This window comes from Serinus canaria, chromosome 26, assembly GCF_022539315.1.
Source record: "Serinus canaria isolate serCan28SL12 chromosome 26, serCan2020, whole genome shotgun sequence".
NCBI classification, from domain to species: Eukaryota; Metazoa; Chordata; class Aves; order Passeriformes; family Fringillidae; genus Serinus; species Serinus canaria.
Window position 1 is genome coordinate 6220751 of NC_066339.1, and position 138421 is coordinate 6359171.

Below are 138421 nucleotides of genomic sequence, written 5' to 3' on the forward strand. Positions count from 1 at the left end.
TGTGTGCAGCAAGGGCCAGCAGAGAGCACACGCCAGGGTGGTTTCCTTTGCTGCCGAGATAATTCCTCCCCACCCCTCCAAAGCAGCGTCCTCCTGGGCTGCTCAGCCCGGCCACACAGGCCTGGGCTCTGATTTACAGCCTGCCAGCTGACGGAGCTGCAGGCAGAGAAAGTGCTGAGGTGGGAGAAAATGAGCACCAGGCCCGGAGGAGCGGGCGGGGGGGCAGGGGAGATTTCGGGAGCCGGGCTCGTCCCACCTTGGCTGCGAGCGCCGGTCAGGGCGAGCGAGCAGGGAGCAGCTCCTCAGCTGCCGGGGGATGGAAATGGATGGGAAACCCCGATGTCTGAACAAACCCTTCTGATTTCCCTCATTTTCCAGGCTCATCCTGGCCATCCTGCCCTGCTTCCAGCTCGCTGGGGAAAGGGAAGCTGGGCGAGCCACAGGAAAACCTCTCCAGCTCCATAAACCCACACCATTGTTTATAATATTCCTAAGTGCCATTGCATGATGATAGCTGCGCTCTGACAGAGAAAATTTACTTTTTTCCTTATTTTTTAAATAAAGTTTGGAAGTTGAAAGTCCCGCAGAAGATGCTTTGGCCATAATCCTGGGTTTGTTTGTTTTTCTGCCTGCCCTAAGTGACACAGGGAGGGACTTGTCCTGCTGCTGATGTTCTGGCACTGCCACAGCACCCACAGAACCCACAGCACGGTGCTGTGCTCAGCCTGAACCAGACAATCTGAATCCCTGATGGTACCAGGCTGGCAGCCAAAATCCCAGGACAGAGGCTTCTACCAGCTTCCTTCCTTCCTTCCTTCCTTCCTTCCTTCCTTCCTTCCTTCCGTCCTTGCCTTCCTTCCTTCCTTCCTTCCTTCCTTCCTTCCTTCCTTCCTTCCTTCCTCCTTCCTTCCTTCCTTCCTTCCTTCCTTCCTTCCTTCCTTCCTTCCTTCCTTCCTTCCTTCCTTCCTTCCTTCCTTCCTTCCTTCCTTCCTTCCTTCCTTCCTTCCTTCCTTCCTTCCTTCCTTCCTTCCTTCCTACCTTTCAGGTCCTGGGTCCTGGGGGATGACCCCTTTACTTTGCCGTTACTTTGCCGTTACTTTGCCGTTACTTTGCCGTTCCTTTGCCGTTACTTTGCCGTTATTTGCCGTTACTTTGCCTTTACTTTGCCGTTACTTTGCCGTTACTTTGCCGTTACTTTGCCGTTATTTGCCATTACTTTGCCGTTACTTTGCCGTTATTTGCCATTACTTTGCCGTTACTTTGCCGTTACTTTGCCGTTACTTCGCCGTTACTGTTTGTGTGCAAACACCCCTCCATAGGAGTCAGGCACTTTGCTGGGGGCACTGCCACTTCCTCCAAGCTCCAGTTTGTTTCTATTGTGCTAAAACCAAGCAAACAATTCCTGAAAGGCAGCAAGGGCTGCAGGAATCTTCTAAAAAAATTGCAGCAGGGATTTATCAGGGCTTCAGTGTGGGACACTCAGGGATTCTGGGGAGACCCTGAACCCACGGATGGGCCCCTCCAGAGCACCCAAGGCTCGGGGTGTCAGCAGATGTGGCTGTTTCCCATGGTCAGGGATGGGGCTGACACCTCACTGGCCCGTCCTTCCATCAGCTGAGGGATGACAAATCACGGAATTATGGAACCACAGAACGTGCTGAGTTGGAAGGAGCCCACAAGGGCCATCAAGTCCAGATCCTGGCCCTGCACATCAAGGGATAGGATGTTTCCAAACACACTCGAGGTGGTTTTGGGAAAGACGTTATGACATGCAATTAAAGATTTTATGAAGCGTTCTGATCACATTTCTGGGTCACTGTGTGATTTTTGTCATAAATCAGAAAATGAGCTGGAGAACTGAAGGGAAGGGAATGGCCAGGAGGGCAGTGGATTGGTACAGAATCAGTGTGGACGTCAAAGTGAGTTTGTAACAGCAACCAAGCCATGACTGATGCACAGTCAAGCACCTCAAAAGTTGGAAAAACTAATTGCAAAATGCATAAACACTGAATGCAGTACAAGCACCATGAGTCTGACACTTAGCTTCCCACTGCTGAGCTGCTGGTCCAACAGCTCACAAGCCAGAGGTCAAGATTCCCTGTTCCTCCTTTTGATATGCATCATTCTCGTTTTTCCATGTTGTTGGACACAAGAAGGAAAAAACTCCCAGGGCGAGACCCTGGTTTCTTTCCCAGCTCCTCCCTGAGCCGGGTCTGGAGGCTGCCAGGCACCCGCACCCAGCCCAGCAGGAAAACAGGACAGAGAGGGAAAAGTGCTGCAGTTTGGGGTGGATAAGAGGCTGTGCAAAGGCCCTCAATGTGAGTCCTCAGCCCAGAGCTGCCCGAGCTCTGTCGCCATCCCCGTGCCCAGGGCCAGAGCTCCCAGCCCCTCGTGGCTCCATGGGCCCACTTGGCAGGCATCTCTCTCTCCATTACCAGGGAATGCACTGGAACTGGCTGACAATGGGCTCAGAGGCTGCCAAAATCCAACATGAGGGCTACAGATGTCCCTGGGACCGGCAAACCCTGCTGGAAGATCCCTGTGGAATGAAAGGTTACCCTCAATTTGCTTCAGATGCTGCTGCACCGTCCGACAGCCATCGCCGGAGGAGGGGCCTCCAAAGGAGAGAAAAGATAAATCCAGCTCTGTCTCCAGACTGTTCTTGTCTCCTCTGGTTCAAATTAAGGGACTCGGGTCATTTTTTATATGCTGCCATTTGTCTTTTACCTGAGGGCATTGCAGAAAGGAAAAAAGAAAAGGTGACTCTAGCATGCCTCTAGAAATAAGCAGCCTTGGATTAGTCTCAAGGTCCATTTCCAGAAGTCAGGAGAGGCCGGGAGAGGCTGGGAGCCTCTCTGTGCTGCCCAGCTGGGGCAGCAGCCCTGGCCCTGGCTAGGACTGAGGATGCTCCAGGCAGCCCTGCTGCTCCCAGGGTCACATCCCTGCTCTGGGGGATCAGCTGGGACTGAAACATCCCTGTGGCATGGCTGGTGTTTGCCAGAGCCAGCCCAGCCCAGGACAGGCTGAGGCATCCATTTCTCCTGACAGGCTCCACACATCCTGCTGTTTTCATCCATTGCTCTTGACTTCTCTTCTGCCACACTGGGCAAACCTTGGCGTGGGCCCAGAGCCAAGGCTGGGGGTAAGATGTGAGCTGTTTTCAGAGGGTTTACAAAATTAACATCCCCAAGGTATCCCAGTGTTTGCCAAGGTGGAATCTGTGTCCGTTCTGGGTGATGGCATCACTCAATGACCCCTTCCATAATTTTCCTTTTCTTTTAAAGCAGGGAGATTTCCACTTCCAGCCCAGCTGGGCATCCCTGCAGCACCAAGACCCCTGCCAGCATTGTGTGGGAAGGGAAACCTTTCTTTCAGCACCTGAAAGCTCATCCAAGCTCCCAAATCACCTGCACTGCCTTCCTGCGAGTGCATCAGGGCAGCTGAGCTCCCCACAGAGCCCCCGGTGCCACAGCCCTGGGAAGGCCCTGGCACAGGGAGGAAAAGCATTACTTGCCATGAATTGTCCATGCAAAAACCAAAATAACTGCTTCAGTGGAAACACAGAATGAAGTTTAGACCTGTGATCTCTGCTACTTCTGTCAGAACACAAGCAGCTCTATCCCAAAGCAGTCTCAATGTATTTGGTGATTCAATTTAAAAAAAAAGATTTTCTCTTTGTCAAAAGCAAATTCATCTCATGTTTCCACTCAAAGAAAATGCAAGCTTTTAGAAAAAAACAGTCTGATGAAAATCTGTTGCTCCTGCCCTGTTTGGAGCAGCCAGGGAGAGTCCCATCCCCACACCCAGCACTCGACCTGGCTAACCACAAACCACACGCCTGCCTTGGGTCAGGCTCCTTTTTTCCAGCGCTCTGATTATTTTTTCTCCTGGGAATAGGGCTGGGAAGGACTCAGCCTTCAGCTCAAGACAAGTCCTGCCCTTTCAGTAAAGTGTAATAAACTTCTTCCCCCGACACATAGGAAAATGTTTTAAGGCAAGACTTTATAGAGAGCATCAATCACTTTGGAGGTGATGGAATTGCTGCAGAATTATAAGCAAGTCTGAAGTGTCTACAGAGGACTCTAAACACTGTCTTCTATTTATTCTCTGTGTCCTTTGTAAATGTAAACTTCTGTGGAGTTCAGAGGCCCTTCCGTCTCCACGGCCTGTCAATCCAGCACCTTTCACCACTGCTAAAATCACAATTAAAAAAAAGGGGGATTACAAAAACAAACACAGAGCTCGTGCGCGAGTGATGGCAGCGGACTGTTGGGGAATCCTGCCCTGGGCCACCTCCTGCCAGCCCTGCAGGAGCCCTGGGCCACCTCCTGCCAGCCCTGCAGGAGCCCTGGGCCACCTCCTGCCAGCCCTGCAGGAGCCCTGGGTCACCTCCTGCCAGCCCTGCAGGAGCCCTGGGCCACCTCCTGCCAGCCCTGCAGGAGCCCTGGGTCACCTCCTGCCAGCCCTGCAGGAGCCCTGGGCCACCTCCTGCCAGCCCTGCAGGGACAGTGGCACCTGTGACAGCGGGCAGGAGGCAAGGGACGAGCAGGAGTGAGGATGGAGTCTGGGGGCTCCTCTGCGAGCCCATCTCACCTCTCAGAGGAACAGGAGAGGGAGAGAAAGCCCAGGGTGAAATCCTAGAGAAGACAGGGATGGAGACCCAGCTGCCTGCAGGGAGTTTTCCCCTTGCTGAACATGGGCAGGTTTTTATCTCCCCCAGACCCAGGCAGCCAGGAAGGGTCACGGTGCCCTCCTGCATAAACAGCCACCAGGGCTCTGGAAGGCTCTGAGGAGATCATGCAGAGGACAGTGCACTGACAGCAGGATGGAGCTGGGTGTGGGAGAGCCATCCCAGCTGGAATGCTGCTCAGGGGAGCAAGTGGGAAGAGACTTTTTCTTCCACAGAATGAAAAAAGAGATAAAATCTCTATAAAGTTAGAAGATAATCTATATTAAAAACTTTTCTTTGACAAAATAGCTGGGAAAATTGCTTTATACATTAAAATATTCAACATTTGCTTCAGGGGGAAAATAGTCTCTTTTCAAGAACACCTTTCATGAGAGACTTCCTCTGACCCTGGAACATCCTGATCCCAGCCCCCAGGACACAGAGACTGCAGGGGACAAGTTGGAGTGTTTTGCCCCTGCCCGTGAAGGGTGAGGAAATGAACAACTGGGAGTCTTTTGGTCATTTGCATTAGCAGAGGTTTTGGTAGGTGCAAAGAGCTCTGCCCAAAACTGCACATCCACACGCATGGAGTCAAAGAGGGAAATTCCTGCAAGGGTCGATCCATGACCCACCTTACCTGTGCCTGAGGGACAGTCCTCAGTCCCACTCCGGCCTCGCTGGGAGCTTGCTTTACCCCTCGGTGTAGCACTGGTCCTTGCCAGCATCTCTAGTTCTCTCAACAGCCCTTTGCCTCAAAACCCTCATCAAAAGCAATTGTTTCAGCAGAAAAGCAGCGTTTTGGAGGCTCCCCTGGAACACCCTCACCAAGCCAGGCTGACAGGCCAGAGCTCAGAAAGGGGCAAAGGGCGGAGAGGTCCCCAGGTACCTCCTGATGCTCCCCGTGATCCCCCATCCCCTGCAGGGCCGGGCTCTCAGAGCTGGGACCGGCGCATCTCCCGCAGGGGCGCGTCCCCCGGAGCGGCGGCCCCGCGGGCCGGTACCAGCCGGGTCGGTACCAGCCAGCCGGGTCGGTACCAGCGGGGTCGGTACCAGCCAGCCGGGTCGGTAACAGCCAGCCGGGCCGGTACCAGCCGGGTCGGTACCAGCCAGCCGGGTCGGTACCAGCCAGCCGGGTCAGTACCAGCCGGGTCGGTACCAGCCAGCCGGGCCGGTACCAGCCGGGCCGGTACCAGCCAGCCGGGTCGGTACCAGCCGGGCCAGCCAGCCGGGCCACCCAGCCCGGCCGGTAGCCAGCAGGTAGCGCTGCGGGTCCGTCCCTGGCCCCACCGGCTCCGCCGGGTCCCCGGACCGCCCTGCGGGGTCCGTCTGTCCGTCCCGACCCTGCGATGCCGAGCGCTCCACCCGCTGTCAGCCGTCCCTCGGGGCTCCTGCGAGGAGCGCTGCTGCTGCCAGACCTGTGCGGACAGGGAACGGAACAGGGCCGCCTTTGCAGCAGGTCTTTTTCCTGGCATGCTCCAGAATGCTGAAACATTCCAGCGGCCGCGGCGTTCCGCTGCCTCCTGGCTGCCCTGCGAACAGCTGATCCCTGTAGGATCGCACCCGCAGCCTTTCCCAGCGCTGACCTGCAGCATCCCTGCCTCCCCAGCCCACCCCGTGGCCTCCCGCCCTGCCTTCAGCTGGTTTGTTTGCACTGAAGAGTCGCTGTAGCAGAAGTGCAATTCCAGCAAAAGCTGGCAGAGAATCCAGGGGCCAAGTCCGGAGTAAATTCTGATAATGCTGTGTTTACATCAGGAATTTCTTTGGCAGATTAATCACATGAATGAAGGAGCAGATGGGAACTGGCTGCAGACACTGTGAGGGAATTCCAGCCAGGGCCAGGCTGGCAGCTCAGCCCTGGAAGCGCCACTGCCGGGACCAGCCCTGCAGGAAGCAGGTTAAGGTCAAACAGGGATCAGGGCTGGAGAAAAGCAGCACCCAGAGGGGAACTCTCCTCCAAGAGCCAGTCGAGAGCAGCCAGGGCAGCAGCTCGTCCCCTGGCACACGCCAGCCTGTCCTTCCCAGGCTCGTGACATCCAGGAAATGATGGGTATCAAGGGCATGGCTTCAGGAACGGGCTGCAGAGGGGAACAGATGGGACCCTTCAGCTGGGAGCACATAAAACTCAGCGCTGTGTTAGTCACCAGCTCCCTCGTGTTCTTCCTCTGCTGGGGGACACGGCAGCGCCGGCAGCTGCCTGCGTTTCTGTCAGCTCCAATAAACAGCCGTGCTCAGTGCCACGAGGGGAGAGGGCTTGGGAGCTCCATCCAAAAATAACAAGTTTTAGGCATGAGATCCTGGCCAGACCAATGGCTCCATCTCTCCTCCAGTTTGCCAAGCAGCGCCGTGGGGAAGCAGGCTCTGAGGGCCAGGATGCCCCACCGTGAATAAAGCTCTGTCCCCCTGCCCACTGTCCCAGCGCCCGCCTGCTGCGCGGCTGCATCATCCACTGCATGGCTGCCTCGCGCTGCATGGCTGCCTTGCCCACTGCATGGCTGCATCACCCGCTGCATGGCTGCATCGCCCACTGCATGGCTGCATCACCCACTGCATGGCTGCATCACCCGCTGCATGGCTGCATTGGCTGCTGCATGGCTGCATCACCCACTGCATGGCTGCCTCACCTGCTGCATGGCTGCATCGCCCGCTGCATGGCTGCATCGCCCACTGCATGGCTGCATCGCCCGCTGCATGGCTGCCTCACCCGCTGCATGGCTGCATCGCCCGCTGTGTGGCCACACGTGCTCCAGCTCCGGAGCGGGGAATCACACTCATTAACATTCCCACAGTGACATCTCCAAAATACTTTGGGGATAAATTGGTTGCTGGCTGATTTGCAAAGCATTTAGGCAAAGTTATTAGGAGGAAGGTTGGTGGGGAGCCAAGGGCTGGACCCCGCGGGAGGCTGCGTGCCTGTGGGACACTTGGATGCTCCTCCCTTGGCCCTGGGAGCCCAGCCTGGGCCCCACAGGCTGCCAGCCTCACACAGCAGTCAGTAAACGTGGTGTAACTCACCCTCACGAAGGGCTCAAGGGCCCTGGCGCTGCTGGATAAACAGGACCATGCTGAATGCACACAGTGACCTGGCAGGGCCCTGGAGGCATCTCAGCATCTTCACAAACCCCCTGTGACTGCGAGCGGCACCAGAGAGCCCGCAGAGCCCAGTGCCCACAGCCCGGGTCATGGACAGGTGTTGGTGGGCAGGATTCCGACAGCCCAGGGGGAATTGGTCATCTAAAAAAGCCAGGTAAGAAAGCAAAAAGCCCTCACCATGTTCTGCATAGCCACAATTCCACACACCTCGTGCAGACCAAAGCAGTGGCCAACGGCACCCATCAATCTCCTCTGGCCCACCCTGTCTGGAGGTGATGTGGAGTTCTGGGCTGTTACAGGGCTGGAAAGCTGTGGCTGGAAAACCTGAGATAGGAAGAGAAATGTCGCCCCAAATTTATTGTATTTACTTTCTCCAGTGTTTTCAGAATTTTTTAGTCTTCAATAGTTTATATTATACACATTTATCAGCTTTCTGTCAGGCTTTTAACCCCAGATTCACTGTCTCAGGTTAGAGTGGAAAGCGATGAAATGGGCATTCCTGGAGCATCTGCTCCACTGGAGGGCTGTGGCCAAATTTAACCAAATGGCCAAAGGAATGCAGGGCAAGGCTGCTGTGCAGTGAAACCTTCAGTATCCCTGGCACTGTGCACTTCCCGTGGATCTCCACACCCTCACAGCTGCCAGAAGAACCCCCCCCCCCCATTTTATTACCATAAAATATTCATATTCTGATGAATAAGAATTCATCAGCACTGGATTTTTAAATTTTTTCAGTGGAGAAGTAGGCAAACCCACATGTTATCAAAAAATATTTGTAACTAAAATGGCCTTTTCTGTAGCAATCTTATTTTTAAAGAGCATTTTCAGCCCTCCAAGAAGCCAGGGCAGCGGCACCAACCCCACCAGGCCATGTCCTGCCTGCAAGACCCAGCCACGGCAGGAGGGCATAGCCCTGGAAATAAGGGGAAATCAAACAAATGAAGGGAGGAGTGAGCAAAAATGGCATTTAAATCCTGGCAAATGTATAGATAATGAGTAAATTAACTCCCTGGCTGTGACCTATTGAACAGCAGAGCCCCAAAAGCGCACAATGGGATCAAAGGCGGAATTTCCCGAGCTCTGGCCGGGGTGCCGGGCTGCGTGCCCGCCGTGCCCGGGGGCCCAAGCTGCTCAGCAGAGTTCAAAGGAGCCCACACAGCCTTGCACAATTCCCAGGTTTTTGGGGGCTTGCTTGCCGGGGGGAGGAGAGCGGGGTGGCGGCGGTGCCCCGGCGCGGGGATAATGCCGCTCCCGCTGGCAGGATTAGCCATATCGCAGGACAGCTGAATCAGACGCTCAGCCCTTAACAGGATTACGCTCCCCGGAGCTCCAATGAAAATACAGACACCCTGCCCACGGGCAGCCCCCGGGTGGGAGCCTCCAGGGCTGTTTAAAGTCGTGACAAAGCGTGGGGCTGAGCCCCTCGTGGATCCGCAGGGAACGGGCTCAGCTTTCTGCCAGCCGCAGGGGACCTACACAGGGACAGCAGGGAGCAGTTTTAAACTGAAAGAGCAAGATTTAGATTGGATGCTAGGAGGAAATTATTTGTGCACAATGCCCTGGCACGTGTTTCCCAGAGAAACTGTGGGTGCCCCATCCCTGGAAGTGTCCAGGGCCCGGCTGGACGGGGCTCAGAACAAACTGGTCTAGTGGAAGGTGTCCCTGCCCACAGCAGGCTTGGAAGGAGGTGAGCTTTAAGTTCTCTTCTAACAGAAATCATTTGAAGATTTCTATGATTCAGGCTCCTCGGTGATCAAGCTGAGCCCAGCTTTGCAGCTGCCCCCAGAGCATCCCAGCAGGCAGGAGCAGGACGCTGCAGCCACTGGAATTAATTCAGCTGGAGCTAATTCAGCATCCTGGATCACCAGCAGAGCAGCACATGCTGCCCTCACCCTCACCACAGCAGCCAGACTGGCTGAAGCCCCCCTGAGCTGCAGCTGAGGTGTCCCTCTGGCAGCAGGGACAGCGTGTGGCAGTGCTGGTGGAGCTGGGATCCCACCCCAGCACCCCCAGGAGTGAGCTGGAGCCCACTGGGAGCACAGAGGCTGATCCTCTGGGATCTGCAGGACAGACCTCACCCACTCTGCAGGGCACTGGACAGGGAAGGGGGGTCCATCAGGACAGCAGAGGGGCAGGACAGGAGCTGGTGAGTCTTCTCCACTGCCAGGGTTGAGGGCCCTGCTACCAAGTGGGGGTCTTTCAATATTCTTCTTTTGGAAGGATCAAAACTTCCATTTCCATGGAAACACAAACCTTTAGGTGTCCAACCTCAGGGTCTTTGCATTCCTCTAGAGAGGCTGGATGCTTCTCAAGTCACACTCCTCACCACCAGGATTAACTGAATAACCAGGTCAAAAGCAGTGCCTGAATTCAGCTCAGCAAGGGGCCGCTCTCATTACATCTCTATTTCCTTGGAAAGTGGATTTCCACCAGACCAGACATTTTTAAGGTACGGGAAGCACCGAGCTAAAGAGAGATGTACATTTTCCAGGTTAACAATGATTTTCACCGGCTCCAGCCTGGAATCTCCACAATAGCTCTTGACAGCAGCACACAGGTTATCAGAGCAAAGGCTGAAAGCACAGCTTGCTGCCCTGACTCCTTGTTGGATTGCTGAGAGGCTGGCAGCTGAAAAGCTGATCCAATTTATCCACAGTTCATTATCCAACATAGCATGACATTGGGACACTCACAGACATAATCCAGCTTCCTCCTGCCTTGCAAGATGCATTGACCAAAGGCAAGAAAGCAGAGCATTAATAGCTCTCCACTGTGCAGCTGAATCTGGGCAGCAGCAATGAGATTCTTTGGGCTATTTCTATCCAATCTCACACAAGAGTAAATCAGAAGCTTCTACAGACCTTCATTAAATTTCTCCCCATTAATACCAATATAGCAGAGATCAGAATTTATTCTTTCTTTATGTTTTTCTGATATTTTAAAAAATGCTAAAACTCTTCAGCTTCTAGCTGAGCTTAAGATAAAAGTTAACCTCTGAACCACAGCAGTATCTTTCATGTAAGGCACAATTCAAAGAGGGCTTTTTACAGTGGGTTTTGCTCAGCAATGTGTGTTTCAGACTGTGCTTTCCCCCATCCTCACCTGGCTCTGGGAGGCAGGGTACAAGGAACTGCTAAACTTCACAAGAGAATTCTGAAGGTGGCGAGAGGCACCAAGAGTGCCCACGGAATGAGACCGGCCAGGAGTGAGTGTGAACCTTGCTCCATTCCTGGAATTCTTCTAAGCCAGTCTGGACATGCCATGGAGCACCCTGTTCTAGTGGAAAGTGTCCCAGCCCATGGCAGGGGGTCAGAACACGACCGTCTCTGAGGTCCTTCCCAACCCAACCATTCTGTGATTCTGTGATCAGCAAGAGGAGAAAGATGCCCTGTTCTCTACCCCCTGACCACCTGAACCACACCTGAGAGACCATATTTTCTGCCTCCCAGCCCTGGCTGCTGCCCTGACAGGTGCCCCACGGCAGTGTGAGGGCTTTGTAATAACCTGTTATCTGATCTGAGCTCTCTGGCCTTTCCTCTCTGGCAGACAGTCCTTCAAACCCATTCAGGGATGATGAGTCACTGAAGAAGCACTTAAAATCCATCCTGGATGATAAGGTTAGAGCTATGTGTGGTGCATTTCCTGCCCTAGTTTGGAGTTATGCTGGGGCTCTCCACACTTCCTCACTTATTCCACTTTCTTTCTCCTTCCAAATCCCCCACCATGCTAAGCTGCAAAACCTCAAGCAGTTCAGTGGAGAATCATCAGGACTCACACTGGGCTTCAGTAGGGAGCAGGCAGCAAGGATGGATCAGGCTTGGGGAGCCACAGCATCACCTGCTTCAAAGGGCAGAAAACACCTGTGGAACTTTGACCAGGAGAGCTGCTGCAGTGATGCCACCAGCCCAGGAGCTGCTCCTCACTTGGCTCAACAAAGCAAATCATCTCAGCCACTCAGTGTATGGCTCCTTTAGACCTTTCACCATCCTCGTGTCCCTCATTTGGACAGTCTCTAACAGCTTTACAACTTTCCTGTACTGTGGTGCTCAAAGGTGTCCCTGGGGCTTGAGGTGAGGCTGCATAAGCACAGGGGGTCACCTTCGCCCAGGTGGGTCACCTTCGCCCAGGTGAGTCACCTTTGCCCAGGTGGGTCACCTTCTCCCAGGTGGGTCACCTTTGCCCAGGTGGGTCCCCTTCTCCCAGGTGGGTCACCTTCTCCCAGGTGGGTCACCTTCGCCCAGGTGGGTCCCCTTCTCCCAGGTGGGTCACCTTCTCCTAGGTGGGTCACCTTTGCCCAGGTGGGTCACCTCCACCCAGGGAAGGTGACCCCTGTGCCCAGGAGCTGAGGGTGGGCTCATGACAGCAGCATTAAATCCTCATCTTTGTCAGGCACCCATCTGAGCCCTGTCCCTGGCTCACAGCGTCCCCCTCACTATCAGCAGCGTAGGATAAGAAATTTGCCTCACATTAGTGAAATGATTATTCTTGATACTCAGACACCGATCATATTCCTGAGGAAAAGGAAACATAAATCCCTCCCTGCACTGACAGCAGGAGCAGATAGGAGCAGCTAATTAAACCTGGTCATTCCAGCCAAAGCCCAGCCAGCGTGTTTGTGCAGGCTTTGCGGTCAAAGCACGTGAAAGATTTGGCCCAATTTCCACATTTTCATTAATCACAGGGAAAATTCTCCACTGAGAAACAATGCTGGAGATATACCTGATAGGGCTTTTTTTCTCCCTTGGCCACTTCCCACTTGGCAACAGGGATGAAGTTCTGCCTTTGCAAAACATTTTGAAACCTGTTTCTGTTCCAATTCAGAATCACCCACCCCAAAGCTTTCCAGGTTATCTGTAAAATAAAACCCAGAGAAATTGATGGCTTGTAATGCTTCAAACTGATAAACTCAAAATATATTATTTTAACTGTAATTTTGGTTTGTGTTATAAAGCAGAGTGAAAATGTTAAAAACCACAGTAAATGGTTATGAAGCAGAAAATGTTTAAAACCACAGAACAAATAGCCTTTCGAAATGGGAAATGTTATTTTGAAATTGAAGAAATAGAATGTTTTTGCCCTGGGGACCACCTTCACTTTCCTCCAAAGCTTGACAGAGTTTCACAAAACATTTCAAGTTTGATGTGCTGTGTTTTGGGGGGAACCGGGCTGTGTCTGCTGGGGAGGGTAAGGAGAAACTCCAGGAGCAAAGAAAACAGCTGGATTCCAGACAAGGTGCCCCGGTGCCACAGTGGGATCCATCCCTCCAGCTGGGCTCCAGTGCTGGTTTAGGGCTGGTTTAGGTTTGGTTTTGGCTCCCCAGAGCCCCAAGTTGCTGTGTCCAGAGGAGACAGAGCCGTGCAGGCGAAGGCAGCTGCTCCGGGATGACGAGCAGGCAGCCCGTGCTGCTCCACTGCTGTGAAAACCCACCCAAACCCTTCCCTGGTTATAAATAAAGCAGCCACTGCCCTCGGAGATTAACCAGCGGGCTGGTGTCTCTGCGTGATGTCACGGCAGAGTGTTTTTCCACAGGCCTGCTCCAGGAGTGCCAGCCCGGATTGAGGCCGCGCTCCCGCTCGCTCGGTGCGACCCAGCAAACCGCGGCTGCCCTCGGGGTATTTCTGGGGCTATTGCACCATTTCTGACTGCCGTGGATAGTACAGATGGGTTTGGGGTGGTCCATCTGGACCTGGGTGCTCGGGCACATGGAGCTGCTCCAGGCTGGTGGGCGAGGAAAGGAGGGATGGAGCCAGGTCCGAGCTGATCCGCAGTATGGGATGGATCTCGTGATGGGAAACCAGTTCCCTCCAGTGCACCACACCTGGCAAAGGCCTCGGGAAGGCACAAAAGCTCCTGTCTGGAAACCCAAGTCTGACATCAGGGCTTTAATTTCACTATTGGACCTTTACTCCTGCTTGCAGTTGAACCTACAGCCTGATCCCCTGCCCATGTCTACCAGGCAGGAGCTGCTCAGCTCCAGCCGGGCACCAGTGGGCCCATGTGGGAGGCACAGTGTCCCCACAATGTCTGTGCCCAGATGGCAACAGATGCCAAAGGGTCACGCACACGACATGGCTGCAAGGCCAGGCACTGCATGTCCACACAGCAATTCATCAATGAATCTGAGAAGGAACAGGGCAATTAACACTGGGAGCCGGGGATAGGCTGAGTGAGCACATGCTGTCACTCTGCTAACAGGGCTGCCCTGTGCCTGTTTGTTTGGCTCCTGTTTCTATGGAGGTGAGGGCCATATCAGAGGGTCAGCTCACTGCTCTGGTTATTTGTATCTACCCAAAATGCATTCTTACCATCTCAGAGCCCGAGGAGATAGCCAGGGGCTAAGTGGGGACTGCTCAGCCTTTGGGAGCTGTGTTCTTTTGGGGGATAAAAGAACTCAGCCTTCCTAGCACAGCCAAGTGCTGGAGTCACCAGGACTCAACACTCGCCTTTGCTGGACCAGGCACAGCTCTCAGAGGGCTGGGCTCCCATGGCCCTCATGTCCTAGTGCTGTCCCTCAGCAAGGAACCCCTTACCCACCCCAGAAAGAAGCCCCTACCCTGTCTCCAGACAGCTGGAACTGCTCCTGAGCATCCTCCTTGGCACAATTTGGGGAACGTGGGGGTCCAGGGACAGCTCTGCAGCAGCTGATACCCCAGCATGGAGCAGGACTGCCTGTCTCAAGCCACTGGTACCACTTCACTGGTGCCACTGTACTGGGCAGTGACGATGTCCAGCACGGTGTCCCCTGTGTGCTGTGGCTGGAGAGGAAATGAGCTCAACAGAGGCTGCGGTCCCAGCAGCCACAGCCCCTCACCAGCCCCTTCTCTACAAGTCCAGGAGCTTGGTCGAGCTGCATTATCGACCCTAAAATAAGTTCCCAGTAAATATGTCTGTAATAGGTCTTTGTTCCCTCAGAAAAAGGGCTTCCCACGAGGTGAGCCAGCCTGGCACTGAGGGTTATCCCAGGACAGTGATTTTTCCCCTGGCTGTGATTATGCAAGGCTCGGAGCTATTCCTGGGGCTGCCACGTGAGAGGTGAGCTCCCTGGCTGGAGGCACGGCAGCAATCCCAACGCCACCTCTGCTCCCACCCAGCACCTGTGCCTGCACAATGACAGCAGGAGCCAGCCCAGGAGAGACAGCTGGACAGGGCAGGGGCAGCTGACATCCCCCTGCCTCCATCTCCAGCCAAGATGGGGCGGCTTCTGCAGGGAACGTCCATGGCCTGCAAACCCTGTCTGATGGTGCCTTGAGCACACTGCAGGCTGGATGCCACCCATGGAGCAGCTCTTCAGAGCAGGGAATGCTACAGACCAGTCTTGCCCATGCATTTACTTACCCTGTTCTCCTCCTTAGGCGTAACACTGACCATGGACTGTTCCTGTGCCCCTCTCCACAGCTCTGTGTGTGACACTGGGCCCTGCAGCTGCTCCAGCCTTCTGGCATGAGCACAGCCACCTTCAGCACCCAGAGTAAGTCTGTGGAATGACCGACCTGCTAAGAAAATAGAGGCCGTTCCTTTGAAGTTAATGAATTGTGAAAGCCTTTGAAAGCAGAGCCTTGTTTATTTACTCACCACAGCTCATGGGGATGAAGCACCCAGTCACCCTGAGCACTGCTAATTTGAATGGAAGATCAAACATGAGGCTCTGCCCCACTGGAGGAGTGAGAGCTGCCCTGGCCTCTTCACTGCCCAGTGCAGGGAGAGCCTCCTACAAACCCAGGGCAGTCCACGGGCTGTCAGGTGGGTTTTATGGAGAGAAACATCAAATAAGCCACCAGGCTGACAGGGAAATTCAGTGTCCTGGGTGCAAAGCTCTGGCACCCAGCCTGAGCATTTCACTTTGACACCAGAATTCAGCTGCGATCCCTCCTGCCCTCCCAGGGCTGGCACTGCTGCCTGCACTGTTTCCTCTTGCTCTCATCCTGAGTTTCAGCCCGAGCCAGGGGTCTCTTGCCCAGCACCACATCACAGCCAAGACCTGCACATTCACATGAACATCGTGCTTGTCACCTCCTCTCTCTCCCTCCCCACAAGAGCAGGGCACTCAGGGTCCTGTCTTTGTGTAGAAACAACCCAGTAACAGAGAAAAGCCCACAAAACAGCCACAGCAGAGCATCCAGCATTCTGCCCAATGGAATGGGTCTTCTAAACAAATTCTCAGCCTTCCACAGTCTATATATATCATCCTTTTCAGTGCCACCACTCTGGGGATAAGCTGTAATGCAATATTCTGTGTGGGCACTCGGACAAAAGGACAGCACCCCACCAGCACCAGCTTTCTGTCACTGCAGTTTTCTGAAGTATAATTGGATTATAACCATGTGTGAGCTTCTAGCCCCTGTTTCTCTCAGGCTGGGGAAGTCTCTCTCTGATCTGAACAACAGTAATAGGAAGGAACAAACAGAATGAGCTGAGCTGGCTCCTGGGGAGGGGGCAGCTGAGGGCTCTGGTAATGGGGAAAGGACTTTGGTGGATAATGGGGTTTAAAATCCCAATAATTAATCAGGTATATCACAAAAGTGCTGACAATGAGAGGTGATCGAAATGCCTGCTCACCTCCATGGTGCGGAAGGACCAGCCAAGGAAGAGGCAACTGCAAGGCAAGGTTGGTCTTCACCAGCTGTCAGTCACCAGTTTTAGAATGATGAAGGAAGGAAAGCTAAGAGCCCAGGGCAGCTCATCCTCTAGCTCTCCCTGTCCCACAGCCACAGGCAACAGAGGCACGTAGAGAAGGGAGTGCAAAGGGCTGTGTCCTGTGTCTGCGCTTGGGCACTGACACCCCATGGCGGCTCTCGCTGCGGCCAGCGCCATCCCAGGGAGTGTATGCCCGCTGTGTCCCTGTCCCCAGACCGCTGCCTGCAGGTCCCCGGGCACCTGTGGGGTCTGCACCACCTCCGCCCCATGGCTGGGACCCTCCCGGCCGCCCCGCCAGCTCCCGGCAAGGCGATCTCCGTGCATGCCGGCTCCTGTCCGCCCCGGCCGCAGCCGCCGGCAGGGCGCGGAACCCTGCGGGGCCCCGCGGAGCGCGGCTCACCGCGGTTTCCCACCCAGCAGTGACACCTGGCGGGGGCGAGCGCGGGCGGCCCCGGCCCCGGCCCCCGCATCCCGCATCCCGCATCCCGCCGCGCCGCTGAGCCCCTTCCCGGGCGGGGCCCGACGGGGCGGCCGCGAGCGGCGGCTCCGCTCCGCATCCCCGCGGGTGCGGGCGCGGCGGTGGGAGCGGCCCCGGTGCGGGGCGGCGGCGGGGGCAGGAGCCCGGAGGGGGCTGTCCAACGTGCCCTCGGGGAGGCGGGGGTCGGTCCGGCCGGAGCGGCGGCTCCGCGTCTCTGACTCTGCCCAATGAGAGCCCGCAGCACGGCGGGCGCCGGCAATATTTGGCCGCGGCCCCCGCGCTCCCATCCCCAGAGCGCCCTCGCCCTCCGCGCAAGGACCTCCATGGCCCGGCCCGGCCCCGCCGCCCGCCCCGCGCCGCTCGGGGGGTGCGGGCCCCGCTGAGTGCCCCGCAGCCCCGCGGGCAGGGACCCCCCCGCCGCCCCCCGCGGCAGCATGAGCCCGGGCGCGGGGGCCCAGCCGGGGCTCGCTCAGCAGCGCGGAGCCGGCGGACGCGCCGCAGGGCCGTGACGGGCAGTGCCCCGAGGGGAGCGCGGGCAGGACCCCCTTCCCCGGTAATTTCTCCGTCTGGACCCCGCCCCGGAGAGATATGCTCAGCCCAAACCGCCTGGAAGCGTCTCCTGGGATTGCCGTGGCCCCCGGGCGTGCGGAGTGCGGAGCCTTCCCTCGGACGGCGGGCGCGGCCCCCCGGCTTTGCCTTCCCCTCGTCCTCCTCCTGCTCGCCCTGACGCCCCGCGCCGACTCCTCGTGGTGGTGAGTGAGTCCCCGCGACGGCGCCGCCGCACCGACGGTCCCCGGGCCACCGCGGGCGGGAGCTGCGCGGGGCGCGGCCGAGGGACGGGGATGGAGATGGAGACGGGGATGGAGATAGGGGAGAGAACGGGAACGGTGCGGGAACGGGGACAGGGCGGGGACGTGGATGGGGACGGGGAAGACCGACTAGGGGACGGGGCAGCGCCGGCGGGAGCGCAGCGAGCCCCGCAGCGCCCGACGTGCTGCCGTGGGAGCCGGCGGGACCGGCCGGGCTGTGCGGGCTCCCCTCGGCTCCACCTGCGCGGCTCCGGCCGGGTCCCGGAACAGAGCAGAGCAGAGCAGAGCGGCGGGCGGAGGGGAGCGGCGGAGACGGAACCGCCCCGGGGCCGGTACCGAGTCTTTCCTGGGGGCGCCGTCACCGCAGCCGTCACGGGCCCCCCGCGCCCCGAAAATGCCGCCGCTCCTTCCCTGGGGATGGGACTTGCCGCGGGGACCTCCGGTTCTGTCGGGGGGCCGAACCCCATGCGCTGCGACGCCTCTGACAGCCTCCCCTCCGCGGACACGGCGAGGAGGAGGAGGATGAGCCCCTCGGTACGGTTTTAACGGGGAAGCGACAGCGGCTCGGATCCCCTGATCCACCTTGACCCCGCCGGAGCTCCCATCCCTGCGGGCGGCCGGGCTGCCCGCGCAGTTATTTACTTTGTTCCTGAGAAGCAAAGAAAGTTGATGTCCCCCTTCCTTTAGATAAGATGAAGCTTTGTAAGAGACAGAAATGACGCCATAACAAAAACCTTCTGGAAATTAGTCCCCTCCTGCCCCGGTTCGTGTAACAATGAAAATTCATCTATGCAGAATGACAGTAATTAGGAAAACAAGGATCGAGAAGTTTTCCAAGTGACCCTGTGCTGTTTCAGTAGTTCAGCTACACTGGAGAAAAAAAATAGTTGGCTGCAGTAAAGTTCTCAGTGTCCTCCACCCTGTAAAAGTCCTCTCTAATCTTGTGGAAAACAGTGTTTTCCATGCCAATCGCATCATCATTAACAGATCACGGTGGATGGGGCAAAACTTAATCAAATTCAACCCATCTGCCACTGAAAGAAAACGGTAGTTTCTGGAAATTCTCAGCTACCGTGGAGCGCTCTGTAAGGGACCGGGAGCACTTAATAGTCATGCAGATAGCACAAGTATTCCCGGTGTCTGAGAGCACGTCTGGGCGTGTGGCGGCCCTGGCCGGGCTGGCATCCCAAGGAGAGGGATTCCAGGGTGAGAGGGGCTGGTGGGAAAGCTGTGGGGCTAGGAGGGAGCGGGAGCCCAGGGGACAGGCTGCTCGGGCACCTGGTGGCAACCAAGCACAAAAGCAACTTCTTCAAGAGACCAGAAAATGCTTTGGGGGACAATTGGAAAGTAGAAAGAGCAAGGCTGTTCACAGCCATGCCCAGAGGAACTTTCCCGAAGCCTGGTCAGCTGTGGGGAGCTGGAATCACTGGGAGAGAAAATGAGTCACTGTTGGGGAGTCTCAGGTTGATACAAGCACTGACCTGGCTTCCAGAGCCAGCTCTGCCCCAACCCAGCAGGGCAGGTGAAGGCAGGATTGCTTCTGTGGGCAAGGTGGGGTTGCTAAAATGCAAAAAGCTGAGGAAGGAAGGAAGGAAGGAAGGAAGGAAGGGACAGTGGAGAAGTTGGATTATTCCCGTTATCACAGAAGCTGGAGAAAGAGAGGTTGGTTGGAGCTGAGGAGTGGGCGCATGGGATAACATGGCTGGGAAAAAGGGAGGAATGGAGGAGTTGCAGCATCATCTGCCCAGAGATGGGCAGTTCTGCTAACACATGTGGATGCTGCCTGAAGGGTGAAAATTCTTTCTTTAGGAGGAGTGTTGAAACCAGCGATTTCCCGAGCCGTACCCCGCTGCTCCCCGGCACGGCTGGCCGCGGTCTGCCCTCCTTCCCAGCGCGGGTCGCTTCCCAGCAAGCGGGAGGAAAACCAGCCACGTTTAAAGCTCAGTAGCTGTGGCTTGTTTGGAGGAAGCTAGATTTAGCTCCCACAGCAGTTTGTGTTCTCAGCTTGCAGGCTGATCCCCGCTGGCAGCTCCAGGGGAGAGGAGAGCAGGGCAGCCCGGGGGAGCTGTGCTGGGAGCTGGGCAGCCCACGCAGCCCCACCACGCCTTTGGACATTGTTACCAAGCAGTGGTGGTCCCAAGGATCTCAAATACACGACTTTTAAAACAAAAACAATTAGAAATTGAATATATTAAACTCTTAAGGTTCCCACTTTCAACTGAGCTTTCTCTTTTTGGAAAGCAAAGCATTCCTAAAGAAAGCCTAAACTGAACCGAGTGCTGTTGTGCTGGACGTGTCAGTCCTGATAAAACAGCATGTTTAGATGAAATTGTGCTTTACTGAAAATGGCTTCAACCAGCTGTGGTTTGGGAAAAAACTTGTTCAATGATTTGCATAGGTTTCCAAGCACATCTTTAGCACCACTGATATTACAGTAAATACATTTGGTGGTGCATCATCCTTCCTTATTTTAATTATTATTGCCAAATTCTTCTAGGGATTCACACACAATAAACTTGGGGAACTAGAGGAAATGCTTCTCATTTTCAGAGTCAACTTTTTAAGTAGTTTAATAGGAAAAATTGGGTCTCCTCTGATCACAGTACATGGAAAGGAAATATCAACCAAATGTTTCTTCTAAACAACTGCAAATTATTAATTTTCAGTGACGTCAGGCATGGCCCAACCGCTCCACATGAACGCCAGGAATTGGTGAACATTGGCACCCAAAAGAGGGGCTGTGGGTGGTTCTGTGTGTGTGTGCACGTGCTCAGAGCACGGGCGGAGGGGACAGGTTGGGGACAGTGTGGTTTTGGCCTGTGTGGTTGTGGCCGGGCTCTGTGACTAACAGGGACAGCGGGGTGGCTGCGGCTGTGGGGAGCAGCACCCTTGCACAAATGCTTCCAAACTCCAAAGTGTTACTTAGCAACAAAATACCAGCTGAATCACAGACAGAAATTAGGAAGGAATGCAACGGGAAAATCCCTAAATCCCGTTTACACTTGCGTGCACTGGCAGGGAGAGCAGCAGGGTCTGGGGGGTGGCGCTGGCAGGGCTGTGCCCCAGAGCCCCCTGGGCCCCGAAAGCGGCCCCCGAAATTGCTTGGGAAAGATTTGGGAGATTAGACAAATGTTGCTTATAAACATAAACTGTGCAATAAACAAACTTGTTGTAAATAACTAAGTAGAGTTTACTCGCTGTTGAGAGCCGGGCGAGCCGTTCTGGTGTGGAAAGCCATTCTAGAATTAAAGGTTTGGTTAAAGAAAAATGTACACAAAGCCCTGCATACCCCATGCATCCCACCCTCACACACACACCCACTCTCCTGCAACCCCCACAGACCCCCTCCAGCTCCCCAGCACACCAAATCCTTGTTAGCTAACTTGTTTATTGCTAACCACAGCCCTTGGAAACTACAAATATTTAATTTCATTTGGCATTGGAACAGATGGGAGGCATCAGGCTCCCAAAGAGATAAAACAAATCTGTGGAAGGAAGAGGATTGCAAGTTTGGGTGTGGGTTGGGGAGCGTGTGGGAGCCTGGCAACCACATGGGGCTGCCCATGGTGCTGTCAGGATACAGGGGCTCCAAGAGAGCTGCTGCATCCTGGGGTGTGATGCACTCACGGGGATTTTGAGGGATGACCAGTCCAGAGTCAGGCAGCCATCGTGGTCCAGCTCCCTTCCTTGGCCAGGGAAGGAGGAGTGTGATTATGGGCATGGAACACATACCACGGGCAAATCAGGAAGCAGGAGTGCCCGTGGCTCCCTCAGTGCCAGAGAACCCCTGGGGATGGCTCTGGCCAAGGGTTTGGCAAGGAGACCCCCCCTGCAGATGGAGAAGGAGACATTCCTACCAGGATGGGCTGTTGGCTGTGCTCCCACTAGTGCTCCCCTCCAGGATTCCCTGTGTTCCCACTGAGACTCCAGTGCTGTCCGTGGTCCAGCTGCAGTGGATGGGCACAAGGAGTGATGGGAGAATGGAGCCACACGCGTGTGTGGATACAGGATACAGGAGAGGCTCATTGGAGCAGGCATCATGCTAAGGTGTGTGGGAGGGGAAATAGCATCAATAGGAATGTTTGCATTCAAGCCAAGGGAAAGACAGCTGCATGGAGGAGCTGCACAGCCCCGTGTAACCCTCTGGGGGGGCTGCTCCTCCCCTCCGTGCCAGCCTCAGCTGGCAGAACCATGGCAGCCCGGGGGGCTTTGCTCACAGAGGGTCTGGCAGGCAGTGTGGGGGCTCCGAGGGCTGTGTGTCTGTAGCTGTGACCCCGTCCTGTGCCCTGCAGGAGCCTCTTCCACCAGCAGCGCTTCGCCCTTTCAGTCTTGGCACTGCTGTAGGCACAGCACAGAATCACAGAATCACAGAATGGGTTGGAAGGGACCTTAAAGCATCCAATTCCAGCTCCTTTGCCATGGGCAGGGACAGGGACAGAGCTCCAGGAGCGGAACTTGCCACCTCCAAGGGGAGAGGACGTGCAGCGCTGGGGTCACGGAGCTCTGCGGGTGCTGTCAGTTTGTTGTTGCAGAGCACTCTGCATGGCAATAAAACAGGAGGTCAGTGACCAGGAAGTCTTTATCCTGAGGCGCTCCGCAGCTCCGGCTGTCCAGGCGGCCATGCTGTGAAAAATAAGTTTTAAAGTAATGTCAGACGGATGGAGAATGAACCCCGTGGCCTTTGCAGCAGCCCTGGTGTTCTTGGTTGGGGTGGATGGAACAGATGGGTTCTCTCAGTCAGTCTGAGCAGTTATAATAATCCTAACTGTGCTGCTCAGTCCATTTTTCATTAGGGTCACTTTCACCTATGGGAAATCTTTCTCAGAAAGAAATGTAGAAGGAAAAAAATCCTTCTGCTCTTCCAAACTCATTAGCTTTTGCAATTACCAAAAGTGATTTCAGCAGTGCCATGAGGAGATCTGTGCTGAGCCCATGGAAACACAGATTCTTCTTGGAGCAGCTCACACCCAACACGCAGGATATGCCATGGAAAAGAGAATTGTACATCCAGCTTTAGCACCAGAGGCTGTCTTACCTCCCCACCTTTTAGCAAAGGACTTTGAGATTTGGGGAGAAAAAAAAATTAGTTCTTAAGGGTAAAACATATTTTTAATGAGCAATTATTTTGTATTCATGCACCAGCAACAACGTCCCTGAGGAACAGCTTTCACCCAGTGCTGACCAAATTTTTCAGACCTCAACTTTCAGGTTACTGTTATGCAAGATGCCAACAGCACAATGTCCCACATCCGCCCAGGGGACAAGAGGCTGCAGCACCCATCTGCTCCATCTCCCCAGGAGCACAGAGTTTCAGTCCTCCTCACATCCCAAAGACTGCACGGGGTGCAGGAAAACCACACAGAGGGGACTCTGACCAGCATCTGAAGGCAGACAACTTTAAAAGAGGGATGCACAAGAAAGATGGTGCAGAAAATAAAAAAAGTCCCCTGAGTGGCACTGGTAGTGGCTCAGCATTATGATATTAAAAATTATTGAAGTGAGACTAAGGCTCTCAACATGCAGAGTAGTGGCTGTAAGTGAGGAAATTAGGACTATTAATCACTCAAAGGTGCTAACAATTCCAGCAGGCCAGGATGGCCCTGTTCCCAGTGGGGCTTAATAAAATACTCAGGGTTTATAATACAAAAATAATATCTCAGATGTTTATAGCACCTTGCAACCCAAAGTGCTTGGCAGTTGGCTGTAAATTGTCTGCCACAGCAGGGAGAGCAGAGGAAGGAAGGTGCAGCATCCTTGGGAGGTATGCAAAGAACTCGAGGAGGTGAAATGCTGCCAGGCTTGATGGAATTTTTAGCAGGAAAGAGGCAGGGAAGTTGGATTTGATCCTATCTGCACAAGCTGTCTCCAATAGCTGCCCAGGGCTTTCCAGCCTCCCTCCAAAACACAGATTTCATGAGGATCCAGTGGGATGGGGAGAGACCAGGAGCCAGGGTAGTTACAGAGCAATGGGGAGCTGAATCACTCTTCCCAGGGGATGGACTCCAACAGCCTCTGATGCCACTAAAAAGCCAGACCATGTTCTCTTCTCAGCCTCAGAGCTCCCAGCAGACCTCAGAGACAGAGGCTGTCCAGAACCCCTGGGAGCAGCTGGGGGTAAAGCTGCGACACTGGTTTTAGTTAAGCTTAGATTCTATTAATTTAATTTAAAACTGTGCCTTTAATGGTATTGGTGCAACCCACAATGGGAATTTATGATGTTTCAAGCAGCTGTTTTAATTCAGAGTACTAAAATATTGATTTGTCTGAGAATGGCAATTCCAAAGGTTTCCCTTTTAAAATCAAGTCCTGTTCAAATAGGTTTTCCACTGTTTTATGAAATGGTGAAAAATCAAGTCTTAGCTAAAGAAGTGTCTAGTACAAATTTCATTGGAAACTGAATTAGGGCACTCACTTACTTTGCAGGAACACCTTGGTATGGAAGAGCAACAGGACAGTTTCTGATTCCATGTAATTTTATGAATAACCATTAAATTGATTTCTTTCTTCAAAAACTCATTTTCCAAGAGACATTTTGCAGCTGATCTCTCGGGAGGAGCTGTTCAGACTGTCACCTGAGCAGAGGGCAGAGGCACCACAAGGGCCACAGGAGCTGAGGCTGGGTGGGAAGCGCAGGAGCCGGACCCAGGGCCCAGCCGTGGAGGGGGCTAGCACAGCCTGCACGTCACCAGCTAAATAGATGCGTCTGCCTCTGATTTGCATGTTTATCTTAGAAGCAATTTAGGTTTCTCCTTGTTTACAAGAGCCAAAGTCAGCAGACTCTCCACAAGAACAACAGCTTGGAGGCAGCGCGTGACGGGTGTCTCCTGTTCCACTCGCGGATCTGGGACGGGCTCTGCACGCAGCTGCACCTCTGCATGCAGCCCTGCAGCTCGCAGGGACGGGAGGGCTTCACCTGGCAGCCTCCAGAAGCTCCTGCCCAGGGAAGACAAGGCCTCCATCCTCTGCTGTTGTTGCTGCCTTGTGAGAAGCAGGGGAGGGAGGCGGGAGAGGCAGCGCAGCTCCCGCAGCACGGCCCCGCACACCCGGCCCCGAGGCAAAATGGGAATTGCAACTTGGAGAAGCTCAGAATTGCACACTGATGGGCAGGAGGTGACACTGCAGCACTCCCAGTTGCACACTGATGGGCAGGAGGCGACACTGCAGCACTCCCAGTTGCACACTGATGGGCAGGAGGCGACACTGCAGCACTCCCAGTTGCACACTGATGGGCAGGAGGTGACACTGCAGCACTCCCAGTTGCACACTGATGGGCAGGAGGTGACAGTGCAGCACTCCCAGTTGCACACTGATGGGCAGGAGGTGACAGTGCAGCACTCCCAGTTGCACACTGATGGGCAGGAGGTGACACTGCAGCACCGTGCAGCCCAGGATGGTCAGAGGGGTTGTGCCAGCCCCTCCATACCCAAGCTGGGCAAACAGCTCTGCACTTGGCCAAGGGCAATGCCAGGGCTTTACACACCCTCAGGAGGCAGCAGCAAATGGAATCCCGTTGGACAGGGTGGGGGATTGTTATCCCCACATGCACTTAATTATCCACTCCCTTCCCTGCCTCCCAGCTCCTCCTCACTGCAGGCTGCCCAGCTCCTGCTCCTGCCTCTCTCCTCCCAGCCCTGAGGTCCAGGCCTGAGTAGCCTCCAGCATCAGGAGAAGTTCTCTCTCACAGACTTTTCTGAACTCAGGGCTTGGGTTTTGTGGGGATTTTTAGCTAGAAAAATGCAGATTACCCCAGAGTACAGCACTCCAGAACTGTGCCACTTCCAGCACAGCTTCATTTGTTTGAAAACACAGTTCTGATAAGGCAGCTGGGGACTTCTCAGAACATCCATTGTCTTTCCCACTGCAGCATTTTTAGAATGTCACAGATTTTGAGAAATAAAATTGGAAGGGATGCTTTCATCTATCCAAAACAAATGTTTGGGTTTTTTCCCTCCAAAACTCTGCTTGGCAGAATTTTCTGATGTTCCTTGTCTTGCTCCATTTCAGAGTAACTGAACTCTACTGGAGCATTTCTCACCAAGTGGAAGCTTTTGTCTTTGCCGAGACAACCGCAGCCTTTCCAGGTCACGGGAGGAATTTTCCCTTTAGTTGTGTGTTAGATTTGAGTACATAAACTCTGATGGAGTCCTGTAGGTGCTGTGTAAATGTGCTGCCACAGGCAAAGGGAGATGCAGCCACTGGCCCTTGTGGGATGCACATGGTGAGCTGCTACTGCAGCAGTTGGTGCCCTTCGCTCTGCTCTCCCTCCACTTTCTCCTGCTGATAATGTTTGCTCTGATCTGGGTATTTGGCAGGACAATTAAGGAGAAGTAATTAGCTTCCAGTGTGAAAAAGGGAGTGCCTGGTGTTTATCTTGTCTGGAGGATTTCCCTTGATCTCGGTCTCCCAGGGGATGGTGTCAGTGCTTTATCCATCACTCTCCAGGCTGGAAGGCTGCTCTGCTGCCAGCTGCTGTGTCCCAGCCCACTGCTGGGACTGGAGACCAGTGCCCCAGCCCCACCAGTCCCTGGTGAGGTGGCCCATCACAGAACCTTTTACCTTTCCCAGCATCGCTTTTCTCCAGCAAAGAGGAGCTTTGGCTACTTCTGAACTTCCATCGTGCAACCTGCTGCCTCCCAGCTTCTCATCACTGCCTTGCCAGCACAGGCAGGGGTAAGCCAGCCATCCCCAGCCTTGCTGGGCAGAATGAAGTTAGGGCTGGGGACTGACCATGGCTCTGGGAAGGAATTCTGCAGTCCCACTGGATGTCGCCGTGCCACCATCCAGCTGATGGGATGCTCCTCTGCCCTGGGAAGGAAGGGGCTGCTCTCAGAGTCTGGCCTGAGCAAAGCAGTGAAACATCCCCAGTCAGCAGTGCTCAAGGAGCTCCTGTTGGCTTTTCTTCTGCCACTCCCCTGTTCCTCTGCTTCAGGATGAAAGGCTGGTGAGCATGCCTGTGACAATAAAGCTCACTGCCCCTTGGAGTCTGGGCTTGCAAAGCCGTGGGGAGCTGGGTTTATTATCCTCAGCTCCAGCCCGAGATGACCTTGTGCTTCTGCCAGCATTTAAACAAAATATTTTAAAAGAGGGAGCAGATCCCGTTGCTTTCTGTGCTTGCAGGGCTTTCCTGAGCCTGGGAGCTCTCTCTGGGGTGGATAGAACTGAGAGAACATGTCCAGAGACAGACAATAAAATATTGTCCAAGCTTATTGCTTTTTATTATTATTGAAGGAAGGTTTTTGCTTCCAGTCTGGGGGTTAGAAAAAATCTGAATATCACCCAAACCTCATCCCTTCCAGCCAGAATCCCAGCTCTGTGCTCTGCAGCAAAAATCATCCTCAAGCACAAGCAGCCAGAGGGGTGAGCGGGTGGTGCAGGCGGGAGCTGACTGGGATGGAAAATTCCACGTTGCTGCCATTGTCCGGGATGGGGAGAGTGCGGGGCAGAGCTCAGGTCCCTCCCCCGTGGCTGTGGAAAGCTGCCCGTGGGCTCAGCCAGGCTCTGGCAGGCAGCTCTTCATGCCTTGTCTGTCTGCTCTGAGTTCCTGCTCTCTCCCCACTGCTGCAGGGAGGGGAGCAGGACACAGGTGGGATACAGGCAAGATAGGAGCCACAGCAGAGTTCTGCCAGTTATGGAACTTCAGGGCACCAGAGTAAACGTCCAGGAGATGCACAAAGAGAAATCAACAGCTGGGGGATACCAGTGTGGGTGAGGAGTGCAGCACCCACTGGTGCAGCCTGCTCCTCTTCCTCCCTCATCTGCGCATGCCACAGGTGTCTGTGCCATGGACATTCCTGACAAATGCAGGCAGGAGGAAGGGCAGAGGCTGCAGGAGCCACCCTGGGCTCAGCTGGGCTCCATCCTGCTGTGCTCAGCAGGGCTGGGTGACAGCACGGGGCTGGCACGTTGGGAAGGGGCTGGGAGGGAGGTTTTGCACATCAGCAAGTTTCTCTGCTGCTGCCCCAGGAGCTGACACAGACCAGGCTTATGGGAGACATCCCATGACTCACAGCACCCAGAGCTGACTGTCTGCTGGGGGAGATGGGCTCCACAGACTCCCTGCTCCTTCCTGCAGTGATGCACACACTGAGAAAAGCTCTGCTTGCTCCTGGCTCATGCATCTTGGGATTACTTCATTAAACAAAAAGACTCATTGGGGTCTGCAACTTCCTCCTGAGGGGTAGTGGAGGGGTAGCTCTGATCTCTGCTCTTGGTGACCAGGGACAGGAACCAAGGCAATGCCTGGAGCTGTGTCAGGGGAGGCTTAGGCTGGATATCTGGAAAAGGTTCTTCCAGAAGATGGTCGGGCACTGAACAGGCTCCCCAGTGCAGTGGTCGTGGCCCCAAGGCTGCCAGAGCTCAAGAAGTGTTTAGCCAATACTCTCAGTGACAGGGTGGGATTTTGGGGGTGTCCTGTGCAGGGCCAGGAGTTGGACTGGATGATTCCTGTGGGTCCCATCCCAGTAAGGATATTCAGTGATGCTGTGACTCCTCTGCAGGCAGGGCAGTAACGTGGCACGTTCTCTCCCACAGGTACATCGGGGCACTGGGCGCCAGGGTGATCTGTGACAACATCCCCGGGCTGGTGAACAAGCAGCGACAGCTCTGCCAGAGGTACCCTGACATCATGCAGTCGGTCGGGGAGGGAGCCAAGGAGTGGATCCGGGAGTGCCAGCACCAATTCCGGCACCACCGCTGGAACTGCAGCACCCTGGACCGCGACCACACCGTCTTCGGCCGGGTCATGCTGCGAAGTAGGTCCTGCCCTGTCCCCTTCCTTCCACCGTGAGACTTCTCTTCCTGGGAGAGTCTCTCCTCCCACTGGGCTGCCATGCCCGGTGGCTTGGATTACTCCCTGAGGAGAGCTTTGCTTTTCCTTGTAAATTAATCAAGTAGTAATGGGAGCAGAGCAGTGCGTTTGGAATAGCTGCACCAGATGAGATGGAGCAGGGGGAGCACTGGGGGAGAAGGGGGAAGGAGGAGACACCTCCGGAGAACAGGCGCATATGTAAACAGTAATGGGATATATAAATATTTGGAGAGCGGGGTTGGCCAGGACTCAGCAATTCACGTGGGAACTGGCTGTTCCCTTGCATGGCAAGGGAGGCAAGGCACAGATGCAGTGCCTTGCTTCAGGCTCTGAGGTGGAGGAGGACCATGGCTACAGGGCAGGTGCCAGCCCTGCACAAAGGACTGGGCATGGCCCTGATGGCAGAGACCTTCCCCCTCCAGGTGAGGGACAGATACAACACAAGCAGGGATGCACCCAAGAAAGGTACCCAAGGAACAAAGAGGAAAGGCACAATGGGGACAGGGGTGGGGCAGTTCCAGAGCAGGAGCAGCACCCTGGGCTCCCCAGCCCTGGGAGCCGGCACAAGCCCCGGCACAGGCAGCAGCACTGCAGGACAGATGCTGCTGCATCCCATGACGTGCTGGGAGCATCCAGCCATGTGGCCCCAAATCAAAAGCTGCTGGAAGAGTCTTTCCACTCGCAGCTCGTATGGAGGACACGTGAGTGCCACAGAAGGAGCCAGTGAGTAGGGGGCTTGCTCCTAGCTGGCGGGGGGATGGGGCAGCTGCCAGGGGGGTGGACAAGCAGCAGAGCCACAAGCCAGATGCCTGACCCAACTGGAGGAAGGGGACTGGAATGCTGAATGCAGCATTCACCCGCCATGCTGCAGCCTGCCTGCTCAGCCTCTCTCTTCCCACCACAGCACCTTTTCTCCAGCTTGCATCCTCTCCTGGCAAAGGATGGGGAATGATGAAAGCTCCTCGCCACAGCCCCATCCTGCGAGGCCCAAAGAGAGCTCTGCTGCCTTTGAAGTTGCTTTCAAAGGCTCTCACAATGAAGACTAACATGGTTTTGATTTGCAGCTTCTTTTACAGCATTATAAAACCAGCTGCGAACTTGAACCAGAGACACAGAATAGCAGCAGCAAGCTGTGCTGCGCAGGAGGAGCCACGCCCGGCCCGAGGGAGGGAGGGCAGCAGCCTGGCCCGAGGGTGCTGGCTGCTCTCACCACCGTAGTCATGTACCCTGAGCACTGCAATCAGTCTGAACGGCTCCAGGGCAGCCAAGGCTGGACACTGTGGTCAGCAGAGATGGCTGGGCTTGGCTTATCCATACACAGGATGGTCTCGCTCCCCAAGGCCTGCTTCTTCATGGGCTGCAGGCACTTGGCACAGCCTGGCACGCTCACTCCCTGTTCCTGTCTCTCTCCCCGTGGCAGGCAGCAGGGAGGCCGCCTTTGTCTACGCCATCTCCTCGGCCGGGGTGGTCTATGCCATCACACGGGCGTGCAGCCAGGGGGACCTCAAGGTTTGCAGCTGTGACCCGCTCAAGAGGGGCCGCTCCAAGGACGAGCGCGGGGAGTTCGACTGGGGCGGCTGCAGCGACAACATCAACTACGGGATCCGCTTCGCCAAAGCCTTTGTGGATGCCAAGGAGAAAAAAGTGAAGGATGCCCGGGCGCTGATGAACCTGCACAACAACCGCTGCGGGAGGATGGTGAGTGCAGCCCCTGCAGCAGAGGCCAGAGCTCGCCCGTCCTCTGGGACCTTCCAGAGGGGACTGGGCAGCCAGAACAGCTTGGCCAGAGAAACGGGACCTTGGGCATCTTTGGAGGGCAGCTCCTGCTGTGGATAAATCTGCACGCTGCCCTGCCTTGCCCTAGGGAATGGCAGGACCTCGCTCACCTTTGCCTTCTGTCTCCTTGCTGATGTTGGCGTTGGTGACCTCCATACACAGCCCCCATCTCCCATCAGGAGCCCCATCCCACACAGCCAGGGGCTGGTAAGCTGCACCAGGAATGAGTAGGCACTGCTGCAGTATCTGATGCCCAGGGTGACCACTGATCCTTACCCATCTCTCTTCCCACAGGCTGTGAAGCGCTTCCTGAAGCTGGAGTGCAAATGCCACGGGGTCAGCGGCTCCTGCACACTAAGGACTTGTTGGCTGGCAATGTCAGATTTTCGAAAAACAGGGGATTACCTAAGGAAGAAATACAATGGAGCCATCCAGGTGACGATGAATCAGGATGGCACTGGCTTCACAGTGGCCAACAAGAACTTCAGGAAGCCCACAAAAACAGATCTGGTGTATTTTGAGAACTCACCAGATTACTGCGTGATGGACAAGTCAGCAGGTAAAACCTGGAGCTCCAGTCATTACCCAAAAGCATCTCTTCCTCCCTTCCCAACAGGCCAGCAGTATCAGCTAGCCCAGCCTGGAGGCTCAGCTGCTCTGCTCAACCCCAGTCTTTGAAGAGGGGGTTACCCAGACCCAAGAGTCCCCACAGCACCCCACACCTGCACAGGCAGGATGCTTTTGTCCAAAATCCCCAGGCTTTACACCAAGGCCCCAAACCCCTCAGGCTTCTGGTCATCACAGAAGTGGAGTGTATCCTCAGAGCCCACCTTCTGTAGAGCAAAGCTCCCTTGCACAGGCTGCTCCTCTGAACACAGCCCGAGGCTGGGATGAGAGTGGGGAAGAGGCATCAGGGCTGCTGGACTCCTGCAGAGATGATCAATGGTTTCTCAGCCTGGAGATTCCCAGTTTAGTTTGCAGCAGCCATGGGAGTTCAGTGGGGAGCACATGGTTCTGCCATCCTCAGCCTAAGCAGAGAGGGCATTCTGAGCTTTGCCAGCTGCAAAACCTGGCTCGGTGGACACACACTGCTCCAGGGGTTCCCCAAGGCACAGAGGGGCTGCAGAGAGCCATCCCTGTCCCCTACTGCTCTTATGTTCTGGCAGCAGCAAACACAGGCGCTAGCAGTGGGCATGGGAAGGGGGCCATGCAGATTGCCATAGAAACCCAGAAGGTTTTGGGTTGAAAGGGATGTGAAAGATCATCTCATTCCAACCCTCCATCATAAGGGACATGAGAGACACCAGAGACACATCCCTGGCCGGGCTCCCATGTCCATAAAGCACAGCAAGTGCAGGCTTCCAAGTGGTGCCTTTGGAGACCCCACTGCAGCACACGTGCTGTGACAGGAACAACGGGATTTCCCCACCAAAGCAGTCACCCCCCCTGCAGATGGAGCTGCCCAGTCTCCCCAGTAAGCCCTGGGGTGGGTGGGCGGGCAGGGAAGTGCTGGAACACCGGGAGAAGAGCAGGCTGACTCGCCCTCCTTCCCCCGCAGGCTCCCTGGGCACGGCGGGCCGCGTGTGCAGCAAGGCGTCGCGTGGCACGGACGGCTGCGAGGTGATGTGCTGCGGCCGGGGCTACGACACCACGCGCGTCACCCGCGTCACCAAGTGCGAGTGCAAGTTCCACTGGTGCTGCGCTGTGCGCTGCAAGGAGTGCGAGGACACTGTGGATGTGCACACGTGTAAAGCACCCAAACGGGCCGAATGGTTGGACCAGACCTGACCAGACGGGAGCACTGAGGGAAGAAGCCACTGCCACCCCCCCTTGCAATTTTTTTTAAAGCCCTGTGCCCTGAGGGCCGTGATGTTCTGGGAGCTGTAGTTCAACTGCATGGCTTTTATTTAATTAATTCTACAAAGCACTAAGGAAAGGACTACAGTTCCCAGGAGGTACTGTGGGCCCTTCGACGTGCTCAGCAAAACTAATCCCTGACCTAGCAGGAGGCTGCGATCCTTGCTTAAACTGTGAACCTGCAAAGGTTCTCTTGGCAAAGGGATGGTGCGACCAACAGAGACTCGGAGGACTGACTGTCAGGATGTGATGGCTGAGGAATCCTGCACCTCCCCAGAGAATCTGTTACAGTAAAGCTTCACCAGCAAAAAACACTAGTTCAGAATAATCCACTCTTGCAAAAGCATCCTTGCTTTTTCTTTTTTGCAAGGCCAGAGGAAGGGTGTTGTGAACCCGTAAGTTCCACGATACAAGTGTTTCCCTTGAGCAGACCTGACACATCACTAACCCCGCTGAGCAAGAGTCACCTCTGCACGAGGCTTGTCCCTGTGTCCCCAGCACAGGGAACAAGTGGAGCTGTAACTTGGAACTGAACCCCGAAGGACTGCACAGAGACAAAGGCCACCTCTAGATGCTGGTGGACGCACAGGGCTTGAGAGAGCAAAGGAAACCTGTGAACTTACTGGTAGGTTCTGAAGTCAACGATACAACAGCATCTCTGTACAACTCACGTGTATGTTGTGTATACTGCTTATTATTTTAAGTCAAAATTCATTATAAACCTGTACCAGAAAATTATGTCCTTTGCTTTTTGAATTCCTACACACTCAGCTGGACATGTCCCCAGAGCAGGAACCAGCCCACAGCATTTCTCTTCCCACTCTCTGCAGCTCCTGCTGTCCCAAAGCCTCCTGCAGAGTCGAGCATCCAAAGCCCCAGGGGAATCCTTTCTCAGCAGGATCACACTTCAGGATCTCTGGATGCCCCATCCCCAAAAGTGTTCAAGGCCAGGCTGGTCAAGTGGAAGGTGTCCCTGCCCATGGCAGGGGGTGGAACAAGAAAGGTTTTAAAGTCCTGTACCACTCAAACCATTCCATGGTCCTAAGCACAGGGTCAAGCAGAAAATTCTAGATAAACTTACAACTCTTTCCCATTAAAAAAACCCCAAACACTCAAAACATAATCAACTAAAATGGCAGCTGATGAGAGGAGGGGAAGGCAGCTACAGAGCCACTGCTAGGTAAGTTACAGGGATCCACCCCTCATCTCTATAAATTTCTTCTTTTGTCCACCAATTTGAGCAAGCAGACATTACAAAAATGCTTCACTTACTGTACAAATTATTTTACAGAGTTTGGTCAAAATGTCCCAATCCACACAAACAAATGCAATGTATAACAGATGAACCTGGAAACTAAACTGACTCAGTAAAAAAGAAAAATTATCTTAATAATTGCAATTCCTGAGGCTGAGAGTGCTCCTGCAGTTCCCCCACCAGAGCTGGGCTGCACATTGCCCCAGGCAGGCTGTGCCTCCTCCCTGAGTCAGAAAAATGGGGTTCATTTTCCTAATGCTGCTCAGCATTGTGCTGATGGCCAAGTAAGGACGTTCCACACAGAGGAAGTTTTCATGGAAGTTCCAAACTTATAACAGTAAGAGAGGCCAAGTCAACAGGGACATTCACCTGCAAATACTTTTTGCTGGGCTCTGCTTTACTGCTGCCAGAGAGCATGTCAGAGGTCTCCAAGGAGCTGGGGCTTCCTCTGGAAGCAGTGAGATGTGTAGGCAAGAGGGAGCTGAGCAGGCTACAAGAGCAAACTCTGAAGGAAGGTCAAAGGAACAGGATGGGATTAAGGCAAAGAAGATTATTCTGGTCCTAAGCCTCCTATTGGCTACTGCACCAAAAGCATCTCTGAACAGGGATTTTACTCAATGGCCCTAGGAAATAATAGTTTAAGTGGGGAGAGAAATCCACTTTAAAACCAGTTTTGATGGGGGAACTTCTCAAAGAATTAAAAGAGCCTGCCGTGGGCTGGATTAAGCACCTTCCTCCAAGCCAAACCCCTGAGAGTGCTCATGCAGAAAAAGGACCTTCAGCAGAGCTGCTGCAAAGCCACAGCCAAGCCAAAAGGTGACATTTTAATGGGGATCTTGAGAGTTACAGGAATCCCACCTCCCCACTGCCTAAACTGTTTCTTACAGAATTAAACCAATTCCCTGACAGCACAAGAGGGCTGTGCAGCACCTTCCCTGCTCTTGCATTAGAGCTCGTGTTTACCCAAGGGACTTCTGGTCTCCCCCCAGGCCCTTCCAAGACCCCCTGAATTTCAGGGAGAGACAATTTTCCCATCCTGGCTGTACTGAGGAATGCTGGCAGGTGAGCAGGAGGTCTGAGGCAGGCCAAAGGCATCCCGAGCCAGCGCAGCGTCCGTCAGCACAGGCTAATCAACTGGGAAGAGCCTCTCATTTATCTTCATTACTGCCCCACCTCCTCTCAATTTACGACAGACTTGAAAAAAATGCTGCCCCCTCAGCCATCAATCCAAGCCTCCCTCCCAGAGCGGGACACACTCCCTGGGCTGGGAGGGACCCAGTGCCTGGGGACCCGGGGTCAGCCGTCAACAAACACTTCTTCTTTTGCAGAGGACCCCTGGGGGGTGTCTGTAGGAGATCTGTGGGCCAGCTTGATGAATGACACCTTAATCAATGGCTGCTGCCTAAATATATCCTCCTCTTGAATGCAGAGGTTCATATTTTAAAACAAGAGGGAAACTCCTGAGGACAGGTTGTCTTTGGTTTATTGGCTTCCCTCCTTTCTGGTTTCATCACTGAGATGCTGAAATTGGATACCTCCAGTGCTCTATAGAGTAACCACAGCTGAGACAGGAAACCTCCCTGGTCCTGCCAGGTCCACCTGTGCAGCTGCATTCCTCTGTCACAGCAGTAAATAAGAGGAGGAAAAATACTTGGAATCAAGTGCAAGTGCTACAGAAGTACCTGGAGCAGTCATGGGGCAGCCCACCGAGCTCAAGTCCACCTGACAGAAGTGACAGTTTCTTCTGCAAAGGACTATGCAAGGCTACACTCATTTATTAACAAGCAATTAGCAGAAAACCACAGAGCTAGAACAGAAATACACCCGTCAGCCAGAGCAAACTCCCAGTGCTTGTACAAGAAAAGGTCCCACAGTGGGCTAAAGGAAGCTCAGACTGGTCAGTGCCGTACTGCAGATGAGCCCCACAGAAGCCCCCCTGAGCACACTCATCTTTGGCAAGCAGCTGTTTTCCATCTCTCATTTCTGAAGGCCACAGTCTCATCAGGGAACACTCAGTCCTTCTCACAAACCCCTCAGAAGTAATCTGCCCAAAGTGTGGAGGGAGCCTTTTATGCAAGTTCATCTTCTAATTATCTTCTAGTCAAAAGCATGGCTGCACTCAAGGACAAGGTGCAGAATTAATTCCTCATGAGCTTCTGAATATATTTCCTTCTCTGAAGCAGCTGGACAGGACACACAGGAGGAGCTAGAAGGCATTGGAAACATGGAATCATGTGCAGGGTCAGGAATTGGACTTGATATCCAAATGTTTCTTCTGGGTCTCTTCCACAGTCCAGGAGATTCTATGATTCTGATTTTCTCCACGTGGGTGAGAACAGGCCTTAGCCCAGGTGACTCCACCATTTTTTGGGATGGTGGTAATGGCAAGATCCATAAATTCTTGAGCTCAGCAATGCAGCTGAAGACATTGCCAAGCTACATCTCAATCCCAACACCCCCTTGTCTCCCCACAGGCCTTTTCTGTTCTCCATTGGGTTCCTAAAGGCACAGAAGGCTTTGCTCAGGTACCTGTGATCAGTGTAATCCATGGGGGATTATAAACCTGCCATAACAGACCCAGCCCTCAGGGGCAGATTTATTGTGGCATTTGGACCAACATTCACACAGCCTGTCAAGGTCTGTGCAAGCTTTCACATCCCATATTCCTGAAGCCAAGTCACAGAGGCTGCTCCAGCTAGCAGCAGGGGGGTCACTGCTCTGGAATCACAGGCAGTGAGTCAAGGCAGGAGAATGCAACAGTCACATACTGTGTCACTCTGTTTTATAACTGATGAAAGCCCACAGCCATATTAGCAAAGAAAGCAGGAGGCTGTTAAGAGAAGGGTCCAGCTGATGAGGCTGCACAGTGATTGCACAACTCAAAGCATCCAGAGTAAAAGGAAAATGTTGCTGGCCAGAAAGAACCAAAGGGGGAAGATCCCAGTGGAGGAACACGCTCATTGTGTGGATGCACCCTGAGTGATGCCGTCAGCAAGGGTGTGTTATCTCGCTCTCGCCAATGACCAGACTCACTGAAGATCCCACCAAAGAGCACAAAACAGCAGTCGAGGCTGGACATGAGGAAAATTCCAAGCATATGAGCAGCATCCCTGGTCGTGGCCATGTCCCTCCAGTAAGGGCTGGGGCGTGCAGAGCACACCCTGCCAAGGAGGCTCCAGACAGGGAGGAGGCAGCCAGGAGACCGAGCTGGAAAGAAAGCTGCCTTTACTCTTTATCCACCTTTACTGTAAGATGGGTGAATTCAGAGCACAGGACACTGAACACAGAAGCCCACTGTGATTGCTACTGTCATCCTGACTCATCTATAGATATTTTTCGCAAAAGCAGGTGACAACAGCTCATACATCACCTCTGCAGCCATCCTAATTAAATGCAGACAAGAGGAGTCTGTCCCTTTTAACAGCAGAACTGGGCAAGCTGGGCACTGCTCAGAAGCAGGCAGAGTAGGAATGCTGGAGGAGAGGTCTGGACTGGCTATCTGGAAAAGGTTCTTTCCCCAGAGGGTGGTTGGGCACTGAACAGGCTCACCAGGGAATGGTCATGGCCCCTTGGCTGCCAGAGCTCCAGGAGCCTTTGGACAGCACTCCTCAGGCACGGGGGGATCCCGGGGGTTTGCTGAGCATGGCCAGCAGCTGGACTTGATCTTTGCAGGTGCCTTCAGCTCTGGGAATTCCGTGATTCCATGAACCCCACAGTGCCCCGTGCTCCTGGCCTGCACAGCTGGGCCCATTCTGACACCTCAGCACAGCCTCACGGGCTCCCAGCCACACTCCCCAAACATCAGTGCTGGGGAGGTGCTGCTCCCCTCACTGTCTCCCCTCTGAGCAGGGGGAAGGGCAATATTAATTCATGTCTGGCCGAGCCCCATACATACATCTCCTTTCCCTAAGGGAGCCTGCTCTCATATTTAACCTCTTCATTCTGCTGGCACTGGAGGTAGATGATGCAGCTTGTGGAGAGGTGTAGGCACTTCCTTCTCCCCCTCCTCCTGGAATCCTCCTCTCACTTGTGGTCCTTGGGATTCACCCAATGTTTCCCAGGAAAAAAAAAGAGAAAAAGAAAAAAAAAAAAAAAAGAGGACCTCTAGACAAGTATGCATTTAATAAGCAGTGAGACAAATAAGCTCCAGTTATCCCAGCAGAATTACAACACCAGAGAACAATTTTCTGCATTCCTCTGAAGGCCTGAAGGAACCCAATTGCCTGCTCTCAGGCTAAATAGGTACCAGACACCAAGTGCTCCATAAGCAAACAGAGCCCCCAAAGTGCAAAAATGAAATAAGTAAAAAGCTTCACATTACATATAAACCAGCCGTTTGCACCTTGTTATTAATGGTCTCAACTATGACCTTTACACCCTGCCTTGCTCAGAGTCATGGATCTATGAGGCTTGGCACCCTCACAACAATTCCAGGATGAGGAGCAGGGAATAAACTTGCCTATCCAGTGCTGGAGAGATGCAGGAGGGGAACTGGTCTGGGACAAATCTGGATGGAGAACCGCCCCAGGGCCATCTCCCTTTGAATTTGTCCCCATAACCTCAGTGACCAAGGTGTCTGACAGCATGAAAAGTCCTTTTGCCACAGACATATATGTAATAAAAGCTACTAACAGGCATCTATTCCAAATTTCAAAAATGAAGGGCTCCCAGCATGGTAAATATCTGTCAGAGATTACTCCCCAGAATTCTGATGTGATTTATAGCCCATATGAACTAGGGCTGCAATGAACAGACCTTGTTACCCTGAAATATTTATTAGTCTGAACTGCCTCACCTCTGCCACATAAAGCCTTGTGGAAAAGCTATTGCCAACCCAACAGCTGTAAAGTCACCACAGTTCTTGTTTCAAAGAACTGACATCAATATTCATCTTGTCCTGAGTAATAATTGTAATTTTTGATGTATATATACATCTAAATGTATATGTGTATATACACACAAACACACAACATAATTGATATGGTATTACTAAGGTAAGGGTCAAGTGTCTCTGCTCCAAAGTGGCAAAGGAACACTTCCCAAAAACATGGACAATCCAGTATAGAGAGCACTCCTTCCTCAAGAATTGCTGGCACTTCTAGAGACAGGAAGATTTTCATTACACAGCCTGCTGCCAGCTCTCCTTTCAGAACAAGCCCATCCCCTTTCTGTTGCTGTTATGTCAAGGGAGGACAGTGAGAGAAAGCAGCTCTTGGGATGATACATGGGAGGCAGAGCTTCATTTATAACCCCACACAACTGCTGGAAAAGGTTCAACTTTAAAAAGCATTAGGCTGGTTACCTTATGGGCCCCTGCAGACCACGAAGTGAAATCACATGAACACAACAGGCCTATTAATCACCACAGTGATTCCAAGGTGAGAAACACTCCCAGTGACCAACTGGAAAGAAAGTTGAGAAAATTACATTCTAGTAGTTAGGTAACTCTAAATTAAACACTGGAAGTATCTTTCTGTAGGGCTTCCCTTTTGATTCCTTGATGAATTCATATAGTTAACCTGGATTTAAGTCCAGTCAACAGAAATACTCAGTGGAGAGCAAAGAATGGCATTTCTACTGAAGCAAGTATGTTTCCCTCAGAGTTACAAATAAAGTACATTTACATGCTATGAAGAGGTGACTTTCTGTTTCACAGAACTTGGTTTACAAGGTAAAGAAGGATTTGAAAATAAGGAAAAAGAAAAATAATTAATTCTTCTTTTGCTCTAATGGGAGAGTGGAAATGGAAGTCACACCAATTACCTCCAACCACGGGGCTGCCACAGCCATCTTTTCACCCCTGCAGTAAACAAACCCTCAGGGCTGGTCTGTAGGTGAAGCAAGTCCTTTGAAGAGTTTTCACATCTCCATTCTCTTCAAGTCTTCGTAACAACAGTGAAACTACTTTGGAATAACACCTGAGCGTTCAGTTCTCCCAACACACTCCCCTGCAGATACCACAACACTCTGGGCAGTTTCAGAAGCCATCCTGTCTTTCAAAATGCCTTGTCTTGAAGAATAAAAGATGCACATTTAATTCTAAAGTCAATTAATTCTAATAAAGAAGTAATGTGAAATAGAGGAGTTTACCATCTCCTTGAGTAATGCAAGCTCGTAAGATAGAGAAGAAACAAATCTTTGTTTGCACATTGTAATCTATATTTAACAGACACTCAAGAAGTCAACAAATTCAATGTGTTAAGTAGCAACCTTTTAATAAAGAAAGCAGAACCATACTTTGCTGTTAACAAATATTTTGAAAAAGGCTGATGAAATTAAATCTAAGCCAAATATCTGGTGCATCTGCAGCTGAGAAGGAAGCATCAGTACTCCAAACACCTGCTCAGTTTGTGTATTCTCCTTTCTTACAGAGGAAGTATGAGCTTCCAGTTGTCCAAGTGATTTAGAGAGCAATAAACTATTGCTCAACAAGAACTGTTTTCTTAGATGATTACAGATTAAGGCCAAAGGAGAAATTCACATGTTAAGCACCATCAGCATGGAAGCCAGTCAAGGATATCAGTTTGAAGAGCCCAGATTTCTTCCTTGGCTCCCCCAGCTGGGGGTCAGCCAACCACCAAGTGAGGCTCATAAGAACAAAATCAAACTATCATGGAAAATACACGCCAGTCACACTTGTCAGCTGATGCCAGGGGCTGGACAGCAGCAGGTCCTCAATGTGTTCCATAGTGAAGAGGAAGGGTGAAAGAAGAGTCCCAAAGCACTGGAAGAAACGGAACACAACAATAAATCAGTTCAGTTTCCAGACCAACTTCCTTCTGCAGACTCAAGGTATGAGCAAAAACCACCCTGGGTCTAGCCCTCAGGGCCACAGAACTCCAACCCCTTCACTGCTAATGCCATGAACAGGCTTGTTGTAAACATTAGACATTAATGAAGACACAGAGAAGAAGAAGAAGAGCCCTCTGGCAGGCCCAGCAGCAGGCTCGTGCACTCACCCTGGCGCAGTCCCTTCAGCTGGAGGCCAGAACGCTGGGAGCACCCATTGGCCACAGCACCCGCAGCACCTGGGCAGAAGCACGAGGGTTAGGATGGCACTCCTCCAGCACTGTGCCAGCTGCTCAGCACTGTGCCTTCAGGGCTCAACAGGCCAGGAGCACAGGACAGTGGATTTTCAGAGAATCACACAACTGTTTAGGTTGGAAGGGACCTTAGAGATCACCCGATTTTTTCAATATTCAGGCATAGATTATTTACAGGTCACCGACCCAAAGGGAACAGCCCATCCACCAAGAGCAGTCTGTGCTTCCAGACGGGATCCATATTCTAGATGCCATCTAAACAGTTCCAGAAGTAAGATTAGGCTAAAACAAATCGTGCAAACTCCCCTGCACCTTCTCAACCCATCCCCCAGATATTCTGCTGGCACTCAGGTTATCCTTGTGCAAACCCTCATTTCACGAGTTAGCAACAACAGGACTCATTTACTTTGAAAGTTTTACTTTGGCCCTCCTGGCTTCTATCATAACCTCAAATATTACATTAAAAAGGCTTTTAAAACATAACATTCACAGCAGTGTAGGGGCTTTTCCTTGCAGTGGGCTTCTTCCCTGCCTGTTAGCGTGTGGCACCTTCACATTAAGTGCATGAGTTAAGATGTAGATTAGCAAGGCAAGAAACCTTTGCCCTTGGCATCGACACTCAGCTCTGACAGGAAACTTCAGGCTTTTTTTCCCTACCAAGTGTAGAACCACTCATTACACATTGGCAGGGAAGTGCACATCTCCAAACTATACACATTTTCTCTTAGATAAGCAAAAGACTCAAGTGTTTATAAATATGAAAAGTTCAGCAGCTGGCTAAAAAGTTAATTCTCCAGTCTCACTTAATGAGCTTTGGGGAAAGTGGTAGGGGGATTTGTTCTTAAAGTAAAGCAGAGTGTCACACAAAGCAGGACTTGCCAGACACGGCTCTGCTTTGCCCTATTTTCTGTCCCTAGACGGCTGCCACAGACAAAATGCCAAGGAATCTTCCAACAGAAAGTGAGGGAACAGCCAGAATGAAAAATGTTTTCTCCTAATCTTGCAATCATAAAAATTAGCCAATTTTTAATTTAAATCCCATGACTTCTTTCTTTGTTGTGAAAGTATCAAGCAATCCATATAAAACCACTTTGGAACAGGGACTGTCTTAGGATTTTGTCCAATTCCCTGAAAAATAAAGTTGTTTTCAGTAGGATACAGCAAGAACACCGCTGCACTGTATTTTCAGTTCTTTAATAATAATTTACACTGGTCTATTCCAGTAACAAAGTTCTGATGTAAAAAATGGGATTGATCTACTTGGAATTGTCCAGAGGAGCTGCAACTGCCCCATGCTTGGAAGTGCCCAAGGCCAGGCTGGACAGGGCCTGGAGCACCCTGGGATAGTGGAAGGTGTCCCTGCCCCTGGGCAGGAGGTGGAACTGGATGGGCTTTAAGGTCCCTTCCCACCAAACCATTCTGTGACTCCATTAAGGGATGTTCATTGTTCTCAGGAACTTCTGAGAACTGTTTACAGTGCCTGCTATCACTCTATCACTGGTGTTCTTCACAGACTTCTTGGTGTCTTTGTACTACAGATGGAACTGTGCAACCTCACTTTTGCAAGATGGTACATGTTCACCCAGTCCTCATCTATATAATTATTAAAAAATAAAAATTCAAACTGAATGAAAAACCAATCGGACCCTTTTGCCTGCAATTTTGACAGTTTATCTAGCAGCGTTTTTCAGCTTGTTCAGACAGCTCAGATTATTGTCATTTGCATACCTTCCTCCCTTCTGTCACTCACTGCAAAGAATCTAAACAGCAGCTACTTCAGAAACAGAGCTGTCTGATGATCAAGAACAGTGTGATTCTCCAAGAGATCAGAAATCTGAATGAACCAACAGTGAGGCCCAGGGAGCACCTGTGCTGGCACTGCAGCTCCTGTGGATCCTCTGCCACTGCCTGTTCCACTGTGCTCACCAGCACCAACTCATACAGTTATCATGGAATCATAGAATACTTTGGGTTGAAAGGGACCTTAAAGATCACCTAATTTCAACACCTTGCCAAGAGCAGGGGCACCTTCCACCATCTCAGGCTGCTCCAAGCCCCATCTAACCTGGCCTCGGACACTCCAGGGATTAGGCAGCCACAGCTTCTCTGGGCACCTTGGTGGGCTCTAAGTGCACCAGCAAACGCTCGAGGTTGTGGCAGCAGCAGCCACAGCACCTGCAGAGCCCCCGGGGCTGCAGGACAGCAGAAATGCCCGTGGCGCCGGCTGGCAGGGCCGGGGCAGCCGCGGCTCCCGCTGCCCGCGCTCCGGCCGCCGCCGCTGCTGCATCGCACTGTGTACATTGGAACCACTAAATGCTTCCTTGTGATTTTTGGCCACTTGGAATATTTTTAGCAATTTGCCAAGGTTTACCCTGTGATTTATTATGGAGGAAACAAACTCAAGCACTAACAAATGAAAATATGTAAACTCAGACTTTTCAAGTCCATAGAAAGGTATTCAACTTCTTAAACCCCTTCTGAGGCATTCAGCTTGCTGTGAATTCAACTGCTGGAAAAAGAGTTTGATTAAGAAGTAACTAAAATGTAATCTAAGGAGTCACTGCTTGGACATTTACAGTGAAAAATTCCATAAACATACAATACTTTTCAATTGCCATTCCTAAAACTGTGTTCTAGGTTTCTTGGAAATTCAAGAGTTGGAAATACATTTTGCTTTGCTTTTATCTACAGCCAAAGCACTCCAGATATACCAGCTAGAACTTTATTACCTCAAATTATTCTGTTTAATAAGTTAAAAAACAGTAAGATGAAAAATACTTGAAGCAATGAAATACATAGGAAAAAATAATTTAAAAAGCCTGAAGTATTGGAATTACTTGAAGATTTAATGCTCAATATAACAAATAATAATTGCTCTATCAGAGTACGCTTGAGTGGAAAGGCTGGTATCATTAAATAGAAGATAATCTTCCATTTTTGGTATGAAAATTCAAGTAGGTGCTACTACTACAGACCTCCAGAAGACAAGAGAGTATTTATAAAGTGTTAGCAGCCATCAAAGCATTATCTGTAGTAAGACTATTGAAGCAATCTTTTAACTGAAACACAGATTGGAAGGGACCTTTAAAGTCATCTAGCTGTAACACCTCTGTTTGTGAGCAATAAAAACAGAAATGTTACTTTGATGCTGAGTATCATTGTTTCTTACAAGTGAAAGAAACCCAGCAGAGAGAACCTCACCAAGCAATTCTTTGTTAGCATAACATTTGACCTCTCTGGAAATCACACAAATTTGATCAAATAAATAGTTAGCCCCTAGTTCATAGGAACCCAGTCAATTATGAGCAGCACTGAAATTTGTCACTGGCATGTCCAACTACATTTTCCAGCATGAAGATCAACACCACTGTGTGGAAATGAGGCCCCACTCTCTGACCTGCATGACTTGGACACCAGACTGGGCTCAACAGTGAAGCCAACACTTTTAGAAACAAAGTACTCTCAAAAAAGAAAGGCTTTCCTCCTGGGCCTCCATTACCTGTGGCATTAAACCAGCCAGGATGCAAATGTCTTTTACCCTCTATTTTGACTAGAAAAGCCAGAATAAATGATTCCCTTAAGAGTTCAGAGCTCTTTATTAGCTACTCTGCTCTACTGCACGACATTAACAGCTCAGCAAAGGCCAAACATACTGCTTGGAGTAGTTTGAGAAGGTGCAGCAGGAAGCTGCCCAGGCACTTTGTTTCTCAGCTTCCAGAATCCAGGAAAAGATGACAAGGCTACAGACAGCAGATGCTAACAAATAAGTAAGGGAGAGAAACCCTAAAAAGAGATATACAACCACTGGCTGAGCTCCTGAAAGGTTAAGTGACAGCTGAACTCAGTTCTGAATCTACTTTGAAGTCACCAGTTACTTTACCTGTTCTCATCCATTCCATTTACATCATGCTGTGGTTTTTCAGTGCTCACAGAGACCTGTTTCCTGTAGTTGAGCCTGTTTTTTACTCATTTTGCTCATAGTCTCCAGTAAACAAATTTATTTTTGAGGCTTTCCTACTGCAGCTGTGCACTTCCACAAGGATGAAATCCATATTCACCACAGCGCTCTGTGGAAAAATTTCTCTGATGCTGAAATGCTGCTCTCTAACTGTGACAGAGCAAATCAAAGCCATGGTATCTAACAGTAATAGTTAATGTCTTGTCAAAGTAGACATTTTGCCCAAATTTCAACATGCGTTGGTCACTACCAAGATTCTTATAAAAACAGATAAAAAATTTATGCTCCACAAGCATGAGATTGACTAGAGGCTACTTCACCCTGGACCTCAAAATTCCCAAAAACCCACAAGATACCTTAACAAGCCCCATGACAGAGACAGTACTTACAGTTTTTGCAAAAATGACCATCAGCTCAGGGAACTGGTGGGTAAGGAGGGCCAGCATGGCTGAAAAGGAACACAGGCCTGCTGTGAAATGGATGAAAAAGGGAAGTTCCTTCTGGGGGTAAACAGAGACTTCGTGAAATGCTGAAAGGAAAAAAAGGAAGAATGTTGACATTTGATAATTAAGGACTGCTTTCTGAATTATTTATGGCCTTGCAACTAATTTCTGGACTTTCAGAAGGAAAGACTCCTGCAGCACATCTTAGGTTCCAGTACTTTAACTTCTTAAAAATTTTTCGCCTACATCAAATGCTTGTTTCATTATTAAGAATCTTCACATATCTGTTTTCATTATTAATATTCCCTTCCCAGGCTTCTTTTTCACTTGCATGGGCTTTATTTTTGAACTCTTTCATCAGGCTCAGTTTCTGGTACCTGCTTTTCTAACAGGACAGAGGAAACACCTGTAAAGTTCACAAGCTGTCAAAATTACCTGAACCAACTAAACAGTTCAGGTGTTTTCAACTCTCTAGAGCTCTAATCCTGTTACCTGAAAGGAAAAACACATCTCCACATCCTATAAGAAGCTGAGCAAGTACAAAACAACCAGCATGCTGCATACACATGTATTTCCTAGTACTTCTTGAAGACTTCTGGTTGGAGACTACAGTAAATCTGTTCAGAGCAGCTGACAGAGCAGACCTCAAAGAAAACAGTGCCAGGACGGGGTTATAAATTCTGTACATAGCAGCTCCTTGCAATTTCCAATCTCTGGTAACAAAATCCAAAGCAGGTGATTAGCCAGGCTAAGGGTGGCATGTGGAGCTTTCAGCACTCACAACACTACTACTGGTCACTTGCTGGGGACCTGCTGGGTGAATTTGCAATTACTGGCTCTGGATACTTCCAGCTCTGATTTCTATCTAATGATTTCAGAAGATTTCTCAATGAAGAAAAAAACAGTGTCTATAGACATAAGTAATCATAAAAGATTGCCCTCTTGACAAGTTGTTTTTAAAATCTAACAAAAACCTAAAATTATAAATGAACTTTTTTTTTTTGTAAAATGAGAAAATACAATTGTATTCTTTCTTAAACGGAAGTCTGCAGAGGAAAAAGACACTTTACCCTCCCAGTTAGTGCTTCTGAATGCTAACACCATTAAAGCATCACTAGAAGAGTAAACCCAGCAGAAGTGTCCGGTGCTCTTGCAATTCATTCATGGCAAAGTGCTCAGGGTTTGTTTTGGTTTTAATGATATGATTTTGGAGCACAATTACATAGACTATTTGGAGATCCATGTCTAACATCCATCAGAAGTGTTAATGGCACCCAGAGATTCATACTATATAGAAAAAATATGAATTCATTCTTTTTGCAGTAGCTTTTCCTACACTGGGAAATTAAACCCAAATTCAAGACAGGTAAAGACAACTAAAGCTAATTCTATACTTCACAGACATTTGAGAAGTGTTACTCATCAAACCAATGCAGGTTTTTTGAATCATTCCTTTGGTCAACATCATTTTAAATAGATAATTTTTTTAAAAATTAAGTGTCAAGATTTCTCGAAGAAGTACTGCAATAAAAGTGTTAAGATGATTTTATTTATAGGTAGTTCTATATTTAAAACAAAACAGGAATGCGTGAGTGATCCTGTTGAAATATCTGCATGTGTTGGTGTTTAATTATGCTGGGAAGTCTACAATTTAGGGTTAGTTGCTAACCAAGGAATTCCTTGTGCAATATCCTGCATAAGTGAGAAATGAGTAATTTAAAGCAGTCTGGGGGCAAATTTAAATTACACATTTTAAATATAACTTCAGGCTTTTAAATAGAAACACGTCTGTGCAGTTTTCCTTTCCACAGCTGCGGTCTCTGTAGGGCTGCTGGTGCTTTTGCAGTAGCCCTTTCCAGTCCCAGGGGAATTGTGTTTCTTCAAGATATAGAAGTTCAACCCCAAAGGAATTCAATTAAGATGTATAATTAACAGCTCAATTCTAATCTAAATTAATGCTATTTTCCTAAATATCATAAGTACAGGCAGTAATGATATAGTCTATTTGTAGAAAAAACATGTAGGCTCATCACTGCATAAAGTAACCTTGAAGCAAAGAGCAGCTGGATAAGACTTACTTTTCAGTATCAAATATTAGCATGAATCCATAGAAATACATGTAGAAAAAGTCCCAGGAGGCAGCCAGCAGACCAATACAGACCACTGAATTAATGACAGAAAGCAATCCATGTTCTATGAAGCTACAGGTTACCCAAAGATTCTCTGCAAGATCACAGACAGGTTTTGCTGGATACCCAGTGCAGGACTGAACCATGGCCTGATTCCTTGCTACAACAGCACTCAAATCCATGAATTCTTTTAAAAGCAATTTTTAACAAATGGTCAACTTTGTTGTTCTCAAGGCTGGCCAGACTCAGTCTGAATGTACCACACACAGATTTAATCTCTGAGGACTTAGGTTATTACTGCATCAAGCTGACATTTACCACACACACAAGTCAAGTGCTTCAGGATCTGTTGGGAGGGACATCAACAAATAGCTGAATCCCCTTCACAGGAAGCTCAAACTAAAAAAATCACAGTAAGGTAAATACAAAATACCACAAACTGAATACGTCCTTAGCCTGTGTTTTATTATCATTACTGCTTAGAAACCACTTACTTGGCAACAGTTCTCTGTCTGCTGTCTCTGTGCAGCTCGGGTAGGGATAGAAAAGATGTCCTTTCTCTAATGGGTACGGGATCATCCTAAATGCTGCAAAAAGGGTGAGTGACATTAGATCTGAATCTAATCAGGCAACCAGCTTCTCACAAAGAGAACCAATCATGTCTGAGGGGGGTAAAGGCAGAGAGACTAGTCTACTGTACAGAAAAGAATAAAAGGAGATACTTACTGCCTTCCCATGTGCAGTGCAGCAGATTGAGAGCCCCTTCTATCCTCTTCCAGTGCTGGAGGTGGAAAAAAGCATATGCTACTGCCTCACTGTCCCCTCGCTTCAGAATGTGCTCTGGAGGCAGCACCAGGCTTTTCATTTCTAGCAAATACTGAAAGGAAAAATGGAAAGTACACCTGGTTACATGGAATGTTCCAAAACCTTTGACTGGGAAGCATAATTGATTATTTTAGGCCTAACTGAGCGTAGAAGGGGCCAGGGCCAGCTTCTAGCACACAGCAGCCAGGCTGCACTAAGTGGGAAATGAAAAGCAGCAAAACACACTCCTGTGTGTATGACTCTTAAATTAGGCTTTAACACACACCAAAAAAAAAAATCAAGAAAAAACATACTGCTTCAGTAGGACAAATAAAAATACATTCCTGTGGAACAGACATTAAGTATAATGCTGCAGGTGCAACACCAATGAGGGACAAATTTAGGCTGATAAAAACCCCAAACCACCAGGGGTTTTTTGTTCATTTCTTCATCACTGAAAGTTTCAGTGTAGGTGGTTGAGGACTTGTTAGCTCCGAAGTACAAGCAGCAAACCTGAAAGTGTCAGCGTGCTAACCAAAAGAAGAATAAACCAAACCCAGGAAAATCTTTTAATGTGGTCTTCCTGTGCTACCACAAAATATCTTTGATTTCAGATTTTTTCAATTTCAGCCCTCTCCCTTCATCCACAGAAAATCTGATGCTCAGAGGGGTCAAGAACACAAGGATTAATCATTTCCTATTTCTCTGCAACACAGAACATGCAGTTTTTTTAACGTACCACATTTTCTCATGGTACATTAAAAAAGTCAGGTATTCATTTGAACTTAGCTTTTAAAAACAGATGACTACTTTTTAAGAATGAAATGACAGTTTCTCATTCTTGTAGTATTTACCTGTGAGCTGTCCTCTCCTACCATATAGTGTCTCATTCAATATCAGCCAAAGTTAATCCACATCTCTGATCAACATAGCTGGCAATTCCTTGGAGTGTCCCCAAAGTGTAAGAATGCAGCTAACTCACAGATTTATTTCAGCAGATGCCACAAACTATGAGATTATTTACTAATCCAGTTTGAGGACTTAACTTTTCCCATTCAGACTCTTCAAGGAATGCAGGAGGGGTTGTGCCCCAGCCAAATAAAGCACATTTGCTGCCTGGCTAGGTTCTTCTCTCAGTGCCTAGGGCCTGCACTCCAGAGGGTAATATTCTTGCTAATCCCCTCTAATCCTCTTCAATTTTTTTTTTTTTAACACAGTAAAGGATCACTCACACAGCACTGCTGTGGGAAAATGGTCTCAAATATCTGACCCCTGACCCAATCCTCATGCTCTCCACAGTGCCCACTTTTCCATTATTCTGACTGGGAATATAAACCCAGCAGTGGTGGTGAAGCTCCACTGCAAGTATTGCCACAACACACCAATGCTCAACTCCAGGCTCTGGCTCTCTCTGAGCCCATGTCACAACATAAACAGAAAAATTCCAGTCTGGCAGGTTTTCACTTCCATGTTTATGCATAAAACAGGGAAGGTATCAGTACTGAAGGTGTCTCAATACTGAATTGAAAGTTTTGAAGTCTTTATACACAATAAAAATCTCTAAGATATTCAGAAGATGACTGCAAAAGATTGTTTCATAAAGAACCACAATTCAACTACAGATTTCTAATTTGAAATGGCTTAAGAAGACCACTTTTCTAGCTGGTTCTAACTTTCCAAACAAACCCCAATCTTGTAAAAGCGGGACAAAAAGAAACAATTTATTTTCCTTATGCAAAATGTTATGAACAAATACAATCACTTTCATACGATGTGCAAACAGAGGGACTTCCTGCTATACACACTCATTTTTAGTCTGTGGGATAGGACAGAGTAGAAATTCAAATATCAGATTTTCTTTTACCTCCATGATCCACTGGGCAAGTTGCTTCACTTCTTTGCCCTTATTCACTTGTTTGCTGTGACCATGAACATTTCAGAGTTCTAAACAGCCTGCACCAGTAAAATTCTGCTCTGTCATCTAACCAATTGGTGCCTCAAGGCAATGTTGTAATAAAAAAACCCATGAAGAATGGATAGATGTACAATTAGAAGAGAAAATCAAGTTACTGAAACCTGGAGTCAGTTTCTGCATGTGTCTGCAGAACTACAAACCATATTTTAACAACAGTCTGTTTGAAATGATCTCTAACTTCTTTAAAAAGGTATATGAGGCTCCAGAAGCAACTGGAGGATACCCAAAACAAAAGAACTTTTAGATAATGATAATGCATTATAATCTTCTGCCCCTAAAGGCAGAGGCTAAAGAAAAATCTGTCTGAGACTGTCTGAAATGAACTTGCTACGCTCTTGATCAGTCATGCAAAGCAGCAGCAATTTCTCCCAGCAATTAGCTTCCTCAGTGCACATTCTATTGGACTGGACAGGCAGACAGAACGGAGCGGCCGGATCATTCCAGCCTCCCCAGCAGCAGCCACTGGGGCTCCATCATCATTTGCAGAGGATTAGACCTTGCACTGAGCCAGCCTCCTGCTTCAAGGTTCATGCTGAAAGCATGCCTAGCACAGTAAAAAGCAGTGCAAGACTTTATTTTCACCCAACGCTCTGTGCGATCGGTCTTTTGAAGCCAGACATTAAATTGCAGCCTGTGGTGATACAGACTCTTAATCTTGTTTACACGTGGATGAAGAAAATAAGTGACTGCAGATCTTTCAATAACCACGGAGCCATGGTTGGAAGCCCAGCAGAATAAAGGGGTTTGGAATACTAGAGTGATTATTGTTTGGAGAACTTGATTTGGCTTTAGGGACTTGGAAGCAGGGTCCTGGAACAAGATATCTTCAAGGTGCCTTCCAAAACAAACCATTCTGTGATTATTTTATGACTTTAAATATCTACATTTATATTTGTTAATGTCCACCCTTATTGAGAGTAAAGGGCCTTCAGTAATATATTACTGGACTTTCCAATGAGTTAGGAAAATTGAATTTTTTGTGCAAAAAAACCATGTTTGAACATCAGCTATTATTTAAAAACAAAATCTGTCCACAAAATATTTATTATATAAATACTAATATTTTTAACAACTCCATAGCGGGAGTTATAACCAAATTCAAGAAAATATGGGGCTAGAAAGGCTCCAATAACAAAATTATAACATAATATGGTATTTTTCAGAACACATTACAAGCGGTCCAATAGGAAATAAAATACTCTTACCTTTGGAACATGAGGGTTAAATTCCACAGCTCTGTGAATTGCTTCCACAGCATTAATTTCTGCTGTGCTAAGTCCTCTCCTGGAGGCAGTTTCTGGGGAGAACCTGAAGGGAAAAACCCACCTTGAACAAAAGTAATAAATAATAAATGCTAACCAGGTGTTTATTTACATTTCAAGGTCAGAGTTCATTAAAAATTGGCTGATATATCAAGAAAGATAAACAAACCCCTCTAGGAGAAAAATGTTCATGTTAAGTCAGGTATCTTGACTGCTACCCATGACATATGACACATGAAATCACGTTGATCTTGACTTTCAGCTCCCTGTACAGCATCACCTGCTGGGAGGTGGGGCTGGGCTCAGACCACAGTGAAATGCCAGCATCAACTACCACAAACATCCAAAACATAAATCCCAAGCAAAACACTGAAACCAGAATTTACACAAAAGCACTTGGCCAATACACAGGCTTGCAAAAAGCATCCTCCCCTATACTAACTCTGTGGATGCTTAAAAGTATTTGAAATGGTATTTTATTACACGCACAAATATATGTATATATACATATATATATAAATACACTCAACTTGTTCTCAGAAATGTAATTGCTACATAATTAGGCATAACCAGGGATGTAAAAAAGACTAAAAAATTTACATAATCCTTTAATCGAAGCAAAGATTTCTTTACAGATTAGAAGTAATTTTAAAACATAAAGGATTTAGACCTTTTTCCTTCATATTTTACATCAGAACCAAAGATATAGAGACAAACCATTGTTTTCACACATGTCCTTTCTTACCTTTCTGAAACAGCTCTGGCTTTTAGCAGAGCTGCTGTGTAACATATTGCTGCTGATTTGGGAAGACTGATATCTGTGATAAAACAAAATAATTAAGCTGTAAGATTCTAAGGCAATACAAACATTTTAATCCTACATCCTTTGAGTTAAAGATTTTTCCTTGGGTATGGGAGACAATGAATTTAACATCTGGAACATTTGAGCTGTGATTAGAAACTCTGAATTTCTTTTTCTGACAGTCACCAGTCAGTCTCAGATTGAAAACCCAAAGTTGTATTTAGGTGATAGTCACCTTTTGGTTCTAAATGTGCCAACACACTGAAACTGAATCCAAAGAGAAATGTGCATATAAATACATTTAAAACCAGAATGTATTTCTTGCATTAACCCACAAAGATTTAAAGTAAGCTTCTGATCTTTACTTAATTTTGCAACTGTACATTAACACAGTTTTGTACAATACTGAGAGACTTACCAGAAGCTGACTGCAAAAAATTACACTACAGACAGGTAGATGAATTTTAACAAAAATGCGATTTCTGTTCTTCTGCAGTTCCATGGGGGAAAATTCTGTTAGTTGTAGCTTTGTAGCATAGCTGAAGCCAAGTTTGAGCTGACAATTACAGATTAGAAGGTTAGCACTCCACAGTGCAAGTTTACTTTAAAAGCAGACAAAGTCTGGGGTCTAATTCCCAAGTACCACGTTGTGTATAGTCAGATGGTTCTTGCTTTTTTTGTAAATCCCATCCTGGGCCTGTCCATCACTTACTACAAGTCTGGCTGTGGTGTCAAGCCAAACACAGGGGTGCTGCAGGGAGTTTGAAGCTTGTACTCATTTTTCCAGATGCTCAGAAAAAAAAAAATCAGCAATGCTTTCTTAAGAAATTGTCACAATTCCTGGTGTTAACAGAAAGAAGCACTGTGCAAAGTGCAAATGGTTTTCATAAATTAAAAAAGAATCTACCCAGAAGAGGATCAAGGAATGGGAGCAGGGTGCTAGGCTGACCATGTACAAGTGGCACAGGATTTGGGCAAAAATACCATTCCTTTGATTCCCTGAGGCAATAAAGAATTGACATAAGAGAGAACTCTACAACTTCTGAGAATAACTGTTCCAAAATACTGCTATGTCTCTCCATTCCAAAGGGGATTTAAGGTCCTAATTTGACAGCAGCCTTTTGTACACTCATGAAGTGGGCACTATCCAGGTGGCAAAACTGAGGGCAATAAAAAAATAAGTATATACTTTATTAACATTTATTTAGACTTAGACAATATCCAAAGCCTACTAATCAAGACAGAAAGTGAAAGCAAGCTACACCATTTGATGCACACCACTGATCTCTGGCAGCAGCATGTTTGCACACTGCTAATCTCTGACAAGCAACCTCAGTACTACAGAAGCACCAGACCAAGCCTGGAAGATGACAAAAAGGAAAACTGCCTTTTCCAGCTTATTTACATCAATTACTTACAGGGCTATGTGCTGGCTGAAAAAGGCTGATGAATTTAGGCATATCCAGGGATGTAGAAGAGATTAATTAAAATAATCCTTGAAGTGAGGATTTCTTTACAGATTAGCAGTAACTTAAAAACACAAAGTAATTAATATGCAATTTAGTTTGCCTAAATTTGACCTCAGCGGTCAAGAGGAGAACTGCACTCTGCAAGCACCTATTTGTTACTGATGAAGGGAGTCTGCTCACCTTGCTGAGGTCATGGGTACACTCCTGCCTGTGGACAGACATCCCTTGCCCACCCCACTTACTCAAAAACCTACAATTTCCAACAGGCATCACTTACCATCATACTTGGCTAAAACCATTACCATTTTCCAACAGGCATCACTTACCATCATACTTGGCTAAAACTGCCTGGACATCTGCATAAGCCTGTAACTCCAGAAGGGCCTCTAGGAGGTTTTCATGGATATTCAGCATACTGAGAAGTGGAAACTCTTTCATCAACTGCAAATCAGTAAAGAGAAATAAATTACATGTAGAATTACAGCTGAATCACTGAAATACTTAATAGAAATCAGTACAATAATGTAGGGCTTTTAAAAGTCCTTTTGTCTCAGTGTTAGAGACTGGCATGGAAGCAGCGTGAAAAGAACTGCATCATTTCATAAAATCACAAAATGGTTTTGGTGGGAAGCAATCAAAGCTCACCTCATTCCAGCCCCCTGCCACAGCAGAAGGGCAGGGACATCTCCTACAAGACCAGGTTACACAAAGCCCCATTCAATCATGTGCAAACTCATGGGGAAATAATTCAATTAGATTAATTATGATGCCTAGAAATGAACTTAAAACCATCAGTTAGGACAATGTGATTGAGAACAATTGTTAACTCAGTTGTTTTTTGGGGTTTTTTACTTTTACTTACATCTCTCATCATTTTTACTGCTTCTCGTATTCTTCCAAGTTTCCTGGCACACATAGCTAGTCTCCTTTTCACATACACCAATACATTGGTGTCTCTTCCTGATTACAAAGACAAAAAGTATTAGTCTCTCAATTTCAATCCTTACCTCTTCTAATTATAACTTTATTTTTACATTTCTGCTCACACAAACCCAGGAGTTCATGTGATTCAAAGTCCTTACTCAGCTGTGCTTCATGCTGGGGACTCTGGGAATGGCAGTTCTGAGATTTTCTGTAAATCATTTCTCCTGCTTTCAGAGCCTGCTTGAAATATTTCTCAGCATCCACAATAGTTGTTGCTTCTTCCTCAGCCAGGAGGACATATGCAGTAGCACAACTGAAATAAGAGAAAAACATACTAATTATCTTGAGAGAAGAAGTTTAGTATTTTTATTAAGTGACAGAAGTGTTAGAAATGGGCAAGATTCACTTATGTTTAAGATGCAAGCATTGACAGCATCAAAATTCCAAAATACTGACTTGAGTTCAAAGGGGGAGTGACAGGAAAAAATAAACCCTTTTCCATTTTAAAGAACAAAACCACACATACTCTTCCCATTTGGAGAAAAAGCAAAAGAAAAAATTTGTTAAAGCAGGTTAAATTATTCTCCTTGAAACTGTAAAAATGGTCTGTAATTGTCTGGAAAGGTTTTTCATTGTTTGGTTTGTTTTTTAAAAACCAGGAGGATTTAAAACATTGTACATAAAAATAACAAGACAACATAGCAGAGTGGATCACAGTTGTGGGTGAAATTCTTTGGTTTATGCTACAGAGTATTTTTAATTCCTTTTCAGGACTGGCACTTGTGAACTCCAAATACAGTTCTACCATGATACCATCCCTGAAATACAGGATCTTATATTCAATTAAGACCACTGCATAGCTGAATATGATGTCTCATTTGTTACTGCCACTAACACAGTGATTCAAGAAAAAAAGCTGCACAAAAAATGTTTTCAGTAGAAGAGTTCAGTATTTCAGGGCAATTTACAGCCCCATGTGCAATTCCCAGTCCAAAGAGTCTCCCTTAAGCATTCAGAACTTTGCTGTAAGTGAATTATTAAATGAAGAAACTGATAGTGTGCTCAGTATCCATCCACTTAATCCTTCCCACTAGAAATACAGCAACTGAATGTACAAACTTACTCATTGTTCAACTCCAGAGCTTGATACGCTGCTTTAATGCGGGCCTGCGGGTTCCTCTCTCGCCACGCTTTCTGCATGACTGTAGGAAACACATGGAAAGGCTCCTGAGGGACATGCACCCCTCTGAAAGAGCTGGCAGCCAGCAGAGGCAACACTGGCTGCTTGGAGCCAGCCCTAATTAACATTCCCTTCCAGTCTGAAAATTCCTGTTTGCTGTATGATTGTTATAAGGAAGAACAAACACGTGTTTGAATTTCAGCCTGTTCCTACCACAAGCATCAAATTTTTGCAACAGCTCATTACAGCCCAAATTTAGTGTAGGACAGCAACACCACCAGGAAGATTCCTCACTGATCATTTCAGAACTCCTACACGGAGCACAGACACAGCTTACATAACCAGGCAGATGTACAATTTCTAAATTGCTACAGATTTTTGGAAACATTTCCCAAGACTTGTTGAAAGCTTGGCAGGAGCAATTGTTAAACACAGGTTCTTTCACAGACCTGCAAAGAACTTTAATTGAAGCTTTCAAACAGAACTTCAAAGGAAACAGTGACGGAGTAAGTGTTGTCTTGCACAGGTAAAGTTTTATACTTAGATATTAAGCAGCTGTGGCTGCCCCTGGATCCCTGGAAGGGTCCAAGGCCAGGCTGGACACTGGAGCTTGGAGTACCCTGGGATAGTGGAAGGTGTCCCTACCCATGGCAGGGGGTGGAGCTGAATGAGCTTTAAGGTCCCTTCCAACCCAAAATATTCTGGGATTCTGTTCCATGATTATTTTTAGACAACTGTCAGATTATGGAGGGTTAACAATTTATTTTTAAATTTACAAAGCACATTTGAATGGCATCACAAGGCAAAGCCAATTCAAGATATACATTTATCAGCTTATTTGGTTTGGGAACAAGTAAAAAGGGTGAAATCTATTCAGAAGCGTCCTTTGAACTACAACTGAAATTCAAAATTATTTCAATGCAATGACTTTAAACCTCTCCTACGATGCTTCCATTTGGTAAAACTGGAAAACACAAACTGAAAACCAACTTCTAGGAAAACAACACAGTCAGAAGTACCATTTTCTATGCAGGATTATTAACTTTCACACTAAAAACCAGCCCTGAAAGAACTCCAAAACCTTACATTCATGGAGTTCTATATCTGGCCTATCTCAAGGACGATAAGAAAACTGAAGAATCTATACATGTTTCTTTTGGAACAAAACCTCCTGCTGTCCAGCAAGAATAACGTGGAAAAATATTTGAGTTTTCTTTTGGAAACAAAATATTAGTCTTGGCTCAGCAAGCGAGACAATTCACTCCCTTTTGTGAAATAAAAACACATCTTTCATATCAAACATGTCACAGCCAGCTGACAAGGAACACCTCTGGAATGTGACAAATTGACAATAATTCACACCCACTCTGACAATAACCAGGTAAAGAACATTTTCTGCACTGAACATGTGAAACGCAAGGAAAAAAATCTGCAGACTGCACTATTCATTATTAAGGTTTAAATGAAACCACATTTTGGCTGTTGAGAATATAATCCAGGTTTGCAATATTGTGTTAATTACTTGAAATGCGTGAGATCTTAAAAAATATCAGGACTGTGACAGCACTGAAGTTGTAGAGAACGCACAACGTAAAACAACATCTTTCCACTAAATTTCAAGGGGCTCGGAACAGCCTGGGCTGGTGGAAGGTGTCCTTGCCCATGGCAGAGGGCAGAACTGGATGGGCTTTAAGGTCCCTCCCAACAACCACTCTATGATCCTCTACATCCATTAAACCTCTTCAGTAGTTGAGAAAGGCTGTAGGTTTCATGAAATATTTGACACAGTAACTTGCACTACTTTCAAGTTCACTAGCAACACCCCCTTGACACTGTCCAACACTTACACACCTTACACAGACATCAGTACCTGTGTCTGAAGGCCGGAGGGCATCCGTGTCACATGTGAAAAAGGTCTGATGATCTTGAGCAGACAAATTCATGTCATAGTAAGTAAGAGGCTCCTTCCCAGTCACCCACATGTACCTAAAACAACAGATTTCAGTAAGAGGCACTCCCAGCAATTAGCAATGCTGATATCAAGGTGATATCTGATGTGCCTAGTGCAGAAAATCTCTAATAAAAGACTAAAGCTACTAACACAAAGTTTCGAGTACTACTGTTCAATAACCTGTAAAGTTCTAAACAACTTGGGAACTGGCTTCTTAGAAAGCATCTTCTCCCATGAATTAACACCAGGAGACTTACAATATCGTCTAATAAAAGAGAATTTAGATTGAGAATCACTGTCTCAACCTCTGAATAAAGGTTTTTTTCCTACTTTACTCTCAAAAAGCCCTGATGTTACAGTAATATTTTTGTTCTTAACAATGAAACTGCCAAAGCTTGGCATGGTGCCTTTTAAACACAGGATTGGTATCAATCACCCCTATAATCTTGCAGGTCTCCAGCTGCCTCCTGACATTACCAGGGCAAGCTCTGTGAAGAAGTCATGTGCATGTGTGCATGCCCCTGATTAAATTTAAAAATATGGAGTGGAAAGCAAGAAAATTAATACCTGCTATACTCTGCCCCTCTGAAAAGATTGAGAGGATTTCGCCACACTTTGCACTCTGAGAAATGACAAAATAAAAGTATTTTTTAATTTAAAAGCACAGGAAAAGCACACCTTGACATTAAAATGCAGTAATGCAAATCAGTTGTGTTTTCAAAACCTGTTCTAATTTTATTATTATGCAATCATCATCTTCATAAACTTGTGCTATTCCATAAATATTTTTGCTCCCCAACATTGCTGGGGTACAAAAGCACAGGGCAGGAAGATTAAGCAATGCACATACACTTATGCAATATTTATCTTCAGAACAGTAAATAACTAGTACTACTGAAACAGTTTTAGCTAAATGTATATTTAACAATGAATGGTTTAGAGCAAAAAACCATTATTATTTAGTTTATTTTTAGCACTACTAACAAAACACTTTGTAAGACGTAGGCTTTGCCCACTTTGTCTACAAGCACTAATGCAGAGCCAAAGTCACTAAAAGCCACCTCAAAGCTTAGTGAAAGCTCCTGGGACACATCAGGAATCACCTGGCATGTTCTGCCTGCTGGTCTCATTCTCCCCCGCCGAGAAAGCTGCTGGGGCTGGGGGGCTGCTCTCTGCACCCCCAATGAGGGGCCTCAAGTGGCTCACAGAAACCTGCTCAATGAAAGATGTGCCGTATTTTCGGAAGTGCCACCACTCAAACACCTGTCACAGGAGAAAAAAGCACCACAAAGTTCCTTAGGGGACACCTTCCCAGCAAACATGAGGGATGAAGAGCGCTCACAGCGAGTCCGTCCCCTCGCCAACTTATCTCCACACAGAGTAACACTTGTGATCTAGGTTGGCCTGTCTTGTCATGCAGGATCACCCACAGAACATGAAAGAGATTGGAAAAAAACAGCAAAATTTTAGTCATATGTTATGTTCCTCCCTCCCAAAGTCATTAGGGTAACTCAGAAACCCTTTCAGAAGTACCTGTACAGGGAAACTGTGAACAGAGGCAAAAAACCATTCTACCCTCCTTTCTGGTGAGGATATTTCAAGCTGTAGCCCTACCTGCAGTACCAAATTTGTAGCATTCAACACAGGTATAGCTTTTTTCATTTCACAAAAATAATCTAAAAGAATAAAGGATAAAATGGCCCATTAAACTGAGATGTTCTGCTAACCAGAGAGAGAGGCTAACAAAGAGACAAGGCTAAGTTAACAGCAGTAACAGTCACTTAGCAGAAATTCTGGGCCAGAAATATTACCATCTCTTTTTGGAGCTCTTAAAAATACCTGCATATCACCAAACTGTCAGCCCTGGACCAGCCTGGATCCTGTGCCTGGTCTGCTCTCCTGGTGAGCAGTGACAGGCTCCAGGGGCACTGTGCAGGGCAGGTAAACCATTCCAGCATTTTGCTCAGACTCGTACAGTCCCAACATACAACACAGCAAAAGAGCTGCAACAATACATCAGAGACGTTTCTTCCCAGTACAAAGGCACCCTCTAGAGTCTGATACTCACTCCCTTTACCCCTCATAAAGTCTTCTGAGAGGTGCTAAAGTTGTTTAACAAAAAAGAAGTGGACTACTTACAAATATCAGTCCAGATATAAAAGATGAAGTTACTGTAAGGGCGAAGTAGAATTTTGGAGTCAAAGTGCTTAAGAACCCGGTCACTGTTAAGAGAAACAAAACCAAAGACTTAATAAGTAGAACTGAAAAAGATAAGTAGCTTGTCTATCAACTCAATATATTATCTCACTGTGAGACAAAATCATCCTGTTCTGATGCAAGTTTGTATTCAGTGCTAACACAGGTTTTCCACAGACCTCTCCCTCCTGCTATGAGAGCACAATGCAGAGAATGCAGTTATCCAGTGGTGCTCTGACCATGGCTTGTCACCTGCCACCAGTGCAGGCTGGAGAGGGACAGGGCAGGGCTCCAGCCTGACAGACCCCAGGTGGGAGCATGCAGCAGTGCCTTGGCTGCTTTCAGCTGACTGCCCAGTCCTCGGCCGTGCCCCTAACCCTGGCGTTAGGTGACAAGCTCAGTGTGTCACCGAGCAAAGGTGGGATGCACCACCTGCCTGTAGGCATGGCTGGGACAGACTCACAGGATCAGAATATCAGTTTGGAAACAACCTTATCGAGTCCAACCTGTGACCAATCCCCCTCTTGCCAACAAGACCAGAGCACTGAGTGCCAGGTCCAGTTGCTCCCTGGGTACCACGATGGGTGGGAACTCCACCACCTCCTTGGGCAGCCCATTCCAAAGCCTGACCACCCTTTTCATGAAGAAAATCCCCCTGACGTCCAACCTGAACTTCCCCGGCCAGCTGGAGGTCGTGTCCCCCTGTCCTGTCGAGCCCGACCCCCCGGCAGTCCCCTCCTAGCAGGAGTTGTGCAGAGCCAAAGGTTCCCCCGAGCCTCCTTTTCTCCAGGCTGAGCCCCTTCCAGCTCAGCCGCTCCTGGGGCTCCAGACCCGTTTCCTGGACAGACTCCAGCCCCTCAACGTTCCTCCTGAACGGGTCCCAGAAGCGGACACGGCAGGTACGGAGCCGCCCGCCAGTGCGCGGCACAGCGGGACAATCCCGGCCCGGTGCCGCTGGACTGGGACGGCGGGCCGAGCCTGCCCGGCACGCGCGCCCGCTCCACGGGCAGGGTCCGCCTCCCCCCGGCGCGCCGTTCCCCTCACCGGCCGCCAGACCGTCCCGGAGCCGCACCGGCACCCGCAGCACCGCGTACAGGAGCCCGAGCCCGGCGGCCGCGGCCAGGAGCCCGCGGGCCCAGGGCGTTGCAGCCCGCAGCCGGATCTGCTCCCAACGCCGGAACGCCAAGGCCGCCCCGGGGCACGGCGGCCCCCGGCCGCTCGCGCCGCCGCCGCCGCCACTGCCCTCCGCCATCACCGCCGGCGGAGCACGCCGGGACAGGGGCGGGACAGCCCCGGGGCGGGGCTCCGCCAGCGGGGACAGCCCGTCCGCCAACCCCGTCGCTGCTGCTCCAGGGAGAAGCGCGGACCGATCGTCCCCCACACCACAGCCGGGATGCCCAGAGGCTCCGGGGCGCTGCAGGTCCGCCACCGCCGTGCTCCCGGTAGCGAAAAACCTGCCCGTTCCTGTGATGGTGGCTGCACGGCGTCTGCCCACAGTTGAGATGGCGGCGGCCACGCTTCCGGTCTACGGCTCCTGGCCGTCTCAGCCCAAGGGGCACGCCGGGACGGGGCAGGGATCCTCTGGGCAGCCTGTTCGTCGAGTCCGTCACCGCTGCTCCTCCAGAGCATATCCCACAGGATGACCGGGAGTCCCAATGGCTCCGGGAGGCGGCGGTTCTGTCAGCCGGTACCGCGAGAACCCACCCGTTTCTAGGATGGCTGCCACGCGGCGTCTGCCCGCAGCTAAGATGGCGCCACCAGGGCGTTGGGTCCGCCGCCCGGCGTTCCCGGCATGCAGTACGTGGGGCCGGGGCCGGGCATACAGCTGCCAAGATGGCGGACCTGGAGGAGCGGGTGTCGGATGAGGAGAAGGTAAAGGAAGGGGGTGGCCGCCTCTCCGCCGTGGCCCTGCGCCGCTGTCCCCGGGAAGGCAGTGGGTGGGAGCGGCGGGCAAACTCGCCTGGTGGTGATGTGCCGGCTTGCAAGCCCTTCGGGGCAGACGGGCTCCCGAGACCACCGGGCCGCCGCCGCCCGGCTGTCTCTTATCAGCACTTTGCCTTCCCATTTCCTCATTGCCATTCGATTTCCTTATTTCCTCGGTGCAGCTGATGCGTCTCGGCCAGTCGTTGTGCATGAAAATGGACATAGTCTCAACCTAAATCAGGGGAGGTGCAGGCTGGACTTCAGGAGGAGCTTCTTAACAGAAAGGGCAATTAGACATTGGAAGGGGCTGCCCAGTGAGGTGGTGGAGTCCCCATCCCTGCTCAGGGAAGGACTGGACGTGGTGCCCAGTGCTCTGGTCTTGTTGACAAGGTGGGAGTCAGTCACAGGTGGCTTTAGAGGTGCAGTTCATCTGTTAGTCAATATTTTAGGTTGTGTTGTTTGAAATAAGTATTCCAGAGCTGAATTGATAGAGGCCTTTAGAAAATTCCATTTCAATTAACTCCATGCTTCACACAGGCAGAGGAGGATAACCTCAAGAGAGGATTCTGTGATTTTCTTGTAAGTTCCTCTGAAATCTCCCATTTTGCTCAAGTTCATTCTGCTGCTGTTTTGGCAGAGTTTAAACTAACGGCTGAGCATCTTCCCTTCCCCTCAGACACTTTCCCCATTTTAGAAGCAGGAAGTTGATGCTGCAGAGCTGAAATGACACCTGAAATGGCCCCGGGGGCCAGGAAATGGGGCAGATTGCAGAAAGTCCTATTTTGGTGTTTCTGCAGAGGAGCATCCTGACACCACCCTCCAATCATCCGGCTCCGAAAACCAACAACCATTCAAGTGCTTGACATTTCAAATTAATCACTCCCCAGCCTGTTTCCTGCACCAATGATTTCAGTAGTTTGACTGAAATGTTTTCTGCTTTATTGATCAATTACATAAGATACTGTCTTTTTAATGTTTTCTCTGTATTGCTTAATTTCTTCAGGCACAAATAATGTATATCTGTTTCTTGAAATCATTGCTGATTTGGAAGACAGTCTGTTTTTATCTGAAGCTCAATCCGGTTAAGGCAGAGTTGTTATTTGATCCTGTTGGAATAAGGCAATTACCTTTTGTTTGGAAAAGTGTTTATTTCTTTTTGTGGCTTGCTTTAAATAATTATGTGACAAACAATACAAACAATTTCTAATTAAAACAGGGAAGACTGTTGAGAAAAGTGAGTTATTTCCAGCTCTGGTGATAACTCAGGTGAAGCAGTTACATATATATACACAATTCTTTGTTTTGCTGCTCAGAATGAAAACTAGAAAGTAGTCAGAGTTCTAATGAACAATTCTTTAGTCACTTTCAATAAATGTCTTGTTAGACCAGAGAGGCTCATTGGTCAGCTTTGTTAGCTGGAAATGTTAGCTGTCAGAGGAAATGGGATATTTTTACTATTCTAAGGGAGAGGTTTAATTTTGTGGCATTTCCTTTTTCATTTCTTCCAAGATCTTTCTATTCCCTTTGGTGCTGTAAAAGCCATAAAAGATTTTATAATGAAAACCATAAACTCTTACCAATTGCAACAGAATCAATACTTGGACCACCTAAATTCTAACTGTGCAAGACATGTATATTGGCTTTTGGAACACATTGCAGTTTTATTACACTTTTAGAAGAGACAGGGTTTTTCTTTTCCAGATTCAGAGTTTCTGGACATCGAAAGTTGGGTTTTTCAGTTATTGATGCCTTCATCATCACGTGCCTTCATAGAAACCCAGAATGGTTTGGGTTGAAAGGGACCTTGAAGATCATCCAGTTCCACCCCTTGCCATGGGCAAGGGCACTTTCCACTAGACCAGGCTGCTCCGAGCCCTGTCCAGCTTTGCTTTGAACAGTCTTACAGGACTATTTCTACCTTGACAATGCATGCCTAGATTTCTCCCTAAATCTGCCACCTTCTGTCACTTCAGAGTTGGTTTTGTTGGTGAATTGCTTCAGCAGTGTGAACTCAGTAAGTTATCTTTTGTCTTTAATTACTTTTCTGCTTCATTGTAGGTGCGTATAGCTGCAAAATTCATCACTCATGCACCCCCTGGAGAGTTCAATGAAGTATTCAATGGTAAGCAATTAAGGAAAAATGATCTGTGGTGTTTTCTTCATGTTTTATAAGAATCTAAGGCTGTGTCACACCATATTGCTTTTAAGGTTAAGTGGCCTGGGAAAGCGTGCAGTGCTTCTGGACTATTTCTGCCTAATGAAGTTATTTCAACTTTTAATGTTTGCATTTGTACAGTTGAAAATAAAGTGCATAAAGAGAAACATTTGATAAAAAAATCCAGTAACACACTTGGACCCTTTCTTCTCCAGATGTCCGGTTATTGCTTAACAATGACAATCTTCTCAGGGAAGGAGCAGCACAGTAAGTACTGAGATTTCAAACACAAGTCAAATTACCATCAGAGATCCTTCTGTTTTCTTGTACACATCATTCTGTGACAAAGAAGACCATTTGCTGTATTCAGAGCAATCTTACGTAATTCCTTATCCCACCTAACAAAATGCATAATGAAAGGTGTGGATGATTCTTTTTAAAAGCCCTAAATTGGAATTTGTGCTATTTAAAACTGACAGGAAGGCATTCTGCCAAAAAGTTTAACTCTGCAGCAGCAGAAATGTCTGCTCATGTTGAATCATCTGAGTTATAAAGTAAGTGAAGCCTGAAATACTGATTAATCCATAGCCTAAGTTCAGAAAAAGAACTGCCCTCAATAAAAACTTTTCAAAATTTGTTGTTTGCTTCCACAGCTTCATCAGAAGGTGCTTAAAGATTACACATACAGGCTTTTTGATGCTAAGATCTATTTCAAGCTAGGTGACATGTCAGTCAGCAAGTCTTTGCATAAGAAAATTGTTTTAAATATTTGTCTATTCAGTTGTTTATCTTGCTGCTGTCTAAATTGTAGCTGGGGTGTTCCTGTTTTGCCTTGGCTTGCTCACATTTCCTCGGGCTATCTGCTGTTCTGCTTTTGAGCTCAGTGTTTTCCTGGCCATCACTAAACAAACCTGCTTTTAGACCTGGGGTTTATAGCTATCTACAGTAAAAGGTATTGGAAAATCTTTTAACAGTGCTTGTGCGTATTGCTTGCCCAGTTAAGTTGATGTTTGCTGTGATATAATCCTCGAGTCAGAATAAATGTGCACGTGCAGCTAAAGTTCATGTTCCTTTGGTGCTCCACAGTGCATTTGCACAGTACAACATGGATCAGTTCACCCCAGTGAAGATAGAAGGGTACGAGGATCAGGTGAGAGGAAACTTTGTACACTCGAGGTTGTATCACTGCACTGTGAAAAAGCAATAAAAATGTTGTTCCATCAGGATGTTGGCTCACAAGCCAACATCCCCATCAGCTGACTCACTCATTCTGCTCACAAGGTACCACCCCTCCTCCTTCCCCCACATATCACTATGGCAAACTTTCTTTGATAAGAGCAAAGCATTACCAAGATTTTCTCTTTAAGTTCTGTGTTGTACTACTTACATCCAATTCATTGTTCCTCAAAGCTCCATGCTGAAGTCACTGGAATTTTACTTAAGAGTATGAGTGATTAAAGATTACTGTCTATTTAAAGCTCACTTAAAAATACTTATGTTGTTACTTGCTTACAGTTTGTACTGACAATTCATAGATAGATTCTTAATGGTTTGTTTGATATATTTTCTGCAATTTTAATCCATTACCAGCTACCCTAAAAACCAAACTTATGTTTGTTTATACCAAATCATTGATTTGGTGTAGTGATTATACCTAATACTATCCAGTCTATGCCAGCAAAACAAGTTACTTCAGGGGTTTTTTTAATTCTTATTTTTTTAGAACAAACAAGTCATAGTGAAGCCAGAAAGCTGCCTGACCATCTGCTCTGTTCTCTGAGCCAAGCTCTGACCCAGCTTTTCTAGTGTCCCAGATGTGTTTATGAGAGTATGGGAGGCATATATTAAGAGGGCTGTTCATAGAAATAGCTTTGATGAGAAAGTTACAGTACAACCTGCAAAAAAAAAAAACAAAAAAAAAACCCACCCCAATAAAGTCAGTATTTGGGAAGCCAGAGAATTAAGGTGAAAAAGAAAAAAGAAGGGGAATGTGCAATGCTGCTTTGCTGTCTGCTTTAGCTGGTATATTTTAGATGTAGTCACATCTATGTACCCTTCTTGCCCAGAAATAGAGCTATTTCAAAACATGGAACATGGCAATAAATGGTAGATTTCAGAGCAAGTGCCTCTGTTTCCTTTAGAAATGAAGAAGGAAAACAGCTAAAATAACTTCAAAGGCAAGGCAACCTGCTTCTATTGTAAGGATACCCAATTTTAAGCCAAGTACATACATTATTATGGTTCAGCCTTTTCTGAGACAGAAATCTAAGTGCAGTATTACTGTGGAGAGCAGAGAGTTAGTTACCTTTAGCCTCACAACAACTACTAATTTTAAATTATTAATATTGAAAATTCTTGCTTTTCTTTATGTGACCTTATAGCTCAATGGAAGAACCTATTGTAACACTGATATGCAAGTAGGGAAAAATGCAAAATAACACATCGATATCAGCCTAAATTATATCATCATTTCAACTTCTATTCCAGGTCTTAATCACAGAACATGGGGATCTGGGCAATGGCAGATTTTTAGACCCAAGGAACAAACTTTCTTTTAAGTTTGACCACTTAAGGAAAGAAGCAAGTGATCCCCAGCCCGAGGACACAGAATCGGCCTTAAAGCAATGGAGAGATGCCTGTGACAGTGCACTGAGAGCCTACGTCAAGGATCATTACCCCAATGGCTTCTGCACTGTTGAGTATCCATCTTGTTTCCCTGAAAGTGTATTGCTCTGAGCCACTCAGTGCCAGAGCAGACTGCTGGGCAGAGCTGCTGGAATTCTCCATCCTCACTAGCATTTTGGCTAACTTTGGAATGACATTTCCAAAGAGGGTGCAGCTGTCTCGGTATGCACTCAGAGGTAAAGATGAATTAGACCTTTTTCATAGGCATGACTGCCAAGCACCTTCACACCTACCCATAGTAAGATGCCTGCCAGGGGAGGGGTTGGACAATGTAACTCCTGGTGCATGTTCCCAGTGAGGTACCACCACAGCAGCCTGCACCTTGCTGCCAAGAACAGAGATTAAGAATGGTTTTCCTTAGCTCTTGGGCCTTTTTAACTCTTTTTCTAAATACAGGTTTATGGTAAATCAATAGATGGACAGCAGACAATTATTGCCTGTATTGAGAGCCACCAGTTTCAGCCCAAAAACTTCTGGTAAGACTATTTCAACATGGTGTGTTTTCTTCCTTTGCCTGGTTCCTCAAACCAACCCGTCCTCTAGCTCTGACAAGGTCTGAAGGACAGGGAGTTTTGGGCTTCCCAAGAAGTTCTTTTCCTTCTGTAGTCTGTTTTCCTTGCAGCCCCCTTGGCACTTTCCAAAACTCTTCCAGAGGAAAAGGCATTAGCAGAGCTGGATAGATACTCCTTCACATCTCTGGAGCTTCTTTGTATGCTGAAGCTGTATTATATTCAGCTGGGCTGCAGAAATTTAACTCCATGCCATCTAAAGTACTAAATCCCATGTGGTATTAGTGATAAGAAAACATCAGAAACAACTTGGTCGATAATTTCATTTTTATGCTGTTAGAGCTTCTTGGAAATAGTTTTTCATGCTTTGATTGCTTTTAGGAACGGGCGTTGGAGATCAGAATGGAAGTTTACCATCACACCACCGACAGCTCAAGTGGCTGCAGTGCTCAAAATCCAGGTGAGTTATTTTTCCTAGCAGTAAGAGGAGAAGCTACATTGTGCTTCTCTTACACAAATGCATTTGGCTCAGAATGAGATGCTGAAATGCAACAGAGATGTCCTTCTCAAGTCAGGATGTTATTAAACTAAAAAATTCAAGAAAGTAATTCTTAAATCTGGTATTCCAGGAATAGTCTCAGATCTTTTATAATTGCTCTTATCTCAGCACTAGGCATTTACTGATTAAAATACTCTTGAACAGTCTTGACAAAGAATGAAACCTTTTAGAAAATCCATCCTGCTTTTAGTCTCATGTAAGCAGAGAAGACTGGCACAATGCTCTGTTGTGCCATTTTAGCAGCATTTGGGGGCTCAGGAATTCTGGAGGGAGTGGTCATAATAAAACCTGCATTCTCTCTTTTTGTCCAGGTCCATTACTATGAAGATGGCAACGTCCAGCTGGTTAGTCACAAAGACATTCAGGACTCTGTACAGGTGTCAGTAAGTATGCTAAAAGATCTTTATGATAAGCAACTGTTTTCATTCCTTTAACAGCTGACGAAACATGCCCTGCTATTACTGCATTCTCTTAACTTTAATTTTAGGGTGAACAGTCATTGTGGTGTTCAGAGTCACACAGGAATCCCAGATTCCCAACTGCTTAAAATTCAGTCATATTAGAAAGTCTCTATTGGAAAGCTTCTCTTGGTACTTAGGGTTAAAAAGGACAGAATATGCTTTTCTATCTCTGTACAAGGGAAAGAAACAGTAAGAGACATATGCTAAAGGAAATTAAGAAATCCTCTAGTATGGTAGAGGGAGCAACAGCTGCAAAGTGACTCATTTTACTATGAAGGTCCACTTCCTTTTTGCTCACTAGGGTGCAGCTCTGTTCCAGTTTGGAGCATGAGCTCTATCCAGGATGTAGTAAGTGAAAGGAGCACAGCTACAACCACAAGGCATAAGCTGATGATGTTACCTACTTTATCTATACTCAGCCTGTCATTTGAGAAGAAATCTGTTGTGTAACTTATGTAAGTTGCTCTTAAACATGCTTTTTTTTTTCCTTTGCAGAGTGATGTCCAAACTGCTAAGGAGTTTATTAAGATCATAGAAAATGCAGAAAATGAGTACCAGGTAAGATCAGTGGTAATTAAATAAAACATACAATCATATCAGTCTCCATTTGCAGTTAATGGAAACATGGAAAACTTGTTCTGTTCCTGGCTGAATCTGGTATTGCCTGTAAGAATTACTTAGTAAAGGGTAGCAGTATTTGTTTAAAAAATAGAGTTATAGAGCTGTAAAGTTACAAAGCTGTGTTGTAATTAACTATCAGGTTTGCTGTATGGTTTTTTTAAAGGGTTACAAATGATACCTGGAACAAGCATGGGAGGGGAGTGGGTGGGTCAATGTATTTTCTTCTGTGACAGTTAAAAATTCTGAGGAAGAAACTTGTGCAACAGCTTTTGCATTGTCCCAGTCTCTGTGCAAGGAGACTGGAAAGAGATAAGTCAGTGAAAAACCTAAGGAGATGCTGCTGCATTACAGGGGAGGTGAATGGAAAGCCTTTGACTTGCACACACGCTGATGACTGCATTAATTTAGTTAATAGTGTGCCTTACACCTTACAGAAAGGAGTTTGTGGCTTTAACACTAAGTTGAGTTTTCTCATAGTGTTTTATGTGTGCTCTAACCAAATCTGCTTGCCCTTGCAGACAGCAATCAGTGAAAACTACCAGACTATGTCAGACACCACTTTCAAAGCCTTACGCCGGCAGCTGCCCGTCACCCGCACCAAGATTGACTGGAACAAAATCCTCAGCTACAAGATTGGCAAAGAAATGCAGAATGCTTAATGCAGAAACAAGGAGGTGTATGAAACAGTCGTGTGCAAAAAAACAAATACGGTCCTCTGCCAAGTAGATGGTTTTTAAACCAGAGCAGCATTTTTTAGGGCTTTCGAAGTTAACAGGTTTTCTAGCCTGAGAGGGAACCGTGGAACAAATAGTTGTCTTTGTGTTTTGTGTTTCCTGCCACATAAACTTCCTGTTGTAGCTGCATTTAATAGGTCATTTAAATTCAGCCATTCATGGCTCAGAAGTATAGCTGTTCTCAGTCACTGGCTGGAAAACTTCCTAGCTGGAAAAGCCCTATTATTACCCCAGGAGAGGGTGCAGAGCGTTCCCTTCACCTGTATCCAGCACTCCAGGTATCCAGTAAGTTTGTCAAACCTGCCAAGAGCTCACGGCGCTGCAAGACACAGTAAGTGCAAGACAGTGAGTCCTCGTGTATCCTTATTCCCAACCTCCACAAAGCAGATGCCTGCAGGCTTAGATTTTGCTGTAGAAAATGAGTTTACAGGATCCTTTACAGAATTCCCTACTGACCCAGCTCTTCCAGGGATATAACTGTTTTTTAATCTGAAGATTTGAGCCATGTTCCCTAAAAGTGAACGTTTTTCTTCTCCCCTCCCTCGTGTACGTACGGTTACCAGACATCTGCATTTTTACAGAACTACAAGATGAGTCACTGCTGATCCACAAGGGCTGGATGGTGATTAAAAATGCAAATGTCTACAAAATAATAGGTATGTTGTGCTTTAATGCTTTGTGGCAGGTTCATAGATTTGTATCACAGGTGTATGGATGGATAGTGTACAAAATAAATAAACTTGCACCAAAGTGAAAGAAAAAATCCTTTCAGTTTGTCTCAGTTGTGGACAGTTTCTTGTCATGCTTAGAGGGGATTTTGGAATGAATCTCTTCTACATGCTTGCTCTGCATTACTATTTTCCCCCTCTAACATCAAAGCTAGCAGTCATAACAGTTTCTCTGAAGGGGAGGATGAAGAGATAGACATATGCCTTTCTCAGATCTTGGAACATAGGTTCACTACAAAGCGAGCCTCCTTTGGTGAACTCCCTTTGCTTTGTTTGCACTTGGTTATCACTGGGCGCCTTGCAGGTTCTGGTTTTTAAACTGGCTCATGTCTTCTTGTTTTTAAATACACAAAGGAAAAAGGGTTGGGAAGAGAGGGGTGGGGTTGCCTGTGCGTTACACTTCAGGTTTTGCACAGTAACGCCGCAAAATAAGTGCTTATCCTTTGTGAGTTTTAACTAATTAAAATATATTTGTATTTGCTGCTGAGACTGACAATTCATTCCTCAGGCATCCTCTGTATCAACTAGTCTAGTGCAAATACACCAGTCTTTGTTTGAAGCCATTTGTGTCTGTTCGTTCATGGTCTCACTCCTGTTAATTCCTGAAGTCTAGGAAATGGCGTCACCATCCCTGAAAGTGTTCAAAAATGGGAATGTGGCACTTGAGGACCTGGTTTAGTGGTGATCACAGTGGTGATGGTTGGACTTTATTAAGCTCAAAGGTCTTTTCCAATCTTAACAGTTCCACGATTAAGGCAGGGATGGTATCAGTCCAGACCCGTGGGTGATGCTCCCACCCGGGTATACAGACATGGGAACTGGAGGGCTGAGCTTCCAAACTAAAATAGAAACAACCACAGAGCTTTAATGCAGCTCCTCACCCTGGAAAAAAGGCAGCAAGGCAGTCATTCCACTCACTCTCGGTGTCTTACTTAACACCTACTTCAGACACTCCTGGCTGTATCCTACACATCCAGGTTGTATGCTGGCTGTAGCCTAAAAGCAGGGCTTTTGGAGGGTTTGCACAGCTCTGCCGGGGCTACTCAGGGTCCGTTCAAGAGGCTCCCGCCTGCGGCAGCGCCCAGGGGAGAGGAGAGGTTGTTGTGGGCCTCAGGTGCTGTGGGCTGCGGCCCTGGACCCATCCAGGAAATCGCCGCAGCGATTCCAAGAATGCGAAGTCGAAGCAGGGCCCAAGATAAGACTCTGCACACAACACAGCTTTTATCTGCCTCAAGGCTAGTCTTCTCCTGCTCCTTGGGCACACTGGGAGCAGTTCACCGCCAGTGCTCCAGCCTTAGGAGCGTTTCTATCTCTTTGTCCTTCTCCAAATCTTTAGCTAATCACCCTGCAGACTGCCGGGCTCCGTGCCTGCCTCCGGGCCCTTCTCCCCCCCAGCTGCTGCCCCGGGCTGTCCCCTTCCAGCCCCGATCCGCCCCGTGCCGGGCGGGCCCGCGGCCCCACGGCCTCTTTCGCTTTCGTTTCTCCCTGCGCGACAAGCCCTGGCTCAGCCCAGCCCAACCCGGCCCAGCCCAGCCCGCCTTAACCTGGCACTCCTGGACGCGGCACCATCTCGGCACTGCTCGGCTCGGCTCAACCATGCCGCGGTTCAGCGTGGCGGAGGCCAGTCTCTGGGGGTGTCAGTTCGTGCAGTTCCTGCAGGACACGGGTCGGGAGCAGGCGAGCCTGCGGGAAACGCTGCGGACCATCTACAACCAGGAGTTCCGGGGCAGGTGAGAGCCCTCGGCCAGACCCGGGCGACAGCGCCTGGGACAGACCCTGGCCAGCATCTCCCAATCCCTGGGCCAGCATCCCCAGTGCCTGGTCAGCATCACTGGTCCCCAGCAGCATCACAGGGGTCACCAAGCTCGCCTTTCTCACCAAAGCCCTGCTTGGATCATCCCCAGCTCCATGGGCCCCCAGCAACTGCCTGGGGATGGCCTTGGACACCCACTGCCCACCATACTCCCCCACCTCACCCTGCTGACACCAATCCCACTGCCCCTTGTGCAATATCGCCGCAGTTAAACATTGGCAAAGCCAGGGCTCGGTGCACTGGTGGGAGGAGGTACCTGGGGAGTCACCACTGCTGGTAGCACAGTGGCTGTGCCTTAGCAGAGCCACCACCTGTGCCAACTCAGCTCCTGAGCACTGGCGTGGGCAGGGGCTGCATGGCTGTTCGGGCCAGGCAGTGATGCAGTGGGCCGGCTGGAATGGCTGTGGTATAGCTGGGACAGCAACGGCACAGCTGGAGCAGCCAGCAGGGATGTAAGATTTGCACAGGCCAGTGGGAAGCCCAAGTCCTTCTTCCTCTCCTGGAGCAGAGGGCACCTCCTGAGAACCCCCTCACTGCAGCCTCAGTGTCCTGCTTCATCTTCCCTCTTGCGTCCCCTCAGCTGCCTGTGCCCAGGGCAGCCGAGCTACACTCTCCCACACAAACCCTCGTCTCCGCAGGACTGATGCAAAGATGCCCAATTTTTCCTCCATGCTGTACGCGCTGAAGACAACCCACCAGGTTCAGGTGCGTGGAGAGGTGGTGAAATTCAAGGTGAGTTCATGCTGGGGCAGTGCCCACCAGGACTGGCTCCTCAGGAGCCCCCTGCAGATTCCCAGGGTCACACTGATTCTGGCTGCTCCTTGCAGGTGAACAGGTATGTGGTGGTGGCAGACCAGTACCGGCGACCCAGGAGGAATGCACAGACGTCCGTGTCCACGTCTGCCTCGGGACAGCAGCTCAGCTCCACTCCACAAATGCCCCAGCGCTATGCCAAGCAGTGGTATGACCAGCAGCACCCCACCTTGGCATGTCCCTTGGATCCCCCACCCTGGCTGGGAAAGCCTGACCCTCTCTCCCCACAGGGCTGAGCTCATTCGTGGGAAGCACGGGGTAGAGATCACCTCAGACTATGACCAAGGCGATGGGAATATTCGCTTCCCAGTGGTGCCGGGTGAGCCCCGGACAGTCACTGTCCTGGTGCAGAACTGTGGGACCGAGGTGGTGACACTGCAGCGGTTCCAGCTGCGGCAGCAGGCACAGGAGCTCTCCTTCACCGATGAGCAAGGGGCGGTGCAGGGCCAGTCCCTGCAGTTACACCCGGGTAGGGTCCATCCCATCCCCTGCCCCACACCCTGCCCTGCAGAGAGGATGCAGGACCCAGTCTCACCCCTTCACCCCGCAGGTGGGATGTACCCCATCCAGGTAAAGTGCCTCACCACCTGCAATGGGCACTTCAGTGCTGTGGTGTTCTTCGAGTTCACCAAGGAGCCAGACGAGTCCTTCAGCATCTCACGCTATGTCGCTGCCATTGCTGAGAGCCAGCTGGCCAAGGACCTGGGGCCCTCAGCACCTTTCCAGCCTTATGAGGCCAGCCTCCAGCGCCTTGTCACAGTCATCACCGAGGATGGCATCCCCCCTGACAGGTATGTGATGAGCTCGCCTGCTGCCATCCTGAGCTGAGGGGCCCAGCTTGTTCTCCAGCCAGGACAAGGTTCAGCTCCTTGACTGCCTGGCACCACAGGACAGTGCTTCAGTGGGGCTGGGGACACCGTGTAGTCCCTGAAGCACTACTGTCCCCTCCACCCAGCTCCCTGAAAAATGAACTGGAGAGGGAGATCCGTCTGGGCACCTACCAGTACCCAAAGAGCCTCAAGGACACAATCCTGCTTGGACCCAACACCAGTGTCAGCTCCAGCTGGGCTGCCATGCGGTGAGTGCTAAGGGCTGAGAGCAATGCTGAGGTTTTCCTTGAGTGCCAAGCTGTCCCTGGGACACAATGACATTGCTGCTGCCCTCAGCTCGCTGCTGGAAGCACCTCTGCAGGCTGAGAACTACTACCAGAAGTTCCAGCTGCTGCTGCACCTGGAGGAGATTCAGATGGAGGTGGACATCCGCCGCTACGACATGCAGGATGTGACCATGGTGCAGGAGAGAGCACTGCTGGTTCTCGATGTGCGTGGGGGGCTGAGGGACGGGAGGGCTGCTGGCACAACACTGGCACTCCCAGAGTGCCTGGCATCACACTGGCCCTTTGGCACAGGTGCCTGGCGTGGCCGAGAACCGCCCGTCCGTGCTGAGAGGGGACCACCTGTTTGCCCACCTGAGCAGCGAGCGGGACCACTCCCCGCTCGTCCGCTACAAGGGCTACGTGCACAGCGTGGAACTGGAGAAGGTCAAGCTGGGCTTCTCCTCCAAGTGAGTGGTGTCTGGTCCCAGCAGCCTTTCTCAGAGGTGCCAAAGGCCAGGAGTGGGTTGGAAAGGGCCAGGAGGGCATGGGAGAGTGCCCCGTGCCCTGCTCACAGCATTCCTTCCCAGGCTGCAGAAGAAGTTTGTGAACAACCTGAAGTTCGATGTGACCTTCACCTTCAGCCGGCTGCCGCTGCAGGTCCAGCACCGGGCTGCAGTCCTGGCCATGCGCCGTGGCTTGTTCAGCCTCCTCTTCCCCTCTGCCTCCTGCCACAAGTCCCTCTTCTCAGGGCCCTTCCAGCCCCGGTGAGTCCCAGTTCTGCAGGGTGGGAGGGTCTGAGGGGTGAGGGGATGGAGGCGATGGGGCTCGGGCAGCGCAGCCTCTGCTCCCACAGGTGGTTTAACCGCAAGCTGGAGACCAACGAGGAGCAGTGCAAAGCTGTGACCCACATCGTGACGGGGGTGTCCCGGCCAGCCCCATACCTCATCTTTGGCCCCCCTGGCACTGGCAAGACAGTCACTATGGTGGAGGCCATCAAGCAGGTGAGTGGCTGGTGCCCAAATCCAGCCCTGAGCATTGCTGCCCATTCTCGTCCATGGGGCTCAATGCTGTCACCTCCTTCTCCCACTCAGGTGTGGACATGCTTCAGGAATGCCCGTATCTTGGCCTGTGCCCCCTCCAACAGTGCTGCAGACCTGCTGTGCCAGTGCATCATCAAGGACATTGCCCCTCAGAACGTCTACAGGCTCATCGCCAGCTCCAGGAGCTACAGGGAAGTGCCCACTGATATCAGGGTAGGTCCTGCCCCTCCACCCTGAAATCCTGACAGCACATCTGGGCTGGCATCCCTCATGGGATAATGGGACCTCACCCAATGCCTGTGCTCCAGCCCTGCTGCAACTGGGATGATGAGCAGAGCAGCTACGTGTACCCAAGCAAGGAGAGCCTGAGGCAGTACCGGATTATCATCACCACACTGGTGACAGCAGGAAGGTCAGAGGAGCTAGGATTGTCCCCAGCATCCGTGGCAGGTGGACCCAGGGCTGCCTTGCAGCCAGGCTGTGAAGGCAGACCCTCTGGGACTCAGCAGGGAGGAGTTGGAGGAGGGCAGGCAGCAGTGGGTGAAATCTCTCCTCTGTGGGAGGATGAAGGTGAAGGGTAGGAGAGGAAGGATGGCCACGTGGGGCAGGATGCTGGGAACAGCCTCATTGCATCTCTCCTCCAGGCTGGTGTCAGCCAACTTCCCCCCTGGGTTTTTCTCCCACGTGTTCATCGACGAGTGTGGCCACGCGGTCGAGCCGGAGAGCGTCGTCGCCATCGCGGGTGAGCGGTGCCCGCCTGCTGCCTCAAGGACCAGCTTCTCTGCATGGCCTGGGGTCCCTCCCATTCCCTGCTGAGCCCTCCCTGTTCCCAGGGCTCCTGGCTCCCATGGATGAGAAGACCAACCCCAATGGAGGGCAGCTGGTGCTGGCAGGAGACCCCAAGCAGCTGGGCCCCGTCCTGACCTCACCACTGGCCATCCAGTATGGTCTGGGTGAGTAGGGAGAGGAGTGGGAATGCTGTGGGCACCCCACAGGGGCTGAGTGGCCTTGTGGGGAGCCACAGGATATCACTGGGCACAGGCACCTCGCTGCTGGAGAGGCTGATGCTGCACAACCCCTTGTACCAGAAGTCGAGTGGAGGATACGACCCACAGTTCATCACCAAACTGCTCTGGAACTACAGGTGGGGACAGGGATAGTGCAGGAAGGGATCGAGCCAGGCAGGGATTGGTGAGCATGGCACTCCAGGATCTGTCCCCCAGAGCCTCGGAGTGCCCCAGCTGGTGTGGAGGATGGGAGTGCACCTGCTGTCCTGGGTGCACAGTGCCTTGAGAGGGCTCTGGACGCCTGTGGCACCTACCCTGACATGGTCTTGCCTCTCCCAGGTCCCACGAGGCCATTCTCAGGATCCCCAACGAGCTCTTCTATGACAACGAGCTGAAGGTGTGCAAGAGCGACGGGCTTGACATCCGGAATCTGTTTTGTACCTGGGAGGAGCTTCCCAAAAAAGTGAGGGGCGCAGGAGGGGCTGACCCGAGGGGTTCCCGAGGCACAGGCAGAGCAGAGCCCAATGTTCTCCATCCCCAGGGCTTCCCCATCATCTTCCATGGGGTTTGTGGGGAAGACCAGAGAGAGGCCAAGAGTCCCTCATTCTTCAACACGGCTGAAATTGAGGTCCTGGTCCATTACCTCAAGAAGCTGCTGCAGAGCCAGGGCCAGAGGAGCTGCCCCAGTGTGTCCCCCAAAGAGATCGGCATCATTTCTCCCTACAGGAAGCAGGTGAGGAACACAGCTCTGCAGGCAGGGCATTGGCAGAGACCACCCAAGGGACAGGAACTCTGGGATGGATGGGCAGCCCCAGGGCTGGCACAAGGATGGCCCTGTGGTGGCTGGATTTTGCCACATGCCTCCAATCAGGTAGAGAAGATCCGGAAAGCCATCACCTCCCTGGATCCCGATCTGCAGAAGCTGCCGGACATGAGCCAGTTGAAGGTGGGTCCTGGGCACACCGTGCCACAGGAGGAAGGAGCCCTGACAGTCCCCGCCCAGGGGTGCTCCTGGCCCCTCACCTGTTGTCCTTGCTCCAGGTGGGCTCTGTGGAAGAGTTCCAGGGCCAGGAGCGGCAGGTGATCCTCATCTCCACCGTGCGCAGCTGCAGCACATACCTCCAGTTCGACCAGACCTTCAGGCTGGGCTTCCTCAAGAACCCCAAGGTACCGCCTAGCCCCGAGCAGGCCCTTCTTCCTTGGCATCCCCTTCTTCCCTGTGGTTCCCACAGGCAGGTAGAGCTGCTCTGGGTGCTTCTGTCACCAGAGCTGCCTGCACCCAGCTGGGGCTGTGGGACGATGAGAGGTGTTGCAGCCAGGTAAAGCCCCCTTGCTTGTCCTCTTCAGAGGCTTAACGTGGCCATCACCAGGGCCAAGGCTCTGTTGATCGTGGTGGGTAATCCAACCGTGCTCAGCAAGGACCAGCACTGGCTCAGGTGAGCTGCTCCTGTGCTCCTGGCCCCTGCCACTGACAGTGCTCACCAGCACCTGCCCTTCCCTGCTGCCAGCACGTGGTGCCTGGCCATGCCCACTGCCACGGAGCAGTGAGGCCAGTGCCACCTCGTGCCCACACTTCCCTCTGCACCTGCAGGTTCCTCAGGTACTGCAAGGAACAGGGTGGCTACACCGGATACCCCTACGAGGATGAGAGCACAGCTGAGGACAGACTGGCCAACGACCTGCACACGCTGCAGCTCAATGTTTAGTACCCAGGTGAGCAGAGCTGGGCACTGCCAGTGGAGCCCTGAAAGCAGCAGGGTTACATGCCAGCACCCTGGGGCAGCAGCATGGCCAGGGTGACAGCTGGGGCACTGGGTGGCTTCTCCTGCCCCAAATGCAGGACTTAAATCAGGTTTTTGCTGAGCACCTGCATGTCTCCATCTCAAAGTCCAGAGCCAGCTCTGCCATGAGGTTTCTCTGCAGGAGATGCACCTGGGAAGGGAGGAGAAGCCCCATGAAGGTGCATCCCCCTCAGCCTGTCCCAAACCTGCAGCAGCTCCTGCTTTTTGTCTCAGTCCCGGGGTGCTCCTTGCATCCCTGTGGAGATGGGGCTGAACCCACCAGACCAGAGGGTGTTGCCAACTTTTGCTGCCAGCCACGAAGGTCATGCCAGCATCAGACTGGGACAACTCTCCATTTTAATCATTTTTTTACATGGCTGTGGAAAAACTATTCTCTGACTGGTCTCACCATTCAGTGAAAGGCTTAAGCCTGGAGGCTCTGGCCTCCAAAGAGCATCACTGGGTGCACAGGGGAGCTCACTGCTGCTGTGATGAGTGACTGGGGAAGGCAGGGACCTGGTCTGGGACAGTTTGGCTCAGCTCTGCACTGGGCAGCTGCCTGGCCTGAGAGCTGGCATGACTGTGCAGGCACTCTATTTCCTTTGAATAAATGTTTAAAGAAAAGCAGTGTACTGTTGAGTCCTAGGTGGGCCTTGCTTACACAGACAGGGCTTCAGAGCAGCATCAGGCTCACTGCAGCCCTGCCCTGAGCTGCTCCAGAGGAAGGATAGCTCCAGCAGGGATGGCAGTGCCCATCACCCAGGGACTGGGTACAGCTGGGAAGCTCCTGCATGGTCCTTCCCATGTATTCTGCTTCCTGGCTCTTTTGCAAGTACAGACTAGTGAGCCCTGATCCTCCACCAGCAGCTAAAGCAACAGGGGCTGGGGGCCAGGCAAGTCCCCCCCTGCAGCACACGGCCCTGAGCCCAGGCAGGAGCCTGGAGCACTGAGAGGCACAAAGGAGAGCCAGAAGAACACCACACACGCAAAGTTACAATTACTAAAATACCAGTGTGCATTTATTCTCCCAATTATGCAGTGGGTTTAGTGCTGCCAAGCCCACGGCCGAGGCAGACTCAAAGGCGGCGATGCCGGCAGAGCTGGGCACACGTCCCGGGAGGAGAGCTGCTGGCAGCAGCTGAGCCCAGCTCTGCTCAGACAGGGCTGAAACTGCCCGGGCAAGTCTGCAACACTGCTGAGCGCTGCCTGCACGGCCAGGGAGAGCGGGCACAGCACACCCAGGGCCTGGCACACCCCCCACATGAGCTGTGACCCGCACCTCCTGCTTCTGTGGCACTGCCCAGAGCTGGGGAAAGAGAGGGAACCCTGCAGCAATGCCCGTGGGAAAGGCAAAACCAGGGAGCTCAGTACAAAACGGGGCGACACGGGGAGCAACACGAGCACCCGGCCCACGGAGAGCAGCAGGTGCTGAAGGCACTGGCCCCTCATGGCCCTGGAATGTCGCAGGGACACCCTGTGAGCCCGGCTGGCAGCTCTGGTGCAAAGGGTTCGGGGCAGGTAGTGGCACCACGAGGTGCTGCCGGGGCTGTGTGCCAGCAGTGCCCCTGGGCAGGGGGCTGCTCACAGCAGCGGGCAGGCTCTGCGCTTCTTGTTCTTGCGCACCTGCAGGCCAGCCCGGGTGGCCATCTCAAACACCTCCCGCACCCCTTCCTTCGTCTTGGCCGAGCACTCGAGGTAGCCAAAGGCGTTGATCCTGTTGGCCATGTCCCTCCCCTCCTCTGGCTTCACCGGCTCCTAGGAAGCAGTAAAAACGGGATTTGGAAACATTGCCAGAACACAACAGCAACTGCCCTTAGGGCGTGCAGCCCTTCCAGCCAGGATCTGGTGTGGCTTGCTGGCTGGGGGACCTGGGGCTGTCCCCACCTGCTTCATCTTGGCCAGCTCCCGGCGCGTGTGCTCGTCGTTGCGCAGGTCCTTCTTGTTCCCCACCAGGATGATGGGCACGTTGGGGCAGAAGTGCTTCACCTCAGGTGTCCACTTCTCAGGGATGTTCTCTACAACAGGCACACGTGGAATCCTGTGAGCCGAGGGGCTGCTGCCCCACAGCCTCCTCACAGAAACCAGCCCCAAGCTTTTCCTGTCGGAGCAGGGAGAGCTCACCCCACAGAGCCCCCCTCTCCCACCACCTCTGCCCAGTCAGCAAGCTGCCAGCATTTCCCTGAAGGGCACACGAGGTCGGGGGATGAAGGGAAGGCTCTGGCATCCTCGAGGGGCAGCTTGTGGGACCCCCAGGTCCCTACCGAGGCTATCCGGGCTGTCGATGGAGAAGCACATGAGGATGACGTCTGTGTCCGGGTACGAGAGGGGCCGCAGCCTGTCATAGTCCTCCTGTCCTGCCGTGTCCCACAGCGCCAGCTCAACCTGAGAGGGGACAAGGACATGGCTCAATGGCTCTGCAGGCCACGAGTGACAGATTTATCTTCCTCAGGTATAGCTGTGCTCTTCCTCAAGCTGGGACAGGCTCAGGGTGACCCAGAAATGCCGGAGCCACGGGCTCCCCTGTGCGCTGCAGGTGCATCCGAGCACACAGAGCAATCCCAGCAGCAGCACTGGGCAGTGACACTGCCAGCACGGGACACGGAGCAAGAGGACAGGAATGGCAACAGCCCTTACCTGCTTGCCATCCACCTCTATGTCAGCAATGTAGTTCTCAAACACCGTGGGCACGTAGACCTCGGGGAACTGGTCTTTGCTGAACACGATCAGCAGACATGTCTTCCCACAGGCACCATCTCCCACGATCACCAGCTTCTTCCTGATGGCTGCCATCGCTGTGGAGACACGAGCAGGTGGGCAGGACAGAGCAGCACCGGCACTTCATGCTCCTGGTCCCCCACATTCCTGTGGACAACAGCCTGGGACATACCAGACACAAACACCTGGGCACATCCCACTGTGAGCTGCCAGTGACTGACAGGACAGAAGGTCCCAGCCCTCTGCCAGACACCCCTCCAGCTCATGGGCACCACAAGAACTGGCCTGACTGGAACCATTTACACCCAGCCCTGCTGCTGTGGCTGGGAGAGCCATCCCAGCTGTGGTCAGTGCTGGTGGCTGCACACAGGGACCTTGTGGGAGGTGACAAACCACTCTGCCTTCCCCAGACATCCAACCTTCCCTGGTTTTGCTGTGCTACCACTCAGGTAACCAGGATTTTAGACAATCTCAGAGTTCCACACACATGCTGGGTTTATTTTAAATTATAAATTCTTCAGGGCAGAAACTGTGCTTCGGATTTCACCCCAGCATGCTCACCAGACCCTAAATAATCTGATCAGCAGCTGGAACACACCAAGCCGAGCTCCTGGAGGTCTGGGCAAGCAGGACCTCTGTGCCTGGCACTGGGCTGGCCCCATCCCAGCCTGTCTGAAAAAGGAGCCTTTGCCACGGAACCGAGAGAGCCGACACTGGCACTGGCAGCGGGAGAAGCTGCCAGTCATCACTCAGCAAACAGAGCTGAAACCCCACACAAAGCAGGCAGCTTTCTGCCCCACGGGAAAAGGATGCAGTTCTGCAAGGAAAACTATGCCTTTGCCTCTCTCACTTTCAAAAGGGGTTTACAGCTGAGCCTGGGAACCAGCCAGGACAATGCCACAAAATGCCTGGCACAGCATTTGAATGAGGCATGAGAAAATCAGCCATAGTGGGATCACATCCCTCCCCAGCCTTGTGACCAAACTCTCTTTTCCATGCCCAGATTCCCAGCCCAAAGAGCCTGTCCTACTCCTCACACGCCTCAGCACACCACCAGCTCCCTGTCCCTGCAGAGATCCTGGGAATGACGCAGGTTGACATGTCAGGGTTTAACCCCTGAAAATTCACACTGCTCTGGGGGAAATCACAGGTGACCAAGAAACCTCTCCTGGAGGCAGGGATGTTCCATGCTTTCCCCCTCAGCCCTATCCCTCTCCAAACCCTCTGCCCAGGCAGCAGGGTGGGAAGGAGCCATTCATGCTGGGAGCACACAGCTCCAAGGAAAGAACCCCGTGGGAAGGACACACACACACATCAATGTTGAGGCATTGAGCTGCAAGCCCTGGGAGTGCATCATACTGGGATCACTCCAGGATCACTAGGATCATCTTAGGAAGGCCAAGAACATCACAAGCCTGGCCTTTAACCTGGGCTCTCATACTGAGCCTTAACATAGGCCAGGAATTGTCTCTGCCCCAGTGATCCCACCCTCACCCTGTGCCAGAAGAGGGAGGAAAAGAGTAAAGCAGGAGTCTGGCTGCATCATAATTAGCTGCAAGTGAAGGATTAAGAACGAGCCTGAATGGCTGACTGGCATTCCACAGGCAGGCTGCAGACCTGCTTGTCTCACCCATGTGCCTGGCAGGTCACCCCTGTCACACAAAGCCCAGGAAACCACCCCAGTTTCACAACTCACACTGTCCAATGGTTTGGGCAAAAGACAGAGAGTTTTCACCCATCCCCAGACCAGACCTGGCTTTAGCCATGGAGCTTTGTAGGTTCCAAGCATTCTGGCTCACAAACTGAGGCAGGAATGGTTCATGGCTGCTGAGTGCTCTGGAGCTGTTAATAAAAATAGAAAGCTGGCACTTGTAAGGTGAGGAGAGTGAGAATCAAGGGCTGCATCCAGGAGATGGGACATTCCTCAGCTGGGATCCTTGGTGTCAGGCACACCTCCCAGTGGAACAGCTGGAAGTGAGACCTTCCCAGTCTACAGGAAGGTGAGCACATTTGTGCAACACTGAAGTCAGAGAAGAAAAGAAAAAGGTGTGCCAAAGGGTCCCTTTTAGGAACCTTTTAGGCACTTTTTTAGGGAGGCAAGTACTGAGCATGGGGGGGAAAACAGCTCCTGTCCCTATTCCTCATGCCCTGCTGCTCCTGCCTGCCCAGCTGGGCCAGGCAAACCCACAGTCCCACAGAATCATTAAGGCTGGAAAAGACCCCCAAGATGTACAAGTGCAACCCTTGTTGCAAACCATCCTTCTTGTCTGACCAAAGGCTCGTCCTCTCTCCAGCAGCATGTCCACGGCAAAGAAAACAGAGAGCTCAGGGAGAAAAAAGCCTGTTCACTTGGACACAAACTTCTTTGCCCACAGCAAAACATGATATGCTGCTTTGTGACTCCCTATCTCCAAGAGGAAAGGCAGTTTGGGCCGTGCCAGTATCTGACCCACAGCACAGGCAGCTGACAACTTCTGCAGCGTGAGGAGCAGGAGATGCCCAAGGACACAAACAGCCAGAAGGACACCAGGATCTGTCTGTGCCCAGTGTGCAGGCACTGGATTGGAACCAAAGCCAGCCAGAGGGGCACTGCTCCTGCCCCAGTGCTGCCCTGAGAGGGGGACAGCAGCTGCCCCAAGCTGAGCACAGCCCCACACCCAGGGCTCCTTCCCACGGCTCCCGCGTCCTGCCCCGGCACGGTGCCCAGCGGTGACTCAGAGGGCAGAGGCACTGTCCCCACCCAAAATCTCAGCACAATTCATTCCATTACTCAGGAGAGCCATCCAGAAATAGCCCATTACTAATCCAGAGCTGGTGTGTAAAGGCGAGCAGGGCAAGGAGGCTGGAAGAGCTGTGAGCCTGAGGGGTCGGCTGGGTGCCCCAGTCCTGCCCTGGACCCAGCAGCTGGCACAGCACCAGTACCAGACAGCAGCAGCTCTCTGTTCCAGGAGAGATGAGCTCCTTTGCCAGGGGATGCTCTTGTTGCTCAGCAGGATGAGGCCAGACCCTGGGATGAGGATTCTGTTTGCACTGTTGCCAGATTATGAGCAGATAAAAAGAGTGGAAAACATGAAGACAATTTCATGAAGACAAGCAGGACAGTCCCAAGTACAAATGCAGGAGAATTAGGTGGGAGCAGCCATGAGAGGAAGGACTTGGGGGTGCTGGTGGACGAGAAGCCCAACATGACACTGCAGCATTCACTGGCAGCCCAGAAATGCCCCCGTGTGCAGGGCTGATCCCCCAGCGTGGGCAGCAAGGGAGGGGGGAATTCTGCCCCTCTGCCCCACTCAGGTGAGACCCCACCTGCAGAGCTGGGGCCCCCAACACAGGGAGAACACAGAGCTGCTGGAGTGAGGCCATGGAGCTGGAGCCCCTCTGCTCTGGAGCCGGCCTGGGAGAGCTGGGGCTGTTCAGACTGGAGAAGAGAAGGCTCTGGGGAGACCTCAGACCCACTTCCAGGAGAAATTATTCCCTGAGAGGATGGTGAGGCCCTGGTACAGTCTGCCAAGAGCAGCTGTGGCTGCCCGATCTTTGGAAGTGTCCAAGGCCAGGTTGGCTGGGGCTTGGAGCAGCCTGGGACAGTGGAAGGTGTCCCTGCCATGGCAGGGGGTGAAACAAGAGCTTTCCCAAACCATTCTGGGATTCTGTCATAATCTGAGGACAGCTTTACTACAACTGCCATCAGGCCAAAGGATTGAAAGCACACGGTCATCCACAACAGACATGGAAACTGAGATTTTAAAGTCTGTGAAGTGCCAAGCACCCCAAAATACAGCCAGCACTGCCCAACCACACTGGCAATCCCCACTGGCATCTCCTGGGTGTGAGCAGCACTTGCAGGGCCCAGCTGGAGATGCCTCCTGCTCATCCATGGAGAAAACAAACGGGAGCAGCAGCCGTGTGCCAGCACTTCCCACTGCCAAACCCCACAGGGCTCCCGTGCCCACCCCTGCACCTGCTGCTGCAGCCAGGCTGGGCCCCCATGGGGACAGCTGTGGGTTTAATCTGTGCCACCACTGCCAGCACCAGCCAAATCCTGAGCAGCCATCTCCTTCAGCTCACCAAAAAGCTGCAACATGACCCCAGATTGCTCTGTTCTACTTTGCAAGCAATTATTCTAAAGCCATCACCATAAAATCAGTCAGGCTCCAGGGCAGCCCTTGTGTTGCTGGTCTCTCCCAGCGTTGTGCCTCAAAATGTGCAGTTCCTGCTGAGCAGGATACAGGGAATTCCTCTGGCAGCAGGATGTGTCCATCATCCAGTGTCTGCTATGGGGACTCAGGAATAGCAGAGAAAGATGTTAATGCTTTGAAGGCTCCAACCAGGGACAGAAATCTTTCAATGAACCTCCTTGGCCAGACTCGACTTCCAAGAGGTAACAGAGGGGTTTTGTTCTAAAGCAGAAATTCCCAAGCGCTGCCTCCAGCCCCACCCTGGTCAGACCGGTCACACCAGGGATCACAGCCCTGGCCAGAGGCACAGCTCTGAATTCTGGGCAGGGCTGGGGGGAGAGAGCTGTGCTGGGAGCAGCCCCTTGGCAGGGACACCCCCACAGGGATACCCCCCGTGCTGTGGGGCAGTTCCACTGCAGAAATGGTTTTAGCAGTTTGGACTCACTGGTACAATGATAAAACAAGTAAACTTCCAAATTAAAGCCCCACAGGAATGCCCACAGTGGGGAACTTCATTTGCTGAGACACCTAAGCCATGGCCAAGGCAGTACAGGACTAGTGTCCCAGCCACAGCTGCAAGCACCAGAGGGACTCTTACTACAGAATCATAGAATCATTAGGGCTGAATGGCAGAAAAAAATTCCAAAAAGGGCTGGAAGCAAACAGTGATGCTAAGGGGAAGTGCAATGGGCAGGGCAGAGCATGGGCTCCTGGATATAGACCTGCTACATCCAAACAAGTGATTGTCAAAACGGGAGCTCGAGCTCAACCCAGTGCTCAAGTTCAGACCTTACCCATTTTTTGGACATATTATCTGGGCACAGCCAGGCAGGCTGGGCTTAACACACACTCCAGTGGCAAAGGGCAGCTGTCCAGACCCAGACCCGGAGCAGAGTGTCCAGGCTGGTTCATTTTCACTGCTAAATCCCACAAAAAACATCCACAAGCAAAACAGAGAAAGGAACTTGGAACAGAAGAATTTGAAAGCCTAAACAAAGCTCAAACCACAAGTGCTTGAGCATTGAGGGAAAAGCTGCCTGCCCTTACCTCCTTTTCCAAAGGACATCATGCCATGTTCTTATTTTACCTCCTGCAGTAGTGACAGCCTTCCCAGCCTCACGGTAGCCAAGTGTCTTGCTGAAAGCTCCAAATAACACGCCACAATCTCAGCAGATGCCTGAACTTGGGCAACGCCTGCCTGCCCCAGCGCCGATCAACATTTGCTAATACAACTCCTTACTTTTCATGTCAATACGCCTCTCCAGTGCAAACAGCCAGGTGGGAGCTGAGCCTGGGAAAACGCTCCTGATAACCTGTTGGAAGACAGTGACTTGGCTTATTTTCCACTTACACGTTTCCCTGGAGAAGCTGTAGCTGTCAGGAGCCTGGATGCAAGGGATAGTCCACAAAATCTCATGCAGTCTCTACCTGAGCTGAGGAGGAGGAGCTGGACATAAACTGAAATTGTTTGGACACCAAAAGCACTTGGCAAAATAGAAACAAAATGCAACTGGTCCCCATGACGCATAGCCAGCCAATCCTCCAGTCTCCAGTTTCCCCTGGAATCCTTTGCCAGGGATGTCAGCCAGGGGGGCTCAGCCAGGCCCCTGCTCCCAGCCCCCAGGAGGATGCAGCCCAGGGATCACATCCCGCTCTCCCGGGCTGTTGAGAGGCTGGGCTGGGTTTAGGGAGGCTGGCGGCCACTGGGAGCCACTGGGAGCCTTGGCTGCCAGACTGCTAGCACTGGAAAAGGCCACGCAGTCATGCTTTTGGAATGCTCCCCTGCTCCTAAGACATTACACAATTATTTCCCCTCCCCACAAACCCCCCTAATATAAATGTTTAAGAATGAGCTCAGCAGCAAGGAAAGGGAACTTTTTTCCCTCTTTCTGAAGAAAACAGAGCGGCCACTCCATGGGCAAGGCTGTACACGGGGACCCTGCTGGAGTGGGGGTCGTGGGGAGGGATGTGGGATGGGGCAGCAGCCCCCAGGCTCTCACCCCAGGTCAGACACTGCCTGGGAGACAACTGCAAGCTGGAACCCACAGCCCAAGGCCACCCTCAAGGAATGACAACCTGCACTGACTGAGGCGCAGCTGACCCATCCCTCACCGCACCCAGGGACCCCGACCCCAGCCTAGGCACACCCACCCCACCCTGTCCCGCTGCACCCCACCCAGCAGCTCTGCAGGGCCACCCACCCCCTGCCCCATTGCCCCACCCCTGCACTGACCCTCCCTTTGAGCCCACAGCTTACCAGAATCAGTGGCCCCACATCCCACTGGTAACCCCAGATCTCAATCCCTCCAAACCCTGCGAGTAAACCCTGATCCCAGCTCCCCCGGGCCCCAGCGGTAACCACAAAGCCCTGCTTCTCCAGCCTCCACCAGTGACTCAGACCCCACCTCAACCGGTAATAATGCAGAGCTCCGTTCCCCCAGCTCCCCGCTCCGGCCCCACTCCGCACCAGCACCCAGCACCCCACCAGTATCCCCCCTCCCCAGCCCCGAGCCCCCAGCAGCCCCGGCCGCGCTCGGCTCCCCCAGACCCCGCACCTCTCTCCGCCGCTGCCCCGTCCCGCTCCGGCTCCGGCTCCGCTCCCGGCCGCGCCGCGCGGCTCCGGGCACCGCCCCGTCCGGGGCCGCCCGCCGAGGGCGGAGCGGCGGAGCGGGGCCGTGCCGAGCCGTGCGGGGCCGTGCCGAGCCGTGCGGGGCCGAGCCGAGCCGTGCGGGGCCGAGCCGAGCCGAGCCGAGCGGAGCCGAGCCGAGCCCAGCCCTTTCCAGCGCTGCCCCCGCCCGGCTCCGGCACACCCGGAGCCCCCCGGTGTTTCCCCCCGAGTCCCTGAGCGCCCCGGGGGCGTTTTACCGGTTCAGGTTCCCGGGGCCAAGTGGGGAGGGGGCGAGCCCAGCTGCCGGAGGGGCTGAGCTGCTGCCCTCAACCCCTCGTGCCAGGTAAGGCCGGCAGCAAAGCCCGCTGCCCACTACGACAGACACAGGTGGCCGAGGGACACGCCTGGTCCCCAGGGTCCCCTCCCAGGGCACTGGCAGAGCGGGGCTGTGGTCGGCTGTGCCCCGCATTAAGGTGACCCCGGTGCCCCTGGTGGGCTGCGGGAGGGAGACCCGGCGGCTGCTGCCCCTGACATCCGCTGCAGGGCAGAGCTCCCGTCCCTCCGCCAGGGAAAGGCAGCCCCAGGAACCTGGCCCAGACCCAGGCTCATAAACCGCTGCTATTTTAAGGGCTTGCAGACTATTTTTCTTCATTTATCAAGCCCCAGGCCAGGAGTTGGTTCCAAAGGAAATGTTTCCTTAGTAAAAAAGGGAACCACAGAGGAGGCTTTAAATGCAGCAGCCACTGCCTCCTGGTCTTATCCAACAGCCGGGCAGTGACCTGGAAAAGCAGAGCCAGTTCTCAGCCACCAGCATGAAAATGAATGTGCCATGGGAACAGGGCTGTGCAAACAAGTGTGAAGAGAGCATCGGGAGTATCAGGGGTACCAGCTGGCCGTCGGAGGGACGTGGGGATGTTTCCAGCAGGCAGTCCACCCTCGAGGCAGAAGCAGCTGCTGCTTGAGTGCCTGAACTCCCGGGGAGGGACAGTCACGTTCCTCAGCGCCACAGCCTGCCCCACTGCCTCCCCCGCAGCCAGGAAAACCATTGGCCTTTTCTCCCTCCCATTCGGTGTGTGGTGCTCCTGTTCCCGCCGGACTGGCCATTCTGCTGCCTCCCAGCCAGGGCTCCAGGTCCCCCTGAGCACCGTGCTGAGACTGCCAGCACACCACGGCTCCCACTGCCCGCTGGATGGGCACCGCGTGGGCTCGGAGCAGTGCCAAGGGCAGATGGACAGCAGCACACATGGCTCTGCCTGTTTGCCTGCCTACATAAATTAGTCAGAGCTAATTGGCTTTTCGGTAAGTCGTCTTTGCAGGAGCTCTGCAAAGAGAGACTTGGAAGTAGGACTGCGAGTGGCAAAATCTTTATTTAAACACACAGTGCTCCACAAGGACAGGCTCCCGGCCCCAGCACCACTCCCTTCAGCATGGGTGCCAACAGGTTCTAATCTGCTGCGTAATTTTCACTTTCCATTGTGTGCACCCAGTTTATTTACATCTCGCTGGTTGCAGGCCACAAACAACCTTCACTAGAGGTGACATTTGACAAGAGCTGGCTGCACCTGGTGACAGGATGGTGCCACAGAGCCTTTCCCAAACAAGGGACCATGGTCCAGCTCTCCCCATTGCCACACTGCCAGGATGGGACAATCCCTCTCTGGGATGTTCAGGACTCTGCAGAGGTCTGGGAAATGGATGCTCCAGGTTAGAGATGTGTGTGATGCAAAAGTCCAGTGCAGAGATCAACTGCTCAGCTCCCCTCTGCGCCAGTTCTGAGACCATCGAGGAAAACATGGGCGCTGTCTTTTCCTGCCCTGGTCACACCAAGCTGCTTTTACTGTGGGTTCCCAGCCCTGGGCTAAGCAGATCCAGTGCAGTTAAGCTGTTAAGCTCACCTGAATAGGGCTGCTCTGTGCGAGGCTGCTAACTCAGAACCACTCCAAAATACAGACATACATTCATAGACTCCCCACACCCAGAAAGGATTTAGACCTTTTCCAGCTCAGCTCTGCAGTTAACAAACAATTGGCTCCAGAAGCACTGCAGTGACCCCAGGCATGAGAGAACAGGGGTAGAACCTGTGGCACAGACAGTGCTGGTGCAGTTGCTTATCCCTGCTCAGGGCTCGGGGTGCACGGCAGACTTTGGTCGCTGCTCCAATCTCCCAGCCTGGAGACTGAGGCAAAGTCCATGACAGAATGAAGGTGTGAGGGGCTGAAAATTGGGAGCACAAGGCTGGGATGGCCATTGTGGGGCCACACCTGGACTTGTGTTAGGTTTAGCACTGCCCAGCTGCCTGTGGGGCTTTACTCCCAGTCACATCCTATCTGAGCCCCGGCTCCCACCTCCAACAGCAGCTTCAGTGTCACTGGCCAAAGCATCCCAGGGCAGGAGACAGGGGGTGACTGTAGCAGGTATGAGTGCCCCAGCAGGCCCATGGCTGTCACACAGGGCTGCAGCCAGCACAGCCATGGCAAGAGGCAAAGGACATGCTGAGGAGCCAAGGAGCCTTCAGGCTTTTCAGAGCATTGAGAAAGTAGCAGCATAAGAACATCCCTCAACCCCAGTGGTCACACTCTATCCAAGGCCTCTCCATCTCCACCTGGACTGGGGTCCAAGCACATGGAGGGGGATGCTCTGGACAGGAGCACTGACTGAGGCTCCAGGTTTCTTGCTCTTCTTGCAGTTGGCTCAAAAAACGAGTGCTTAGAGGAGGTTGGCCCTGAGCCTCAGTGTCCCACTGCACAGTGTCTCCATCCAGGCAAGGTGAGCTACCCCAGGCTCATTCAGCATCACGTGTAGTTGCCAGGGCCACCCAGGGGGATCACAAAAACAGAGATGTCATCACCAGAGCCCAGCTTGTCATTGGCCAGCCGCCAGCCACGCTCCTTCAGCACCCCCCGTGAGCGCACCACCAGCTCCTGGGCCACCATGGTGTACCTGGAGGCACAGCACAGCACGGCTCAGCAGTGACCCCAGACCCCTGATGCAGCATCCTGGCAAGGAGGGAGAAGCTGGAGCAGCTAGAGCTGCAGGAAAGGGTCCCTTGGAGAGATCCAGGCTCAGATATGCACATCGAGGGGAGCAATGCACTCTGTGTGGCCACTGCTGCAAGGAGCCAGGCCAGGGGAGGTGGTGGAGTGCACGACATGCCCGTCCCCCTGCCCACCTGCAGCTCACCTGCATGGGTCGTTGGGCTCATAGCTGGTCAGCACCTCCATCACCACACCAGCCACCTCCTTGTCATTGGTGACATCCCAGAGCCCGTCGGTGCCCAGCACCAGGACATCGTCAGGGCAGTGCTCGTACTGCGTGAGGTCATAAACCCTGACCTGGCAGGCAACAGGGCAGGACACAAGGGTGAGAGGCAGAGGGGCAGAGGAGGCTCCTGCTGCCCTGGACGTGTCGTGGATCTGGGCCTGCCAAGTGGCTCTGGCCATTGCAGGGGCCCCTGGGTGAGAAGCTGCTGGCAGCCAGGCTTACCTCTGGGAAGCAGGACAGGAAAGGCTTGATGTGGATGTTGGAGCTGAACACCTTGAGGTCGTGGTCTCCCAGGCCTCTTGTGACTCCAATCGTGGCCATCATCCGAGCCTGGAGAATGGTGGAATCAAAAGAGCACTTGAAGCAGCTTTATCTCCAGTTCCATTCCCAGTGGAGAATCGGTGATGATAGCACTACCAAAAATGGGCTGAAATCCCCCAAAACAGTGAGAGCAGACAGGAAACAACCCCTGTTAAGCTTCTGCCACAGTACTTTACCTTTTTGCCTTCCCCAAAGATAAGTGGAAACTTTAGGTCATCCTCTTCTATCTTTTTGTAAGCCCTGGTTAAAATAAGAGACGAGGTGTCAGCAGGTGAAGCTTCCAGCACCTCCTCTGACCACCTGGAACCTGGGTACCCAGTGTGGCAGAGCCCCCGCCCATGGGATGGGATGCCAGAGATGAGCAGCCACCACAGCAGGACCCCAGTGCCACTGGTGGGTTGGGGTTACCAGCCATTCATGTTCTGGTCCCTGTAGAGCATCTTCTTCCCCAGCTCCTTGGGCTGGATCCTGCGGGGAAACTCCAGGTGCGTGAACTCCTTCCCCAGCAGCTCGGGCCTCAGCAGTGCCTGCAGGAAGGAGTGTTGGCTCAGCCACAGGGCTGGGAGAGCAGGATCTGTGGATCCAGCGCTGCCACATCAGGATCCACCATCCACTGGTGGGATAACGTCTGCTGCTCTGGAGCCACCTGAACGGGTGCTGGTAAAGCAGCTTCAAACCACCCACCTGTGCTAAGCCAGAGGGGAAACTGGAGCTGAGGACAGCCATGCCAGCACTCAGCAAGAAGGTAAAGCTTTTGCATAGAGAGTTTTGGGAAATAAAGGTCTCCAAATTCCAGGAGAAGATGGAATTTTCCCAGAAGGAGTCCGCTGCAAACCTTCCAGGATCCCCGGCTCAGTGCAGGGCATGGCACTCACCCCAGGAAAAGAGTGGTGGGTCTTTTCTGAAACAGAGTCCCAGCTGTGACCATGACAAGGGACAAGCAGCAGCACAGAGCCCTACCCAGGGCAGCCCCGAGCCCTCACGGAGCACAGTGTGGAGGGGACCAGGAACAGGGAGTGCTGGAAAATGCCAAAGGGGAAAGAAAAGCAGGAAGAGAAGAGGAGATCCCTTGGGAAAATGGGATGGCAGGGGGTTGGGGCAGAGGCACAGAGACCCCCAGCCCACTCTGGGGGAGCCCTGACCACAGCCTCAGCATCACCAGCAGAGCAGCCTGTGCCTGTCCCCAGGCTGTGCCCGGCCCCTTGCAGCCAGCTGGGGAGGATTCTGATCACAGCAGTTCCCTCCTCTTGGTCATTCAAAAATAGATTCCAGAAAAAACACCTCAGTGTTTTTCCAAGTACATTGCAAGCCAGGAAATTTCACCCAGCAAGACCTTCTTCTCCAACATAAACTCCTCCTCCCCTGTGCTGCCCTCAGAGAGGTCTTTATAACCTTAGAGTCTCTCTGGGTGGCATCAGGGGGTTCATCCAGGAGAGGGACAGGGAGCTTTCAGGGCCAAAGACAGAAACCCGCTGGCACACATCAGCTGTGAGTCTCCAGGGAGCAGCCAGGGAAGAAAGTAGGACTGAGCAGGAGCACTGCAGCTCCTCTGACACAGCAAACCAGGGCTCTGCCAGCCAAAGATGCCCCCATGCCAGCTCCCTGCATCCCAGGGCCTCTTCCCATCCCAGGAAGCAGTCTGGGATGGACAAGTGCCAGCAGCAGGTCCCAGCCATGGGGCTGCCCTCGGGTGCAGAACCCCACCATGGCAGCAGTCCAGCAGGCAGCACAGGGCACTGGGAAGAGGCCAGGAGGTGTTTCAGCAGGAATGAGGTTAGAAGAAAGGTCTTTCTTACTAAAAACTGCAGCCTCTGCCTCTCTGTCTCTGGAGTAAACTCCCTGGACATTGGAATGATTTCCCCATTACGGATGATAATGGCCCTGCAATGAAACATGGAAGGATGAGATTAGAGAGAAGGAGACTTGGTGGAGGAGCTGAGCCTGGCGCTCCAGGGCTGATTCCCAGGAGTGGTGCAACCCCTTCCCCTCTGCTGCTCCCCCTATTCCCAGCCTGAGGTGGGGGCTGCTTCCTGGAGTCACTGTTCCCCCTGGGCAGGGCATGGCATCTCTCCCTCCTGCAGGAGAGGGGCAAGGAGGAAGGGGAAATGGAGAGAAACATGAGGCAGAGGGGAATGAAGCAGACCAAATTAAAGGACAGAATATCGTTAGAAAAGGAGCAGCACAAAGGCTCCCTTTGGAGGGGAGCTGCACACAGCAGGGGCAGAAATTGCCTGTGGCAGGAGACAGGCACATGTGCCCAACCCTCACCAGCACTGTCACTTGCTGCTGGGTCTGCTCGTGCAGTTTAATGTCTCAAGAAAACATAAAGGTCTGATTATGTGATGTCTCTGGATGTCATGGTAGGCCCAAGGACCTCCAGCACTGGTGGCTGTGAGTCTCCTCCAGTGATGTAAGGCCAGGCTGGGCTCTGGCAGTGTCTGATGCCTGAGAAGGCAGCACAGGCTGTTACCCAGAGGCACGGTTACAACCCCAGCACTGTGCATGCTGACATCCTGCAGCCTGGGTGCTGCTGCCGTGGAGAGGGACCTGCACCCAGAACAAGGGAACTCCTCCTTCTCTGTCCCAGAGCTGGAAGCACATCCAGCCTCAGAAAATTGACCAGAGCCTGTATTTGCTGGTCTGACATTGCTGAGGACAAGGTAACCTACAGTAAATACCCAGAGGAGCTGTAGCTGCCCCATTTTTGGAAACGTTCAATGCCAGGTCAGACAGGGCTTGGGACAACCTGGTCTAGTGGAAAGTGTCTGCAAATGGCAGGGGGTAGAACAAGATGAACTTTAAGGTCCTTTCCTACCCAAACCATTCTTTGATCCAGTGATAAATACAGGGCAGTTCAAACCAGCTTCACCTGCAGTGTCACCTTTAGTGTCAGGTGGACCTGCCCTTCTGCCATTGCTTGGGGCTGTGGGCACACTCTGCAGTTACAGTAGCCCACCCCTGGAAATACACACAGCAACTGAAGCTCTCGGGCTCCAGGCTCCTGCTGCACACAGATTGTGTCCTTCTCCTGAAACAGGTCACTGGTATGAAGTGTACTCTAAAATGAAAGCTTTGCTGAGTGCAGTTTTCACTCTCCAGCCTGCAGCCCAGGCCAGTGCCAGCAGCAGGGGCCAGGGTGTCCAGAGCCATCTGCGTAGCAGAGAGGATGTGATTAGGAAAGAAGGGAGCACATCCCAGATTTTGGGAGGTAATTCTGCAGCTCTACAGCAAACACAGAGATCACAGCAGAGCACATTGTCCCCGGGGCATGGAGCAGGCAGGGGATGACTCTTCCCAGTTCTGCCACCTCCACCCTCCCCTAAAAGGGATGGAGCTGGGTGTTCCTCACCAGCCATCCCTCTGGCACCACCCCACTCTCCTGGGGTGTCCCCAGTCCCTGAGCAAAGCTGAGGGCTGCCCTGGGGGGCTGTACCTGCTGTCCCCAGCGTTGGCCACGTAGAACTTGCCCATGAGGTAGATGGCAGCCAGGGCACAGCACCCCCCAGGCAGGTGCAGGGACGCCCGCTCCCGCTCGATCTGCTCGTCCTGGGGAGACAGAGAGGCTGCAGGGTAGGGGGCAGCCCCAGAAAGCACCTGGCTGCTCCAGGTGGGAAGCAGTGACCAGCAAGGGCACCTTTCCCCACACTGCCGTGGAGTGGCTGTAGGGCCTGAGGGGCCAGGGGTCTTGTGGGGCAGCCAGGGATGTGGCTTCACCGGGGCAGGAAAGAGCAAGACAGGAGGGGAGCAGCTGGGCCTCCTGGGACAAAGTGTAGTGGAGCCTTCTGCACCACACAGGCCTGGAGCCCAAAGCCTCTACATTCTGAAAGCTCAAAATGCAGAGTATCACAGAGCCCTCTCTGAGACCACCATGCTTGGAGCCCTCCCTGCAGTCCCCTCCTTGCTGCAGAGCTGCCTTTTACCAGTGGGGTCAAGCTGATGCAGACACAGACAGCAAAGAGGGGCTCTCAGGGGATGCTCTGGATGATCCCACAGGCAGAGGACGCTCACCATGTGCTTGAAGGCATTCTCAATGGCACCGATCACCAGGCTCTCATGGGACACTGCTTTCTCCAGGTGAAACCGTGGCACAGCATCGTTCAGGACCTCCCCACGGTCCTCTGCATTGGACATCTGGTTTGGGTCTGCAGAACCGGCCTGTGTGTCATGTGGGAGGCAGATGGGAGGTGGGGAGGGGTCCTGCAGGATCTCCACGAGCTCCCGGAGCTGCTCACAGATGTGCAGGTGGAGCCTCTCGGATGCCATGACAGCAGCACCGCTGCCTGCGTGGCCATCAAACAACGCCCAGTAGTGGAAATAAAAACCTTTCCTGCCCTGCAGGGAGAAGAGGGAAAGCTAAATGAGCCTGCGAGGAAGCAGATGGCATGGGGAATTCAGAGCAGCTGGTGCTACCAGCTGAGGACAGTGACTCGAGTCCCACAGGTCTCAGTGCAGGCAGGAGCAATGTGAGCAGCTGACCAAGGGTGCCTGGACACAGCTGAGCCCTGGCTGGAGCCCAGCCCTGCGTCAGAACCCTCGTGCCTTCGGAGGCACCACGGTGCCAGCACAGCAGCCACCTCTGCAGCCCACCAGGGCATGTGGGCCACTGCTCTCCCTGGGCCAGCCCTGTCACAGGGCGTGGAGGATGGAGGAGCAGGCAGAGAGAAGGGCCACAAACCAAGGGAATCCCCAGTGTGCACACATTGCCGTGTGTCCCATCTCATGCCCTGCTGCTGGGCATCTTCCCTGCTGTGTCCCTGCTTGTGAACCACCAGGCTCTCACCCCATCCAGCTCCCCGCTGCCTTCCCTGGATGACAGCCAGCCCCTTGGGCTGGGCCTCTGCTCCACAAACACCACCTCACAGCACGCCTGGTCCTCATTGTGCTGGCTCTTCCCTGCATTTATCACCCTGCCAGGAGAAAGAAATGTGTAAAGACCCTTTCTTTCACATCATGTTCCATCCCACAGCACCTTTACCCCCAACCCTCCACACATGCCCCCGTGTCCCCAGAGATGCCAGGGGTGCCCTGCACAGGTGCTCCTGTCCTGTCCCAGGTGTCTCAGACCAGTTGTGTGGGTTGACCTGGGGCCAGGAGCAGCACTGAGTCCCACCCACAGCTGGGTCCAGGGAGGAGCAGTTGTCCACACACCTACCAAGGGAGGTGACCAGAAATAAACTGGGTTTGCTGAAGGTCCCTAGCACTGCCCCAGGCAGAATAATTGCCCCAAAACCTGTATCAGCCTCAGATATACATCCCCTGGGACACACAGAGAGAATCACAGCCTCACCCATGTCCCATCACCTTTTGGGGGGAGCAGGGGGCTCAGGGAAGGTGGGGAGAAGGTGATGATGATGATGAAACCAGAAGAACTTTTGCAAAAGATTCACAGTGACTTTTCCCAGCCAGTGCTGACACAGCAGATTTCAGGTCTAGATTGCAGAACCTGCTCACAGGAAGAAGCTGTAAACACAGCAGGGTGATTTTTCTTTGGGCAGACCTTCCAAGTGGTTTGCAGAAAGAACTCTTGGGGCACAGAAAAAGAGACTTTTTCCACTCTGGGTCCTCCTACCCCACTGTCTCCAGGGGAAAATCAATATCTCATAAAGCTCTCTAGGATATTGGGAAGATCAGCTGGAGGAAGGGATTGCGGGAGTGGGCTGACATCAATAAGCAGCAAAAGCCTTCAAAGTCTGACCTTCCCGCCCGCTTTCAGTTAGGGCTGAAACTCGCAGCTAGTGAAAGAAGACAATCAGGTCCTTGAAGGGGAAGTCTCAAGTAGTGTCACTCCCAAGAAATCCCCAGCTCCCTGCTCCCCACGAGTCCTGCCAGAGGCGCCGCAGCTTCCTTGCCCTCGGTACCCATCTGTGACAGCGGGTGTTGTGCAGAGAGCGCAGAAAACAAAACGTGCAGAAAAACCTGCCCCCCTCGGGGATCGGTAAGAGCTCAGCCCCTCGCTGACGCTGTCCCGTCACGGGCACCCACAGCTCCCGCTCCTCGCCGCTGCTGCTGGAAAAGGGGCAGCCGCAGCTCACCGCCCGCCGCGACCCACTTTCGTGCCCAAGGCCCCAGTGCCGAGCGGTGCCATCCCGCCCTCCCCAGGCTGCACACGCCGCTCCCGGCCCCGCTCACTCTGCGTATCCCGTGCTCCAGGGCAGGCGGCGGCGCCCGTCGCGGGGGCTCTGCACCGCCCGCCCCGTGTGGTCGTCGGCGCGGCGCAGCTCCTCGGGAGTCAGCTGGAGGAAGGCCGGCCGGCAGAAGGCGGCTGGCGGCGGCGATCCCCGAGCCCCGGCCCCGCTGCCCCGGGGTTCTGCGGGGGTCTGCGCGCCAGGCCCCGCGCCCAGCCCCGCCGCCAGCTGCGCCACGGCGGCGCGCACCCGCAGCAGCATCCCGAGCCCGACCGAGCGGAGCCAAACCGAGCCGGGCCGAGCCGAGCCCGCCGCCCCGCCCCGCCTCCCCCCCGCCGCGGTACGGGGGGGGAGCAGGCGCGGCAGCTCAGCGCCGCAGCCGGTACGCGCATCTCCCGCAGCCGGTGGGGAACGAGCCCTCCCGGGTAAAGAAACCCTGCCGTTATCCCGCAGGCGGCGGGGAACGAGCCCTCCCGGGTAATGAGACCCCGCCGTTATCCCGCAGCCGGCGGGGAACGAGCCCTCCCGGGTAATGAGACCCCGCCGTTATCCCGCAGCCGATATAGGTGGAAGTAGGGCTCTCCCGGCGAGGGACCCGGCACCCAGCCGGGAGCCCCGGGGACATGAGCCATCCCGGAGCAGAAAATGCTCTGGAAAAGTCTTTTCCCGGCTGGAGGTGGGGCTGAGAGGGGGACGGGCTGGCCCTGAGCACGCGTTTTGCCGACAGGTGAGTTTCCTAACTGGATCGCCCCAAGATTCCAGCAGAGCCACCTACTCCGGGACAACATCCCCGTCCAGGGCCAGGTGCTTTGTCACCCCTGTCGCGCTCATCAGCCCACGCGTGGCCATTCCAGGCTATTAATAACCCGCAGCCTGCGGAGGAGCGGGGACGTACCGTGAGAGGACTGAAAGCTGAACCTCTCCCTCCCTTTCACCCAGGATGCTGCGCTCCAGCGTGAGCAGGATGCGGATTTAGCTGATGCAGAACAACACTCTGGCCTCTCCCTGGCTGGGAGGGGAAGAGTGGCCAGCGTAAACATCACCGCTTGCACAGCCTGACCTTGGCACCTCCCTGCCCCCTGTGACAGCATGAAACCTGATGAAAATACACGATACTTGCCTACTGTAAAGGAAAATTGAGTCTGTTTCTTAAAATTTGTGTGCCGCAGTGCCTCAGTTTCACAGGGGAACCACTGATTCCTGTCAAGGGGCTTTTGCATTGTAATTTACAAGCAGAAGCAGAACTGAGAAGCCCTCCAGGCTTTAGCCGTCTTCAGGCAGAGATCTTCAAACTGTATCAGATTATTACGATCACAGTACAGAAGTGACTCAGTGGTACCTGTATTCCCACCTTCTAATTCCAAGATTTAAGGTCTTCAGTACACTTTAAAGCTTTTTCAGTACCCTTCAGGACCTGCTCTAGTGGGCAGCATCCCTTCCCACGGTGTGGGGTTGGTAAAGGTTATCTTTAAGGTCCCTTCTTGGGGGGTTGGAAATACCGATCTTTAAGGTCCCTTCCTAACCAACCCTTCCAGCCTGAGGCCAACACCCCTCTAGTTCCTCTCCAGCATTCATGGCTCCTCTCCTCAGCTCCTGATGCCTTCCCCTCACAGCATCCCTGTCCAGCTGCTGGTCAGCATGGGGTGCTCTTAGACATTCTAAGTGCAACATCACCGTGTTACTAAGGCGGATTCTCCAGGGACTGTGTTCCCCTGCTGTGGGACTGCCAATCTGCCCCTGCTGCTGAGTCACCAGGATGCTTTCCTTGGAAAGAAGGAATTGGCAGTCTCCAGACTGACTTCTGTGACTCTGCTCGGTATTTGTTGTTTCCATTACGTTGAGCACAGCATGGAAAGAATGGTCTAACAAATAAACACGTTCCTGCAGGAATGCTCCCTGAAACAATGCGGAATTAAGGGCTGTTTTCCAAGAAAGAGGGCTCCATTTCCCCCTATTCATCCTGCCAGACAGATCCGTGTAAAGTTTTCTCCTTATCTGCGAGGCTGATGTTCCTCTTCACAAGGTTGCCTGGCACAAGGCCTGGGGATGCAGATGTTGTAGACTGAGTCAGTCTAACGTCAATAAACAGCCACTTCAGGTGCCAGCAGCTCTGCCCTTCACTCTTCCCATCCCTCTGGGGGTCCTGCCTGGGATGCTCATGCTTTCCCTGTCTCCCCATCTCGCACAAACATACCCCTGAGCATGGGGGTGTCAGGTACTCACCTTCCCTGGACACAGCTTCAGGTGAAGCACTCCAGCATGCTGCCATGATAAACAGTGATTTAAAAATCAGTAACACAGGAATTAGCGTTAAATTATGCTATTTTAGTTAATTACTCATGCAACTGCTTAGCATCAAGAAGCCTTTCTAAGTTTTATCTTTCATCTATTTTGCTGAGCCCCAGAGGAGGTCGGATGGAGCCAAGGATATTTCTTTGTGAAAGAATGACATGTTGGGTGCATTTAAGCCAGAACAGAAGTAAATTAAACATCTAGATCATAAAAGTACTAGAGGATGTTTTAAAACAGGCTCTTTGCAGCACTGCATTAGTTGACTGTAGAGCCTGACTGTGTAATGAGTAATATATTAATTTATAATTAGCACAGTACAGTGAAGCTCGGCAAGCTTTGTGCACTCTGGATAATTCATCAACAGAAGAAGTGGTTCTTAATGGTTTCCAAGGTTTGTATGTCCCCTGTAACTGGGAAGTTATTGTTATTTCTTTGAAGGGATAATTTGATTGCTACCACACATCGTTATTCCCTGTCTGTCTCTGTTGGAGTGCAGAGAAGCCTTTGGAGCGTTGCTGCTCTGGGTATGTCTGTGAGCTCTCTGCAGGTGAGTACATCACTGTTTTGCAGAGCAGATGACCTGGATTTGGTGCAGATTCTCAGAGGGTTTTACCCTTTTCCTCCTGCAAAGGGGAGGGGGAAGGGGGCACATTAACCTTCTTGGGTCACTTGGCTTTTCCCCCTCTGCAGCTTCAAAATCCTCCATACAATTTTCATATCTCTCAAGGGATCTTCATTCACAATTCTGCTCTCAAAGTCCTCAGGAGCCTCCTGGTCTCATTTAATATTACCTGACAGTAGAAATGCAGCAGATGAATAATAAATGTATAACAGTAACATTCACTGGAATTTATGGAGCTTTGTGGAACTTACTTTTCTATTTGGAAGCTCAGACCCACATTCCAGAGGATGCAGGGAGCAGGACCTCTCCCTGCTTTTGCAGCAGTGCCCAGGCTTCCCAGAGATCCTCTCCCTGGACTGCTGCTTTGACAGGCTGGGAATCTGCACTGAAATCCCCTGTTGTCAGCAAAACCTTTTGAAAAGGGAACAAAATCCTCAGATGCCAGTACTTGTTGCTGAGACAGCCTGGAGGCATTGGGGCCTCATCAGATGAAGGGAATAAATAAACTGAATTAAGATCATAATTCAGCGATCCACTGAAAACAGGGTGTGACTAATCTTCCCCAGGAATAAAATAACAGGAGCTCTGCTTTTTCCAGCTTTAATAAAATAATTTGTACCCTTCTGCCTATTAGCAGCTGCAGATAAGCTGATTGCACTGAGCATTTGAAATCTTCTGACATGTCCATCTGCCTTTGCATGATCATTTGCCCCTAACCCTTCTTGTACCCCAAGCCCCAGTCCATGAGTTTTCTTCCTGAAAAAGAAAAAAAAGCTGTTTGCTCACCTGGAAGGCGCAGAAGGATTCCAGGCATGTGACAGATTTCTTACATGGGAGCAGGATTTATCACTGAGGTTGCATCAGGAAATGTTGTTGGGGTTTTCTTGGGCACTTCCTTTCCTTTCCAAACTTGGCTTGTTGTGGATACTGGAAACTTGGGTGCCCTCACCTAGTAAAGTACTTGGCTCCTTGAGGGGTCACAGCCAGGGAGGAGAGCAGGCTGAAGGCTGCTGCTGGACACTCAATAAGAAGTCAGGATGATGATGAAAAGGAATTTCAGTGCTTACTTCCAGCTGAATTTAAATTAAACCAGTTTTACTGAAGTCTTAATTCTTCCCCTGCATTTAAGTGCTGTGATCTGGAAAGCCACAAGTTTATATTTCTGTATCATTACATCAATAAAGAGCTAGAGTTTTGTAGGCTTCCTTATTAAATAATCTGGCCTAATTTAATTGGAATTTGGCTGGTGTGGAAAATAGCTCTGATTTAATTTGCTCTTGATCGTTCCACTAAAACTTTGTGATCTGAAAGTACTGTGTTTGTATTTACTTATCACAGCACTGGAGACCTGCATTGGCAGGCTCTCGATCAAATTACCTGATGAATATAAACAGCAGGTTTAATTTAGTTTCTTATTGATTTTTGTCATTATTATTAAAACCTTCTGATCTGAAGAATGAGATGCTTGTATTTCCTTAATATCTTATTACTGGGGTTTGGATTAATCTTGTAGAGCTTTTCCTTTTTCTTTTGAGTAACCAAGTCTAACTAATTGGAATTTAACATATGGCAATTTTGACTCTATAAAGGGGGAAAAGGAACTTAGTTTCCTGGACAAAATAGCAAAGTAACCTAATCTTGTCAGGGGCTGGGGTACTCTCCCCTGGATACCTGTGTGCACTTTGGGGGTTGTGGATCCCCCAGGAGCTGGTGGGTCACCCCAGAGCCTCTGCCTTGCCATCTGTCTGGTGCCCTGAGGAGCTGCCAGGGGTCCCCACGTGGCACTGGGCAGGGACTCACAGCAGTGCCCTTTCCAAGGGCTGGTTTCTGGGCAAGGGAGAGGGCACGCCCAAAGGCTTTGGGATGCCATGGAAAGCAAATGGCTGGGAGATTGCAAACTGCCCACGTGTGAAGAGCTGCTGCTCACCTGTAACTCAGCTTGGCCTTGGAAATGGTTCCACGCTTAAAGCTGAGCCGTGGGGTGGAAGGTCCAGGAGTAAGCTGTGAGCTGTCTTCAGAAACCAAAGGCTTTCATGGATGTGCAAATTGCTTTGAGCAAAGCAACAAAAATGAGTACATAGGACTTCAGCCTCTCATCTCAGCTGTGCTGAGGTTGCAGGTCTAATTCTTGGCAACAATTGTGAAAAGTCAACCTTTGCCATGGCTGTTTGTTGGTGTTTTAAAGCCTGTTGCAGAGAAGAGCCACGAAAGCTCTGCCCTGGGGGCACCAGGAGAGGTTATCAGGACAAGCCTGGAGCTGTCTTGGGGAAAGAACGAGCCCAGGCTGGTGGTGTGGTCCCAGGTGCTGGAATCCCCTGTGTTAGGGAGAGTCCTCTGCAGAGCCCGATCCAGGCTGGTGATGCTATTTCAGTTCCAGGAAAGCTGAGTTTTGGTGGTTTGACACCAAAGACAGGCTCACATTTTGAGGAGAAGAGGGCTGCAGGAGTGGATCCGTCTGTCTGTCCATCCCCACACCATCCAGTACCCCTCTGTGCGCGGATCCATCACACCTTTTTGGCAGGGAAAATTAGTTTTTGGGTAAATTAGTTCTGACCAGGCTCATCCTTTGAGGAGGAGAGTACCAGGACCAGTTATCAGGCTGGCAGGCTGTCCTTCCATCCCTGCACCATTCCATATCCCTAGGAGCTCGCGGGGCCATCACCCCCTCTTTGTTTTTTGGGGGGCGGGGGGGAGGGAAAGGGGTTGTCTGTGTAAATAATTTTTCCCGTTAATTGTCTCTGCCTGTTCCTCCTCCCTGACAGCCTTGACGGGCACCGGGGCTGACCGGGGCGGGGCAGCGCCCCGGCGGGAGGGAGCGGCGGCGAGCGCAGCTGGTGCCGGTGCCAGCCCGGGATCGCGGGGCCGGTCCCGGGACGGCGGAGCAGCCGGTGCCGGTGCCAGCCCGGGATCACGGGGCCGGTCCCCGGGCGGCGGCAGCAGCAGCAGGCGGCGCTGCGCCCCTTCGCGCCGGCAGCGGGTCCGCCGGGCTCCGCTCGGCTCCGCGCCCGCCGCCCCCGCCCAGCCCCGCGCCGCCGCCGCCGCCGCCGCCCGGCGATGCCCGCGGCCCCCGGCGGCTGCGGCCCGCGGAGGCGGCGCTGACCCGGCGGAGCGGCCCCCGGCCATGGGCAGCGTCGGCCCCCGCCCGCCCCGAGGCCACCGGCAGGTACGTGCGGAAAGTTTGGCGGGGGGGAACGAGACGGCAGCCCCGGGGCCGCTCCCGCCGCGGTGCCGAGCGCCGGCCCGGCGCCGCTCCGAGGGCCCGCTGAGTCCCGCCGAGGGCCGGGGAGCCGCCGGGATCGGCGTGCCGCTGGCGCCGGGATGCCGGTCCAGGGCTCCGCCGTGGGGTCCAGCGCTCCCGGCTCCGCCCGGCCGCCGTACGTCCCTTCCCGGTCCCCGCGTGTCCCGATCCCCTGCCGCCCGCCGGGGCTCTCCCGTCCCGGTGCGGGGCTCGGGAGGGCCCCTGCAGTGACTTTAACGGGGCCGGCTCTGCCCTGCGCCCCGTTACCGGTGACTCCGACAGCAGAGCGGCCACGGTCCCTGCGGGCTGTGGGGGGAATCGGACCCGCTGGGGCCCCGGTCCGGCCCCAGCTCGGGGAGTGGGCTCGTCACGGATGTTGTTTTGCCAGCACTGCGAAGCTGCTCGCCTTTCTGGGCGGCAAAGCGCTGCTGGAGAGATCCCAGATTCTGCAGCCAAGGATGCTCCTTTACTCTGGAAGGGGCCATAGATCCCAGTTGCTGCTGCCTTCAGCACAAGCTGTCTCTGTGGCCAAAGCCATGAGCTGGACAGGCTCGGATGGGGAGCTTTACTCTTCCTCTGCTTCCTCCCTCTCTGCTGTAGCTCCTCCAGCCAGGATGGGTTTGCCTCTGGCCAGCACCAGGCTGGAGTAGGGCAGTGGCACTGAGAGCCAGCTGCCTCATGGGGTGGCTTGAGGGGCACAGGATGGGCACTGGTCAGATGGCCCCATCACCACGAGCAGAGGCTCAGGGGCTCAGAGGAGAGCCTGAGCTGTACCATCCCATTCTGGAGTCATGAGTTTGTCCATGCTGTGGGTGCCAAGGCAGGGAAGCAGCAGTCTCCTCCTCCTGCTCATCAGCCACCCCTTTTGCTGCAGGGGGAGGCTTGGGGGGCTGTTCACTAGCCTCATCAGCACCGTGGGGCACTGGACCCTGGCTGGAGGGGCACCGTTCCATGTGTGGCTTTAATGGAGGAGGAGGAAAACGTCCTGTGACAGGCAGGGTGGTCGTTGTCTGGGAGGGCAGCAGGGAGCTGTTCCTGTAGTGTGTCTGTGCTGAGAACCTCAGTGAAGCTCCCATGTGGATGATGGCCCTCGTGCCTGCAGGGAGGGATGTGGACCCTCACAGAGGAGCCATCATCTCTTGACACTCTGGTTGCAACTGAGATTGATAGTCTAAGAGACAAGGGAATTTGACAGTTCTTTCAGATCCCAGCTCGGACCCAAAAGGCAAAAGCAGCTAAAAAATGTTAGTGAAAAAATCCACAACATTCCAAACAGCACATAACAGAATGGAGGATACCAAGATATTAAATCAAAATTGAGTGTTTTGACATGCCAGAACACCACTCTTCATTTCACTTACATTCCAGGCTGAAAAATCTCAAGTCAGACCAAACATTTGTAGTTGTAATCTCACGACACTGGAGGTTGATAACTGTCAAAACAGTAATTTCTGTGGAGCCGAGTTTTCTAATGGGAGTTTGGGCATGAGTGGGAGCTCTGAGTGCCTCTGCCAGCATGGAGCACTGGGTTGCCCTGTGTCCTCCTGCTCCCCTGAACCACATGTGCCCTCCTGGCCACCAGCGTGGCTCCTGCGCAGCTCAGTGGTTTCCCTTTGGAGTGTGGCATGGACAGCGTGGATTGCATTATTGATAACACTGTAATTTATTTATGCTTCCTTAGCTATAGCAAACAGCCCAGCCTTTTTGAGCTAAATATACTTTGCACTGGGAGTGTGCTGCTGTCCTCTGTGGGATGGAGTGCCCAGTGGAGTGCTTGGCTTTTGGTCCAGCTGAGAGGTTTAGGAATGTCTCCTGGAAACTCACATGGCCTGGAGGGTCCCACGGGGATGAGCTGGGGATGGGCTCCTCCAGAAGGACTCTGGTTTGTGCTGTGGGGCTCAGTCTGGTCCCTGGGAGCTGGGCTGTGCTCCCTGCATGGAGCAGGAGCAGGAGCTGGAGCAGCAGCCAGGAAACCAGGGTCTCCTGCTGGGGCCTGGCTGCTCTGCTGGAAGGCACAGAGGAGGTTCGTTGGCACTGGGGACTCGCTGTTGCAGAAATTGCACCGGCATTGTGTCTGCTGTCCTCACATCTGGGCTGCTAGCTGTGCCCCATCATGGGGCAAGACAGCTGGGACACAGCTCCTGCTGTGTGCAGCGTGGCTGGGCAGGGGCGGCCCCAGGCGTGGGGCACGTGCCCCACTCCCTGCTGGGTGCTGTGCCGTGGCACTCACTGCCTCTGGATTCAGGTGAAGGACTGAGCAGCTCTGAGAGAGCTCTTTGCTTTGTCATTGAGCAAACAGTGCATGCTTTAAGCTGACATCAGTATTTACACAGTGGGCTGTCACGTCTCCCAAGGGACTCCAGCAGTACCAGCTGTTGTATGATCCCCCTCTGAGAAGCCTCAGGCAGAGCATATTGTGCCAGAGCACCAGAGATCACCTAAATATGGGTTTACAGGGGGAGTCTTACAGTCCCACTACATCACCTCGAGGAGCAATGGTTTTCTTGCACATTGAGCCATACGGGATTCTTTCTGGCAATGGAGGGGCTGGAGCAGGAGCAGCCCTTCATCACCCAGTAGGCAGGGATGGAGTCAGGACAGCAAGTGGGATGATGCCAGACACTCTTCAGTCTGTTCCTGGCCAAGCTGACCATCCACAGCTTTAATTAGAAGTATTTCCTTACCTCTAAATTCTTTTTTAGGGCAAAATATGTGTTTTTGTCAATATACCTTTGGTTTCCTCCTGTGCAAATGTCAACACTTTTGATGACATTTTCTGATTTTTGTTTTGCAGATGGGAGAATCAAAGTGAAAAATATCACTTTAAATCACCAATTCAGAATGAAGCATTTTTCATTTTGAAATGCCTGTTCAAAACAGGAAAATTCATTTTTAAATGCTTCCAAACAAGAAATGTCCTTTTTACCACTTCAAATCACTTCATTTTGATTAAAAATATCAGCACATTGTGTCCTGGCTCTTCATTAAAGGAGTCTGTGGTTTCACTGTCTCATGGTCCAGAGCAGATAGAAATTTCAAACATGGTTGAAAATTGAAGATTTCTTCTCTGAGAGGTGTGGGTTTGTCCAGTGCACTGCTGGAATTCTGCACTGCCCGTGGAGGGGACGGTGGGTATAAGGCTGGCACCGGGCAGGGATACCCCTGGCACCTGCTGCTGGTCCTGGCAGCACTCCCCAACCTCAGTGTCATCACCACTTGTCTTTCTGGTGCCTTAATAGTAAGTTTTGATCCAGCACTAAAATTTTATGGGGGCCATAGTTGTTAGCTGGACCTGGTGAGACCCCAGCAGGTGATAATGGAGGCTGGGAGGTCACCACGTCACCTGGCAGCTGCCAAGCAGGGACATGGCTGTTGGTACCACTGCCTGCGGAGTGCCAGAGCTGTTCCCATCTGAAGGGCTGTAAACAGTGAAGAGAACATATTTAAATAACCCAGCAGGAAAATACAAAACCTTTTGGGACTTACATTTTTCTCTAGGGACTTCAGATGATGTAAAATTTGGCTTCTTCCCAGCGTGTGCTGCATGGAGTGGGAGTGGTGCCAGTGTGGTGCCAAGAGAGATTCTCGGTGTGTCCAGGGGTAGCTGGAGCAGTTTTGAGTGTGTGGTGTCACAATTTTGGGTCTGTGCCAGAAGGAGGAGCAGCCCCAGAAGAAGGTGACGCCCTGGGAGAGCAGAGTGCAGGTCCTGGCACTGCCACGGGCTCTGTGTATCCGACTGGCAATCAGCTGCCCCGTTCCTGCTTCCTGTGGGTGCTGGCCCCAGGACATCCAGTGGGATCAGCCCATCCTCCTGTTTGCCAGCAAGTGGTTTACAAGTGCCAAGCCTTGGGATCACTGCAAGGGACCTCAGTGACACGAGGACAAAAGCAGCACGTAACCACGCACAGAAAAGGCAGAACCTGAAATGACTCGCTGCTGATCTGCTCTGGCTCTTCCCACACACACTGCCTGTGCATTTAGGGTTTGTCATCTGCTTTAATGACCTGCTATAAAGGACCTGATCTTGTGCTCTCAGCAGTAAAAATCAGGAGCAGCTCTGCAAGTCCTGCTGTTCAAAGGGGTGAGCAGGGTTATGGGCTGAGCTCCTGGAGAAGTTTCAGTGGTGCCATGGACACATGCTCATGCACCTGAGAGTGTGTGTCCTGAAGTGGGGCTGGTGAAATTCCCAGCTGTCCCCTGCAACCCCCAGGGACACACTGGCTCATGCTGATGGCAGGTATCACTGCCCGTGTCCTTCTTTCTCCTTTCAGATGTGCTGATGTCTGCTCCTTGCAAAGACCTGACCCACCTGAGGTTGGCAGATGCACAGATGTGACCGTGAATCACCAGTAAAAGGTAACCATCACTCACCTGAACTACTGCTGGTGGGATCCCTTTCTGTCCTGCTGAGATGGCCTATGCTGCTGATGAAGTCTGAGGTCATCTGAGGGTGGTGGGTGAATCCCTTCATCTCCCAGGGCCATGTCCCCACAGCCAGACACCCCAGTCCTCACAACGTTCAGGAGTCATACCACTGCGTGCTGGAGCATTGGTGAGTGGATCTGCACCTCCCAGCCCTCCTCAGTCCCTCTTCCTCCACATATCTCTTCTTGTTTTCGGTAGAATGAGTGAGAGAGATATACAGAGCCTGAGCAAATGGGTTTTCGTGCTCAGTCTCTGCCTTTCCACGCTGTGGGGACGACTGACGCTGGCCTCCACGCATCAGCACAGAAGCCATTCAGGTAGGGGAGCGAGATCCTCGCTGCATGTGTCACATGCCTGTGCAATCATCTGGGTCCCCATGATAATCGTAGCACTTTGGGGTCTTCATGGGATGCCTGAGGTGGGGGTTACGTGGGCATGAGCTGCTTGGTGAAGTTCTGTCTCACGTTTCTTGGTGGGGGAAGGAGGAGTTTCAGGCTGTGGTGCACACCTGGAGCAGGCAGGTGTCTCTCTGGGGACCAAACGCTGACAGCCTGAAAGAGCTCAGTGTCCATCCCTTTTCCTGGGGCCTAGGCAGCCAGGATGAGTGTGCCAAAGGTGTGGGGCAGCATCCAGCAAACAGACACCAAGAGGCACCACACGGTGCCACTGTGACCATTGTTGGGTTGGTGTTTGGAGTGTCCACATGTACAGGAAACTCCCGGGACTGCCCCTGCAAGACGGGTAGGAACATGCAGCCATAGCAGCTGCTGCTTGGAGTTAGAAATTGTGAATACTCATTATGGGGCATTTAAAACCAGTGACTTGGTGAGATGGGATGGTCTAAGGAGTTAAAGAAGGAATTTCTTTATGTCTGTAGCAAAATCTGAGATACATATAATGATCCATATGTACATCTGCTACATCTGTGTGAACCTATTGTTGCAGTAATTCCTGCTCTGTGGGCAGTGGATGTAAATCTTTCCACCCAAGTTGCTATGAGTATCACAAATCCCACTTGTTTTGTGGTGGACACTCTCCACTCCACTCTCCACTTATTTCTAATAAAAATTTCTATTGCCCTGGTTGCAAAGGTCATCTAGGAAGATGGAAAAATTGTAAAGTAATGTAGAACTGAAAGTCTTGGTGGAAAACATCATTGTGGCTCTGAGATATTCATTTGTTATTCCCAGCTGTGGATTTGAGATTTCCTCTGCTCCTTTGTGGCATGGATGTGATTTTTTGGAGGAGTTATGTGAACCCACAGTTGAAGTTTGTGTCCAGAGAAGAGAAGCATTGAGAGGTTGTGCTCAGCCCTTTGTGCCCATCCTCTCTCTCACAGGAGCCTGATGGGCCAAGGGGGGACCTGGTGGTCCAGGGCTGGGGGCTCCTTGGAGCATGGTGGGAGGATGTATGGGGAGGTGGAGGCTGGTGTTGCTGGTGTTACTGGTGTTACTGGCAGAGCTGTGCACCTGGCAGTGCAGGTGAACACTTGGATCCCAAGGCAGCTGCTGTCTGCTTCATATGCCTCTGCTTGGAAAGGGCATTTAGGGGTTAATTTAAAACCATTCGCGCTCTTGACTGACCCCACACCTAACCCTGTCCTATTTCTGTCATTTTTGCCTGACAGTTAAAGCAGTTCTAATCCTGTAATCCCCACCCGCATTGCTTAAAACCAAAACACATCTTCCAGAGTGCCTCCCTCACCCAATCAGTCAGCAGCTACCTGCCCTTCCCTCCTCCTAACCCTGGAATCCCTATCCTTGGAAGTGTCCAAGGTCAGGCTGCACAGGGCTCTGAGCCACCTGGGCTAGTGGAAGGTGGCTCTGGCAATGGCAGGCAGTGGAGCAAGATGAGCTTTAAGCTTCTTTCCAACCTAAACCTTTCTGTGATTCTAACTGGGAGAAAACTCTTCACTTTTTTTCTGGATGACTTTTCAGCACTGAATCAGGTCTACCAGGGATATGGGCACTGCTGGCAGCTTAAGTGCTCACTCAACCTGCCCAGTCCCAGTGCCAGAGAGCCCTGGTCCTCCATGGTATCAATTTGTAGGGAGCTGCTTCTTTGAATTGTATTTATTCACAGGTAAAACCACCTAAAAATGATCAGTAGCAGAGGAAGTTCTTTAATTGTGACCTTAAACTTAAAAATTTCTTGAAGAGAGAGTCCACATGAAAACCCTCTGTTTGCTGTCCAGGGACATGTCTGACTGTGGCAACCACGTCTGATTTATATAGAATATCTCGAGCTGGAAGAGATCCACAAGGATCTTTAAGTCCAGCTGCTGGCCCTGCACAGAAATCATACCATGTGCCTGAGATCCCTTGTGCCCACCCAGCTCGTGGGGATGCTGCTTTGTGCAAGCATAGTGCTTCTTCCTGCAGAATGTTGTTGGATCTAAGGAGCCACATGAATCAAGCACAGTCATTTGGAAACCAGACTCCTTGGTGAAGAATGATTCACCAGCAGTTTAATCCCCTGTGTAACATGGTGAGGTCTTCATGCTGAACAAGGCTGGAATGTCTGGACCCAGCTCCCACAAAGGTGGCCCCAGCACCTTCTAAAGCTGATAATCAAAGGGCTGTCTTTGCCTTTATGCTCATCACTCAACCTGAAGCAGAAGTAAAAAAGCTTTTAAGTCATCTGGGATTTTTTCTTTTGGGAAATGAGGTTCTCTTGGCATTGCCTGACACTTACATGCATCCAACTTCTCTTCATTTTGTAGCTCTCCACCAGCAAGCAGCTTTTTACACTGTACATGTGGGGTTGTGCCCACGCTCCCTGAGATACTCAAAATGTGTCATTTTGGGTTATGCCATAAAAACCCCATGTTCTGCTGCTCATTTAAAGGTCAATCAGAGTAAGACAGCATTTTTATTTTATTTTTGCATGCAGGATTCAAAAGCTGTTTGCTCTTACAATTCTTCATGGTTCCATGAGATAAGCTGTGTCTTTTAAAAAAGGGTTCCAGTGGGGAAATACCAGTTAAATGGGAGGGAGAAGCATGCCAGAAGCTCTGGAACTTATCCCAGGCTCTCGGGAGGTTTCCTGCTGTCGGTGTTAAACACACCATCCATCTGATACGCATTTTGTTCCAAGTTTCCTGCTGCTCAGCAAAAGGAGAAGCAGCTGCAGGGAGCTCTGGAGCCCGCTGCTCGCACTGCACGTGGGCTCAGCCTCTCTGCTCTCACTTCCCAGGCATGGGACATGAAAACCCCGAGTGGCAGGAGTGGGAAAACAAGTGAGTCTGGTGTGTAGGAGCTGAGGTGCATTTTGGCAGCTGGGAGCTCCCCATGGGCTCAAATGCCATGGCCTGGGAAGGGGATGCAGTGTCCTGCTGCCAGGGCTGGGGCTGGCACCCAGAGAGGGCAAGTTTCCAGTGGCATCATGTTCTAGGGCAGGGTGCCAGATGGTCAGAAGAAAATGCAATGGGGAATGGTTTTAAACTGGAAGGAGACAGATTTTGGTTAGATGTTCAGAAGAAATTCTTCCCTGCGAGGATGGCGGGGCCCTGTGTCAGACTGCCCTTGAACACATTCCTGGGAGTCTTCAAGGCTGGCTGGACGGGGTTTGGAGTGACCTAGCCTGGTGGAAGGTGTCCCTGCCCATGGCAGGGCATGCAATAAGGTGATTGTTAAGGTCCTTTCCAACCCTAACCAGTCTCTGATTCTACAGTTCTAAGACCTTCAGGCAAATGGAAGAGTTCTGTGGCCTGAGAGCGGGATGGGTCCTGGGCCTGCGTGCTGCTTCTTCAGCTCTGCCATCAGTGAGGCCCTTGCTGTGAGGCTGTGGCTGCCCCAAGGGGGCTGTGGGGCTGTGCCAGGGGCTGGGGGGCTGTGCCAGGGCAGTGGGGTACCTGCCCCACACAGGCAGCTCTTCCTGGGCAAGGACTCTGAGCTCTGCAATGCCCCACACTCAGCTGGCTGCAGTAAGGCAGAGGGAGTCAAATTTCTCTTTATCTCTGAGCTGCACCTTTCCGAGCAAATTAAAAGGGTTTTAACACGTTAGCAAACTGCTATTGCATGGTTGTAATGACAGATTTCTCAGTTCTGCCTGGCTCTCCCTCGGCTGAACCTTTTAAAATGAGCTGAAAATGAGCAGCCGGAGAGCAGGACTGCAAGGGAGCAGAGGGGTTGCCTGGGCAGCCCTCCCGGGAAGAGCTCTGCTAATGAAGCTTTTCTGAAAATGAGTCAAAACTGTAACTACTTGTGAACACTGGGACTTGAGGGTATAAAATTCCCTGGTGAGGTGCACGGGCAGGAAGAGTGACTCCTTGTGTGAGAGGAATGTGGGCTGATAGGCAGCCCAAGCCAAGGATCTCTACTTCTTCCTCAATTTATGTGAAAAATCCCACGAAGCATAAAGAAAGGGCAAAACAGTCGTGTTTGTTCTGCAAAGAGTTGCTTTCCTTTTCACTTTCACCAAAGTCTACCATTTCTGTGTACGAAAAGAATGGAATTCATTATCAAAGCTGAATTACTATGGCATTTCAAAAAGAAGATAAAATTTGTGGCCAGAGATATTATTACAAAATATTCCATATAATAATGGTGTAATTATTGTGGACAGAAATGAAAGTAAGGGTTCATTAAGAGAAAATGACCCTGCAATAGCAATAAATGGAGTAAATTAAAGTCATGGCGATGGCGCAGCCCGTCCTGCCCGTGTGCGATGGTGCTGGGCTCAGGGCGTGTCCCGAGCAGCTCCTCACACCCTCTGGGGATGCTCTTTGTCTCCCACCCGGCGCTCAGGAGGGCAGGGAGTGCTTTGGCTGGAAGCTGGTAGAGCCATGCCCAGCTGCCACAAGCCAGGCATTTACACTGCGAGGAGCATTTCCGAGCAGGGATGTGAAAAATTTGTTTGCAAGGCAAAGGGATTTCCCCCCTGCAGTGGGAGGGATCCCATTTCCCTCAGCTTTCCTTGGACAGGCGAAGTGGCTGCGTTCCAAAAGTTGGCAGTGCTTGTTGGTGAGGGTGGGGACCTGCCAAGGGGCGCTCACCGTGCACAGGTCAGCTGCCCTGGTCCCCTGACTTTGTCACTGGGGGGATGGCATCCCCAGCAGGACGCTCCAGCAGTGCCCAGGGGTGAGGCAGAGCTGGGAGCTGGGGCACCATGGGCAGGATGAGGCAAATGAAGGGTGGGCTGGAGCAGCTGCTGGAGCCTCATGTGCTGGGAGAGGGCTGAGTGGGGGCTCGTGCTCACAGGTTTCTGCAGCAGCAGCACACATCATTCTGCACAGCCCTGCATGTCCTGCTTGCACCTCCTTCCAAGCCTTTTGTCTGGTGACAGCTCCTGGGGGCTCGTGCTCACAGGTTTCTGCAGCAGCAGCACACATCATTCTGCACAGCCCTGCATGTCCTGCTTGCACCTCCTTCCAAGCCTTTTGTCTGGTGACAGCTCCTGGGGGCTCTGCACTCCAGAGTGTGGGAAGTGTCCTGAGCCAAGGGCATGGAGCAACCTGCTTACCTGCATCCATTTTGGGATGCCACACTGCAGGAATGCAGCTTCCCTGTCCTCTACCCAGCTTGGCTCCTGTTTGCTAGGGAAGAAGAGCCCATTCCTGGTGACCCACGGGGCCCAGGACGTGCCCGTGTGTGGCTCTGCACTTCTTCTCCACTGCTCATTAAGCAGGACCTGCAGGGATCTCTGGGGTGGTGGGAATGAAGTCTCTCAGCCCTTTTGGGCTGATTTGTATTGTGCTTGTGTGGGCCATTACCCAGCTGGAGCACTGATTTGAGATGCTGACCAGCTCTAAACTCTGATCCCAGAGGTGATCAGCCAACATGGTAGTTTTCTATTTTCCTAAATATTTTAATGGCACTGGGAGGGGAGCAGCAGAGCAGCTTGAATTGCTGATGAACACTGTGACATTTCTCTGCCGCTGCAGGGTGGAAACGCGCCGCCGATCCTTCCTTCCCCAGGCAGAGGGTGGGTGATGGCAAGGTGGAGGCACTGACTGTAGCTGTGGTCGGAAGTGATGGTGCTCTGCTTGAAGCCAAAAACAGCACAATGCACCATCCCCTCTCGTAGCAAAGTGCATCTCATCAGCTGCAATTAGCTAATGTGCTCGTTTGTTTCAATAAAGCTCTTGGCTTGGCCGTGGCAAGAGGGGATGAGCTTTGGAGGGCACGATGGGTGTGAGGGCTCTTAGAAGCAAGAGCTCAGATATGAGAGATGTGGAGCAGGAACCACCACTTTTCCTTACAGGTGGGCTGGGAAGATGCTGTGCCCAGGCACCAGCTGTATGTCACCAGCAGCCCTGGGGGGGATTCCAGAGCTGGGACAGCGCTGCACATACTGGGCTCTCCTGTGCCCTGGTCACAGCTCCCAGCAGCAGTGCTGCCCAGGGCAGTGGGCAGAGGATGGCCTGAGCTCTCTGAGGTCTCTGAGTGCAGCCCAGGGCAGTGGGCAGGGGATGGCCTGAGCTCTCTGAGGTCTCTGAGTGCAGCCCAGGGCAGTGGGCAGGGGATGGCCTGAGCTCTCTGAGGTCTCTGAGTGCTGCCCAGGGCAGTGGGCAGGGGATGGCCTGAGCTCTCTGAGGTCTCTGAGTGCTGCCCAGGGCAGTGGGCAGGGGATGGCCTGAGCTCTCTGAGGTCTCTGAGTGCTGCCCAGGGCACTGGGCAGAGGATGGCCTGAGCTCTCTGAGGTCTCTGAGTGCTGCCCAGGGCAGTGGGCAGGGGATGGCCTGAGCTCTCTGAGTTTCACGGGGTGTTTCTCCTGCAGTGCACGTGGAGCCCGGCACATGCGAGGTCATCGCGGCTCACCGGTGCTGCAACAAGAACAAGATCGAGGAGCGCTCCCAGACGGTGAAGTGCTCCTGCTTCCCAGGGCAGGTGGCAGGGACAACGCGGGCAGCTCCCTCCTGCGTGGACGGTGAGTACCCCACGCTGCAACCCCTTCCTTCTCAATCCCTGACCTCATCTCCACGGGTTAAACAGGTGTGGGGTCTCTGTGTCCCTGGCATTAACAGAGGAGACCTGCCCTGGTGTCCTGCAGCAGAGCAGTGGGGAAGGGGGCACATTTTGGGGACACTCTCTCGTTGGACACTCGCTCGATGTGGCTGTGACACTCCACTCTGTGCAGCCCTGGGGGAGGCTGTGGGGGAGTTACTGGGGTTCCAGCATCACAGTGCTGGGGTCAGGTGTCTGCAGCACTGATCCCTGCACATCTCCTCACCCTGTTGCCACAGCTGGAAGCAGAGATATGATTCCATTCCTCCTTGGTGTGAGGAGCACCAAGCTTACAAACTGTATGTTTTATGGAATGCCATCATGTGCCATGACCAAGGAGCCACCAGGAGCACCACCAGCCCCTGCCAGCATGGCATTGATTTGCTTGACAGCCAATGGCCTGTGACTACAGTTCTGTGCAACACCAAGTAATGCCAGAATAAATTGTCAAGGAAGGCTCTTGCTGTCCCCAGCTGCTCAGGTCATATTGTTCCCAAATATAAGAGAGCCCACTCTGATTGCCCAAACTGGAGCCATGAATCACAAGACCCTAATAGAGCAGAGTGGTAGGAAACAATCCCTTTGCTCTGTAAGTGGAGCCTGAAACACGTTCTTGAACAGCACTCCCTGGGAGTGAGGACACTGGGCTTTTTTTCCTTGAGTAGTGAGAGAAAACAGAGTGTTCTGGAGGCAGGTGGAGCAGCTGGGACAGGGGTCAGGTGAGGCCGGGCAGGTGAGGAGCAGCTCCTTGTCCAGGGCTGCTCAGTGTGAGCTGTGCTGGAGAGAGGGGCTTTATCTCCTGGTGTCACCCAAAGGTGGGCAGAGCTGGTCCTCCATACCCTGTGCTGCTGATCCCCTCCTCTCCCCAGCCTCCATCGTGCTGCAGAAGTGGTGGTGCCAGATGGAGCCGTGTCTGGACGGGGAGGAATGCAAAGTGCTGCCTGACCTGTCGGGATGGAGCTGCAGCAGTGGCAACAAAGTGAAGACGACCAAGGTACGTCCCTGTCAGGTGATGGGGAAACCCAGATGTGCCTTCCCCAGCCTGGGGCAAGCAAGCAAAACCCAGGAGAGCACCCACAGTTCCATGGGGAAGGAGAGAGCTCCAGCTCCTTCTGGGCACCCACTGATAAGGACTCACTGAAGCAGAGCAGAGGGTCTGGGCTGTGCATTTGTCACTGGTGCTGGAGGGCCTGGCAGGTGTACCACAACCCTGAGTGGATCCCAGAGCTTTTCCATTTGATCATTCTTGCTGGAGGGCTTGGTGTTGGATGGCTCAGCCCCTGAGCAGACATCCTAGGTGTATCTGTGTAACATCCCAGGGCTCCCAAGGTGTCCAGGTTGCTCCCCAGCACCACCCGCTGCTCCGGGGCCACAGGTTGCCCTTCCCAACCCAGTGGCACAGCCCTGAATCTGTCCCTGCTCCCTGTCTGAGGCAATCATTTGTGACAGAGCACTACACAATTATTATTTTCATGGCTTGCTGAATACCCCAAAGAACAAGGTGTAATTAAAATTTTATCAAACTCATTAGTAATTACATATATGCCATGGTTAATCAGTTGCATAATTTTGTAGTCATTGTTCATACTGTTGAGTGTAATTATTCCTTATGCTTTCTTTTTCCTCGCCCTACATCCCCCACCACAAAATTATCATATTAAGCAATGTCAGGATTTTTTTCATTGCTGCTATTATTTTTGTGCACAGAAAACACTTTCATGCTGAAGTGTTTTTATGGACATCCAAAAATGTTCCTCCAGCCCTGAGCATCCATGAGTGGCCAGTAACTACAGCATTACACTGAGCTGGTTGTCTTTTTTTCCTCTTGGTGTTGTTTGGTTGGTTTCCCCCAGCAACTAACTTAGCACAAAGCCTCTGCTCTGGCTTTGCTGTCTTGAATTCTCACTGGGACCATTCCCATCTGGAATGGGTCTAGAACTCGGGAGCTTCTGCTCTCCTGCCTCATCCAGCAGACCCCTCTGTGGCCAACCTCCTTTTGGGTGCCATGCCCTCCTTAGGGAGGTGGCAGTTTGGGAACACAGACTTGTGTTTTCAAAAGAACTTCTGGGAGCTTTGGATGTCTTTAGTGACTTTGGAATGGTGCCAAAGGGCTGGATTTGCATCTCAGGTCCCTGTACAGACAGACCTCAGTGGGAACTGCAGCCAGAGCACAAAAATCACAAGCCATTCTTAAGGTGACATTTGGAATGGCCACTCCATTAAGTGAAAGTAAAGAGCCAATCTTATTTGCACCTCTTGAGGCTGTTTGCTGATAATTCATGGATGGGGGATCAGGGGGATGCATTGGATAATTTCTCTTCTCCTCCACAGGTCACTCGATAGCCCCCGTGCAGCGTGGCACGGGCTGAGCAGCCTTGCCCTGGGTCCTGGTGCTCCTGTGAGCAGCTGGATGTGGCCCAGTGCCTGCAGAGGGGGGATGCTCCAGGCCTGCCATGCTGCACCCATCAGCAGGACTGTGACAGCCGCTGGATCAGAGCATCCTCTGCGCCCCAGCTTCCCTGGAGGCTGCAGGCAGGGATCCCAGGGCAGCTGCTAGAATCCCGTCACTCCACGGTTTCCTCCTTTTCTGTGGACACATTCACCAACCAAGAAATGGGCTCATTTTCTAATCCTCCTAAATAAAATATTCCCACTATGTAAGAGCTGTTGACAATACAGAGACAGACAGGCAGCAGGCTCCCAAAATGGGCTTTAATCTGAATAGCTGAAATCATTGCTGTGAGTCGCCTTCCCCCACAAAAAGCTGAATCCAGGTTGCATTGGAATATGGAAGTCAGTGGTTATGTGAAACCTTTCCCCATGTGGCTCCTGGCCCTGGGGTTCCTAGGAACAGCTCTGAGCTCCAGCCTGATCCTGAGTCACTGGTGGCTGCTGTGCCCTCAGAGCCTGGGCTTTCCCTGCCCCACCACTATGACCACAGGCAGCAGATGTGGCAGCGTAGTCAGGGGGTGTCTGACACCCTGTTGGCTCCCAGGGGTGGTGAGATGTCTCCATGGTGCATGCTGCTGGTTTCTCCTTCCTCAGTAATTGCATTAATCAGGTTGCAAATTTAGTGTTTTCCACCATGCAAATCCCAGGCACTGAGTTTCTGCTTGTGTTTGCAATTGAATTTCAGACTTGTGTGAGGCGATCTCTCTGTCTGCGGCTCTGGGGTGTCTGGGGCATCAGACAGGGCCTCTGACCAAGCTAGATTTTGTTGTAGTAATCCAAAATAAAGAAAAATGTACCACCTCCTGGCCCTGAGCTCATGACCTTCTCCAGGACACACCATTTCCTGTGGTGTGGCAACTCAAGGTGGGGGACAATGTGAGCTCTGTGCCCCAATGTCAGAGGTGCTGGGGACCCTGGGGCTGTGGAACCAACACCTCCAGCCCTGCTCTGGAACCTCTCTGGGACCCCACAGGGGATGTGCTGGTGCAGGAGGGGCTGGAGATGGCGTGAGGACCATGGCAGTGAGGGTGTCACTGCTGTGTTTGCTGCCACCTGCCTCCTGCCCTGGCTCCCACCACAGGACTCATTATGGAGACATTTTTGTAATGGGGTATGTAATACCCTCTCCAGATGTGATGTAAATACCAGACTGTGAAATAATAAATTCATTTTAATCTCTGCAAAAGATCTTTTCACTTAACAGCAAAGGGAGGCGCTGGGAGTGCTTCTCATGCTGCTGAACCCGAGGTGGAGGGGCTGGGGACTCTGCCCTGGCCATTCCAGTCCCAACCAGCTTGTTCAGTGATGGCTTTGGAGGAGAGCTGAGAGCCTGTGGTGGCCAGCAAAGGCTGAGTAGCTCATAGTGATCCTAAAGAAAAGTGCATTAATTTCTACAGGATGCTTTGCTGAGAGCTTCTCTTATCCTGTTGCTTCACCTTTGTGTGGCAGCTCCCACTGCTGCAGCACCATGTCCCCCAAGATGCTCCCCCTGCCAAAGGCCAGACTGTGATTTTAAGGTTCCCACCTGGAATCCTGTGCCCTCTGAGAACCCAGGCTGCCCAATGCAGAGTGGGAATCTGTTATTTCCAGTAGGAAACACCAGGCTGTAGATGGGAATATCCCTGCTTGGCTGAGCACTTTCATAGCAGGTTCATAACATGAAGGATCCACTCTGCAGAAGTGTTGAGCTTGACACCTACATTGATATAAAAACATTTTATTGTCTGCATAATAGGCACCCTTGAAGCTTATTTTTCACTTACTGCATCCCACAGTTTAGTGAGGAAATAGCCCCTTGGTGTCTCTGCTGAGTGCTGACCTCGCTGCTATCACACCATCTGAGTACACAAATACTGCAAATTGCTGCTCCTCTCCTGGCAGGTAAATGTGTTTCCAAGGAAAACGTTGCAGCCTGCAGGACTGCTGGTGTTACCTCTGACTCCTGAGCAGCCAGGGAAGGATGCTGCTGCCACAACGTCTGGCCCTCTGCCCTTCTTCCACTCACTGTATTTTCAATGCTTTCCTTGGGCCAAGCAGACAAACAGTCCTAGCAGGAGCAATAAACCAAGGAGGACGGTGATGGTGATGGGAACATCTCTGGGCTGAGACAAGGACTTTGATGCCCTGTCTCTTCACTGCCTCAGTGGGACAATGCCACCTGCACGGTCCCCAGAGACCTCGGGCACCCTGATCCCTTCTCTCTCCATGTGACCACACTGCTGGTCCCTGAAGAACAAATCTGTAGGGGGATAGAATATAAGAAAGTAAAGATAGTATAGAAAGTAATCTTACCCCTAAGGAGTTGCAGATTAGGAACAGGCCTGACTTTAACAGGCCACAGCTGTGATCAATGAGCAGAGGGCTATAAAAGAGTGGGGTGACTGGTTGAGAAAGGAATTGGAATCAGTTGGCTGCTTTGTGAAGAAGAAAGAGTCAGTGCTCTGAGAAGCTGCCCATGAGACAGCACCAAGAAGCTAGGAAAGTTTTGCAATAAGGAGACAAAAGAATGGAGCCCCTGCAATAAGATGACCACACAAATCAACCCCTGCAGCTGCATCAGCAGCTTGGACACCCCAAGCTCTCATGGCAGGGTCCCAGATCCACCCTGCCCAAGTGGGGATCTTGGTGGGGAAGTCTTGTGCCAAGTTCTGTCTTGGCACATCTGTGCAGTAACTGACTGGGAGCTTGCACAGACAAGATCTGAAGTTGCCCAAGGGGTGATTAGTCAGAGGAAACTGTCGCAGTTAACGTACTTTCAATATCATCTCCCTGGGTATTATAATTACGCCCCATTCAATTAGTCTTAGGGGAAAAAAAGTCTTTTGTATTAAGATTTGGTGGAGAATTATTAGAGAGTGAATTAAAAGACAAGGATTCCATTTTACCTACAAATACTAAAAGCATAATGCATAAAATACCCCCAAATTACAAGCTGACTAAATGTAGAGCTGTGCTAGGAGGTGAAATGAAAGGTAAAATGAAACCCTTTGAGCAGTACAAGGTTCAGCATTATCAAAGAAATAAGATGGAAACATAATTAACCACCCAGCATTATGCTGAAAGATGGCAAATTGAAATGGGAGACAAAATTAGGTGAAATTGCAGAGCAGGCTCATTTATTTCTGCTTTATAAATCGGTGCTACCTGTCAGCAGTGATTCCAAGCTATTCCAGAACCAGAGCTTTCCAAGGGAGGATGTTCACAGTGACCTCACCTTGTCCACATTGCAGCTGCTGTGCTCTCCTGGATGGTGAACTCTGTGTCACTGTAGGAGCAGGTGATGCCTCCAAGGGTCACATTTTGGTGCCCTTTCCTTCACCCAGCCATGGTGCATTCAGGCCACACCTGGTCTGTCCCCTTCCCCAAAAGCTGTCTCCTTTCCCTGGTGCTTTGCTGCTCTAACTAGTGCCACTTGTGACTTTTGCAAGTGTTGCTCCTATGGCATCCCACAGGGAACCTGCCATCAGTGGCCTCTTGCACTGGTGAATTGAAGTCCAATTTAGGGCTGGAGGAGCATTTTCTTTAACTGTGCTAAATTTCCTCCTCTCAGCCTTCATTGGCTCCTGTTCCCTATAACCTCTGCCCCCTCCACTCTCCTGCCCTGGCTCTGCTTGCTCCTCTCTGCTCATTTGCTTTATTGCTGCTTTTCAATGAATTCAAACAAGAAAAGAATTGTCTTTTCCAGAAGTAGAAAGATTTTTGTTAGAATCACCTCACTAAGATAAAAATACAACAGCACAGTCTTTTCTCTGGTTAATACACTGTGATGGGGCTGTTGGAAGCATTAGATGGCTCTTCCAAAAATGCATCCTCATGTTTTATTCAACTGTGCATTTGTGAAGATGTTCTTAAGGGAATTAATAAAATATTCATTTAGATGCTACTGTGCAATAAAGGCAGTCAGGGCAGAAGCCATGTGGTGGGTCAGGGCGGAGCTGGCCCTGCTGCCACACCCCAGGAGGATCCCTGGGGATCACAGAATCACAGAATATCCTGAGCTGGAAGGGACCACAAGGACCATTGTGTCCAGTTCCTGGCCCCGCACAGGACGTCCCCAAGAACCCCACCATTTGCCAAAAGCCAGATCACAGAATCAGAGAATCATGCTCTCCCCTCCCCAGGAGAAAGGCATATAGACATGAGGGGCTGCACAGACGTGGGCTCATCCCGGGCAGACTCTGCTTACTACCTGGAACAGGGATTAAATAGAGGCTCATTTTTATAAAGGGATTTCTAGCCTTGTTTTCCTGCTGGGGCAGCTGCAGTGGCCACAGCAGAAAAAGAGCCATTGACTGGGCGAAAGCAGAGAGGGAGGATGCAATTTAATTTGTGCATTTCCCAGCTTGTTAATCTCCCGACTTACTGCTGGTATTTGATTTCCATAGCATTGCTTCATAATGAAGGGATTAGCCTGGACCATAGGTCTGCTCTGATGCTCATCTACTAGGGATTAGAGAGAAATTTTGCAGTTAGTTCATGGGTCAAATAGGTAGAAATGAAAATATGTGTATGGTTTTGTTGACATTTGCAGGAGTGTTCAGTCTGTGGTCTAGCACTGGCTCTCCTGACCCATTCAGCATGCCCTGCTTCCTGATCCTCTGCTTCTCATTTCACAGGGTCCCCAATACCCTGGTCCCTGTCTCAGAGGGGTCCCAACCCCCTGCTCCCCATGACAGGATAGTTTCAATCCCCTCTTCTCTGTCTCATGGGCATCTCAGTCCCCTGTTCCCAGTCTCACAGGGGTCCCAATCCCCTGCTGTTTGGCCCAGAGCCCCAGAATAAGGAGCCTCAGCATCTCTCCCTTGTCAGGGTGATGGATGCCGTGGTGGCAACCAGCCGTGCCTCCAGCTGCCAGTGCTGGGCATGGTCAGGAAGTGCCTTGGGCAGTGTGTAAAATCCCTGTGAATTGTGGTTTGATTTTTTCCTGTGCATGTCTGTGGCACCAGAGGTTAATATATTACCAGGCTGACCTGGATATGAGCAAGTCAGACATCCTAATAAATGTGTGCTAACTGAAAGCACAGACAAATTAGCACATGCTCCATTTCCCTTTAATGGTGTGCTTTGCTCTCAGCTTCTCCATGTGTGCCAGGAGCCAGCTGCCCCTGGAGCCCTGTGGAGTAGGGCTGGCCACCTCCCTTGTGTCACCTTCTCTGCAATGCTCCCAGCCCTGCCTGGTCCTCTGAGCCATCAGGAGTGAGATCTTACAGGCAGAGAGAAGCAAAATTGATTTATTGGTAACATGATATAGTGCACAGAGCCAGGATTAAGTAATGATCCAGTTAAACACTCCTGGATGTATTCATATTAGTGAGCTCTAAGTCAATCAATTATTTAAGTACAATAATACTTAAATACACTGGGAATCCTGTGATTATTGCAAGGGCTGAGACCATGTTCGTTAACGGCAATAATAAATATTGTGGATACTCAGTTCTGTAAGGACTTTTTCCTATGAGTTGTGAAAACTGTGCAGGAACTGCTGTGGCCACTCACTCCAGTGTGAGCTGTTTCTGCACCTTCATCTCTCCTGATAGCACCTATTTCCATTTGAGACCTCATCTGGAAAGCTGATGCCTGGTGCAAAGAATCCAGGACTCTTAAATGCAGCAAGGCTATTAATTAATATTTTAACTGCTTTGCTGGAATAAATTCAGCTTTGATGAAATAAAATTAAGCCAGTGGCCTGGTGCAAAATGAGCACAAGGATGGAGCTTATGTCATGTTGTAGTGTCCCAGTGGTGAGTTTTTAAAGGGAAGCTGTATTTCAGGCAGAGCTCTGGCTGTCAGATGGTTTTCCCTGTATCACTTCCAAATGCAGTACAGCTGCCTTGGAGCCAGGAGCTGGAGATGTGCCACCAGATGTTGGGAATTCAAGAGAACAAGCAAATCTGTGTCTTAAAATAGAAGCCACTGTTATTCGGGATGAAGCCATGGGACTTGACATCAGGTTCCCTCTTCTATTAATCAGTATTTGTGTTGGGTTCAATTAGCTTTGATTGCAGTTTACAGATGTAAATGTGTCTCTCATGGCATCTCCCTCACCCCCTGGGAATATGAAATGAGTGTTTAGCGTAGCAGCATTGGAGCGATGCTCAGGAAGGAAAACAAACAGAAGAGCTTCATGGGCATCCTCAGAGTTACTGGTGATCTGCACCTCAGTCTGTGGCAATAAACAGAAAAGGGAGAAAACCCTCAAAAAGAGAAGGGCAAGGAGAAAGGAGCCCCATCTTGATGCTCCTAGAAAGCAGTGTCTGATGCAGTGAGGAAAGGTCCAAGGACCATCCCTGTGCCAGTGGGAATTCTGCAGGAGTTACGCACCAAGTTGTGCTCCACAGGAGGAACCACAGCTGTGAGGAGGAGCTGTGCCATGAACAGCCCAGCGGTGACCCTGAGGACACCTTGCATTAAGCTGTGAGGTCTCTTATGTCTGTCAGATAAAGAAAGAATTCCTCGCCAGGAGGTTAATGTGTTTGATTCACCCCCTACAGGAATATGATCTTCCTTATTAGTGTTTGCCATTTTATAGTTTAATTAAGGTCACCCAGTGGGCCTGTAAATGACATCTTAATTAATAGCCTGCAATATCTGCTGGCACTAGTCAGGCTTCCTGTAGGTACCTCGGGAGGACAGTGAGAAGGGGAACATGAGGCACACCTGGACCTCTCCCTCTGCAGGAAGATGCAGGTGCTGATCCCAGAGAGCTCCTGGGTGTGGCAGGAGCATGGGTGCTGATCCCAGAGAGCTGCTGGGTGTGGCAGGAGCATGGGTGCTGATCCCAGAGAGCTGCTGGGTGTGGCAGGAGCATGGGTGCTGATCCCAGAGAGCTCCTGGGTGTGGCAGGAGCATCGATGCTGATCCCAGAGAGCTGCTGGGTGTGGCAGGAGCATGGGTGCTGATCCCAGAGAGCTCCTGGGTGTGGCAGGAGCATGGGTGCTGATCCCAGAGAGCTCCTGGGTGTGGCAGGAGCATCACGGCTCTGCCCGAGTGCTGCATGTCCCCAAGGAAGGTGCTGTTTGATATTGGTATCCCAGATTTACGCTGTGACATTTACTCCCAAACCATGAGACAGAGCAGAGGCCGCCTCACCAGCCCGTAAATCGGGATGTGTGTGATCTAAAACCTGCTTGTGACTCAGCGATGTACTCAGATCCTTCTCTGGTGATTTACAACTCAGCTTGGTGACTTATTTCAAGTCAGTCAAGTTCAGAGAAAACCTATAACTCAGACTCATCACACATTCATCAGTGACACAGGACTTGGATAACTTGAGGATAACTTCAGAATTAATTGTGTTACTTATGAAGTTGCTGACATGACTAATCAATTGCCACATGGCAAATAAATCAGCAAGACACCTGAGAAATTCATCATCATTTTTTTCCAGTTAGAGACTTTGCATGCCTTATAAATCAGACATTGTAATAGTTTGTTTTACATCAAACCCATACTTGGAAAATGGCCTTTAGGGGAAAATATATATTTATGGAATATCGGTCCTGAACTGGTTAAAGGAGTTAAAAAAAATCCACGGGCAGTGGGTTGAACATTTTATTTTACAATCATTATCTGAGTGCAAGCAATGAGCTAAGAACTCTCCACAGTCATGACCCAGTGCTTTGGGTCAGTGCAGGGCATGGGGCTGTGTCGTGAGCAGAGGTGTGAGTCATCCCCTCTCTCCCCACCATCCCCAACCCAAGGTGAGCTCCTGCTTTACCCCTGGGCTCTCCACCTGAGCTGGGAAGATGTGCATGGAGTTGACCTTCAGATCAGGCTGGGTGAGGCTTGGAGCAACCTGGTCTAGTAGAAGGTGTCCCTGCCCAGGGCAGGGCAGGGAGCCAGATGAGTTTTAAGGCCCCTTCCAACCTATGCTATTCTGAGATTCTGGGATGCTTCCCAGGTTGCACACAAAACATCCTTTCTCTGGAGCTCAGCAGTGCTGCTGTCATCCTGTCAGCCTCCTGCTCACCAAGAGTAGCAGATCTGCTCTTAATGATAATAATCAATACATTCAATGAAGAATCAGATTTTATTTAATGTGCAATTCACTTAGAGTCTGACACCTCTAGATTTATTAAAGCAATCCTTGTACCTTGACTCAGTACTGATTGATTCCTTGAAAAGCATTTTCGTGGGGATTTTAAATCCCAACAAGATAGACATTTGCTATATCCTGCATTTAAACTGCTACAAATGCAACGTGTTCTCATCAGTAGGTGTCCCTTTAGAATACAGAATCACCCCACTTTTCTTCTATATATAAAATACATGGAAGAGATTATTCAGAACATATTTAAAGGATGGGTTTTTTAATGAATCTGTAGCCAATTTACCATAAATTACAAATGGAAATATAAAAGCGAATCAAACTAGCTGTATAAGCAAACCCATATGTGCAGGAGTTCTACTCCTGGGGGAAAAAATTGGAGATTATTTGAATATGTAGATTTTAAGTATTTCCTTAAGAAACTCAGCCTGAGCAAAGTGCTGTCGTTAATAGAATGGGAAAAATTGCCAGTAAATATTTATATTAGCAGCTTTAGATAGAAAACCAAAACTCCAGGCAGAAGATCTAAGGTTTCCTACCAGATGCAGCTCTGAAACTTGCTGGTTTCTTGCTGCTCTCCCCAGTGGAGTGGGATTTTTTTGACTCTGCCTGGATTTTTGTGGAGGGATCCCCTTGAACCCAGGGACAGCACATTTTCAGAAGCATCTTTCAAAGACCTTTGCTCACAACAACTAGTCACCCTAACTGAAGGCCTTCAACTCAATTTCCCTGTGTGAAGGGCTTAGTGAGTGGTCATTGCCTCCTTTTTCCAAAGCCCTTTGGACCCCCCAGCTGAGAAACACTAGGAAGCTGCTGCTGCTGCTGCCCAAGCCTGGTTCAAGCCCTCAGGGGATGCCCTGGAAATGGTGGGATGCAAAAAGACTTGACTGCCCCAATCTTCCTGCTGATCCAAGAGCTGGCATGCAGCCCGTGCCTGCACAGCCGTTGGACACAGTCATGGAACAGGCAGAGATGGATGAGGATGTGCAGTTTTGCTAGTTTAGAACCCTAGGATCATGGAATGGTTTGGCTTGGAAAGAACCTTAAAGATCTTCGTAGCAGATGATGAAAACAGTTTTTAACCCACTAGGAAAGGAACCAATATTGGTGCCAATAGGCCAAAAGACATCCCTAGCTTTACCCTCTCTTGTATCCTCTCTTGCCTCATCTGCAGCTGGAATTGATTAATGAGATGCAAATATTGACAATAAACTTCAGCTCCTGAGTTTCCCGGGTGCTGGCATGGGGTCATTGGCTGCTGAGTCCCAATTTCTGCCGGCAGCCAAGGCAGCGTGGCTGTCCCTGGTCACAGTGAACAGCTTGGCTTTCTGAGAGGGGAACAAAGCTCTGATGAGAACTTAAAAAGCCCGAGCAGCCTGACTCTGTAGTGATGTGCTACTCAGTTTCCATGGGAACAGGCTGAGCTGGTTGATTGGATCCCACATGTAGGAGAGGCAAGAGGAGTGAGTGGGGCTGCGGATGCAGAGATTAATTGGTGTGACTCAGGCTGGGCTTTTATATAATTTCAGCCATCCCAAAAGGTGCCTGGGCACTGGAGCTGGAATTCAGTGAGGAGGTGTTCACAGGAGAACAATCTCATCGCTTGTTGAAATGATTGTGGTGCCTACTAAAAAAAAAAAAAAAAAGGAAATGGGTGATTTATTTTTTGTCCACTAGTTTCTAATCAACTTTAACTTAGAATCATGGAATCATTAAGGTTGGAAAAGTCCTGTAGGGTCATTGAGTCCAGCATTACCCAGCTCTGCCAGGTACACCACTAAACCATGTCCCTCAACATCACATCTACATGTTTTTTGAGCACTTTCAGGAATGGTGATTCCACCACTTCCCAGGCCAGCCTGTTCCAAGGCTTGACCACCCTTCCAGCAAAGAAATTTTCCCTGATAGCCTCATTCATAAAGGTCACTGCTCAGGCATGAGGAGCACCTGCTCCTGGTGGGAAGGCAAGAAGCTGCTCCTTTCCTTGCCCTTGCTCTGCTTGATCTCACCACTAATGGTCACAGTTTAAAAATGGAATTTTTTTCCCATTTGAGAGATTATTGCCAGCTATGGAAAGGAACAAAAGAAGCCATAGGACTGCCAAGCTCAATCCTGACAGTGTATCATGCAACACAAACCACCTAAATCTCTCCTAAAAATGATCCCTGAGCTAAAAACCTCCCTTCTGTCAGCCTGGAGCTTGGACATGCCTCAGCCCCATGTCGGTCAGATGCTGCCACATACCCTTTAGGAAGGCAAAGCTGCTGTCCATGAATTTCCCAGCCCCTTTGATATGTTTGGATGCATTTTTCAGGATGGTGCATGAGCTGGGAATAATTGTAAAGCACGTTTAATATGTTCCAGTTCAGCCATTTAGAAATAACGAGTAGAGCTACATGGTTGCTTGAAAAAAAAAAAAAACATTTGGAAACCAAAATTAGATGCAAAGCTGAAAGATAAAGTCTGTTGTAAGCACTTGTAAGAAAGAGTTTAAGAAAAGGATTAAAAGGGATTAGTTGAGCCTCTGAGACAGAGAAGCACCATCAGTAAATCTGATTATCAGCTCTGTGTAGCACTCAGTGATTTAATACACCAAAAGGCTGATGCTGGAAATAAGGCAGATTTGGAGAGGCAGGCTCCCATCCCTGCCATGGTGATGGAGGCTGGAGGCCACGGGCGGCCAGCACTGAGTGGGGTGACAGTCCCAAAATTCTCATGGGGTGGGATCTGCCTGGGATCAGGGCACGGTGCTCTCCTCCTGCCCACAGAAGGACATGTTGTGCCACCAGGTCCTGGACAAGAACCTGAGCCAGCACTGTCATCAAATCATGCAATGGCTTGCAATAGAAGGGCTCTTAAAGCTCACCCAGTTCTACCCCCCTGCCATGGGCAGAGGCACTTCCCACAGCCCAGGTTACTCCAAGCCCTGTCCAGCCTGGCGCTGGACCCTTCCAGAGATGAGGTGTTAGCTGGCAGATAGATTTTCATCCTCTTCCTAATGAATGATGCTCAATGCAAATCAGGAGCTGTTACTCATGTGTCGGTGGTTGTTGAATTATTCATTGGTGAAAAAATCACCAGGGACCAGGCAAAGGAAAGTGCAATAAGCAGTTAACTGCTTTCCTTGGTGCTGCCTGCCTCCTGTTAATCCACTTCCATGCAATCAGTAATTTTTCCAAGGGATGCCTTTGGCTCCGGGAGGGAGCACAGTGCAAAAGCCATGCTATGCACAGGGTACCTTCTGCTGGTGTTCTCTAGAGAGTGCAAGAAGATTTTTGATTGTCACTGCCTGTCTTTCTTAAAAATAATTGGTGTTTCAGGAATTGTCTTAAGTCTTCAGAGCAGCCCATCTGTGTTTTGAAGCCTCTTGCACTCACAGACTGGCCTCAGTGCAGTGAAACTTTACTTAGAAGTTACATTTCATTCAGAACAACTGTAGCCTGAACAAAATTACTCTAACAAAATGCAAATGAGCTGCAGTTCCTTTTCATTTTCCTTCTTTAACAGCATTTATTCTGTCACTGGTGGATTTATGGCATTTGGCTGCAGGTTTTAATTGCTGTTTGCATGCACAGCAGTGCCACAGCCAAGCACTAAATGTGTATTTCCACTTTACATCCAAATCCGAGCCACTGCACAAAAATTATCAGTGTGTATGTTTTCATATCAGCTCCATCATAATTTGCCCTTAGAGCTGCTGAGGAGAAGGGATGAAGTATATTTTTTATTTTGAACTCTTTGTAAAACACCCAACGAAGCAGAAAGGAAACCAATCCCACGGCAGAGGCCACACAGGATGCAGGGTCTCAATGTGACTTTGGACTGGAAGGAAATGTAATAAAACTTGTGTTATTCCAGTGGGATGAGGTGAAGAGCTGGAGTGACCCAGGGATGTGTTCCCAGTTTGGCTGGTGCCACCAAGCCTTGGGGACAGTGTGGTGACTCTGGGAACCCTGTCACCCCTTCAGTGTGTCACCCACCCCCCAGGCAGAGGTGTCTTTCATTTCCAGGTCACACACCATCCAGGTACCTTTCTTCCCTTTTTTTTTCCTTTCTTTTTTTCCCGTCTTTCTTATTCTCTGGTTGATCAATTATTTAATACATTTCATCCCAGTGCAGAGCTCCCTGAAGTCAGTTGTTTTAAATTAAGTACATTTCTCTTTGAATCAACTGGAGTCCCTGAGAAATTTTTAGCTCTGCAAATGAGTTCGTTAGAATTTTGGAAGTGTACCTGAATCTCTCCTCTGTGTTTTTTCTTTATTTTTATTATTTCAAATCTCATTCCACTTTGTTCCATGTTCAATCTTTTCCTTACAGCAGTGCCCTATGCACTGACTGATCAGAATAATTTCAAAAGGAGCGAATTAAAGGGCCCAACATGAAATTTCCTTAGAGAATTGATGTGGGTTAACTGTCTGTATCTTATTGTGCTGCCTTGTTTGGAAAGCTTCTAGCAACCATCCATTATAGTTATAAGGCTGAGTGATGACTACAGCTACACTGGAAAATAAAAAGGAAAGAAAAGTATTTTCTATGAATAATAGCACCAGGATATTTAAAACACTTGGTTGCACACTTTTCAGGCAGCAGGTGCTGAAAAATGCATTTCTCCCTTAATAACCTTTAAATCCCTTGTACAATGTGGGTTTTCTCTAATCCTCTAAATATGTTCAGAGGAGACAACAAAAATATGTTCATGACAGATCGAGTCTCCCAGGGTGGAAACCACCTCTTCACCTCCCCATGGACGTAGAAAAAGCTCTCAAAGCTCCAGCTGCAGTACAGAACCAGCTCTGGACCTCTGCAGACACAGCTGCAGCTGTGCATGGGCAGAGGCTGCGCCTGCACTCCAGTGCCAGCAGCTGCCCCAGGCGCCCTGGCAGGGCTGCCCACGGCCCTGGGCTGAGAGCAGGGCTGAGTGCAAGGGCACAGGGGCAGGGGGTGCCAGCCAAGGGGCACTGGGGGCACAGCAGAGTGCCCCTTGTGCTGTCACAGAGCTGGGGTGACAGCTCTGTGCACCCCCAGATCAAGAGAACTGTTTGGCAGCAAAGGCATCTATTTGCAGCCCCAGCTCCGCAGCATGCACATTCATGTTTTCCCTCTTTTCCACCTGGGGGGAGGTCTGCTCCATCGCAGGCTGCCCAGGGGAAGAGATGAGGGGTGACTGCAGAGCTGGGGTCTCCCTGCCCTCTGCCTCCTCCTGAGCACACCTGTGAGCTGCCCTAACAGGTAATGGGCACGGACAGGCTCAGTAAAATTATGTAGCTGGGAAATTACCGAGCAAGTCCCTGGGACGATGACAGTGAGTTTTCTCTGTCCCTCAAGCAGATGAGGGCAGCACTTGACTTTTACAGGTTTCAATGCCAAGGCTGCCAAAAACTGGAGGCTTTCGCGCAGTCTGTGCCCAGCAGTGCCAGGTGAGCTCCATGCACCAAGGTGCCAGTTCCTACCTTGCTGTGGCTCTTGGCCAGAGATTTTGGTTTTGTTTATACCCCACCAGCTCCTGGGGGCACCCTCTGCCATCCCTGCTCTGTCAAGGGAGTGAGCTCCTCACAAGGGTGGTACAGGTCTGTTATAACAGGAATCAGCTCTTCAAAGGACAATTTTCACTTGCTTAAAACTTCTGTTGAAACAACATATATAATTTACATCTGAATCTGATCCTTTATGATGCAAATGTACAGAACTTCAAACACCAGCTGGCTGCCACTCCACAGAGCTGAACACCCTAACCTTGTTCTGGAAGTGACATGTTTACATAAGGGTAAAAAACTTGGTCCATCAGGATACTTTTAACCACCAGCGCATTATAACCATTCCTATTTCCCTGCTGGGATGCTGTCCCCTTTCCCTGGAGGAAATACTTATTCTGGACCTCTTCTGAAGAATGTCACTTTCTAAGCCTTTGGCTGCCTCACCCTCCCAGGCTCTTCACCTTTGCTGTTCTGTGTTGCCAGGGGAGGCAGCTGCATTGCCAAGCCATAAAGGATGTCTTACAACTGAGGTGACAATGCACATTCCTAAGCCTAAATCAGCAATGAAATAAATTGGTACAAAAGCCCTTTCCTGGGATTTTCTGAGGAGCCTCCAGGCAAGCCTCAGGCAGCCTGGTCAGACTGGAACAGCAAGGGAAGAGCAGTCACAGAATCACAAAGTGGATTGGGTTGGAAGGGACCTTAAAGCTCATCTTGTTCCACCCCATGCCGTGGGCAGGGACACCTTCCACTAGACCAGGTTTCTCCAATCTCTGTCCAGACTGGCCTTGGACACTTCCAGGGATGGGGCATAAATACTGCAAATGGAAATGTGCTCCAAACACATTAGAGAATTCAGGAGAAAATAAACAAAGAGGTAAAAAAAACAGGAAAATAATCCTCAGTGTAGTAGTGAGAACAAGAGCTGGTATGGCAGGAAACTGTGAGGGAACTCTCTCTGAATGGAGCACACACTAACCTGCAGGACCAGGTCCCAGAGCCCTGCCAGGACAGGAAATGGCCCAGGTCAGAGGAGGTGTGAGCCCTGCGCCACTAAGAGTGCTGAGCTAGAGCCCATGAGCTAAGGGGAAGACTGTTTGTTCCTCTCTCTGCTTTTGTGTCACATTTCAGGGGAAATTTTTTCTGGGAATTTACTCCTGGTTTTTACAGGACGCCAGAAGCCACACAGTCTGTCTGAAGCTCTGCTGTTCCCTTTCCCTCACTCAAGGAAAACCAAGGGTTAGGAAAAGCCTGGCCGGGCACATTTACACTGAACTCCCCCCTGCAGATCCCAAACAAAAGCTGCAAAAATGCCATGAATAATTTTTTTCCTGTTTGGCTTTGGTTCCAGTGTTAAATGGACCATTCTGTGCCCTGGTGGCCTAGCAGGGAGGGGGCTCTGGGTCTGCTGAGCAAAGGGAGCTCAGTCTGCTTCTGCTGTGCTGCTATTTCATTTTCACCATGACTAGCCTAAAGACCCAATAATCACAGATAAGCCTGAGTGAACTCTTGTTAAAGCCACCAGGCAAATAACCAGCCTAGCCCAGGGACCCCACAGAGCCTGGGAATTGCTTCTGACACTCCACTGCCTCCAGCCACTAAGGACAAGCAGCTTTTGATCGGCCAACGCTCAAAACTAAACTGTCCAATTGGAAATTTTCAACAGGCTCATTTATTTTAAACAGAATAATTTGCAGTTTGCTCAGAGTTTTTAAGCCAAGCTTTTTCCCTGCTTATTTTCTGAATTTTCTGTTTAGATGAAAGACCTGCCTCCTCTGCTCAACAGCAGCTCTGGGCTTACTGCTGCAGCTTCCTTGACAGGAAGAATATCCAAAAATCAGAAAAATATCCTAAATGCCTCCAAAGGGATTTACACCTCCACCCCTGGTTGTGTGGATGTGTGAGTGCCCGATGAGAACAGAGGAGAATGAAGCTATTGGAATTAAAAGGAAACTTTGGGCTGTCTCATCTCTGCCTCATAATGCTACCAAAACAAGAAGGGGATGAGCAAGAGCCTTTTCTCAGTGATCATTTGGTTCATTTTGAGACCCCCAGCAGGTTCTGTGTGTTGGGAAGGTTCACCCGTTGCCAAGGTAGGCATGAGCCCTGGTGCTCAGAAACTGAGGGATGATCCCACCCCAGAGGATGCTTCTGCACCCCTGGGGCCTTTCTCCCTGGAACAGGGGATTCCTAATCTGGAAGTAGCCATAGGCTCACAGTACAGGATCAGTCCCTTGGAAAAGGGACCAAAAGGAAGTTTAAAAAGGAAGAAGGAAGCATGCTGGAATCACTACGAGGAGCCAGAAGTGTCTGGAAAATCCCACCTGGCTGAAGAGCCATCCCTGTGCTGCCTAAGAGCTGCTTGGGAACAGGGTGTCCCACCCAGCGCTTCTGGCTGGAGCAACCCAGGACAGGGTACAACCATCCCATGGAGCCAGCTGTGCCTCTCCTTATTTCCAGCTGTGAGACTGGCTGCTGGTCCCAGCAGGGTGGAATCAGAACTTCCTGCTCTCTGCAGCCTGTGAATGCACACATGTTCCATTTGTCATTTTAACCATTAAAAGTAGAGTTTTTCTTCAAATACAGTCTTGTGAACCATTCATTTTCATTTGCTCCTTCCTTGAAGGTGAGTTTAATACCATTCATACATTTTCATTTATAAATTTGTCAGTAATAAGAGAGTTGGCACATGGGAGAAAGTAACTGCATAATTGCAGCTTACACGCTTGTCTTACTGAAAAACTGCTGGCTCAGGCATTGGCCGTGCAGGGCATCATGCATGAAATTGCAAATAGAATTTAATTTGCCCTTGTATCCTGTAGGATCAGCTTAAAATGATTCATGCAGGAGAAAATGTTGTCAAGATTTTATTCATTACAATCTCCAAGGACTGCAATGCAAAGCCATCACGTATAACATGACAATGTGCCATATGCAGCTTTCTGAACTGCTTTCCTGTGGCAAACAGTCACATTAATGCTCCTTAATTCTAGTGCTGAGGTAAGCAGGATTCATCCCAGGCATGTTGTTGTGATCTCTGGGACAGGTGGAAATGTAATTTGTTTAAATTTAGAACATACAGAGCTGACGTCTGAAGCAGCTCTGGAGCAGGAGGTAGTGCAGGCTCTGGAGGCTGTTGGACCTGCAGGAGGGTGATGTGACCTGCTGCATCACAGCTGGGAACAGATCAAGCTCTGAGCAGGGAGAGTCCAAACATTTTGAGTTTAGGTGTCTCAGTCCTCTCTGAGCTCAGCTGTCACCCTTCCCCTCCCCTCCACTGGGTGCAGAAACAGGAGCTGACCAAGCCTGGTGTAATCATCAGCATGAAAGGGCAGGAAGGTGAAGCAGGAAACTACTGAAGGGCAGGAAGGTGAAGCAGGAAAAACAGTGGAAAAGCCCACAGCAAAACTGAAAAGGATAACCAAGGCAGAACTGAGAGACCCAGAAATGGCTCAGTCTTAAAAACAGGCCTCTGAAGAGACAGATGTTCTTCCCCTGAAACTTCTCTTTCCACTGCTGATGAGTACCCAATCAACCCAGTAAGAAAAATCCCTTCTGCTGTGTAGCCACTGACTAATTGGCTTAACATAGTGAGACAAACTATTGGATTGCTCTCTTTTTAGTGGTGGGTTTGTGAGGAGGTTATGGCTTAGAAATTGTTCTCTCAGAATTCTAATTGAGGAATGAAATATGGGTTGTGATTATGTTATTGAAATGGATTGTCTGGTAATTATATTAATACAACAGAATTACCGTAGATCCCATGTAAACTGCAGTCGGGAGCATTCCTGTCTCAGAGGAGCAGTCCCTCCTGTCTCTGAGTTAATCACTGCTTTGTTAGAATGAGAAATGGCTCTCCCAGTCCCCTGAGTCAGAGACAAATATCCTTTTCCCTTGGCCTGAAATCCATTTTACCTTCTGATTTCTTGGTGGTTGATCCACACTGGCTCTTGAAACAAAAGCAACAGGAGCCCTGCCCTTTCCCCCTGCCTGTGTCATTCCATGGCTGATCTCAGGTCCCTCCTGAGCCAGGGATGTGCAGTGGGCTCCCTGAAGCTGCCAGTTAGGGAATACTCCTGCAGCAGGCTGTGCTGCTGTAATTACAGAAGCTGTTTGCCTAATTAGGTATTCAGAGCATGGCATGGGCAGCTCAGGCTCAGATCTCCAGCCCACACTTTGCTGCCTGTGCTGTGGTAGGGACAGAGCAGGGCTGAGGCTGGCAGAGGAGCACCACTGCTCACACAGACTTCCCCCGTCTCCAGAGCAGACAGTTCATCCTAAAACCACATTTTTAGTGGAAGAACAGGGTGTGCATCAGGGAGCTGAAATGATGGCAATTAGACAGTTGCAGTGAAAGTCAGTGTAAGTGTAAGATCATCAGGATGCTGGGCACTCGCTGGTGGCTCCACACAATTCTGCTGGCCCACCTGAGTGTGAGACCCTGTGAACAGCTGTGGCTGCCCCTGGATCCCCAGGGGATTCCAAGGCCAGGTTGGACAGGGCTCAGAGCAACCTGGGATAGTGGCAGTTGTCCCTGCCCATACTAGGGGAGCTGGAAGGAGATGAGCCTTAAGGTTGTTTCTCACCCAAACTATTCTGGGATTCTGTGATGATTTGGCAAGGTGGGTGTCCTTGTTCAGCCTGCCCCTGCCAGTGTGAGCACATTTAAAAGACTGTGCATTTAAAAGTGGAACCTGCCAGACATCTCAGTCTGGCAGGTTCCACTTTTGCATTAATTTAGAAAAGTGCTGCAAGTAGTAATTGTCCTAACCCCCTTCACAAACCTTATGCCAGATTTTTGTAATTAATTATTAGCAAAGAGAAACACATCAGGCTTGAAGAAGCCGGCTGGGCCTCCCGGCAGGAGCACATGGACTAATACCTTATTGGTTTAGCTGCCAGTTAAAATGAGACAAATCAATGTAAATTTCATTGTATTACAACAATATTGATTCCCTATTAAACAGCAGATGAGGCAGGTTATGGCTTTAGGAAAGCTGTTAGGAGTTAAAGAATGTTTTTTCTTGAGAATAAACAGGAAACTAGTGTTTAATACTGGAGAGTGAAAGAAGGAGGACGGTGTAGGGGAGTTTAGGGGAGGGAAGGGGCACAGTCAAGCCAAGAAATGGCGTGAATGTCTTAGGAGAAACCAGTGCAGTAATGGACACCCCCTGGATGGGAATAAGGGTGCTCCAGTCCCTTCTAGCTCCACGGAGTGGGATCAGTGCTCACATCCCAGCGAGGTGCCAGCGAGTGCCACCCACTCTGCCATTCACCTCAGCTTCCAGTCAGTTATCAGGGCAGAGCACCTGGGTCAGCACAGCAGAAAATCCCTGAGAAATTTCATCATGGAGAAAACCACCCCCAGCCTGGAAGCCAGGCAGATGCTTTCATAACATGCCTTCTCCAAAGGGTTAAACCAACAGCAGCCGCAGGCCTGGGATTAAGATAAATAATTTTTAACTGAATCAATGCTGATAATACAACTGAAGCTGGGAGCTTATTGACTCCTGGAGTCAGTTTTAATGGTTCTTTACCCAGTGAACTCCACACCATCTCTCACCCATGTGAGTGCCTGGCACTGCTAGCAAACTCCCTGACACTACAGAAACTTCTCTGCACCAGAGGACAATAAAATGAGGAATTAGAAGCGGTAATTTCCACTCTTAATTACCAATAACAAACTAAAAATAAACTCAAACTCCTGTAAAGGAGCATGCAAAAACATTTTGATTCCTTCAGTCAAATACTTAAGTCTGTTTACTGTGCACAGTAAATACAGGACATGCCAACAAAATAACCTTTTGGATACTACCTACTGAGTGACGCAGCAGCAGGATGAAGGCTGGGATGTTGACACAGTCCCACCAGGATCAGCCCTGGATCCTGGATGGGGTTATTATCAGTGTGGAAAATGGGAGGTGAACCAACACAGCAGAACCAAGAGCAACTCCACTCAGAAAGGGAAAATTAGTTTTAACCTGGTGAAATTTTCTTTGCGAGTAAATTCAGAGTTAAGAACAGGACTTGGACACGCCCCAGCTCTGCAGCCCCATGGCTGCCTCAACACCACATGAATTATAAGAGGAAGGAGGGAGATTCCTGTGGGGTGAAGAGGGCAGAGCACCCAGCAGAGCTTTAGCTCAATCTATTCTGCAAGGAAGTGGATGAAGATTACCCATAACAGGGATCACAGCCAAAAATTCGGTGTTACACTGAGCTGCAGCCCAGCAATATGCCAGAACAGTCTGCAGCAGCCCAAAGGACCTCAGATTGAAATAATCTAATTTAGGGAAACCAAATGTATGAATCACAAAACACCAGCTACAGCATCCAGGTAGGAATGAATGGGAACAGTTGGCTGGGTGATAAAACCAGCCTGGCATGAGCTGGAATAGGACGCTGGTAAAGCTGTCATCTTTATCAATTTACAAAAATGTGGTTATAAAAGCTGGGCTTCAAGGCAAATATGGGCAGTCCTTGGGAGATCGCTTGAACCAAGCCTTCTCTGTGAACAGCCAGAGCTCCGAGGGATCAGAGGATGGTGCTGCTCTCCTCTGGCCCTTGGTCCCTGCTCAGATTCCCCTTTGGTCGGCTCAGGGCTCTCTGCTGGTGATGCTTTTCAAACACCAGGGCCTTGGGCTGATTAAGCCTCTTCCTGGGGTGACAACAAAAGATCATGTGGAAGTTCAGAGCCACCAGCTTCAGGGAGCAGCACTGAGCTTCCTCCTTTCCATCAGATGCTCTAGACCTGGCTTTTGGCAAACCATATTTTGGGAACAGCATTTCTCATTCTTTTTCCATCTCCTGCTGTAATTTGTTACCAAATTCTTACCCCTCCCTCAGCCTCAGTCAGTTGTTTTACACACAGTGCATTGTCCTGTAAATGAACACGGTGACACTCCAGTGCAGAAGAAAGTGAAAAATTGTTGTCGCATTCCTGGCTTCATTTTACTGTGGCACAATTCATTGGTGCCATCTGTCTTAGTCCTTTTTAAATGGCAGCTCTTCTTGAGATGATTGACAAGTGAATAGATTTTCTGCCACAAAGTTTTGAGGTCAATCAATCACTTACGTGTATTAATTATGAAGATCTTGAAGATGCAGTGGGCAATTTTTTTACTTCAATGAGCTACACATACAGAGTTGCTTAAATTCATTTTTAAACATCTTATTTTTCACTGTTGGTCAAAACTCTGGGCTGACAGATTAAAAAAAAAAGGACTGGCAGCTCCTGAAAGCAAACTTTATGATTTCAGCAGACAGAACTGCTGGGCTATATCAGTGATGGCACAGCAGGAGTCTGAGGGCACAGAAAGCCACATCTTCTTCCAGGTAAGGAAAAAACCCAGTTGCTTAGGAAATTAAAGGTTTCAGAAACCTTCCTGCAAGAGAAGGGATATATAGAATCCTGGAATGGTTTGGGTGGGAAGGGTCTTTAAAACACATCTCATTCCGACCACTGCCTCTAGATCAGGTTGCTCCCAGTCCCCTCCAACCTGGCCTTGAACATTTCCAGGAATATTACGGAAGAAATTAAACCTTACCCAATCCCTGCCCAAATTCTGCTATTTCATACAGAAAATTAGTAGTACCCAGGCTGCCGAATGCTGCCCAAATTCCATGGGAAATAACAATGTAATAATGTTGCCTCATGTTGTATGGATTTGTAATGCTGCTCTGCACAGTTAAACAGATAATGTTTCTCACCCAGAGACACCTGCAGCTTTACAGCCTGAGCAAAGATTCTTTATACACGTAATATTTTTTCTATACAGAGTTGCTGAGACGTGAAATAGGAAATGCAGGAGATAAGGTAGACTGTGTCTGTGTATCTATACATACATAAATTCTAGTTTGTATATCTGTTTAACTTTATATAAAGGGTTTGAGCTTCTGAGCACATAAAGGGACAACTTAAGCAGGTGTATGTTCCAAGAATGTTGAAATTTTCCTGGATTTCATATAGCAAAATTCTGTCAGTATTTCAGGCTATTTCAAATGCAGGTGGTTGGAGGAAAGGAAGTTTATTTGTAAGAACAGGCTTAAAAAGAAACTGGGTTTATATCCTCTATTATATGAATTGAATCTAACCACAATCTGATGGTGAGAAAACATCTAACAACCTCTGTGTGTTATAACAAGCACTAGAAAAGAAAGGAACTGGTTATTTTGGGAGGCTCTGCACTGGCTTAGCTAATTGCAGCCCCTGGAAATGCTGAATTGTGTGAAATTTTTACACACATTTTGGGAAACATTCAGAATGCTCAATTTTCTCCAGAAA

General features: G+C 50.8%; 7 protein-coding genes across 15 annotated transcripts; 4 read left to right on the forward strand and 3 right to left on the reverse strand.

Moving 5' to 3' along the window:
• The first annotated feature begins 17341 nt into the window (after positions 1-17341).
• Positions 17342-32858, forward strand: WNT2B (Wnt family member 2B). The gene is made up of 5 exons (XM_009098316.4): positions 17342-17623; positions 28211-28431; positions 29908-30185; positions 30558-30822; positions 31822-32858. The coding sequence occupies exons 1-5, from the start codon at positions 17460-17462 to the stop codon at positions 32049-32051; spliced, it is 1158 nt and encodes a 385-aa protein (XP_009096564.2). The 5' UTR covers positions 17342-17459; the 3' UTR covers positions 32052-32858.
• A 6706-nt stretch (positions 32859-39564) lies between these two features.
• On the reverse strand, positions 39565-61204 carry ST7L (suppression of tumorigenicity 7 like). 4 transcript variants are annotated; one of them, XM_050985004.1, is made up of 16 exons: positions 60584-61204; positions 59455-59537; positions 58419-58578; positions 57883-57937; positions 57235-57350; positions 55308-55386; positions 54343-54497; positions 54123-54220; positions 53587-53701; positions 51735-51807; positions 50933-51053; positions 47675-47825; positions 47443-47535; positions 44766-44905; positions 40335-40403; positions 39565-40099 (listed from the first exon to the last, which is right to left on the reverse strand). In XM_050985004.1, exons 3-15 carry the CDS (start codon positions 58423-58425, stop codon positions 40350-40352), a joined length of 1257 nt encoding a protein of 418 aa, XP_050840961.1. In that variant the 5' UTR covers positions 58426-58578; positions 59455-59537; positions 60584-61204; the 3' UTR covers positions 39565-40099; positions 40335-40349. The 4 variants fall into 4 exon arrangements, with proteins under 4 accessions (XP_050840961.1, XP_050840962.1, XP_030089328.2 ...); XM_050985005.1 differs by having other exon boundaries at positions 44766-44824; positions 60556-60877; XM_030233468.2 differs by having other exon boundaries at positions 50933-51035; positions 60556-60872.
• A 22-nt stretch (positions 61205-61226) lies between these two features.
• Positions 61227-70449, forward strand: CAPZA1 (capping actin protein of muscle Z-line subunit alpha 1). The gene is made up of 10 exons (XM_009098315.4): positions 61227-61383; positions 63493-63556; positions 63805-63856; positions 64676-64739; positions 66077-66283; positions 66671-66750; positions 67165-67243; positions 67654-67725; positions 68299-68361; positions 68943-70449. The coding sequence occupies exons 1-10, from the start codon at positions 61345-61347 to the stop codon at positions 69081-69083; spliced, it is 861 nt and encodes a 286-aa protein (XP_009096563.1). The 5' UTR covers positions 61227-61344; the 3' UTR covers positions 69084-70449.
• Positions 70450-71206: 757 nt separating this feature from the next.
• Positions 71207-78068, forward strand: MOV10 (Mov10 RISC complex RNA helicase). Of its 2 annotated transcripts, none has more exons than XM_018923357.3 (22): positions 71207-71616; positions 72338-72431; positions 72527-72660; positions 72743-72981; positions 73063-73303; positions 73468-73590; positions 73679-73832; positions 73921-74075; positions 74196-74372; positions 74462-74609; positions 74700-74861; positions 74957-75060; positions 75293-75390; positions 75482-75601; positions 75690-75792; positions 75995-76118; positions 76197-76388; positions 76527-76601; positions 76697-76822; positions 77003-77091; positions 77247-77368; positions 77544-78068. In XM_018923357.3, the coding sequence occupies exons 1-21, from the start codon at positions 71483-71485 to the stop codon at positions 77359-77361; spliced, it is 2907 nt and encodes a 968-aa protein (XP_018778902.1). In that variant the 5' UTR covers positions 71207-71482; the 3' UTR covers positions 77362-77368; positions 77544-78068. The 2 variants fall into 2 exon arrangements, with proteins under 2 accessions (XP_018778902.1, XP_018778901.1); XM_018923356.3 differs by having other exon boundaries at positions 71209-71616; positions 77579-78068.
• Positions 78069-78427: 359 nt separating this feature from the next.
• RHOC (ras homolog family member C) lies at positions 78428-86973 on the reverse strand. Of its 2 annotated transcripts, none has more exons than XM_009098313.4 (6): positions 86882-86973; positions 85374-85639; positions 80071-80228; positions 79698-79818; positions 79321-79451; positions 78428-79191 (listed from the first exon to the last, which is right to left on the reverse strand). In XM_009098313.4, the coding sequence occupies exons 2-6, from the start codon at positions 85393-85395 to the stop codon at positions 79018-79020; spliced, it is 606 nt and encodes a 201-aa protein (XP_009096561.1). In that variant the 5' UTR covers positions 85396-85639; positions 86882-86973; the 3' UTR covers positions 78428-79017. The 2 variants fall into 2 exon arrangements, with proteins under 2 accessions (XP_009096561.1, XP_018778900.1); XM_018923355.3 differs by having other exon boundaries at positions 85567-85639; positions 86882-86967.
• Positions 86974-88476: 1503 nt separating this feature from the next.
• On the reverse strand, positions 88477-96902 carry PPM1J (protein phosphatase, Mg2+/Mn2+ dependent 1J). Its single transcript, XM_009098381.4, has 10 exons — positions 96646-96902; positions 95297-95423; positions 94525-94848; positions 93950-94062; positions 92313-92397; positions 90925-91043; positions 90693-90756; positions 90418-90525; positions 90115-90266; positions 88477-89874 (listed from the first exon to the last, which is right to left on the reverse strand). The coding sequence occupies exons 1-10, from the start codon at positions 96900-96902 to the stop codon at positions 89727-89729; spliced, it is 1497 nt and encodes a 498-aa protein (XP_009096629.3). The 3' UTR covers positions 88477-89726.
• A 5755-nt stretch (positions 96903-102657) lies between these two features.
• On the forward strand, positions 102658-117416 carry TAFA3 (TAFA chemokine like family member 3). 4 transcript variants are annotated; one of them, XM_050985426.1, is made up of 7 exons: positions 102658-102718; positions 107065-107149; positions 107272-107345; positions 107439-107535; positions 113939-114088; positions 114981-115159; positions 116497-117416. In XM_050985426.1, the coding sequence occupies exons 2-7, from the start codon at positions 107116-107118 to the stop codon at positions 116506-116508; spliced, it is 546 nt and encodes a 181-aa protein (XP_050841383.1). In that variant the 5' UTR covers positions 102658-102718; positions 107065-107115; the 3' UTR covers positions 116509-117416. The 4 variants fall into 4 exon arrangements, with proteins under 4 accessions (XP_050841383.1, XP_050841384.1, XP_030089303.1 ...); XM_050985427.1 differs by having other exon boundaries at positions 115035-115159; XM_030233443.2 differs by lacking the exon at positions 107272-107345 and having other exon boundaries at positions 102701-102718; positions 107417-107535.
• Positions 117417-138421: the final 21005 nt, after the last annotated feature.

Coding starts and splice junctions, on each gene's coding strand:
- TAFA3 (XM_050985426.1), top strand. CDS start 107,116: ATGCACAGATGTGACCGTGAATCACCAGTAAAAG. Junction 107,346..107,438: donor CACTGCGTGCTGGAGCATTG/GTGAGTGGATCT, acceptor AGAGATATACAG/AGCCTGAGCAAATGGGTTTT. Junction 114,089..114,980: donor AGCTCCCTCCTGCGTGGACG/GTGAGTACCCCA, acceptor TGTCACCCAAAG/GTGGGCAGAGCTGGTCCTCC.
- PPM1J (XM_009098381.4), bottom strand. CDS start 96,902: ATGCTGCTGCGGGTGCGCGCCGCCGTGGCGCAGCTGGCGGCGGGGCTG. Junction 91,044..92,312: donor GGCAGAGGCTGCAGTTTTTA/GTAAGAAAGACC, acceptor TCCTTCCTGCAG/GCACTGCTGAGGCCCGAGCT. Junction 90,757..90,924: donor GACCAGAACATGAATGGCTG/GTAACCCCAACC, acceptor TATTTTAACCAG/GGCTTACAAAAAGATAGAAG.
- RHOC (XM_009098313.4), bottom strand. CDS start 85,395: ATGATGTCCTTTGGAAAAGGAG. Junction 79,819..80,070: donor TAGAGGTGGATGGCAAGCAG/GTAAGGGCTGTT, acceptor GTCCCCTCTCAG/GTTGAGCTGGCGCTGTGGGA. Junction 79,192..79,320: donor AGCTGGCCAAGATGAAGCAG/GTGGGGACAGCC, acceptor ACTGCTTCCTAG/GAGCCGGTGAAGCCAGAGGA.
- MOV10 (XM_018923357.3), top strand. CDS start 71,483: ATGCCGCGGTTCAGCGTGGCGGAGGCCAGTCTCTGGGGGTGTCAGTTC. Junction 73,304..73,467: donor GATGGCATCCCCCCTGACAG/GTATGTGATGAG, acceptor CCCTCCACCCAG/CTCCCTGAAAAATGAACTGG. Junction 74,076..74,195: donor AAGCTGGGCTTCTCCTCCAA/GTGAGTGGTGTC, acceptor ATTCCTTCCCAG/GCTGCAGAAGAAGTTTGTGA.
- CAPZA1 (XM_009098315.4), top strand. CDS start 61,345: ATGGCGGACCTGGAGGAGCGGGTGTCGGATGAGGAGAAG. Junction 63,557..63,804: donor GTTCAATGAAGTATTCAATG/GTAAGCAATTAA, acceptor TTTCTTCTCCAG/ATGTCCGGTTATTGCTTAAC. Junction 64,740..66,076: donor TAGAAGGGTACGAGGATCAG/GTGAGAGGAAAC, acceptor CTTCTATTCCAG/GTCTTAATCACAGAACATGG.
- ST7L (XM_050985003.1), bottom strand. CDS start 60,763: ATGGCGGAGGGCAGTGGCGGCGGCGGCGGCGCGAGCGGCCGGGGGCCG. Junction 47,536..47,674: donor GCACTGCACATGGGAAGGCA/GTAAGTATCTCC, acceptor CCCTTTTTGCAG/CATTTAGGATGATCCCGTAC. Junction 40,404..44,765: donor TGGTCATTTTTGCAAAAACT/GTAAGTACTGTC, acceptor GCTTCTGCCCAG/GTGCTGCGGGTGCTGTGGCC.
- WNT2B (XM_009098316.4), top strand. CDS start 17,460: ATGCTCAGCCCAAACCGCCTGGAAGCGTCTCCTGGGATTGCCGTGGCC. Junction 17,624..28,210: donor CGCGCCGACTCCTCGTGGTG/GTGAGTGAGTCC, acceptor TCTCTCCCACAG/GTACATCGGGGCACTGGGCG. Junction 28,432..29,907: donor CGGCCGGGTCATGCTGCGAA/GTAGGTCCTGCC, acceptor TCCCCGTGGCAG/GCAGCAGGGAGGCCGCCTTT.